Below are 120,924 nucleotides of genomic sequence, written 5' to 3'. Positions count from 1 at the left end.
GTTTGGGAAATGCTGCACATGAATTGTGGTACAACTGATTTGCTGCACAGGCGGTTCGCATAGCAAAATACACAAACCGGCAGTATTTCATGTTGACACTGTGATCACAACTGAGCTGAGAAAGCTGGAAAAAAGGCAACAACGCGCATTTACACCCCAAAGTTTTTTTTCTTCTACAGTTGTATTCTCAGGGATGTTTGCAGTGACACACATGTTTTCTTTGAATACACATCTTAAAACTAAAAATCATCATCTCGGGTTTATTTTCATAGAACTTTGAAGAAAAAATGGCCACTTTTCTGTGCTGTGGGTTTTTTGTCTCACTGGTGCTTCTTTGGTAACGCAGTGACTCAGAGAGGAACAGCGTGATGTATGGAGCAGAATAATGGTTGTTCAGATTAAGTTATATTTTTACGTTTTTAGTTTGTTGTAAATTATCTACAATTATCACAATTGCTAACACAATTACTAACATGATATATATTAAAATCAATATATCAAGTGTTTTTCATGGTGATATTGCTTGATTGTTAGAGCACAGTGATGTAAGTACATTAAACATATATATATATATATATATATATATATATATATATATATATATATATATATATATATATATATATATATATAAATCTGCATAAAACTATACCATTAATTTGCATGTATATTTTATTGATTATATTATGATGATATAAATTGTATATTGATCATTATTGTTTACAATGTGCTAAAGTTGTCATACTATGTATACATTTGTACATTTTACTATGTACATTATATTTATTTATTGGACAGTTCAGACAAATCTGACTTCATTTAATTGACTGGTTGCATGTACAAGTAAAAGTTTACAAAACATACTGACTCAGAAAAGCCTAAAGGTAAGTCATAACTCAGACCCAGGAACGACTGAAATAAATGCACATACACACACGAGCAAGTTGTGAGTCTCCAGGTCTACATGTCTGTAGCCCGCAGCATTCAGCTTAAGACGGGATGTGAACTCCTACTGTCGCAAATACCGACCAAAATACGAACACAAGCCTGAGTCCAGCGGTCTGAGTCTTGCAGTCTGAGCAAGCAAGAGTCCTGTTTGACAAATGATATCATCGAAACTCAGTCTGAAGGAAGAAATGCAAGCAAACAGTGCTGTCGGGCTGAGTCATGAGCACACACACAATGCCACACACAGGTCGGTGCCCTCTTTGGCGTCCGCGCTGAGGTTACGTCAGCAGGATAGGGAAACACTCCTCTTTGAATTCTGTCTCATAGCTCTTCATTATTTTAATTAAAATTTGAAGCTTTAGAAATGTAACCTTTACTCGTATCGTTTTTATTTTCTTCCTCTGCCTGGTTGTGTTTTCCTGAAACTTGGTTCTCAGGTCGCGGTAGTGGTTTGTTTGGCATGAAATAAGGAGGAAGTGGGCAGTTAGCAGCTAAAGCCACACAGCCCAAACATACAAAGAAAGGAGCCACACCTACAGAAACTCTGGACAATAAATAAAGACATACATATTGAGAATATGAAAGCTGGATTTTGAAATATATCATTTAAAAGTCTTCATTTCAGTCCAGTAATATGACAAAGAGATGATGAGCTGAGGAAGCTATTTTGGACAAGACCTCACGTTCGACATTGTATCAGGTCAAAGTTTCTTCACCATATTATCTGCAGGGTGGGGTGCTAAAAGCCTCTGTGGTGTTTGGTTATTTGATCAAAAAACAAACAAACAGTGATGAGAGAGAAAAAACAAGGAGAGATGATTTATTCTCACTTGTGGCTACAGTGTTGCTGATATAGAAAAGAACCACTTTGAAAGATAACTGCAGCTCTAAAATGCATGATACTTGCACATTGTACGGAAATAGACTTAGTCTGGTGATATTTTGTATATTCCTTATTGCCAGCAAATCTGATGAAAGAAGCAAAACCAACAATGAATTGATCCTCCTAACAAGTAACCAAAGCCTGACATAGTTTACTCCTCTGTGCCATAACAGCTTCATCGTTGTCCCAAAACTGTTAAATGCACATCAGTGAGCCGCACTGTGACACGTTGCATCATAAAAATAAGCATGGGCATTGTAGCTTATTTTAAGTCAATCCCACAAACTATTTTCTGCTGTCGTAAATCCTCACAAAGGCACCAAATGTGTGTTCATGTGCAGCGAAGACAGTCCCACCAAATGCAGTGTTTACTCTTTGTTTGAGTAATGTTTGCTATAAACTACAGAGCCCGGCTATTTGAGGAAATTACTGCGCCTTTTTTTTTAAACAAGGGGATGTTTTTATGACCATGACCTTTATGACCTCTTCAGGCAGAGTGGATGTACTTGGGACTGTGTGGCATGTTTTGCAGTTCAGGAAGCATTAAGAAAATGCAAACTAGTTCATTGATCATTCTGCTCTATTCATGGCATTTTCTGACAATAAGGAAAATATAGAATAACGTAAGCTTCATCATTTGTGTTCTTTAACTATTCCTATTCATGCAGTGAACACTTGAGAACCCACAAAGAGGAAAGAGGGAAGTAGTGAGGGGGAAGGAAAGGAAGGACTTGACCAGTAAGTGGTCATCTAGCAGACAGACTTTCTAGTTTGTGTGTGTGTGTGTGTGTGTGTGTGTGTGTGTGTGTGTGTGTGTGTGTGTGTGTGTGCGCGCATGTGTGTGTGTGTGTGCGTGTGCGCATGTGTGTGTGTGAGGTCGACTTTAATTAGCCGTTAACTGATGAAAAACCTTCCTCCCTCACTGTACCTTTCATCTATACTTTTTTCTCTCTCGCCGTCACACACATCCTTCTCTGTCGTGCCTGGGCCCGTCTCTGTTTTATGTGCCTGAGGAGAGACGTATATGTCTATACCATGTCTGAACCGCAGGCAGCACGCACGACTTCCACTCGTCCATTAATGCCTCCGGATTAGGAACAGGTGGCTAATATAATTCCATTTGAAGGCTTTTCCAATGCTGGCTGCACGCTCTCCACCAGAATATTTTTTTTCCACTCCATGCCTGATTGCGTGAGCAAACATTTAAACCCATAAGAGGCCATTATGGGATTAAGCATATGTTTAAAGGTGTGCCCTTGTACACTCGCAGAAAAGAGACGGGTGTGTCGTGCACACGCCCGGATAACATGACTCTCTCGCTCCTCACCACACAAGTCCAACATTAATCTTGCTTTTTCAAGATAACGACATGCCTTGGCTTCAATCTGTTGTTTTGCAAAATAAATACTCTCAAATAAAATCCACAAGTCGACGACAGTTCATATCTCCCACACCCAACAATGATAAACGTATTGCATGCAGTGACTGTAAATAAAGGGCAGCGCGTGATCGTCACAGACTCACATTGATCACCGCAGAGGAATGCCGTCCATGTCGTTTATTTGTTCATCACATCGTCCTGGTGATGGTAAAGCTGAGGCTCAAGGCTAAATGCCAGAACATTGTTTCATGCTCCATTTACATTTCTGGCTTTCTTACTGTTATGATGGGAGGTGATAATGTAAGAAGCCCAGCATCTGTTTTCCCAGACTGAGCTGCTATGGCTTTTCAGCACCCTTACATATGCATATAAGAGTACACTACAGTGTAAAAGAAGAATATAGTGATGGAAGAAAAGGAGTTAGTAAATCATTTATCAGTCAATAAGTCAATAAGAGTCTCCCAGGTCATAAAAGGGACCAGGCCTCTGTCAGCAAACCATCCAGCACTGACTGCAAATTGAATCAGTGGAGATCATCGGGAATTATATGCGATGAATGATTTCTACAGAAGCAGTAATGAGCTGTATGTAATCTATAAATTAAAGATTAAACTTGGCACCGATGCGTGAGAAAGATTAGGCTTTTTTTCTTTACAGTGTGAGTCCATGTTGGCTTTAACGAGGGTGAAGTAATGCCAATTACTTTACAGTGCCGCTGATGTAATAACCAATAGAGTTTGAACACTTTATTAAAAAAGGGGAACAACATAATTTATTGTGCATACAATGTGAGCAAAAAAACAAAGCTCCGCTTGTAAATTTGTCATGAAAAGAGGCCGCATCTCCCCTTTGTTTTCACAACATTTCAACGATTTGCCTTCATTTCATCCCACATTTTTTCAATTATTACTGTATGACCACATATTGACCTCCTGGATGGGACAGAGAGAAATGAGGCCCACGGCGGATCCAAATGGTGAAGTGATAGTGATGGAAATGTGAAGGGAGCCAGTAAAAAGGGGCCTGTGCTTTAGTTGGAGGACGACCAGAACTCTGAGCAGAGAAAACACGGGCAGGGGAGCCGCTGCAAAGACAGTTGGGATATTATCCACACAGGACATGTATGCTTAGGCTGATTTATAACAGCAATGTGGAGCTTGGCAAACTTTGTTTTTCAGTGAAAATCTGTTTTCTACTTCTTCGGGTTGTGGTGCTGGATTGCACTGGCTGTTTGGACACCTTCTGGCACAGGTTTCCCAGATAAAACCTTTTTTTTTTTGCTTCAACTGTTTGTTCTCGTTCCACTTTGAAGGAAATTAAAAGTTAATCACAAAGACGTTTTTCCAGCATTAGTAAGATGACGGTCAAATCATTCTTCAGAAAGCTCCTCCTGCTCCTTTATTAGGTTTTGAAGACATGGACGCTGACAGCCACAAATGGAGGCAAGACAGGTGCTGCTGGCAGAGCATGAAGCTACACAACTAAACAACAGGCAACAACAACAACCCACACAAACAAATCACAAAGACCCCAATGTAGTGAGATAGTGGTCACAGGTCACTGTTTCATCTTTATGTGTCAGTATGTCAGTTGTGTCATTTATGCATTATGGAAGATTCACAAGATTCAAGAATTTGGGGCATTTTTGCGTCCTTTAGCTCATTGTTTTGAAACAAACAATAGTAAGACATTTTTCTTGAAGTCTGTAACACCTGCCATAGTTCATTTACATGCAAGTCTGGTAACTTATATTTTTTCAGAAGAGGGCAATCTGTCGAGATTCAAACTAAACTCCATTCAAAGTCCATCTGTTTGTACTCTCGTCTTCTCTACCTGTTGAGAGCGGGCTTAGAAATCCATTTCAGCTTAAGGCTCATCATTATTTCCTTACATACTATTGTAACTGCATCCCTTATTTAATTGAACAGCACTTAAGAGTGTCTGGCTTCCTGTTGTTCCTTTCTTTATTTGTTCAAAAATGTAGACATAAATATGTGAAATAACATACTTTGAAGTCATCTGACAAATGAAGTGACAGAAACGTTGATCAGGGATGGACAGCTTGAGATTAATTCAGTCTAAGAGCACACGATAGCTTCCAAACAGTCCTCTTTTTTCTTTCTCGCTCTCCTCCTCCAAAAGGTACAGCAACTGGTTTACCTTGGAAAACTGAACACTGTAATTTAATCACCAGATTTCCTTCACAGTCAGAGAGGCCAACCAGGATAATCATATAAAGTCCCTGGTTGGTGAAAGTAATTGGTCACGTAGAGTGATGTGTGCAGCATATGAGCCAAAGCAATGACTAACAGCTGATGAGTGGAAATGTCTATAACATAAAAGCAGAGTCCGGTGCTGTGTCTCCTCCTCCCTTTACTCCCATCTGCTCCCCTCCCTACATCCCTCCTCCCCTTCCCTCCTGCTTTCCCGCCAACTGAATGTTTCTCAGCTTAATTTCACAGGCATGCGCTCTCTCTCTCTCTCTCTCCATCTCTCTCTCTCTCCATCTCTCTCTCTCTCCTTTATCTTTCACTGTCTCTATCCTCCCTTTGACAAATAAACAGGTCTCACGTGAGCTCTTCTCCCACTTTGTCTGCGTGTGCTCAGAGCGGACACCGCCCTGTCTGGCCTCTGTGGCGACCTGAGCCGCGCCGTGATTGGTCCAGGCAGAGTTCCTGCAGCCAGAGGAGCTGCGAGTGGCAGACAGGCATAGCGTGTCTGAGACAAAAACACAGGGCGTCCTGCCAGCCACTGTCCCTGAGGGGTGAGGACTGGAGATGGAGAGCGCTGAGTGAGTGCCTGGCTGGCTGCTGGAAAAGTCAGTGTGAAGGGTTTCACTGTCACACACTGTGCATCTGTTTTGCATGCACGTTGTCACCACATGATGAATACTTCCACAGCGCAGATGATTATGTTCCTTCAAATTAAAGTATTTTATTCGTGACAGTCAACGTACATATTACACAGCATTATCAATTCCAGCAGTCTTTTTGAGAGCTTTTTTTTGTTGCTGTATTTAAACGGATATCAAATGTTGGAATGAAACCCTTCCCTTGTGGACTGGCTGAGTGATGAAATGACTTGAAGCTTCAACAGATGACAGTTGCTTGAAACACCTCACGGAAAACTTAACTAAATCACAGTTGTAGTCGGTTATAAAAGAGGTCTGGCAATCTGCTGTGAATGTGGGTTTTCAAAGCAACATGAGACTGCAGAGCTCTATTCTCGGCCTCATGTTGACATCTCATATAATTTGTTCCCAAATTGTGGCTGCATTTAATCAAAGGAGCTGCGAAATGATTTAACACTAAAAAGGGAGTTTAATCAACACGGATATAATGAACAGTAAGTTGCCTGGAAGACTGCGATGCTTCCTCACGGCTGACTGATTAGGTCTCTAATTAACTCTGTAATTTCCCTGCTGAATGACAGGCCATTAGTATGACAGGTGGGCGGGAACAGCAGTCACTGATGTGCTGAGCAGCCGTATTAAAACGCAGCAGTATATTGTGATTGGTTTTACAGAACTACAACGTGCAGCAAAAATGTCATCACATGACCAGAATAGGGATCATGACTTTATTATTGAAGTGAAGAGGCAAAGTGGAGTTGGCTTTAAAGTGACCCAACAGACCGATAAACAGCAGGAAATGCACTGAGGAACATTATGACACGACAAAACATTACATTCTACACGTTTTCAATGATAGATTGTTTCATCTCTTCATTTGATTTGGTAAAAAGGCAAATTATTTCAAAACGACAGCACCATGTTTCAACGACAACCACACAAAAAGAGACGTTCATCCCTTTGTTTCTAAATGTGAGGACACAGGACTTACCCGAGTCTCTTAAGGAGAGTCTCTTAAGTTATCATGAATCATGTCTGTCTCTCTCTGTGTGTGCATGTGTGTGTGGGGTGTGTGTGTGTCTCTCTGTGTGTGTCATCATGGCTAATTGTGGTCCTGGAGACACCTCAGGAACTACCCCAGACATGGTTTTGAGTACTTTACCGGGTGTTGATATGTCTGTCTGTCGGTCTGTGGGCAGACTTTGTCCACGCAATAGTGTCACAACTTTGGTAAAAGAAATAGACAAATGCAAAACATATCAAACAAAAGCAAAACCTATATTCAATCACAAGCTGGGTCACCACAGAGAAACCTGGAGAAAAGAGAAAGAAAGGCAGAATTGATGAGCCAGACAGCCGAGACGGGATAAAACAGGGAGTCAGCAAAGAGAAAGATATTTGCTCCAAGGATTTTTCAGACATCCCCGTGTCTCAGCCAGCCCCGCACCACCACACCCTAAATCTCCCTCTTCTTTTCCCTTTGACTTGCAATTAACATTTTGTGTTATGTGTCTGAACCTGCAGTGATGGAGCTGCTTCACCTTTGTTAGAAGTCGCTGTGTGTGTGTCATATAAATTTATTTGGTTGCACGTAGGTGAAGGAGTATAGTCTGCCCTGGTACCAGAAATGATACGAGTTACATGTATTCATCTGTAGTGTTTTCTTCTCTTTACACAGAGAGGAAGCTTCCTCTTTCTCAACCTACCTCCGCCAAAGTTACAGCCAGAGCTTTTTACTGTCTCATCACTTGATCAGCAAAGATCTAGAAAAACAAACACCTTCATCTCCTAAAGTAATACATTGTGAAGAAACCATGTCTGGGTTTGACGTGTAAGCCTTTGAATTAAAGGGGATTTAATGGTTCAATGTGTAAGTGTTTGAGTGGTGTGTCTGGTTGTGTCATACCATTATGATGCTAAAAAGAAGACCTGAAACTTTATAATTTCACATAATCAAAATAGATGTTTGGGATATTTATTGTTCTTAACTATTTCATTTTTCTTTGTTCAAATGTCACATTCGCTTATCTGTGTTTTGGACAGATTGTTACAAAAGCAGTTTTTGTGTCAAAACTGCCAGCATGTCCTTACACTCTGATATAGTAGCATCCAGGACCAGCTCTCACACAACGTGGAAATACTACAGCTTTTTTTGACCAACCTGTAATGAACTATTATATTGTTAATAATGTGCACACTGGCTTTTTAGGTAATGCTGGATTAGGTATGTAAACTAGTTGCTGGAAATGCAAATGACTGCACCTTTAGAACAAACAAGCAGTTTAACCCAGACCATTTATGTGTCTTTGGCTGAATAAAAAGGAACCACCCTTCAAACTCCTTAAAGGAGAGTATAACTCTTACACTGTGTGACTGCACGCTGCCGCAGCAGGAGGAGTCATTTACAGTTGACAGGCCGGCTGAGCCTCATAATAGTTGCTAGGCTATGATTGGATGATCGCTTTTGTGGAATGGTCAATTTACAACACAACCTTTTTATTTCAAAGCCAAGGTAAAGTGGTCCACAGAAACCATTACATCCATCAGCAAGTTCATTCACAGTTTGTTAGGGTGAGCTGCATCATCACGCTGACCTTTGCTCCGAGACTTCCTGCTTTTTTTGGACTTCAAAGGAGGGGACTTTGAGTCCGCCACCAGGATATGATGCATTATGATGTCACCAGATCCCATAAAGTCTGAAAACTGAACATTCCTGCAGCAGGAATGTGAAGAACGCTCACTGTTTTTTGGGCCCCATGGGGTTATCAGGCAGCGGTAAGAACATACCATTGTCTGTCCAACAAAAATGAAAAAGCATGCATCCATCTGTCACCAGCATGTCTCTTTCAAAAGAGCGACGAGGTCAAAAGGTGCCGGGGTCAGGTGTGATGTACATGACAAAAGGCAGTCATAGACAATAGGAGGATGTGTAGGAATGAAGGCTTTATCTCTTAAGTGTGGACAGTGAAGGCAGATGAAAGTGACAGTTCTTGACCCGAGCTAAATATCAAGCAACTCAGTCATCTGCTTTCATGTTGCACGCGTGTTTTCGGTTTCTTTGATGCTGTAAAGTCAATGCACGAGTCAAGCAGCAGGTTGTCATCTGGATGTTTACAAAATATGTTTGAAGCCACTAATGTTACTTAGTAGACAAAAAGCTAATTAAAATCCATGTGGTGCTTCATGGAAATACTGTTTCACAGCAATGCTTCTGCTATCAACCACAAGAAAAGACAGAGGGACTAACATGTTTTTTTCCACAACTCCTTGCATGACTCACCAGCCAATGTGAGCCTTAGTGATGCTCTCTTCCCCCTTCTTCTTCTCTTTGTTCTAATTTTAAAAAGCCTGACATTGACAAATAAATAACCTCTCCATGGGATTTCATATGAGTCAGCGAAACCTTTCATCACACGCCGATGTGTCAGTGGGTTCAGACGGCGGTAATTCAATCGGCGCTCAGAGAGAGCGCAACGCCGGCCTTTGACCTCTGGCCAGGCTCTGCATCCTCTCATCTCTCGTGAGACGAGATGCAAAGCTACAGAGTTTAAGCGCTGCCAGGCCTCCTGCACATCTGAGCACATGTTGCCGCTGTCCTCGGTGTGCACCCCAGGGACACGACACAAAATGTGTCCCTCGAACTAATGTCAGCGATCGCATTGCCGTTTCTGTGATGTTATTGTGATGTCTCCCTTTTAAGGTTGAAGGACCATGTAACATGTTTAACGTTAAGATGCAAACTCAATCTGAGAAACTCGATCAGTGCTATTTTTCAGATGAAGTAAACTCCTGCCAGAGCCAAGTAAGACATCTTACAACTTTAAACTGATCTCACCGTTTAAAATCCTCTTTAAGGATACTGAAAGGTAGTCTTTGTAGTTTTTGGTGGCATGAACATAGCTTTTCTTTGAACTACAAGAAACTTCCCACCTTTTTAAAGATGCCAGTAGGCAAAGTGAACCCACTTGATTTTTGAATGGGCTGTTGATGGACTCTATTGTTCCAAAATGCGATGCACAGCAGAACTGGAAAAATAAAGTCTCACAACACAGCATCTGGCAGTAATTAAGGCAAATCATGGACAGTGGTGAGACAGCTCCGGGAAGATCTTGGAAAACAAAAAATATGTTATTACATCTTTGGTTTTGGTTTGGTGCATGGAGAAGTTTCCAAATTTGAAATTGACAGTATCTCTCCGAAGTTGCAGTTCCCATCGATGGCTTCGAATCATTTCCTGATACAAAAAAGCAAACTCCATTCATGTCATGCTAACTGCACAAGCAGTATGCGAGGAAGACTAGCACATATAGTGTATATTTCAAATGTATACATATACATGTTTGCACACATACGAGCATGTACACACATCAATGAGTTACACACAGAGTGCGGACAGAGAGGAGTCACTAAACTGTGACACATCAATGCTGCAAATACAGTAACCTACGTTGCCCAACCGCTTTTGTTCAAACTGAAACTTTGGCATTTTGATTCTCTTTTGCACAGACTGTTTATCTGTGGCTTCTTAATTCATTTAGCTGATAAAACATTGCTGATAACCATTTCAAAACGTAACCACAACATCACTAACTATTTCACATGAAAAATATAATTATCCACGAAAACATTTGCTGACATGTGTACACTTGTTTGCATCTTGAGTGGGATGTGTTTGCACGACAGAGGGAGTCGGGTGGTGTGTGACACAGAGAGAGATAGACTGTTGATAACTGCTGTCTGGTGGAGCAAACCGCACAGGGCTATGAAACCTCTGCTGAGGTCGGAATAATGAGGAACTATAACTGTCATGTTCAGACCCCCAACACAACTACACACACACACACACACACACACACAACATCCAAAACCTAAAACCCTAACCAGCGAAGAGCACGTGAAACATTTAACCAGTTAGCTTTAGGTAGAATCCCTCGCAGCAAAATGTAGATTTATTAAATGAGAAGCGAGTTTGCAAAGTTTGTGGCAGAAAAGAGTCTCTAAAAGTTGGACAAGAAAAGCTAAAGAGAGACAGAAGTGTGTGGAGGAAATGCATTTATCAACAATACTTTTCTATATCAACCTCAGACACCTGATCAATACTACACACACACACACACACACGCGCGCGCGCACGCGCGCGCGCTCCACACACGCGTCCTGCATGCATGCCTCTTAACACGTGACTCACATGCTCAGGCCTATTATTAAAAGTGGCTACATAATAGCCGTGCGGTGAAAGAAATAGCAGGAGCGCGAACAGAAGGCGAAGGATGTGGAGGTCAATGGGTTCCTCCACGCCGCGCTGACTGGTCACACTACAGGATCACTCCTCTTTCTGTCTCTTCCCAACAGACATGCAGCCTGACCACACACTAACGGTCTGAGTCAGAGAGTGGGGCCTCTTATGAAATCCAGGTTTGCCACATGGCCCCTCCCTCGGCCAGATGAAAAGAGACTCACGTCTGTCCTTCAGCACTCATCCCGACTGCAGCACCAAAGCCAGTCACTGCCGTTAGGTCCGTCTCCGCATGACAGAAGACAGACACAGGTGATGTGTGTACTTGTGTGCAGGCTTGCGGCCTATACTTGTTGATACACGGACCATTTCATTTCATGGTTCAGCTTGGTCACAACAAGCCGGTTGAACAGCTTGAAGCGCTTGGCGGATGTTCAGAAGCAATATGGGATGACCCATATTGTAAACATATATGTGGCAACACGTATTACCGCTCAGATCAAATGTTAAACCAGGACTTTATGGCGGGAGAGGGCCTTGGTGGGTTTGCTGGAAAGGGGGGGGAAAAAATACTACTTTGCAATCTAAATGTTTTGCACAGAGACATGCAAGTAGTCCGTGCACAAAGTGGCGCACTGGGAGATATCACAGGACGTAATCCAAAGCTTGGAGGAACACAGCGCTGCTTTATACAAACAAAATAAACCAACCACACAATTAGAGTCAAGCTTTTTGGGTTTGCTTTCAGTTAAATAAACACAGAGGAGTAACAGAGCAATGTAGCAGGCATAATGACACACAATTAGTTTCTTCAAAGTTTACATGTTGGTGGAGCAAAAGTTTCCCATCATTTCCAACGTTCACATTTTCCACTAGAGGACAGGATCGAAGCCGAACATTCGCAGCTGTGGCGTGAAAGGCGCTGTTTGCAAATGAGCTCAACACAACGCTCAAAAATGTGTTTCGTAATCGGAGGCTCCTCTGTGCTTTGTTTAGGTAGCCGGGTCACCGCCGCCAGTGCACGTTAGTGCATGTGAGTCCCAGTGTGATGCCGCCCCCCCTCCCTCCCTCTCCTCCGGCTCTATGTCCGCCTCTCTGCACTGCGCTCACACAACAGTTAGTGCTGATAACGCTGTTCCAACCCCAAACGTAACGCCCACCCTCCACAGGTTACCGCTGTTAGTCTTGTCAGCACTGTTCATGCTGCTAGCCAACCGCTCGGCCGTCGCCGTGCCGAGAACGCGGCTGACAGTTGTGATTTGACAGATTTAATGTCTCAATAATTTAGTTGCGGAAAATGCACGTACACTAGTGACACATGCTTGTCACCGGCGAGGACGAATGAGTCCCATGAGTCACACCGCTCAAACATCCTCGTCAGTGATGTGTGCTAACTACAACCACCCTGTACAAGTGCTCCTTTGACCTTTGAATTTGGACAACAGATGACAGTGGGGATCAATTACTACTGAGTTTGAATAGCTCACTCGAGTCTGCGCGCTTGTTTGAATTGTTCATGCGACAACACAAATGATGTGCTTGCAAGCGGTTGATGGAGTACATAAAAAAGGTTTCTGTTGAGATTGTGAAATGTTATGGCTGTTACATTGTTGTGAAAGAAAGATGCTTAGATTACAACCACAAATGAAAAGAACTGTAAAATGAACACAGAAAATAGTAATATGATAACACTTTTATTCTTTTGTTTTGTGTATGAAGAAAGTAAAGCTTGTACAGTGTGGTTTAACTCTGTTGGGTTCAAACTGTGTTACAAAAAGTGTAATATGAATGACCTTTTCCTCGTACAAACTCACTGTCTCAGGGGAAACGACTATAATCATTTCCAGCCTAACGACTGAAATGACTCAGCAGAAAAAGACCATTACTGTTTTTCTGTTTTCTTAAATGTCTTTTTTATATTTAAACTTTGCTTAATTGTTTTGGTAAACAAGTACGAAGCGCAGAATCCGGCATCAAAGTCCATGTATGTGAAAATGTACACGGCCATTAAAGCTGATGCTGATGATTTAGAGTTACTGATGGGATGTTGGCTCGGGCTGAAGGACAGACAGATGGCACAGCGTAACAACCAAACAAGAATCCACAGTCACTTTCACACTTTCTTCTTCTGTCTCTGTTCATCCTAAAAATACAAATAAAACGACATTACATACCCAAAAAAACCTGGGAACTTTCTGAACGTTAGTGGCTTAGCACTTTTAATCCGGAGAAACCCAATTACTGCTACAGATCAGGCCTATTACCACCATGAGAGATAAAGGTGGCCAGGCAATCAGATCAGTGGAGCAGATTTTAAAATAGCGTGAGACAGCTAACAGAGACAAAATGGTCTCATAGGTCAGCAGTCTAAGATATCTAAGATAAAATAAATAAATGAATAATCTTTGAAGCGAAGATGACAACATAAACTGAAGTCACATAGACAAACAGGGCTCTGATCAACATAAACATGTGTATATCGGTTTCGACATGCTGCTGATTGGCATGCAGCCACCACTGTTCACACAAAGGACTTAATACTTAAACCTATTTTCCTTGCAGTGGAAGTTTGTAATATTTCCCTCCATCTCATATCTAATGAAACCAAAAGAACGCACTGATGGATGTTTATTTCCAAATGACGTGTTACACTTTACTGTTTCAGGTCCTGAGGAAACTTCCCAGTTTGAATTAAAAGCATTTTTATTTCATTGTAAATGTGGTGTAGTCATGATCGGCAGGAACAGCCTGACGTGCTTCCCCAATTCTGACGGGTTTAGCGACTGAAGGACCCGGTGGATAATGAGGCCTGACTCGCACCACCCAGCCGCACTAAAACTACATCTAGTCTCTGTGACTGCACGTACTGGTTTTTTTCCAAAGAGGAAAGCAAGAAAACAAGGTTCCTCTATCGCTGTCTTGCGGCCAGTAATTTTCCTCCAGGGCACCCGTGGGAGCCATACATTTTCACATATGGCAAACTGAGTCTGGATTTTATGAGGTGATTTGTTTTGGGATTCTGTGAGAAGAGAAGGAGTAAAACTTTAACTGTCTGTGGCAAGACAGAGTGGGAGAGAGAAAACGAGGCGTTTTGATCCTGCGATTGTTCTGTTGTGACATTGGTCCAAAGCTCAAAGTGATGTCTTTTTTAAGAATTGAGATGCAAAGAGAGAGCAACTTTGATGTGAGCTCTTTTTTTTTTTGTGGGGAGATTCCTAGATGGCGAGTGTTTCACTCAAACACGACTCCAGTTAAGAGGGGTCATTTAAATTCAGTGCTGCACTTTGACTAAGGTTAGGTTCAGTCTGGGACTTGTTTTTGCAAAGACAACACAATGTGCCTTAATCTTCACAGTCTGATGCAATCTTTACACCCTGATTCCAGTTAGATAAAGAGGCCTTTTTGACTGCAGCATTGACAACCACTGAAATACACGTGATTGCTCCAAATACATAAAAAAAAAAGAATAAGACAAAAAAAGAGAAACTTTTTTTTATCTCATGTTATCATCATGTGTTTTGGAGTAGATGTTATGTCACTTTTCTTCAAATCGTAAGTGGAGGCCTTTGTCCCTTTACCTCACAGCAGCGCATGGAGCAGACAGACTTGAATGCACCGCCCCCTAGTGGACCACCAGCTCGAGGTTTAAACACTGAGAGGATGTTTGGAGTAAGTCTGGAAGCCGAATGACCATTTGCATGGACACATCTTTGGTAATCAGTAACTACAAAATAAACACCAAAGCTTTGACAGCAGCAGCATTTGCTTGCACAACATTCTCTCACACATCCAACATAAGACAGAGTCTATATTTGTTTGTCTTCACCTAACGTGACCTTGAGATAATGATATCATACGTGCAAGAATAAGTGTACTTACCTTCATGAAGATGTAAAAAGAAAAGAGAGACACTTTCATCCCTGATGAGAGATGACAAGTACACTACAAGTTAAACCCATGCACACCTGTTGTTCACTTATTTAAACTGATTACACCACTTGAGTGTCTGCAGACTCTTTAAATGACGACTCATTGACCTCGAGGGTTAGCTTGGTTGGACAAATTGCACTTTTACACAACAGCTGATCCTTCTTCTCCTGGAGATGTTGGTCCCAATTGCACAAGGACATCGGGTGTAAAAGTGCACATGCTGTTGATTCAACCAGCTTTATCAGAAGCACCAGTTTGAGGCAAATAAAAGACGGCAGATCCGGGATAGCCTCCATGTCCAGCGCTCCAGGGGTATCTGGAAGTAGAAAATGGGGACTTTCAGCCGATGGAAATAAAACCTTATCAAAACCATGAATGTCAATGCTTGCCAACACGAAAATTGAGTCACTGATATCGATCGTCGACCTTTTCAACACCTTGCAGGTTATATTGTGGTCATTTTTTTCCAATGGGGCAGTAAAAAAAAACTCTTAAGGAAGTTCCTACAGGATAAGCTTCTATTAAGTGTGTCAGCCTCCTCTAATAAAACCGCACCCTCGTCTGGGAGGATAACGTCCCCCTATTTGCTCCTTCGTCCAGACTTCCTTCTAACTCAACTTTTGCTTATGGTTTTTACATTTGAAAGATTTGTGATTCACCAGCGTTCATTGTAGTTTATTTTGATACTATTTTGGTCTCTTGAAAAGGAGAGCGAAATGAAGGTTGAATGAAATAAAGTTCTAGTCCCCCGTTCCTTCCACTCCTCCCTCCTTCCTCTCCACCCTAAACAACCTGTAAACCTCTGATTTATTGTTATTACAGCTGAGCTGAATCAAAGAGTGGCAGGGGCATATTGTAGACAGGAAAGGCAGCGAGGAGGGAGGGACTGACGTGGCCCAAGGCTACGAGCCGCAGACAGTACATGCTCTTTTAACCGGAGTGGACCAATATGGCATTTCTACCGCGTCTGTCGCGGCAACCTCCATTTCCTCCTGTGGGCCAGTTGTTGTCTGGTCGGAAATCAAACTCATTTCAAAAGGTTCAAGGACAGAGTTGGTATGTGCTGCGATAGGGAGCGCTGCATGGGTTTGATTATATCAAAACAAGGAGTGACAATGTAGAAAATAATCTGTTAAATGAAGAGAAAACGGAGGTTTTGCTGTGTGTATTATTTCAGCTTGTGCAATCACACTTCTAACTAAAAATGTAAGAAATATTGGACTATTCCTAATGGATTTTGTCTGAAAGTCACAGTCAACACCAGGGCGGCCTGCACTGATTACATATTCCTAAGCACTGTATCAAGCACAATCATGTTTTTCTGTCATTTTTTTCTCCAGATGAAACCCTCCGACAAGTATGACAAGTCCAATGGCACAAACCTCTCCCTGCCAAGGTCACATGATTGTTGTTCAAAAGCCTGGAGAGCAGTAATTGTCCAGATGTTTCATAGTTTTGACCCTCTTTCAACATGATACAGCTGTATACAGCCTTGCTGATTGACTGACTAATTCACTCAACGAAATCCTGCAGAGAATATGTTTGCAATCAAAGTGTATAATCTTTTCAATATGCGAATAACAGTTCTCAGATCAGTGAAGTTTCTGGCAATTATTTTTGTTCACCGATGAAGAAGGTCAGGAGTTAAAATCAGTTAGGAATTTACATTTTTTTGTCATGTATGTTGTGCTGGTGTCTGTGTGTTACAGTGTGATGAAATCTTAGCACAACTACACCCAAATGTGCCCACATTATTGATCGAGGTTTCATTCTTCCTAAAACTACATCGCCGACCTTCAATATTAGCAACAAACACTAGTGCACATATAATAATTTGTCATTTAATATTTAAAAAGTTCGGCTAATAGTACATCTCCCACAGAATATAATCTTTAAACCATTTCATGAACTTGAGGTCATGTGCTAATCCACATGGTTCCGCGACCTTGGTTCTAAAATAATGCACCCTTATTTTTTTTCACGGAGGCTGCCTCTCGTCAGGGGTTGGATCTGAAAAAGTTTGTTTTTTTTCATCCTAAAGTAAGTTGGTGAACGTGGTAAACATTTGACCTGCTAAGCATCCGTGCTAGCATTGTCACAGTGAGCCCGTTGGCACGCTGACGTTAGCGTCTAAGTAGCTGCTAGATTGGTTGTACTGCTGTTACAGATTAAAACTGAAGTGGGACCAGAACATGGCCAGGATCTGGCTGTAATGACTCAGCGATTGCGTGTATCTGTAGTGCGTCATCACTGATTTATAACCCGCGACTTAAAGTAGGGTTTGATGTACGATTAATGTTGTGGCTGTTCGTTTGATACTGGAGGTTATAGCGTTTGTGTTTAATGGGTTTCAATCAAGCATGAGTTATAGATCGTACTCACCACACGGTAAAAAAGTAATCTATCAAGTCGGTGATAAAACGATTACGCACATGTGTGAGTTTTTCTTTCACCAGAACACGGAGTGTAACACTTGCACTGTGTGCCCCTCGACCTGCTGTTTCCTGCTTCCTAATGCCCACGTTCACACGCTAAGTTCCCACCATCCACCCCTCCATCTCTCCTCCTACTACCACTTTTCCTTCCCTCCGTGCTGCTGCCACTACTGCCCTATATCCACTTACTGCCTCCTTACACACCTAAATCCCTCTTCTCTTCTCTCACCACTTTATCCCCCTCCTCCATCACTTCGTAGCTAATGCCCCCTTTCATTTTCTCAGCTCCCTGCTCTTTCTCATCACTCTTCTGTCCTCCTTCCCTCTCTTTTTTTTTTCCTCCTGCTCTTCTGGCATTTCCCACACTGTACGCTTCCCAACCCTCTGACACCATATCTACCGTCCTCCCTCCTCTTCAACCGTGAAATCCAAGTCCAGCTGAGTACTGCAGGGAGCCAGAGCTACCAGATGGCACCGGGCAGAGCCCAAACATCTGCATTACCCAACTGGGCCCGAACGGGGCTTCGAAGGATACGCAGCTGTATAAACAGCTTGTGTGCAAAAATGCAAGCTATGCAGCCGAGCGCAGGGGTCCTCACCAGGTTGCTATGAAAAGAAATATTATTAATAATGATAATAACGACAGAGGAAATACCTTAGCTTGAGACGTGACTGTGTGCTTGTGTGACAGTGGGGCATGGGAAAGATGACAGAGGCCTCGAGCTGCACTACACAAACACACACACACACACACACACGCACACACACACAAACCATGTTACTTTAATGGGTTTAATCCGTTACATTACTGTAGTTAGATATATATCAATAAAAAACCCTGATACAAACAAAACGTAAAGGATTAGTTAGACATTTGATCAACACCATTCTCATGTCTTTACATTAAATATAATGTTATAAGCAGCAGCTGATTAGCTTAGCTTAGACTGTATTTAGGGGGAAACTTAAGAATTTTTTTCTTAAGTTTCCTTTTTAGTTTGCATGTACATTGTCCACATTTCATACATTTGGGGAATCTGAATAGTCCTCTCAGAAGTCCTTGATGTATTTTTTGTAATTTGTCATCAACAGTTAACCGTAATCAGAATTCAACAACGTTGGACAGCATGCCCAAATCTCACTCAAAAGTAGATGCAAAAAAAGTATAAAAGCATGGTACTTCCCAAACCTTCCAAATGCAACTATGCAGGGCATGAAAGGTGCCAGACACACAAACACACGCACACATTCACTCTCTCTCTCTCTCTCTCTCTCTCTCTCTCTCTCTCTCTCTCTCTCTCTCACACACACACACACACACGTAAAGCACCCAAAAAGTCCCTTCTTGTGAAAGTTGAAGCGTACACAAAGGCCAGGATATAGTGCAACAATGGGGCTGCACACAGTACATGAATGACTAAGCCAAGCTAGATGAGTTTGGGCTGAAGTAGGATTACCTGCATGTGGACCGTAACACAAGTAACTACTCAAATACGGCCGATCAAGATTCAACAAAAGCCCGGCCTGTCTTGTGTCTGTTCAGTCTACATTTTGAAGAAACACAGATTTTGGCTGTTCTGTGTTTTTGTGTAGAGTAGATTTTAATAGTTTATCTCACAGGGAGCCATTGGCCTATTCTCTTTTGCCTCAAACTCTAAAACAACACTCAGGCCCACTTGAGAGTACTCTGGGCTTGGATGACTTTTGCCTCTGGCACAGAGTCATCGGCACAAGAATCTGGCTGCCCTCCAAAGACAATATTTGTCAGAGTAGCCTTGTTTCAAACCTTTACTGTTTATTACATTCTGCAGCCTCCAATTTTTTCTTAGAGAGATGGGGTTTCAGATTTAACCTTAAGATTCCAGTTTCATGTTTTTAATCACTTTAAAAATGTTCAAAGGGTACAAAAAATGTTTTAATCAGCACGCACAGCTGCACAAAGAGTGGGGAAAAAAAACATGTATTAATTTTTCCCATCATATGGTTCAGATAATTCTCTGAGACATTGACATGAAGAGCTTCCACTTCGCATGTCAGCCCAGTGGAGAGGGAAGATGTAAGCAATCTGGATGGGAGAGTGATTATGGACCACACCGAAACAAAATAACATCTTGACTTTTAAATTCTTACTTTTCTGAAAAACATGCCAGCTGGATGGAAACAGTTGATTTCCTTGCAAATCCAAATTTATTGACAGTAAACCTAAAAACAATTGAAAAGACATCTCAAGTATATTTTGCAGCGCATTCATAGAGTGAAGAATCATAAATCACACAATCTAAACCCCCTGACCCCGAGCTGCACATTTGGCTGGTGGAAAGACGTTTTCTCCTGATCATTTAAATGCTTAAAAGACTTCACAGACAATGCAATGAGCCTTTAAAGTCAACACACTTCAGTCAAGTATCAAAAGGCGTTGTGCGATCGCCCCAAATGTGCCCAGTGTTTAGCTGTCAGCTTCCTGCACCTGCAGGCTCGGCATGTGGCAGAAGTCTGGACCTCCCGTGATAAGTCAGTCACAATATTGCAAAAAAACTAGTTCCCTCAAGTGTGTGTGTGTGTGTGTGTGTGTGTGTGTGTGTGTGTGTGTGTGTGTGTGTGAGAGAGAGAGAAAGCGAGAGAGGCTTTTTTGTTTCACTGTTCATTGAGCTGCATTTAAACCACTTGACTGGGTTGAACACGTCATGTTTAAGTCTCACCACAAATTTCAAAAGACATTTCATCTTTTCGCTACTTGGTCACTGATTGAGATTTCCTTTTAACAAACATAGAAATTAATAATGAATAAATAACTGCAACGATCACCCATGTTTTTGTTATTTCTTTTGCCTTCGTAGCCATCTTCAGTGCTAAAGTCATCGTCTCCAATGGATAAAACACGCCACAGGACCCGATTACTCGTCTCTAGTCTTTTCAGAGAAAACATCAAACCACTTTTGAAGATCAAAGTGATGTGCGCGCCTTTGCATCTGAGCGTGTGCCCTCACATTTCTGCGTTTGATGCCAGCTCCTTCCTCTTAACTGCACCCAGTATGCTACGGATGGCAGGCCGCCACGGCTCAGGTTCTCCATCATAAAGCAACGGAAACCCCTTCTGTCCATTGTTTGAAAGCTCTCCCGATGGCACACCGGCCGCAGCCCTTAACAGCACAGATTTGAAAATGTTCTGTGCAACGTTAATAGAAAATGAGTGCCGAGGGCTCCCTTGAATGACTTTCCAGCACATTAGTGCCAGGAAGCCGTTCATTTTAATGTCAGTGGTGTATTAGCGCTGCTATATAGTGTTTTGACTGTAACTATCCCAGCATTTACTCTAAATATACACACTGCATTCTTCTTCTGTCGAGCATATCTTTAAGGCATAGCTAAGTAATTACTGGAGATTTTAAAATAAACACATCCGGTGCACAGACTTGGTTTTGTTAACAGGACGACGGTTACCACCCCTTCATGGTGTACATCCAGCACTGTATAACACTTGAGTCCAAGCCCGGAGAACATGACACACGAGCTCTCTCCAGAACGAGGCGGAGTGCTGCTCACGGCTTCTGTCCTGCATCTCAGCTCTACAGGATCCTTCATATTTCACTCTGCCTTCCCTAAAGAACTTTTAATTTTAAGGGTGTCCTGGTTACTCAAGCAGGCTGGTATGTGTGATATGTGACCGCAGTGCTGTGTGTGATTTAAATCTGGCCCATATCATGGTCCTCCATCTTGTCCTCTTCCTGTCTCGCTTTGAAATACACTAATATAAAAATACTCTGGAAAACTGTCAGCACACATGACTATAAATTATACAGAAAAACAAGAGGGAAGAATTGCTGCTTTGGCTTATAGGCTACTGTCAATGTACATGAAGGAACACATAATAGACTAAACCAATGCAAAAGTCTTTATATGTGGTAAAAAATAAAATACTGTGGTAAGTCTAGATTAGATGAATTCAACTTTTGTTTAAAGCTACTACTAGGAATGTTCATGTTGTGTTGATTTTGGCAGTCCCTGTGGACTAAAGTGACAATGTTCCCGAGCACTAGATTCCCCTTCGAAAACCTCTTTTTTACTTCAGCTATAGCCAATCTTCTCGCTGATGTACTTGTTTCCTTATGTTGTTCATATAGAGGCATCATTGGTATATAACAAGTTAGAAGTTCCCCACAGTAACTGTCAGGATTTGGTCATCTCCTTACTTCTAACACGACTGACAATCGACGAGCATGCGAGCGGCTCCTCGAGGCTAAATGTTAAGCTAAATGCCAACGCCATAGTCAGAGAGACAATGCTAATATTTTAACAAATATAATGTTGACTATGTTCATCATCTAAGTGTAGCATGTGGGCATGTTTAACTTAACTTGTTAGGGTAATGTAAAGGTAATATAAAGCTAATGTAAAGCTAATGCAAAGCGTTTGACCCGGTGATGGTGCGAGGTGAACTGTTGTGCCATGTGTTAGCAAAAGAGAAAAATGACTGGCAGGGTTAATTTACGCTTTTAATGTAGTGTGGAATCTCCATTGACAAGAGGGCTCTCTGAGGTTTTATTGGTGTCTGTTAAAGCCATTGTTTCCTTGTCTGTAAATTCACTGTCTCGGTATTCAGCCTGGCATCTACTGCACTCAGATATCATCGAGGCCAATCCCCACAGTCTGGCACCGGTCAAAGGTACTACACAGTAACATCCTGTCCTCTCCTCACAAAGAATGCTTGTTTTGGCATACATTTGGATATGCTCTCCATTAGAGGCTTTAACACTCTCCGTCATTGCATTATCTACCCTCATTAATGACTGTCAGAACACGGGAGGAGGGTTACAGTGCCAGACGTAGAGCAGGATACTTGACACCACTTCTAATCTTTGCCTGAAGGAAATACCAAACAGAAGTAGGTGAACAGAGTTGCAGACAGAGAGAGAGATAAAGATTGTTAAAATGATGCTGATTAATGGCAGGGAAGAGGTTTCAGTCCAACTCGTAGTGTTGTGAAACAAAGCCTTAGTAACCATGTGTTTGAGTGACTGCTCCACACTTAACACCTCATTATTCTCACCACCTTTACCAGACCAATTGTGTTTGCTGTCATTTCTGGGCCGCATTCATTTTCTGCTTTAGTTGCTTTCGTCAACATTCTTTGTGTAATTGCTCAGAAAGTGTCAGAGTGCAACCACATTTGATACAAAAGTTTCAAAAAATCCCTTTGTGGTGAACACATATTTGAATAGTAGTTTTCCTCTTAAACGGATACTGCTACTACAACAATCATAACATCTTTATACAAATCAACAGAGGTTAGGTGTGTCATCTTAAGCAGAACATTGACTAGTGTAAACTAACAGCTGGTTGGCTTTGTATGAAATTACCTCAATAACTGCTTTTGAGTGTAATTTTTTCCAAGAAGGGGTGAAGCGCCCTGATTAAAAGACTCATGGGAGAGCTGGACCTCCATGGTGTTTCCTCTCCAACACCTGTGTTTAAAATCTGTTCCTTCCAGGCTCAGATTGATCTGACCAGCCTACCAGATCCCTGTAACTGCCTGCAATAGTTGAGAGCCATTAGCCCGGAAGCAGAGTGGTTGGGATGGTGTGTGGGGTCAGCCAACCACTAATTCACATTATAATAGCCTGTAGCACTCTATGGCACGTTCTCGCACATGTTCCTTTTCTTAGGTAGAGCTTTGGCTTCCTGTTAACATTTCTGCACACACTACATAAGCTCACACATTTCTTGCAATTAAATCTGAAACTTTTTGTTTTGAAACAGAGTAGCATAGCAGATGAGAGTGATTGGAGGCATTATTACGATTCATTCTGCAAGCTCTGTTTTCTGTTGCCTTTATAATGAGCTGGTCCAGGGCCCAAACCCTTGGGAGCGGCATAATCACAGTTTAATGAGCTGTATCAGGACCAGTGCCGAGAGATGGGGGATTTAGAGAGTTCCTGACAAGGCCACAGGCCCTACCTGTTACCCCGAATGCTCCCAAAACTCAACATCTGGATTTAATGGCAATAAAGCACAATTTGTGTTCACGCCTGTATTGGGTTTTGCCAATACATCTAATTATTACTTGCGAATTGGCTTTTAAAAAAAAGGCCTGCAAGTGTTTAATTGCCTCATTCTTCTTGGTTCTCCAACTGTTATACACATGCATGATTGCAGGAGGTATGTGAGGTGCCTGATGAGTGTTAAAACAAGAACAAACACATATTACGTGGGGAGAAATAGAGTTGACGTGGTGCCACTTTGGGATTTGTAGGATCATTTAATTGGCAGATCACACTCATAAAGTGGCCAATTGGCTCGTCTTCATTATGAGTTTAAACATATAAAGAACGAGTTCGGGCACAAAGAAGAAAAATTATGCCAGAACTTGTACACATTATGCCTAAGCAATGACAAGCTTACAAAGTATCACAGGGAGTGGATTAAAGATGCTACCTCATATCAGATGTGGACAGCATCTTTAGCGGTGAAGAAAATGTCAACACTGTGTTAAACTCTGCTGCTCAAGTTTGTTTTGACCAGTTAATTGACATCTCTTCAGTATGCAATGATTTTGGTGTGAACTTGTCCAACTATGTAGTGGTGTCAGACGGTTAGCAGGGGCTTAAGGTTGATAGTCCGGGCAGAATAAGTCTAACTATATTGAGCAACTAAATATAGGATTACAGGGTCTACCTGAGACCACTTTACACAAGGTGATGAGATCGTATAAGAGTAAAGGCAAATCTGCACACCAATTGTAAAAATGATCTACACACATAACACAAAATGCTGCTGTCGAAGTTCACTGTGGGTATCTCGTTCTGAGTAGTAACTGAAATAAATACCCCTGTCTTTACTTAAAAGAGTACTTTTCAGTTGTGGTCACACGGAAATGGTCTTCTGTCAGATCACCAATGTCAGCTTGATACCCTTTGCTTCCACCTACTTTTGAAATGAAGTCTCCCACATTGGTTCTCTGCTTGTGCATCTGTGTCTCTTGCACACACACCGTCTCCATCGCCAAGTCAGAATGTATTTTGGTTCCCTCTGAATGGAAACTGACTGGATGGAGACCTTTTCCCCGGAGGCAGCTCTCTGCGCCACCGACAGCCAAGACGTATTAAAGGACAGTGTGTTTGTACAAGTGTTTCACATAGGACCAGTTCCAGACATATTTCTGAATGAGACCAAGTGACGAACGAGTTCGGGAAACAACTTTTTTCCCCCTCGCTGATAGCTTCAGTCAGATTCCAGTGTCTTCAGACGCCTGCCTCACTTCTCAGGAATTCCTCTGCAGGCACTACTGTTCGACACCTGTGGCTTTGCATTATGTCCGACAGTTCCTCTTGCCTGTATACAAACGTTCCTGCAAACTCAATTCATCACTAAAGGACATCTATGATGGTGGCTATGACATTTTTTATGCAACCTATGAAGCTTCAACAACGAGACCACCCGCTCCCCGGTTTATTTAAAATTCCAGCACCTAATTGATTATAAAAGAGGCTGAAATGTAAACGGCATTTTTGCACGTCGGGCCAGGTTCCTTTTGTTGCTCACTTCATATCTTTGGGTTTGGAAAAGAGAAGACAGAAAGCTATGAGCAATTGGCTCCACCAAACTGAGAATCTATACTAATTGATAACATGTGTGTGAGGAGGTAACTTGACACTGAGCTAGTGTACGACCCAAACGCAGGCCACCTGCTGCGGTTTTGGAGAGAGCTGACTTTATCTCCCACCACAGTGCAGGCCTTTCTGATCACACAGTTCAAATGAGGACACACTGGCCAGAGTCCATGAGTCAATCAATCAACTCCTTCAAACTAAAGTCCAATGTTGAAAAGGTTTGGGCATGCTGGAAATGTTACCCTTTTGCAGCAGCAAAAAATGGTCCACGTCCAAGATGTAACACATTTATTTTCTAGACGGGAACGACTTTTGGGCAAAGTCATTAATCACTGTTTCTATAAAGAGAATCCAGCATGTAGAAGTGCTCTGTCAATGAAAGTTTTTTTTTTTTTCATTATTTCATTGTGTGCTGTTTGGCAAGATGCGGTTTCACCTTTTTCTAATAATGGATATCTCATTTTGGAAGAAAATGTTCAAGGGTTTTTGCAGCCAAATTGACCCATATGTCATATTGAGGATTTCATTAAATGCCTCTGGCCTGTATTCATTAAATGTCCTTCGTTTGCTCTTCAGCCAAATAAGCGCTCATGAGCTACGTCCAATTACACTGCACTTTCCTTTTCAACATTTTCTTCTCTTTCTGGATGGTTTTGTACATATCAACCCCACAGCTCAGCAGAGCATCCTGGGGAGAATTAACTAAAACCTCTGAGTCTGCATTGTCTCTCTCCCCCTGTAGTAAAGAGAGACAGGCCCGAGGCGACTGCCAGCAACTACACACACACACACACACACAACTGTGCTTGTCACTCCCAGGACACAGCACAGTCAGTGGCTTGGACAGTACACAGATAAGATAACACACAGCCCAGCCACTTCCCCTTTTCCCACATTTATCAGAACGTACTCCAGCTACCTCATGCAAACTGTGCGTACAGTACATTATGTCTGCCATGGTATCTGTCAAAGAGTTGTGGTATCTATTAGACTGAAGCATGTGACATGTTGCAACTACGAGAGCCCCCCCCTCCCCCAAAAAAGTGCAAAAAAAGAAACTGCAGTTTTTTTCCATGCTGCTTTAGGTGATTTCAGTTCTTGGTTTGCGCAAACAACTTGACAAATTGCAACATATGTTACTGCTAGAAATATTTCTCTCTCAAGGTCTGACATGATATAGTAGCTGGATTGCATAGAGACACGCTTTCAGATGCATATTCTTTATACGGAATAGATACACAACAATTTCAGAACATACTATTGTGCAGGAATGACACCAAATGTCCAGGCACCCTGACCATGTCAACGTCTTATTGCTATTTGAGTTTTGCAACGACTTGCTCACATCTTTCCAATGACAGAAATTACTGGTATGGATATTTGTTATCTTAATCTATGTCTCTCTCTCTCTCTCTTTCTCTCTCTCTCTCTCACACTCACACTTACACTCACACACACACACACACACACACACACACACACACACACACACACACCTCCTCTGTATTATTCTACACTCCAATGAATTTGCCATGTGTGTGGGAACTCCCTGCCAAACTTTAACTGTCCTTCCCTCTCTCCGTTCTGAACTTGTGAAATCATTTAAAGTGAATACATGTTGCATACATTTCAGTCCTTCATTTTTATAATAATGGATTTCCAGTATTCAAAGCATCAGTCTGAGTCGCTGGGGGTTAGTAAAAACCTTGTCTTTGACCTTCAATAACTGATTAAAGATCCTCCACGATCTGCACAAGAGGGGAAAGTTCAATATAATATAACCTTTTCCAGAACTTTCCAGACTAACTGGTTTGAAACCTACAGGAGCACAAATCACTTAAAAGACTGGCTGAAGTGGAAAATGAAGAGGACCAAAATAAAGCAAATCCTTGCTTTATTTTGGCGAGCAGCACGAGCCAAAGTATTGCAGTTATATAACATTGAGAGCAAAGCAATAAACTATTACATCCACGGAGAGTTGATATTATCTTGGCAAGGTGTATGAAAAACCTGTGGAAAGTTTCAAGGTTGCCTGAACAAAATGTACAGTATTTCTTGTCCAAAATACCAGTCAAATACTGTTGAATGGTGGCCCTTTTCCAGGTGATTATCATCAGTACACAGAGAGGCAATGTGAGCAAATAATAAAAAATCCTAAACCTGAGTGGAGGTGTAGATCATCCTGAACGCACACAGCGACAGCGGCTAAAAGCGTTCCCGTGACAGCTGTCGAGGAAAATAAACACGACCACCAGGAGATAAGCATTTCTAATCCTCGGGAATAAATACACAGGGATGATGAATGGTTGAGTGACAACTTAAAGACAGAGCCTATTTGTATGGGCGTACTTCCTCATGGCAGCATTATTCACAGGCCTTGTGCGGACAGTCGTCAGGCATTTCTTTTCCTCTGCAAATAGCACCACTCTCTCAACGCACTCAGTATGCTGTGCATGCCTGCACATTAGTCCTGCTTTAAAAACGCCCAAGAAATGAAATAATGGACAACATATTAGCACAATCTGCAAAACAATGCTTGATTTCTTGTGCGTGCACACAAAAAAAAGCCCATAAAACCCGCACACACTCAAACGCAAGCCTGATGTTAATGTGAAAACCACACGTTACTGTATAATCTCCCCATTTATAGCGAGCAGTAATTGTCAGTCAAGCTGTTTTATGTCCTGCTGGCCACTGTAAAACTACAAGTGTGCCGGAGTGAGCACCCTCGCAGGTATGAGTGGATCACATTTCACCTAGATTATCTTTTTAGCAGATGGTAGACGTTACAGGAACAGTTATTAGGATTGTTGTGGACTCTGATTGGCAGTCACATTGTTCATGTTGGAAAGCCAGTCGGACGCTCAGAGGGAAGGTGAAAGGTGAAGGAGAGAGAGCACAAGAAGAAGCGTGTGCATACACATGCTGTGTGAACCAACCAGTCTGCACATGTGTGAACTATTGTGTCTGAAAACATACAAGCGCAAAGCAAACAGACATCTCAGCCATGCTAGCGGATGGTAATGTATATCAATGATGGACCAATCAAATACCATGTTGGCATATGTTTGCATTGTCATTGTGAGCATGCTGACTCGCCACCTGGACACCATGGACACTACTTTCACTACACGCTGCATACATTTCACTCTCAGAGCGTGAAAAAATAGTGCACAGTAAACAGGGAGTGATTTTGGAAACAACCACGTCTCCTTGTTTTCATGATTCAACCACTTTTGAGAGCTGCAAATAACTGTTCTGGGTAATTCCTTAAAATAAACGTCTGAATTGTGCACAATGCACTAGGCATTGTGCACAATTCTGAAGGTCCAGGACACACACAACGTTCCTCAAGTCCACGCACACAAACCACATGAAGAGAGATGAGTCTACTGACACTTACAGACCAGACCACCCAACTACTCTGACAAAGAATCCCCTACGTCTAGTGTGTGTGTGTGTGTGTGTGTGTGTGTGTGTGTGTGTGTGTGTGTGTGTGTGTGTGCGTGTGCGCGTGCCTGTGTGTGTGTGTCCACTCCTCAAAGGCTCCAGACAGGCTCCTCTCTTTGCTCAACGCAGACACAAAGTTAGATGATGTAAGGTGAGATAGGAAAACGTAAAAGAATGTGGGACTGACCCTTTAAAAGGTCCTTTTGAGCTGAGTGAGCAAGTGAGAGACAAAGGCAGAGAGGGGGATATTAGCTGCTGTCATCAGATACTATGACTAATGGTGGTGTGATAGTGGTGAGGATAAACTTGGACACATACAGCAGACCAAAGGCCTGACGCACCCACCGGCCTGGAAATCTATGTGTGTGGCCCAATCTCTCTCTCTCTCTCTCTCTCTCTCTCTCTCTCTCTCTCTCTCTCTCTCTCTCTCTCTCTCTCTCCCTCTCTCTCTCTCTCTCTCTCTCTCTCTCTCTCTCTCTCTCTTTAAAGCTTTTTGTCTGAGCCTCTTTCTTCTTCTCACAACCCACAATGATTTTTGCTCTCCTCACACTACTCTGACTCTGCACGTCTCCCTCCCTCCTTCTTCTTCTTCCCACTTCCTCCACTCTTTGCCAGCTTCTGGTCTGTGTCCACAGTTTAAAAGGCTTTGCTGTAATGTGGCGGAGCACGTAGGGAAATGGAAATCCTGCTTCACCAACCCCTTTTTTTTCCTTACCTTTTTTTTTTGCTGGAGCCTACTCTGCAGCACTTCACCTCTTCCATGTCAAATTCACCTCTCCTTTCCTCTCCTGCCCTTTTCCCTCCGTTCCCACCTCCTCCCGCCTTGCTGTTATGTTCTCCATATGCTTTGATGGCTCCTCCTCTCAATGGGGGAAATGATTCAGGCCGCTGGCATGCATGGCAGGGCTGCAGCTGGACACGGCACCTGCAGCTCCAAAAAACAAGCTGACGTGCATGTTTGGGAAACGTTGAAATACACGTGTGTATGTGTGTATGCATTTTAGCGTGTGTTAAGTGTTTTTCTCCTACATAAAACCCAATGCTCTTTTTTTTTGCCATTTCTTCTCTGTTTCCCGCCTTTTTAGTATCCTCCTTATTTCTCCTTTGTTATTCCCACTCTGCTCTCATACAGGCAGTGTCAGGCAAGTTCAATTCAATGTGACATGGTGTTAAGAAGAGGAGTGACCCGACAGGCTTCAACCACAAAAAGACTCTATGGAAACCTGGACGTCCCATATTTGTGTTGTTATGACAAAAATACACAAGAATATGTTAAAAATTGCATGTGGCACCCTGGGAGTTAGCGTCATGACCACAAGCTTTTTAGCAAATTAATCCTGCCAAAACATTGGGATTGAGGTTTGTGGGAGAGAAGGTATTAAAGAATATAAAACAGAATGACGGAAAATGACATTACGCCTTTCATTATGATTGATGGCAAGTGCTGCTTAGTTGCTGCACTTCCCTGCCTCCATAAATGACAACATAAATCACGTAATTAGCAGAGGCAACCTCCGGAGAGTTTCTAAATGCAAGTTTGCAAACCTTGAAATGAGGTCAATGCATCTCCAGAGAGGCTTTATAATTGAAGTGGTGGTTGGTTTTAATGGGCCGTGATGTTTGCATGACTTTATTTCTGCTGAGAATAATAGGCACAGCTTTCATATACACGCTGCAACGCTGAGTCTTGCAGCAGGTTCTCTTCAGCAGGTAGATGATTTAAAGTATAATGTGGTATCATCGGGCAGCGGCTCTTAAAGGTTGAACCCCGTCAGGTAATAGGGACCTGTGAAAGGCACTTGACGGGGCAGATTAGAGCTTCAACAAGCTATTGTTGTTTAAGTGGCAGAGAAGAGTGCTCTCTCCCTGACTGCAAACGCATGACGTTTGCAGTGGTGAGAGATATTCCACAGGGAGGTTTGCTGTGGAAATACACCAGTGCAGGATGTCAGGCTTTTGGGGGTCAACCCCTGCCGGCTAGAATTAATGGCAACTATAATTACCTCCGCACTAATGAGCCGGTTGTCTTGAGCCGCGGCCAGGTGTTTAGCAGGAAACAGTATGTGACAATTTGGGTTTGGTGTTCGCTCATCTGCACACAAACACACAGCGAGAACCCAAATGTGTGAGCAAACACTTTGGCAGCCGTCAGGGCTCTTCTCTCACCACATCCATCCATTTTCCTGCGACGCCTCCTGTCCCACAGCACCGCAGCTTTCCCACCTTGGGAGCCAGATAGGAAGCTGCGGTATGGTTTCCACATTTGTTACTCTGTGACAGCGTCACTGAACATGTGTGCTTTACAGCAGTGGTTCCCAACCTGTTTGCGTCAGATGAGCTCAACTTCCCTTTATCGATAGCGACCGACATTTTAGACTTGTTGTCTAAAACTATTGATAATATAGCAGTAGTGTTTGCTCTAATATTTTTTCCGTACATAATTGCTACTGCTGGATGCAGTGGCAAAAAGGTAAACGTGTCAATCCTTTACTTTTAGCTGATTAAGCTGTTTATCCTTTTAGCTATCTGGTTCGATATTATCCAATATGTTTAGCCTTGAACACATTTTAGCCTTAAACTTCTTTTAACCAACTATTTCAACTATTCAGCTATTACTTTTAGATAACTATTAATAACTGATAAATAGGTCCCTATTGAATTTGCTATATACTTTGAGCAAAGACTTCAAAAGTGCTTTCTTTTCTTAAAGGGACAGTTCAACCAAAAAGTGACATGTATTTTTCCTGTTACCTGTAATGCTGTTCATCAATCTAGACCCCGCTTACTTAAGATAATCCACACTTGTCATGACGCTCCACAATGGCTCAGTGTACACATGGCAATTGCAGAAGTGCCCCTTCGGGTGCAAGTATACCTCTGGGTGGTCATCGTGGTTATGAGCCTGCCTGTATGACATGTTTTGTCCTCTCTGTGCATCTGTGTATATGCATCAACATCTGTGTCAGCAGGTGTGTGTGTGTGTGTGTGTGTGTGTGTGTGTGTGTGTGTGTGTGTGTGTGTGTGTGTGTGTGTGTGTGTGTGTGTGAACTTGCCACTAACAAGGTGGCAGGTTGGCTGCTGTGTGGCCCTGGGGCCCTTGGGCTTGCTCAGCAGTCACAAACCGAGCACTCTGGTCCTCAGACAATACACTACTATGCTCTGGTCTGCACCTGTGTTATGTTTTCATGCTGACAAAGATGTGCTTTGCTCTTCGTGGGCGAAAGATCTGCTTTGTTTCCATGACTCAGAGACTGAAATAGTAAAGCTGCCACCAACTCTGAACCGAGGCTCTTTGTAGTAAAAAGGCCAAATAATTTCGAGCACACAAACACAGCAGTGAATGGTTAGCAAATGGGTGGTATGCGGATTACTCACTGTGTAAAACTGGCACATGAATGCTGAGTGAACACAATTCACTTGGCTTTGATTTTCAGCTCAGGATTTTCCAGTGTGTAGTAAAATATAAATATTTTGAGCAGTGTCACTGGATACAGTCGCTTCTTACCATCAATTGATCTCAACAGGGGGAAGAGGTTTACAAATGACATCCAAACTTTAAGCTTGTAATGCATTGGTTATATGAGACATTGCTTTCAATGGAGAAAAACACAACAACATCCAGACAGTAACTCATCACTTCAAGTTCAAAAGACCAAACAGAGAATATTTATCTATTGGTTTTATTTTATTAATTTACTTGCGATGTCACTTTACTAATTTCTTTTTTTTTTAAGTGAAACAGTAAAGAGCAGAGAAGCAGGTCAAATCATTTTCTGGTCGGTCACTGGCAGTTAAAGATTATCTCGTCAAAGAAAATATACTACTGCCCCCTTGTGGATTTACAGTGCAGTGTGAACTTTCAGGTCAAGTCACAGTGGAAGTTGACTGACTACCTGATTACTCATCGTACTGTTCAGTGACCCCTTTGTCCTTTGCACTCTATACTCATTTATTATTTATTTTGTCAGCCATATGTATCTTACAGCATTATACCTCGGAGACCAATTGTACATACGTTGTGTTATTTGGGCTCATGAATGTTGTTGCCTTAGGAATATCATCTAAAAAAAACAACCAACCAGGAACCTCTTAAATATTTCTGTAAGTCTCCAGTCCGATGTTTCTTTATTTATGTGAAATACAGCAGGATGTTGACACAGATGAGGATGGTGTGAACGAGCATATTTAATAAAGCACTTAAATGATTATTTATTATTGGATTTCTGCAGTCTGTGAAGTCTTCCCTCGTTTCAGTGCTTCTTCTTTTTAGTTTGTGTCTCTTTGTGTGCCATTGCAGCGGCCTTATTTCTTGGAAAGAAACTTCATTTTGTTTCCTGAAGCAGAGGAAAAGAGACACGAGTGATGAGAGGTGAGAGTAAGCTGGCTCTCGAGTGTTTTTGCAGAGCTTGTTTCACTATAACAAAGAAAGAACAGCTCATAAACAAACATACCTAATCCTTTGAGAAACCTGTTCACCCTCCGGTGTTCATTCTCGTGGATGGAGTCGAGATACTCCTGCACCCTCACTTCAAACAGTCCTGATGAAAGAGAGAGGATCATGAATCACTGGTTCAGCTCCCAGCAGCTGAGCCTCTTGTTTCCACTGCAGCTCCTCACCTCTCAGAGCCTGCCTGTGGAGCTCTCTCTCCTGGATGAACCAGCCGAACATCTGGGTCTCCATGAAGACCTCCAGGAAGCGCCGCACGGTCTTAGACGGGATCGCTTTGCGGAAACCCTCGCGCTGGAAGGAGCAGGGGGCCGAGGAGGAGGAAGAGGACGAGTAGCCGTCCTCCCGCTCACCGGTGGTGAAGAGCGGATAGTGGCCTACCAGCTCCACGAAGAAACGCACGAAGGCCTCGGACACAACGGTGCTAAGATGGCCAGAATCTGAAGAGAAGAGGAACAGTGTAAGCGTAAACTTGCTTCAAATGAAATCGCTTTTCTGGCTAGTTTTCAGCTTCAGTCCTCGTTTAGTCTCACCACCGGGAGTGTCTCCTCCTCTCTCGTTCGCCAGCTCTCTTCTCCTCTCCAGAACAGTCTCCAGGGCTGACTGGAGCTTAGAGGGCAGGATGGTGTCCTCATCGTCCAACTAAATGTGACAAACAGCATAGAACGCTGATTTGTAGGTGAGTTAAGGATGAAACAATGAGTTCCTGCAGAGCCATATATGTCACAACATGACCTACTTGTCTGAGAAACCGACTGTTTCCAAGATCCACGACCAGAACCTGTGCACACGAAAAGCCTTCATTATTGTCGCTGCGCTTAATGTGATACATCTGTGAATAAGTATTCTACATCTTCTCTGCATGACTGCTCAGCATTAGCGATGCTCCGACCTCCTCCAGGGGCAGCTCAGTGAGCTGAGGCAGGGAGCTGGACAGCAGGCCCACGATGAACGGCGTCGGAGTGCAGACGATGTCGAGCATGGCCGAGGGCAGCACGGGGATGTAGGTGTGCTGCCACACGAAGGGGTAAAGCAGCGCCACGACTGCATGGCAGCACTGGGAGAGAGTACTGCAAGGACAGACACAAGGAGAATGAGTGGATATATTACCCCAGATAGAGAAAGAGATAACAAGATACAACAAATAAGTAATACTCATGCTCACCACATGAGGGGGCTATGGTTTAAACTATATGGTCTGATCCCTGTGAATATTCCCTACAGTAACATTTCCCAGAGAGGAAAGCACAGTTACATACTTCTTTCATTTACGTCACGCAACTTTGCATTCCACTACTGTGAGCGCGCTCGCTGACTCCCACTGGCTTTCTCCCGCAGAACAAACAATCTGGTTCCAGCACAACAACAACTGAACAGACTGGCCTCAAAATATCTCTCTGGCATGTCCTCTGACTAAAACTGGGGCTCCCTGAAATGTATTTTCAAAAGAGGCTCTGGACCACCCGTGTTTCTTCTAACCTCCTAATGAAAACATGCCTGGCGCTTGAACTTGATATCGGTCGTGTCCGTAATTACATTAAAGATGGACGAAGGAGGTTCAGTGCAACTTTGTATTTTAACATGAGCTTTTTGTGTGGGAGGACCAACCTGAGCTTGTCGGCGGTGAAGATGACTCTTCGCTCCAGCAGCAGAGACCCCAACACCCGGAGGAGCAGGCGCAGACTCAGACAGGAGAACAGACACTCAAAGTCCACGTGCTCCAGCCGCGAGTCGGGGGGCCGACAGAGCTCCATCACCTGGGATTAAGATGTGTACATCTACAAAGTTAGAGAACACCTTAAATACTGGTTAAATGTACCTTACGAGCATAGGAAGGTGGAAGGATTTTTTACAATTGGTGATACGTGCCAAACATGGATCACACGCTCCCATCAAAGGAGTGTGTTGCACACCACTCAATCATTGAAGATGGTCGCTGCCAAACGTCACATTATCACAAGCACAGACGATGTGATAGGCTAACTTGAAATTCTAACGGACTATCAAATGCATTTTCGAGAAACCCGGTTAACAGAGTTCATTTCAATATGTCAGTGTCCATCACCTCAGTGCCGGAGCCAGGGAGAAATGTTTTGATGGTGATGGTTCTGCCTGGAGCTGGAAACTGAGCCTCCATGATGGCTCTCATGAAAGGCTGCACAAGGGCTGGAGACAAAGCCCTCCGCCTCTCCACCTCATCCAGCACCTACAACACACACGCACACACACACACACCTTATACATTTGCTTGATTACTTAGCTGTTAACTATATTATGATAAGGAACCAGTCAGCGTGGTTTACCTTAGAGAACAGGTTGAAACAGCCGAGGTGACTGACAATACAGTAGACTTCTGGGAGACGTTTACCTTTTCCACTGGGCTGAAAAGAGCACACAGAACAGCAATGAAACACAGTCGAAAGAGATGGACAGAAACACATGCAGACATGCACACACACACACACTCTCACACACTTCCTCCCAGCCTCTCAGATGGACTATTTTCCCACAGGCACGCTGACTATTTTGGCACGGTTATTTACTCAGCCGTCATCGTGGTATTTAGCCATTTCCTGTTCAGTAGCAGTGCACTTATTTATTCAACTCATCTCTATTTACCAGTAAACGCCGGCAGTATCCGAACCTCCTGCTCCCATCCTCTCCAGTCAAAACAAAGGAGAACATCTCACTATGAGGGATGACCCACAACAGATACACAAATAAACAGGCGATTAGCATATCATTTACATGTGAGAAATATACATTGATGGATGTTCATACACGCTGACTGAATGGACATCATCAGTCCAGCAGTCGTGTCTATCGTGGGTTCAACAGCAAGTCTTCTAGTGGTAATGCAAGCTGCTATGGGAGAGAAATGGCTCTTTTTTTTTTACCATTAAATGATCTTAAATGTATATGTAACTTCATAAACAGTTACAGTGAGGTTTACACTCTCACCTTGGGTACTTCTCCACCGGCTCCCAGTCTTTTGCATCAGGGAAACAGAACTGAGGAATGATCCTCAGCTGATCCTCCGTCTCCCTCATGAACTTGAAGCTCCGCTCGAGCTGCAATGGAACAAAAGTTGTCAGTTTAAAGTGCTATTATTGTGCATTTTCTTTCACTTAATCTCCATCACTCTTTCATGCATATTTGTTTACAACTAACAGTAAATGTTTGCATGTGGTTATCAATCAACTTTAGTTTCCAGATTTGAATTAGGATAGATTAAATGCTACTATCAGAACAAAGAAATCCTCTCTCTTCATAGTTCAGCTTTTTGCATTGATATAATCTTGTCGGGTTGAATTGGGATCCGTTACGTATTTTAAATTAGTCCAAATGTGTATTTGCATTTTGAGGCATTTGATCTAAAAACAAAAAACACTTTCGGGGATTTCCCCATTGCAACTCCATGAAGTTTGTGGACTCTGGAGACGGATGTTTAAAAGATGGTCAAAATAATTGCAGCAGAATTCCTAGTCACTAATAAGAACCAGAAGATCCTACATTTCCCCAGAATGGACGGTGATGACGTGATGATTTCACTGCACTTAACAAGTGAAATGTGTGGTTGGTGCCTGTAAAACACGATGGCAAGTAAACATTCTGACCTTCGGGGGGAACTGCTGTGTGACCTCAGGCAGATAGTGGGCACCGGCCTTCGACTTCTGCAGCGACACAACTAGAAAATACTCAAAGAGCCGACGCTGGTGGCGCTCCTGTTCCAGAGAGCTGTTTCCGGTGTTGGTGCCGTTGTAGTGGGCCTGGCTTGGATGGCTCAGTATGGACTGGACCGACACGAGACGCTGACGATGAGCTGGAGAAGAAGAGAGTGAGATACAACATGGTTATACTTGTGAAAAGATGTTTTAAAAAAATCTGACAATTAAATAAATGCTCTGTGTAATCTACCTTTTGCTCTTTCTTCAACTTCACTTTCAGAGTCACTGTTCTCATCTGTAACTGTAAACAAAAGTCATGTCTATGAAGACAAAACTCCACATTTACATTTAAAGCATGAGAAAAATACAACATTTCATTTCAACATCATCACCTCTCCCTGAGCTCGTCTCAGCGTAGTGATAGATCCTTCGCAGATGTTTCTTCCCGATCCGAGCCTCAAAGATGCTGTTGATTCTCAGCACAACCTGTTGGGGGGGGAAAGCTCTGAATCAATGTGATTAAACGACTTCAGCATATCTTTAAGCAAGGACGAGAAAAAAACAGATATTCATAATAATGTGGCACCCACAGAGAAACCTTGCAGCCACAGATTTAAATTAAATCTGAACATCAATAAGTAAAATGGTAAACATTAGAGCTAAAGGACATCTACTTTAGTACAGAGATTCTGGATAAGAAAATACATATATACTGTCGCTCTCAAACACACACCGTTGGTATTCTACGGCAAGTGCGGCTGTAGGGATCTCCCGGCGCCCAGGAAGTGTGTTCAGTGTGTACTGTGGGAGTGGAGGGAGGGCTGAACTGGGCTGGAGATGAAACACCCCCGCTGCTGGAGCTGTGGGGCGACTGGTTGGTTCTCCGCAGGTCCAGCAGCTTGAAGCTTCTGCCTGAATTCTGCCGGAAGAAGCCGGGCCTCGGGGTCTACAAACCAAAATATACAGTTTTATAGTCATTTGGAAAAGAGATGGAGTTATTGCGCAGTATTATGCTTGGCTTGTTTTGCGAGAACCTTGGTTGTATCGGCGCCAGGAGAGGAGGGCAAAGACTGCTGAGAGCATTGACTCTCCAACTCTATGTCCTCATATGGGTTCTCCTTGGACGAGTCTGTAGGGAAACCGAGGAGGGCAATGACATACACGTGTTTATAGGCGTATCTCAAGGTTCAAACAAAATGGCTATTCTGATATGCTAAGGCTGAGACTGACAGTATAAATAATCAATATCTATGTCGTAGATCAGCATTTTCTGCAGAATGTCCTTGATGACAGAGTGGAAAAACATTAATCTATGTGGAAACACAGATTCTAGAAAACACTAGGGACGTATGAGCTGTAGCCCCAGTTTACATTTTAGTCTGAATATAGTATAGTCTGGCAAATACCCTTATTTCTAGCGGCCGATAACTATGAGACCACAGCCGGGAGACAGTTAGCTTAACTTAGCACAAAGACTGCACCCAAACAACGAATAGTCAAGCACATAATCTTCTTCAAAAACACAAATTGACAAGTTGACCCTCCCTGTTTTCTTCCTTCTTTCTTTAAAAAGGGGAAACAGTGGACAATGCCTGACCTGGGATGTCTTCGTAGTGATGTTCCTGAGACAGTGAGCGAGAGGCGATCGGGCTAGTTGACCTCTCGAGGTCTTCAAACTCAAAGGATCTCCTGCCACGGGGAACAAAGAAGTGCAAATAAGTGAAGATAAGTTTCTAAAGTTTCCATTAAATTGTTAATCTCATGCATCGTCACATCAGGTTTAACTGTTACGATGGCCACAAAACTAGATATTGTGTTTCATATTGGTTTAGCTCTAGCTAGTTCAGGAGCTACAAATTCCTTTTTTGTTCCCGCTATACCTGTTGACTTTGTCTCTGACTCTCTCCCCCCTGGGTCTCCCGTAGACACCAGTTGGAGGTTTTGAGGAAGTCTTTGTAGAGATGGAGGGCAGCGGGGGGAGGTTCCTCTGCTCTCTGCCCTTCCTCTGACTCTTCCCACTGGGGCCGGTGGTCGGATGCTCAAAGGTGCGTCGAGGTTTGGGGACTGGGTTGATGGGAAGCGCCCCTGGCTCTGTGTACACGTTCTCTTGGTGCGGCTTCCCTTTCGCTGCACTACTTTGACCCACCGGTTTGTCCTTGCTCGGTGGGCTGAAGTAGTTTCCAAGCTCTGGGGGGGTTTTCCCGTGGTTCTCACCCATAGCCTCCAGGTTTTTAAAGAGGGTGAACACAGATCTCTTCTCGTGGCTGGTTTGTTCTGCTATTTTCCTTTCATTGCTTTTTCTCAGGGTCCCCACTAGCTGCTGTAGTGCCACTGCAGGCGAACAAGGCCTTGAGCCAACAAGCTTTTCTACATTCTCCTTCTCGTGAGCTTGCATTTCCTTGTGCACAACTCGGCCGCTTTCCTCCCCTTTGTGGTTTTCACTGGGCTTGCTGCTCTTGAGCGTCCCTCTTTGCTGTTTCCCAGTTTCAACCGGTGAACAAGGCCTTGAATCCCCAAGATTTCCTACATTCTCTTTCCCAGGATTTTCCTTCTCCTTACAGGCTACTCTCCTGCAACTCTCTGCACTCGGCTCATCTGTAGTTTTACTGGTTTTTGTCAGGGATTCTGTCCTTTTTATGCCGGCGCACTGGCCCAAAGAACCTGAGGTAATGGCTGAATGAGTGGGTTCCTTCCCCTCCCACAGAGAAATCTTGTCCTTGATGTTGCCTCCGTTGGATCTGGGCAGCTTGTTGCTCACCAAGAGAGGGTTCTCATTGCTGTGAGGGTCGAAGCTCGGCCTCCTGTGAGCCATCACGGGGGATTCACCCGGCTGGTTGCTCAGGTTGTCTAATGGGGTGAAGGGGAGTTTCGGTGCGCCCTCTCTTCTTTTCCCAGCTTTCTTGTTTTCTCCTGAAGAGATATGGAAATCACTTCTCTCACCAGCACAGCGCTTCTTTTCCCTAAACACACAGAGAAAAGACACACAGACATTAACATAAATCAAAATACACACAAACTATTCCAGGAATACAGATTGGTGTGAATGCAGTTCGTTAGTAAATATATTGCCACAATGACACATTTACTGCACAGTACACACTGTCCACCAAGGTCAATATTTGTTTTGTATTTGTTATTTTAAAATAAGAATGGACGTTGGAAATTAGCAATTATTGCTGCATTGCATAATTGTTGTGAACTTTGCTGTGCAATCTGTGTACATTGTGTTTGGCCGTATCAAATGAACATGAACACTTGACCACAACGTGTTGTCTTTGAGAGTGTGAAACCTAGAAGTGATAAAGTGATAAACAGTTGAAATGGCTAAAAGTAATGGATAAGTGTTTGACATAGTTAGCTAGATATATTGAACAAACAGTTCATATACATAAAGGGAGGGATACAATTTCGATAACTAATAACTAAAGTAAGTAAAGTAATGGATAAAAAGTTGAAATAGCTAAATGGGAAGGATGAATGGTTGAGGTCAAGCAACAAAAAAAGAAAATTCAACATTTGGTGATATGTTCTTGAGCTCATCTGGAGGTTTTTGAAAATGTAAGGAACCCAACGTTTTATAGATTTCCTCATGAAACAGACGAAGAGCTAGACTTCCCGTACGGGCCATGCGTCGGCCTGTTAGCGGACGCTTTGTCTTTTTCTGGCCACAGTGGGAAAATTCAGCCTGAGAGTAAATTCCAGAGAACAAGGCTACGACCGAGCATCTTCTTCTCATCAGCCTCGCTAAATAAACACATCCTTGGACCGGGGCCCATTTCATCAAACTGTTATGTTTTAATAAATAAACAGGAGGAAATGGGAAAGACCTTTTCTGACTTTTCCTTATTAATGGATGTGATGAATAAAGGGCAACTTAAACCGTGTTACAAATTTCTCAGGAGGTTTTTGTGAGGAAAATTTCCTTCCATTTCCTTCAATGATTGAGCTGTTCTCATACAGACCTGTTGACAATGGAGTAGATGCAGTCCGGCGTGATGGTCATTCTATTAGTGGCCGCCATGATCACTGTACACCTGAGACAGAAAACATTTTAAATTGAATGGGACATTCAGAATTGGGATATTAAAAAGGGTTTTATTGACATCGTGTGTGGTTTGGCTCCAACTGACGATTACCCTCAGGCTTTTTTTTCACTGACTCTGAATACATCTGCACACACTTGTTTCCTTTCCACTTTATATGTGTCGACATGAGATTGAGATCCTTTGTAACATTTGAGGCAGTGTGGCCATCATTCACTGCTGGTAATGGAGGGCCAGCTGGGCAGACTCGAGGAAAAACACGACAGCCCGGTGCAACTCCCTAGAGCGGTTCATCACACACACACACACACCAACATTTCAACAGTCATCAGGGAATGCATGCGTGATTCAATCACTCGTCTCTGCCTTTTCTTTCATTGAGTGCTCCTTATTGTCCTCGCAGGAGACCAACCTTTGCTCCGCTCGGCCTTCCACTTCTTCACTCTCATACTTTCACATCTCTCAGGCCAATGTTTCAAAGTTCAGTGGCCTCCAAGATAGTGCTTGGTAGTTTCCCAGCAATGAGGCTGTTGTCATCATTTGTTTAGTTGATGTGTGGCCCAAATGACAGTGTGCATGAGCAGAGGGACCGCATGCACTTCTGAAAGATGTCGGCTGTATAGCTGATTAGCTGGGAAACAGATTGAGCTCCATAGTTACTGTGTGATAAAGGCTATCCAGAGCTGCATTATTAATCAAAGCGGTTGCAGTTATTGTTATGCTCGAGGTTGCTTTTACTAAATGCACAGATGACAACCCAGAAAAGTTTAGCTTAAGGCATATACCATATTTTCTTCTACTCTGACTTTTTTCTCTCTCAGTTATTATAAAACTAAATAGAAAATGTATGACTCAATAAAGTTAAGAATAAAACACTATTATTGTCATAACATTAAGCCAGCACGGCCCGTGGATATCTAATCAATCATTCTGTATATTCTACACACAACATCAAAGCTGCTTCTTACCTCCTTCGGTCGTAAAGTTTCCATGTGTTCATTAGTGAAATGGGAGCATAATAATGCAACTGATGCTGCTGTAACAGAATCCATTTATAAAACCTCCAAACCAGCACGCTGTGCTGTGTGTCCAGGTTGAACAGGCGGCTTTAGGTTTTCTAACTCGATTCAAGCTTTGAAGAGTCGTCAGAGGTTTAATTGAGTGAGAATAGAGACGGTACGCTTCTCTCCTCTGTGCGTTCTCCGATCTTCAATTTTCATTCACTCTCTCCACACACATACAAAACGACTTCCTCTCACTCTCTCTCTCTCTCTCTCTCTCTCTCTCTCTCTCTCTCTCTCTCTCTCTCTCTCTCTCTCTCTCTCTCTCTCTCTCGCTTGCTCTAATGTCTCTATCTGCTGCTGGCTGTCCCTCTCACAGCTGACATTACGAACATGTTGAATGAATGACTTGTGAAACAGACTGAAACTATACTTTAATGTCCTCATCTTGCCTACAAGCTGCAGGGAAACGAGTGACACATGGAGCAAACGTTATTGTGTCACTCTATTTCCCTCCAAATCTGAAGTTCATTGGAATTCACATCACACCTGCTTCTGGGCTACAGTTGCTCATGCAGCTGTAGCCCACCCTCATTGCCTTAGAGTGTCTGTTCATTTATATAGAGACGAATAAGAGTTGGGTTTTGCAAACCGCAAGTGAAAAAAAAGGGCAAAGTACTTCCAATGTCACATCCAAAGAGAAGCAAACTACCGATAAGTGTGTTTTAATTGTCATGTTATAAAGGAACTCACATGGCCAAGAAATGTTTCACATATCAGGATTTTAGAAGCACACAACAAGATACTTGGCACTATTTTACATACATATATGCCCAATATTCTCATTTGAATTGTAATCATTATATTTCAATTTTTTATTTTATTAGCACAACCTTCATTGTGCGCCACACAGCAAATCACCTAGCATAATTACGTCAACAAATAAACCTTTGAATCCTTTAATTATATAATGGTGTTATTGATATTATACGATACCTTGTTGTACTATAAATGTATACTACAATGAACATTTGGAACAATGTCAAACCTAACAGTCACCCCTTAAAATGTCTACTCACAATTTAAACACAATTTAGGCCTACTGAGCAAACTAATGAAAAAGGCTTACCAGAATTACGGTGCTGGCTGTCTGCTGAGGTGCCAGGCAGTGAACTGTAGTGTTTTTGGCGGGCCAAAATTGAAAAACTATTTATAAATCTGCCTGCAGCCAATAACAGGCTGGCTCTACCCCACAAGTGGCACAGTGACAGGTGAACGCTCAACAGCTGTCTCCTTTAGTTCATTATACCTGTCACGTCACTCCTGTCCTGCAGGGGGCAGCAGAGCGCCGCGCAGAACCGTCAGTGACACCTAAAATCCACAAGGTGGCAGTAATGCAATCTCGTGGATGCCAACTGTCGTGAAAGCTCAACGAAGAAGAAGAACAACAACAAGAAGGACTCAGTAAACATACCGAGAGCAAACCAGCTGTCGCTTACATGAGCAGAGAGGTAAGAAAACGCTTCGGTTTTAGTTTGTTGGTTTAGAAGTTGAAGCTGTAACTTCCAGCTGTTTTGTTTGCAGACATTTGTTGTGACTTTTAGGAGTGATGTACCCGGAAATGTCTCTGTAACATTAGGGGCTCCTGTCTCCAAGTGATAACTAGCTAACGCTGTGTGCCGTGTCACCCACCGAGGCAGAGGTGACATGAGCTGGTCTGTGGGAGCATGACGAGCTGTTTGCGCCCTAAAACAACAACGGATTAATTTAAATGACGAAATATGGCGTATTGTAAAAAAAATATGATGAATTGTTCCTCCAAGCCGCGTCTTTGAACACATAAAGTCGTGAAATAAAACAGAAAATCGTCCTTTGAGCGGGACGTCCTACTAACATCTTCTATTTCCGTGTGCTGTTGGTGCAGTGGAGGAGTCCCACATGTCGGCTACTGTTACTGCGCCGTCAGGTTTTTAGAAAATGTCCACAAGACACTGAACTCCAGCCAACCAATGCCAAAACATACTATTTAACGTTACCTTATAGGAGTTGTCTGACTCGAACAAGTACTTTTTGCACAAGGGAGAAGTTTGCTTTCATGGCTTTGTGCCAGAATCTGGATATTTTTTTTAATTTAACTAAGTAGATTTGTTGCCTAAACCTAAATAGATTTTTGACAGAACGCCCTGCAGGCAAACCTGAGATTAATACTTAATGGCACTGGTCACACCAGCTCTTATTCTTACCAGCTGTTCTCTCTGTTGCTTTCTTATGTCACCATGTCAGATCTTGTTGGTGAGGAAAACACCTGCTCACATTTACCAGCTCGCTTCTTAACGGTGTACTTTAACTGATAAGAGGATAAGGATTTCAAAAAGGTTGCTGGAATGTAAATAAGTACATCTGTTGCTACTTGTACTTTACTTCTGTCTTTTATTCTCATTGCAGTTTCTACTCTTACTTTGCCTCAATTACAATTATTACTTACAATAACTTGTGTGTGCATCTGACATTTTTATCCATGTTATGACATATATTATAGACCAAACAACTAATCGATAAATTGATTAAATCATTTATGGATAAATGGCTGATTCTACTTGCATACCTTTTCTCGCATAACATTCTCAATGCAGGATCTGTCCGGCTGAATTGGCTTTACTTCCTCATAGTACACTTTTACTACACATGCTTTATTCTCCCTCGCCAGCAGCCTAAATAACAGCCAGGATTTCATGGGTGGACTGGCAGTCATGTGAAAAAGGAAATGATTCATCAAGGAAATGAAAGGGAGGCAATTGACTTTCATATCAGAAAGTCAATATCCAGATGAATATCTTCACTGAATCGTTGTCAACATTTTTGCCAAAATGAAACAAAAACCTTTTGTCTTTGTCAGTGTAAAATCTATATCAGTGTTTTCGCTGTAAGTCCCAGACATTCAGTCAGTGTGCCAGTTATTTTGTACGACCACAATCTGTGGTCTCGGGTTCACATTTTTAAAACCATGACTCTAATGAGGTCCACACTGTGATATAGATTTTGACTTTACGGTGGGGGTATTGGGACCATTACGCAGTATTGGCAGACACGCCAAGTTGATGTAGAGTCCTGTGTGAACACCGTGAGGCATCGTTACAGCTGAATGGGCGAGTGGGAGAGGTGCAATGGTTTCGGAGGCAGTCGGTGCACACTGGGCTCATTGATACCTGTGGGGGCCGGTGCACAACCCAGCATTCCCACCAGATGCATCTCTTCACGGCCGTCTTTTACCCCAAGGGGATAGATACTTTCTACAAGCTAGTGTTGCCTGTTGTGGTACAAGGTTCAACCAGCACTGGTATAATCTGGTCACATAATATTCATCACCAGGTCACCACGATCTTGGTTTCTATTTATGTGGCTGCTGCATGTACGTCCTTTTTTCATTTTCTCTTGTACATAAACAATGTAGTTGTTTTGTGCCCTCACTTCCTCATCAAAGGACTAATAATATGTTTCAACAATTAGTATTTTTGCAAAAGCTGTTGTCCTAATCTCAATAACACACATTAGTGCAGTTAAGTGTTTTAACTTTGGTTTCCAATCCCTCCTTTTCTTTGTTGTTCCCCTAGTGATGTGCTTGTCCCATCTGGCATAGTGGGACACTATAGCTGGACACCCTCCTCTTCCTTTTGGTGTTCCCCCTGAAGACTTCCTTTCTCCACCTCCACCTCCTCTTCCTCCCTCCAGCCGTCCCTGTGATGCCTTCCTTGTGCTTAGGCTACCTGTCACAGTACACTCATCATCATCTGGTTGCCTTCCTCCTCACCTTCTTTAGGTAATCTAGGTCATCTTAAAGGTCGTCCTCGGACCTACTACCGTTGTAAATATAAATATTATAGATAACCCTGTGATACCAGACATGTCCTCAGAGTAACTGGAGACCCATTCAGGACTGCACTGGTTCAAGTGGCATGTCCAGCATGACTTTCTTTAAGGCTTTTGTGTTGTTCTTTTAAACTTCATCTTTCATGAGCTTTTTGCTTTATTGGAAAAAGTCATAAGAAAGACGGAATTAGATTTCCATCCAATTCTATACAGCAGTGTGTGTGCAGAAACCCATTGTGAATGGTGACGAGCTGGACATTTAGGGGAAAGGTGTCTGGGGCAAGGTCACACGATACGAGGTCAAGATAACATGACAAGACAATAAGTACTGATTTCCAATAGACTGGGTGCAAAAGGTCTCAAACGTGCAGTGAAAATGAATTGTATAACGTGTTTGAATAGATTTGTCTACAAATCCTGTAAATGGCAAAAAAAGTACTATGATGTTAAAGAAGGATAGAAGAAGGATATCAATCTTTACCAGCCGGTACATTTCATGTCACATGTTCTACTTCGGCCAGTGCTGTTAATCTTACAGGTACAGTAGATGTGGTATCACATTATATCTGGCAATGTTAGACTCCTATCAGGGGCAAAAGCAAAGTGCCGTGTGCAGCAGGAGGTAGGAAACAGTGCATACTGCTGTTCAGCAGAAAATGTGGCAGTCCAGCCATTTCCGGTTTTCTAGATAAAGATGTTGCATTCCAGTGTTTCTTGCAAATACCTTCAGCAGTATTGAACTGCTACTCTGAAATTTAATCTTGAATGCATGCCATATGTGACTTCATGTAGCCCAAGACAACTTAGTAGATGCGGTTCATAGACTACTAATAGCTATGGGTATCTAATAATGGTAATATAATCTAATAATAGCATCCCCTCCAGCGTTGGTCTGAACATTGACCTGTTCTTTCTACGTGGACGGGTCAGATGAATCTCTTATCAAGCCCCTGTTTGCCTTTTTACTTGCTGAATAAAACAGTTTTCTGTCCCTCCAGCTATGTGTTGCTGCACGCGTCCAGGAAGACGTTCAGCAACGTGAAAGTCAGCATCTCGGCCCAGTGGACACCATCTGTCCAGAATGGCAGCGCTCCGGCTCTCTCCCCAGGCGAGGTACAGAGAAGCGTGACGTCTGCAACATTTAATCCATTTTATTGTAGATAAACGGCACATAGTGAACCGTGTTTGCTCTCCACTGTCGCAGACATGGGAGAACCATCATATGTTTGCAGATGAAAAGCAGGCCACTCTGTTCTTGGGAGCTCTGGACTCCATCTTCCTCTTCTCATATGCAATGGTGGGTACTCAACGGGACTTTCTGGGTGGATTGTCAACTTCTTTGTCATTTGTGTCACTCTGTGCTGCTCCTGTCCACACAGGGTCTGTATTGCAGCGGTGTGATTGGGGACAGAGTGAACCTGCGCTACGTGCTCTGCTTCGGCCTGTGTGGCTCCGCTTTAGTGGTGAGTATACATGGCCCCCGTGTTCAGCTGTGTGGACCACGACAGAGGGCTTTCTGTTCCTAATACAGCGTATTTGCGAAGTATTTTGGAATACAACCGTAGCTGTCCGTGTGTTACGTAGGAGTTCATGTTCGGCACTCTCACCGAATGGCTCCACATCTACAACGTCTACCTGTACTGTGGGCTGTGGGTGGTGAACGGCCTGCTGCAGTCAGCCGTCTGGCCCTGCGTCGTGGCCGTCATGGGCAACTGGTTCGGCAAGGCGGGGTGCGTGACATTTCTCTGTTTGCAAAACCTGCATTTTTTTCTGACGCTTGCTTCAGGTACTACAAAGGCGACATCTATCCAGCCTCGGAATATTTAGTGGAGTTGGAGTCTGTCAAGTGGAGCTTTATGATACTCGCCCTCCGCACACGGAAACACACACTCACACACTCACAATGACATCCATTCACTGGCGCTGCTGTCAAAACAGAGACGCTATTTAGACTCTGCCTTTCCTCAGTGGCAGGACTTGTGAACATAATCTGCTGCATATAGAAATAGCATGTCACTGAGCTGCCTGAAGTTGTGTTAAATAGAATATTTTTTTGAATTTACATATTATTGAAGTGAAATAAAAAAAAACAATTGCATTTCTTTTTACCTTTTTTCTAATTGAATTCCTAATGCTGTCTTCCAGCCGTGGCTTTGTGTTTGGCCTCTGGAGTGCTTGTGCCTCGGTAGGCAACATCCTTGGTGCCTTCCTGGCTTCCAGCGTGCTCAAGTATGGATATGAGGTAAGAAACACACACACACACACACATATTGATACCCTCTTATTCTAATTTTCTCAGCAGCTAAATGCTAACAGGATGTACCGTCTGTTGCTCTGTGCAGTATGCCTTCCTGGTGACATCAGTGGTCCAGTTTGCCGGTGGGGTGGTGGTGTTCTTTGGCCTGCTTACCCATCCAAAAGAAGTCGGTAAGGACTGCGAGGAACATCTTTGAAAAAGTGTGTGTGTGTGTGTGTGTGTGTGTGTGTGTGTGTGTGTGTGTGTGTGTGTGTGTGTGTGTGTGTGTGTTTACATTTTCATGTTTTTTTTCAACGAGACTACTCGACTCTCTGTTCACTTTAGCTTGACCTCACTCCCACGGACGCCATTTTGGACTCTGAAATAGAAACAGTTGATTGCCTGAATCGATTGAATCTCCATGTGTGTGCCAGGTTTGAGCTCAGAATTAGAGACCGGTCTGAGTGCGGTGGAAACGGACTCGGACAGCCACAGGCCTTTGATGAGTGACGAGGAGGATGAGGCGGTGAGGGAGGTGTACAACGGACAATGCCCGTCGGTCCAGCAGCAGGACGAGCCTCCGGCAGAACCCCCTCGAGCCATCAGCTTCTGCCGCGCTTTCTGTCTGCCTGGTGTGCTCCCTGTGAGTCCCTATTCACTCACAAAGGGCTTTACAACAAATGGAGATTAAAGGACACAGCGCATGTTGACGCTGTCTGTTTCTACTGCAGTATTCCCTGGCGTATGCATGCCTGAAGCTGGTGAACTACTCCTTCTTCTTCTGGCTTCCTTTCTACCTGAGCAACAACTACGGCTGGAAGGAAGCCGAGGCCGACCGGCTGTCTGTGTGGTACGATGTTGGAGGAATTATCGGTGAGTGGCTGGCAAACGTATGCACAGTGGCTACTATACCGTATTACCGTGTTATCTTTGTTTGCCTAAGTTATTTTTGTAAAGGTTTTTGCAAATGTATAATACATTTCTTCCATCTCTTCTGTCATGTTGTGTCTTGGTGTCAGGAGGGACAGTTCAGGGTTTGATTTCTGACTTGATGGGAAAGAGATCCCCGGTGTTGGTCATAACCTTGGTGCTAGCAATGGGAGCCCTGGTGGGATACAGCAGTGAGTAAAGACTTTAAGATTAGTTCATTAATCCTGGAAATCAATCGGCAACAATCTAGAAGCTCATAATATACAGTAAGGTTGATGAAAGTCAGTCACTACTCTCTCCCTCCGTCTCTCCATCCTTCTCAGACTCTCCTAATGACCAATTGATAAACGGCGCGTTGTTAGCTGCCACTGGCTTCTGCATTGGCGGCCCATCCAACATGATCAGCTCTGCCATATCGGCTGACCTCGGGAGGCAGGACGCTCTGAGAGGCAGCCAGGAGGCCTTGGCCACTGTCACTGGCATCGTGGACGGAACTGGAAGTATAGGAGCTGCTTTTGGACAGGTGGACACAAATACAGACTTCACTGTACAAACTAATGCATTGAGACGGCAGTCTCTCTCTTTGTTCAGCTTTAGAAAGCATTGATCATCTTGTTGTGGCTTTCTAAGGAGCTCTTGTCTTGTGCTGCTCAATCTATGTAATACAGAGCCAATGTACTGAAAGAAATACATTTGACACCATGTTTGTATTTTTATGAACTTGAATCTCTGTCATCCTCTAGTACCTGGTGTCTCTGATTGAGAGCAAGCTGGGCTGGATGAGTGTCTTCTACTTCTTCATTTTCATGGTAAGAAATCACACGTTAAGACTTTCTAACCCTTTTGCCTCGCTCTGATGTCGTTAGAGGACAGGGAAGTCTGCATCAAAAAACGTTCCATTTTTTTAAATCCGTCAACCGTCGTCAGTCCTGATCATCGCTACCAAATACCATGGGTTCAAAGTACATTTCAATTTCCAGCTGTAACCCCTTATTCCTTTTTTTTCCACTGGTGGCAGCATTAGTGCATCCTTACGTCGCAGCAGCATGTGATCGTTAAAGCGATCCACACCCCCTGTGTAACTGGACTCCTTGTGTTTTTCATGCGACAGACAGGGGGCAGCATCGTGTTCATCACTCCGCTGCTCTTCAACGAGGTGCGTGCCATGTGGAGGGACAGACAAGCGCTGCGACGCCAGCTGTGACATCATCTGTGACGGCGTCAAACCCAATCCAGCCAAAAGGTTCCCACTCTCATCCGTGACAACACAGCAGGGCTGGACTCAAGCGGCTGCTTCTGGGTGGGTTTCGGCAGGTGGAAAGATTCGTGGGGTGCCGCTTCTCACTGCCACAACGGTTAATGTGACCTGGAGTTGGACTTTGATTCCGACAAGCACCGGTGTTTGTCTATTAACGCCCACTTGAGCAGGCAGAGAGTCTCTGAGTACAACGCTGAAGTCTTATCCACTCACTGAAAGCCTACAAATATAAACGCACACTTTTACACACTTTTAGTGTGACTCCAAGGATTTAGAGGTTGTGTTGAAGTGCCTGTTTGGAAAACGGCTTTTAAAGGGAGAAGTCCAGTCTGTAAATTCTGGCCTTGTGGGGCCATCACGGAATGTACTACTGTATATATTTTATGATTCTTAAATGGATGTAAAAAAAAAGAAGATTTTTTTTAAATGTAGATGCTCTTAGGTCAAGTTGAATGAAGTTTGGCCTTTTTAAATCACGGGTTCTTAACTTGAAGATCAGGCCATCTGAGATAAATTGGGGGTCAGAATTGCCTAAAGAATGTGAATAATAATTGAAATGTAGAAACGTGTTGTCAGCTTTTTGTAGATATGTATGATATTTGTGTTGTTCGGGATACTGAGCATTGCACTCTAGTTTGGTAATTAGGGCAAAGTCTTGATGATTTTCGCTGGGTTCTTTGGTAACGTTCTCTTTACAGCCACTTGATTTCTCTTGTTTACAGTTTTGCGCAATCAGGGTTAGAAACTATATTGTACATACGGGGACTATCACACTTAAATCTGTCACAGATTGATAAATGCTCATTCCTTTTTTTAAGTTTCGGTGTCTTAAGTCACAAGCAATCGCTGTGAAAACACTCATACAAACACGGTGAGAAGAACCTACCAGGGTCTTATTTTACACAGAGTTCATAGTGTAGCTTCCCTATTGCACATCGATGTGTAAAATACATACTGACGTGTTTTGCTTGTTTGTAGCAAAAGCTGCATATTTGCACATTTGTTTTGGGGAATCTAGGTCTAAACAGTTTTGTTTTTTTTTTATGTTTTAAAGGCCAAAGGAAGGTTAAAATACTTTTACAATATCAATACTTGTCATTGGGGTGTAAAAATACCCTGTAACACCAGCCATGTGCTAGTTTTATATTTGGGCTGTCTACTTTGAGACGATGTGGTCAGTAAGCGGGCAACAATTTGGGGTGGATTGTCTTGGTTAAAGTAAGAGACACAGTAGTGATTTTCTAGACACAACGGATAGGTCGCTCGGTTGCATGGAGACTATTTTAAAGTGCTTTTAACATCTGAAATATCTGTGCATTTTTTTAATCATCCTCCTCACTGTATTGAGGCGCGTTCCTTATGCTAAACCAAGAGCAAGGGAGCGGAGAAGTGACACCTGCATTTCAGATGTCTCGGAGTTGGCCAAATTGAATTGACATTGGTGTTTTTATTTTGAATTGTGTGTAATCTTTCGGTTTTTAAAAATGTAAATTCAGATTTTCTTTTTAAATAAATGCAAAGTACATTTTGCACACTAGGTTATCTCTAGAATATTTGAGATAAGACAATAATGGTATAGTTTAAATTGTGTGGTTGTTTTTTTTAAAACTATTTATCATGTAGTGTTACTGTTAACTTTCTTGTATTACAGCGTCAAAGTTGCACTAAGACACACTGTTGCAGTGTCACAATTACACCACCGGGGGGTGCTATGATCAATAAGAAACAGTCATCTGCTTCTCTTAATTACACATCCATTCATGACACTTCGACAGAGTGGGAATAAAACTTCACACCAACATTTTGTGGTTTGCATCAATCTTATTCATTCTTTTTATTATTTTGAGCACGCTATGAGAAATCAAAAATATGAAAGGCAACAGCGCACCAAGAACCCAGAAATATTTTCTTTACAAATATCAAAAAAGGACATCAACTTCCTACACGTTGCAAGGGTACATAAACCAGCATTAAATTACAATACAATTACAAATGTCGTACAAAGATTATCATACATTCATGCAAATACAAAGTCGCAACAAAAACACGCTACATTTCGATATAGCTGCGACGGACGATTTAGGAAAGCGAAGATCGCTTTGAAGAGAATAACGGATCAATCGTGATATTTATCATCGTAGTTTTACTGGATTTATTATTTCCACCTTAATTAAATTATAATCTGTGCCTCAGATTCTTAGCGAGTATTTGTTTAAAAAAAAAATGTTTAAAGATTACCATAAAAAAATAGTTCTTGTCAACATTTTTTAAAGTAGTGCAAAGATATAGTTTCGTAAATAACAGTTAGTAACTAGACCAAAAACAACATAGGGACTTTAAAAGTATTTCCCTCCAGAACAAATGATACCTCAAAATAAGTTAATATAGACTTTGACAGTTGAGAAAATAGGTGCACACAAACATTTACTCTCACACAGATAAATTGACCAAAACAAATGAATCCTGAAAATGTAAAAAGAAAAAAGAAATAGCCTGATTTGCTATTTTGAGATTGGTGAAACAGCGCCCTGTTGAGCCACGAATGAACAACATGATTTCAAACAACTCCTTTCATGCTGATTATTCACAGAGGTCGAGGTGCTTGGGTTGGTGAAAGCGAGACAGAGACGTGAGCTGGAGAAATCCTATCATCAGAGACGTTCTCTGGCGAATGTTCCCTTATTAAAGTTTGTCCCTGTTCCTCTCTCCTGTGTATTTATGGGGAAGCTAAGCGGGGCAGAGCTCTGACACACTGACTCTTTTACCTGATGTGAAACTCAACACCTAGTGCTGAACTGACAGTTTTTACCACAACAAAATTATAAGACCACCCCTTGTTTCTGCCTCTCTGTCTCTCTTTCGCCTGTAAACGCAAACAACCCGATCGATCTCCGCTGGTTTTGTTATTTTTCTGTATCTTGTATGCAACTTGAGTCACTTGATGAGGTAGTAAGAGTGGATTAATCCAGTTATGGCTTTTTTATCCATGTACAAATTAGAACGACTGTAGGTCTGGAAAAGAAGTCGGCGCATCCTGTTTGAGTCACAGTTGGGCAGCTGTGGCATGTTGAACTGATATATTTGAACATCTTGACTTGTTTGAGGCCTTCTGAGACCCATCATGATCATAACTGATCACTCAAACAGTGAGCGACTCAACGTGCGTCTCTTTGGTTCAACGGAGTTTGCCGCCACAACTGTTGCAACACGTATAAAAAAAACCTCGAGATAAACACCAAACCATTACTTTCACACACAAACGACTATACGTACAGACGCACAAACACGTATGGAACGGTACGGAGACAGAAAAGTTAGAGCAACTCGACAAAGAAAAAAAAAAGACCAAAAGTGGAACCAAGAGGTTGAGCTGCAACACCGTGATAAAACACTACAGGAAGAGGGGGGGGGGGGAGGGGCATATTTAGCACCTACAAGGTGGACGTCATATGAAGACTGAAAAAAAAAAGCTACATTATTACAAGTGTAAAGCCGACAAAACATACAACAAAAAAGGTATGTTCTGGTCTGTGGTAAAAAAAATATCGCAATTGTTACAGCCTATAATGCAAATAATGCAATGCACTAAAGGAAGAGGGTTTGCAGTTTGTGTATTTTCTTTTGTCAATGTGTTCATTATATATGGCCAATGTTTTTAAGTGGCAACGGTGGAGCGGAAAGGACCGATTATGACTTCTCGTCTGAGGCAGAATTTGGGGATTTCCACTAACACCTCATCTTACCTTGATTTACACATTTCTTGTCTAATTATTTTTTTCTTTCGGGACGATGATCTAGCATCGTGAATACTAAATAAATAGCCCAACGGAGGTTCAGGTCCCTGTTGGACAGATACGACCGCATTACCTCATTGCTGCACCTCCACCGTTGACCTTTTGCCCTAGAGCTAATCACCGGCACGCTGCCAAATTTTTTGCCCCGGGTGAGATCTTGCCCCCTGGCTTGACTTGTGCTATTTGAGCCTTGGGGTGAGACTAAAGGGTAAGTGTGGTGCGGGGCCAGGAATAGTAACTCATCTAATCAAAACCTCTGATGACTTTCAGCAAGAAGGAGAGGAAAAAAAAAGAGAAAAAAGGTGGAGTCAAATACTATCCAAGGCCTATGTAGAAGAAAATTAACCTCTTAAAACTAGAGCATGTTTTCCGTTATCAAGAGTGAATTCAAAAGTAATTTCACAGTATAGTCAACAGCTGATGAAAACAATATATAGAACATATATAATATTTATAATTCTCAACAAAAAACGTTCCTAAAGACTGAGATAGATTAACTAGGAAAATGGTAGCTTCCTTGTGCTGAAAACTTAAGGTATATGGTGTCAGAGGAGGTTTCAAGCTCGCGCTGAATGAGCTTTTGGACAGTCACTTACAACTTGCTACATATATACATATGATATGACACATGTCTGTGTGCGGTGACGTGTCAAGGGACGTCGACCGCTGGTGTTGTGCTTCTCTACTGCCAAGAAGACGCTTTGTAATGCAGAAGCTTCCTCTTCTTCACCTTGAAGAAATCTGAGGAGCGAAAGCAGACCGTTCAAAGTTAGGGAAAAAAGTATTAATTTAAAAAAAACCCAACAGTTTTATCGAATAAGTTTGACTCAAATGTCGCTTCATGCCACGTGTTTGGTGGACTGACCTGTGATGGCTGACTGTTTACGTTTTCCGTGCCGCTGGACCCTGTAGCGCCCCCTCGTGGTCACCTCCAGGTACTCATCCCCAGATCCGGCCGAGCAGCTGTAGCGTGGGGAACCATCGCCTGCTGACGACGACGACGATGACGTCGTCCGACTTTTGGACACTGGACGCGGCTGCGCGGGCCCTACCGCGCAGCTGCGGTAAAACGCAGGCGCGTCCTGGTACCTGACCTCCTCCCACTCGATGCCGGAGCCCTCTCCTGGCTTTTCATGCTGGAAATCAAAGTTCCAGCGCTTTTTGGCAACCTCCAAGTTCATGCAGAGCAGCCGCTGGAAGTCCTGCTGCAGCTGCTGGTGGTCCACGGGCCCGAAGAGGCTCCTTCGGACCGGCTCCCCCTTTAGGACCTCAGCGCCCTCCAGGCGTGAGAGCTCTGGGTGAGGCGGCGTAGCTGGGCCTGCTGTTGGTGTTGATGGAGGGGCCATCTCCATGTCCCTGTCGGAGCACAAACACAGTGTTAGAGAGAGGTCGGAGGTCAAGTGTTGAGCCTGCTGAGCTTCATTGAGGTGTGATCCGTTTTTTTTTTCTTCTTTTTTACTGGCATAGGTTACTTACTGAACCACACAGAGTATCTGCCCTCTTGGGCGCCTTTTGTGTTTTATGTGATCAAATACACGTGTGCCCCCCTAACCTGCTAAGTAATTACTGCCGCAGATGGCACCTGAACCAACACCAAATAAATCTCCTACAAAATCCACTGCCAGCCGTGTCAAAGCGAACCTGATTCTCCACCTGCTCTGGTGTCTGCCAGTCAAAGATCGCCGGGTAAGGTCAGCAGGTCACAGAGGCCCATGTGGGCCCCTCGTGAGGAATGTTTCCCATGTGCCCACATGTAATTAGACCCATACTGTTGAATTCTGAGATTGATTTCCCGCACTGGTAATTAATAATCTGCTGTGCTTTTCCCTCCATCTTTCTTGCATCACATTCTGCTTACCTCCGCGTAGCGCGAGACATGGTTTTAATCGTCACCACGTCCCTAGCAGACTGTACTCTCTGGGCCTCAGCGCTTTATCAGCTGCGTTACAGTAAAAGAACATAAGGGATGGGCTGAGAGATGTGTCGTTCTGCTGCGGATACTATCGCAATGTCTCAAAAGTCGGATTTTCTTTATCTTAGACGTAACACACAGGTGCAGATTTCTGAACTAAATTAACTTGTGTTGAATCAATAAGAATAGCTTCCACAGGTTTGACCATAACATCTAAGTATTTAGTTTTATCACAGGGTCCTCAGCATTCCCCAAACGCAATTTCCTCTTTGTGATAACAGGATTAATGTCAAAATGTATGCGCTTCTATGTCAAAACCTTGAAATTGTACCATTGAGTTAATGTTGTCTCTTACATTGTGCATGTTATGCCTCCAAAAATGGGCATCTTCTCAAGGGATTACATCTTCTCAAGTGGTTACAGATGAACTTGTGGACAAAGGGGGTGTGGGAAACTAAAAGGGCCCTGAGTGATCTCGCCCAGCCCCAACAATCTCTAGCTCAGAAAGACTGTGCGAAAAATACCAATAATTACACACAAAGTAGTGTCGCGTTCAGGGCCACTCGTTGAGTTAAAACACAGAAGTCGTAAATGTGTAGCAGGACTTTTGGAAACTACAGCATGTTATACATATACATATCAGCCCAAGATCAGCTTGGAGACAGAAAAACAACACCCCGTAGGGGCCTGAGGGAAGTGGCGGGGGGCGGGGGGGGGTCGTTACGCAAGTGTTTTGACATCTACAGTAAAGCACTTTCACCACGTCATTTTACGACGTCTGTGTATCAGTGCAGCCTTTTCAGTAAAAACGCTCCCTCCTCGACTTACGAGAAATGCACAACTTGCATTTCTGTTTGTCGTCGGGGACCCAAAAACCAAAACCAAGATTGCTTTCCTTTTTCACCAAGGTATCTTGCCGTCTCCGAGGAGTGACTTGTTTGCGTCAAAAGCGGAGTGGGCGCGGCGTGAGGTGACCCCACTCTGCAGGGAAACTGCGAGAGAACTCATTACATGTAATATCTCACACGAGACACTAAAGCACCGACTACGGTATTGTTATCATTATTATTATTATTTTAAATGAGCCCATTATCGAGCTGTGTTGGAAAAATATAACACCAAAAAGTTCCCTCAATGGCTCGCTGAAGTGTGCAGAGAAACTTCGTGACGCAGTTAAGAGATTCACTGCTCATGTGAGTCGATGGGATGCGACACAAACTGTCCGCATCTTGTCAAGGCACTTAGCACTCAAATTACGCATACACGCACGCACACACACATACACACGCGTACACACACCCACATACACCACATGGGAAGCATTTGAATATTACAAACAACAACAAACTAACGACCCGGCAAAGCGGTGAAAACACACTAAAACTAAAGTAGCTCACATGAACCCAGACCAAATGTAAAAATAACAAAAACAAGAATGCGTTGGAGGAAACGATACAGTATAATAATGTCAAGCCACGGTAAGAAAATAAGACATCTCTTACCATCAGTGTCGATATGTCGAAAGTTTTCAAAAGTTGAGTTTCGACGTCTCGAGCGTTTTTCGTCCACAAACTGCGTACAACTCATCCGGTCCGAGAGGAACAGTGTCAAGTTAAAGGGGTTTAAGGAGGCACTACCCGCGGGAGGGTCCTTCTCGTCTCGTCCCCTTATCTGCGACTTGTCTGCAGCGGGGACGTCCTACTTAGAGGAGGCGGTCACGTGGTCGCTGGCGCGCAGCCAGGAGGTAAACACCGCTGGCACGAGATCCGCGCGACCATTAAAACGCAGCACGAAACTGCTGTCGCGTTCGTGATGGCTCGCAATTAAGACCAATGGAAGAAAAGGTGTATCATAACTGCAGTTGAATGCTACTTTGTCGTGAATTTGGGTTGTAAATAATGATTACACATTCGTTCGTGTCGATGAAATCCCTTCAATTCACTCCGCGCACTCCGGTTCCCAAACCTGTTGCTCGCGCACTTCGTCGGCGCCCTACTTCTTCTTCAGAGGGACTCGAAATAGTCCAAATATCTTTGCTACGGCGGCCATTTCCCCTTCACCCTCAAATGTGACACACATTCTCGTGTAGTGCTTACATCACGTTTTGTTTTGGCAGCCTGTCCTCCTCCTCCTCGTGTCACGTTGGACTGCTGCGTGAGCGGGAAAGCCTGCTCCGTTTTGACTTCTGCTGCTGTACCGCGTCCCCGTGTGGGAGCTATGGGCAGAGTGTGTCTGTGTGGAGAGAAACACTCCAAACGCCCTGAATGCATTGCTATGCTGGCTTTATACCTGAACACATTACGTGACCTCTTATTGACCTCTTAATTGACTCGAGCCTTGAAATTATAAATCTGAATCAAACGAAGCAATTTAGAAAATTGCATTAGTTTTCAGTGCTCAAAGAAAGAGTATACACTACTAATTTACCAATGATTAATTAATTAAATTAACACCTTCGTTTTGACTCAAACTCTCTTGTAATATGTGCATTTCCAATTCTTGAATGACTGTTGAAAGGCCTTTGCTTATTACATAAGTTTTGCTTCCTATACCCATTCCTTAGCCTATCATATCACCTCTCTGTCTTTCCATAACTATTATGAACAACTGTTTCTTTTCACCTTCCTAATGTATTCAATAGATTCACCTTCTTATTGTAACATATGTTCTCTGTGTAGTACATGGACGGCCTTACACCTCTAGTAGCACAGAAGAAGTCATTGGAGAGCTCTGCGAGCCGGCCCGGCGGCCCTCTCTCAGAAAAGGTTATTCCAGGTTTTCCAAACACTCACTATTTTTACACATTAGTCAACGTCTGGACAGCCTCATAATGTTTTCCCCCTTCGCAGTCACTGCGAATGTGGGCCAAGGTTTTTGCGAATGGTTTATGATTTGCACTGCTTTAATAATGTCAAAGCGGTTAGTGCGATCATCGTGGAGCAGCCGTTGTTTGTGTGCTCTGCGTGCGACGATGCCTGAGAGGCTTGAGGTAATTACGACACCACCGTGGAATGTGTCTCGGGTGAAAAAGAGCTATTATCACACTATCATCAAGAGTTCAACAGCTATGTCCCTAATACACACAATGTAAATCTCAACCTTGGACTCACTTTACCTAAGACAGGATCTAACACCCCATCATTAGGATGATATCATTTGTCTGTACCTTCCGAAATCGTTACCAATCACAGTTGAAAGAGCAAGAAGTGTTTTCGTGACGTGAGGGTAGGATTAGTCACAAAAACAACAGGGTTTGGTTGAGGGAAACTTCACGGCTGGAGTTCAAATGACTTCTGCGCTACTATTAGACGAGCTTTGTCGTCATGGTGTCAATAACAAACACTTGGCAAAGGGCCACTAATGTCGGAGTAGGAAAAAACAAACAAGCGGTTGCCGCTCATTATAAGTGTGTTGTTGACCCATCAATCCACTTGTCACTCTTTAACTACATCACCTCACTTCCCGTCATTATCACTCCATTCTTTCAGATAGCACAAATTTGCAAGTAAGAGGTGCAATTAGCGATTGCCAAACGCGTGAAAGCGACCCCAAAAGAAAAGGAGACACTTGGCGAAGTAAAAAATGATGCATTCTTTACATCCCGACTAAAGATATTATAGTTTTATTAAATGTCGTTACTGTAAGTCTCAAATGGAAAATAAAGTCCTGATACAGAGACTTGATTGTTGTCCTCCACATATGACTAAAGGCACCTTTATGGTCCATTGTACACACAACAATTATTCTTTTAGATAAAAACATGTTGATGTTCAACAAGGAGAAAAAATACATAACCTTTTCCTTCTCGGTTCCCTCTAATGATTTCCATACAGGCCCTAAATAATAGATGAGCTGTTCCTCTGCCAACAAATCTTCAGCTCAAACTTGTATTGTTTTCTATACACGGCGAGTTATTTTAGGTCTCTCCCATCGTGACACATAATAGTGAATTAGGGCTGTGCCCCAGTTCCCTAATTCCTGACTAATCTGTGTGTGAGGAGGCTTTATACACTTGTCATAGTTGAAGATTCATTAGCAGACAATGTGGCCTGAGGCGGCATGATACCTCACTGTTTTGTCAGCTCTGTGACCTGTATCTACAGTCAGCTCATTGTACCACATAAAATAATCCTCTTCTTGTTGTCTTCGGTGCTGTGTGTGCCCTGGTGTTGTACCCCCCCGCCCCACTTTTCTATCCCTAATCCCATGCTGTATGTTACAGTTTGTTACAGTCATTAGGCCCATTGTCTTCCCTCCACGGTCAGTGCCCTTAGAATACATCAGCTTGTTTGTAAAACAAGTCACACAGTTCAATGTGACTCAGGTCAGAAGACGACGTGCTGGGGAACTGCCAGGGTTGGTCTGGTGCGAGCAACAAAAAAAAATCAATTCACCTCTTTTCATACAAATGTTACTGATTCACTGAGTCTTAAACAAACAAAGGGCATAACAGAGGAGCCATTAAGAAGCTGAGCATGCATACGTCATATAACTGCAGGCATTGTCTTACAAATGGAGGTTGTTTCGGTGGGAATCATCCAGAAATGATTCATATACGTCATGGTTTAGAGGACATTTACCAGACAAGAGAATACAAATATAGCTTTATGGAAGGATGCTGCTCCGAGAAATAAATTAAAGACTGGCTTAAGTTCATCAATGTGGTGTCACTTTAATAACTAATTTAGAAGCAGCGAGAAGATTTGAGAAGATCGATACCTCTCTCATGTCTGTGTGCTTCGTAAGAAGCTGGAGCCAGCAGCTGCTTATCTGATCCTCAACTGAAGGCTGAGTCAGCCAGCGTGTCGCCACAGATTTAAGTAAATCTGTTTACCAGCAAATCTAAAAGCTCACAAATGAATTATCTGATATAATCTGTGTGATCGGCATTAAAAAAAGAAACTTTCAAAACAACAAATTGTGGTTTTAATGAATGTGTCGGTACAATACGAGAGCTACACTACAACTGTAATAACTTCATATTGTAAATAATCCCGGCTGCTTCACTGTGTTGTTTTAAGAAAGATTGTGTGGCTTCACATCGAACGAGGCAGAGTTTTTGTGTGGAGGATGCTCCTCAGTGGAACACCAATAGGATGTGTGGCAGAGCCATTTTGGGCAGGAAGTCTCTGGTGAATGAGGAATCTGTGACGGAGAAACGAACAAAGCAGAGGAAGTTGTCGGTTCACAGGTGCAGTATGGGGGTTTCCACATCCCTCTGCCCTTCACTCGCAGAAACAGAGACATTAGGTTGTGACGTCAATCATAAAAATTACGAGCAAGAAGAAGAAGAGAGACTTTGACAAATGAGAGAATTACTGGAAGAATTGAGAAGGGAAAGACAGGAAGTGGTTCGGCCGGTGATGGAAACGTCACTTATCACCTCTCAGCACCTCTCCATACACGCTGACACACATAAGCACACGTATGTAATTCAAACGCTCATACGATAGATTGTGATCTGACTCCAAACAAGCTGTGCATGACAGTTGTAAAGGATGCCTGCGGGCTAAACCAGGGCAGAAGCCAAGCTATGCGCAACAAGAGTGTGACAAATGAACTCAACATGAGCATGAATCAACCGCATTTAAATGATTACACCTCATTTTTAAACGTGGAGCACAACTTGCGCACTGAAATCAAGTCATTGCAATGCTATTTATGCAGCAGTTGTCTACTTTAGTTATTGTTTGACCTTCAGATTCATAGAGCATTAAATACTCAACAGGGAGTAATTCATCATCACGATGTAACTTTTTCTCTTTTCTTTTTTTATAACACCAAGTACAAGCGATCCGTTGGTTGTAAAACTACATTTAGAACTTTGTAAGGCGGGTGGGGGAGGTGTACAGAGGAAATAAAAAAAGGCAGTGAACCCAAAAATGAAGTCACGCACAGACACACACATACACACAAAAGGTACAAGTACCACATACGTAAGTGGGAGGAGTTTCCACAGGATCATTCGCCCAGCTGTCGAGGCCACAGGTGGGATTGTGGGGGAGGGCGGAGGAGTGAGTGAAGGAAGGAGTTTGTGCTTTCTGGGGCAAGGTTCTGCAAAGATTTGGGGTGCAGGGAGAGCGAGGCAGCTCACTGGCAGCTGGATATTGTCATGGGGTTCAGGGGAGCTTGCATGTCAGGGTGAACGGGTTTAAGATGAAAATGTGTCCAAGGAGACCCTGACGGACTGTTTGTTTTGTGGGGGGGTCAGTCCCTCAGGGGCCGGCCTGGGGGGTGCCGGGGTAACATAACGATTGGGGTCTCAGATATATATTTTCTTGGAGCAGTGATGGCCATGAAGAGTGAAGCCCTCGTGCTTCTTCTTCTTCTTCTTCCTGTTAATGTGAAAGCACTTGTTGTTTTGAGAGCGGCCTGTGCTGTCTTGGCCGTCACACAAAGTCTTCAAAATATTGTTTTTGCAGAGTGTTTGTGGGCGTGGGGGGAGAAGAGGAGGAGGAAGAGGAGGAGGAGGAGGGGCTGATGGGCGGAGCAAGGCGGGTGTAAATCGATCCTTTGTTTTCGTCCTTGCATATGTTTCTGAGAGGGACTTGTTTTGGTCCCGCTGAAGTGACTTTGAGGCGAGTTCTGTGTCAAAACCAGAGAAACGCCGCAGCAAGACAAAGAAATGTCTGACTAAGATCAACCAAAATGTGCTTATTTTGACAAAAACAAATCCCACAAAATGAATATGCTGCTGCTTTCAAATAAAACCTGCTCTCCCCTGATATAATATACGCTTAATTTCGATGAAACTACACTAATGATACCAATAACCCTAACTCTCTGAAAAACACATTGTATCTGCCAATCATAACTCCAGGATGTTCGGGTCCACATCTGTTTCTGCTCCATGCATCTGAGGTGAAAAGGTGGTGCGCTTCAGCTGATGTGTTTTTGCCCTTATCTACATCTGGGGAACATCTGGTTTGCATCTGGCTCTGGTCTTGTGCTATCGGGCTGTGCATGAGCGTGACAATATGTGTGTTTGTGAGAGAATGACGAGAAGAGGCCTCGGAAGATATTCGTCAGTTTGCAACCAATACTCGTAGCGTTGCTTTTGGACATTTGGAGTCATGTGTTGGTATTACTGTTACCGAGGTACAATCCCCATGGGTCATTATGTTTCTTCTTAACAAACATCTACATCACCAATTTTATACATATAAAGTTCAGTCTACGTTCCACAATGATGTCATGCGTCAACGGGTTCCTGTCAGATTGGGTTTAAGGTTTTAAAGCAATTGGCTTTTAGGAGGCAGTCTAATCTAAGACGCTATTGAGTTGCATTATGAGAAATGTAGGATTATACATGTTTAATAGTCTGGATATCTCATCTTCTGCTGCTTCTATTTTGACCATTCTTTCTTAAATCTGTCTCTTGTGAGTCCCCAAACCTAAATAAGTGCAATGTGAAATCAGTGGCGTACCCTTAAGGTCGGAAAAATCATGTTCTTTCACACGTCTTAGGAGTTTACACTCACTGAAATATTCATATTTATAATGGCTGCATTATATAGAGAGTATATTCTTGATGTCTCATAGATGATGAGTATCAAGTGTAGACATTTTCACAAATTTAGCCTCACACATTAATGTTTATGTTTGGAAACTATAAGATCTCCAACAGAATTGTTAACAAACCACACTTCTGTTTAGAACTATGAGACACAAACAACATTTTCTTTGAGCAAATTAAGTAAATGTATTTAGTTTCAGTTCATTCAGTGTGTTGGCACTTTTTCAAGTGGAGATTTCAGCCTCTCTAATTGACATTGTTTTATTGTAATAATAAGATGTATGTTGTTCCTCAACTCGTTGCGTAGATCTCTCAGGACGAGGAGGTGCGTGTCGTTCAGTCATGAGGCCTCTTTGAGAGACCGGAGAGATGCACTTCTGTCTCTCCGGATTGAAGTGAGTGTGTATGAGGGTTACATATCTGGATTAGATTCCTTGGAGCTATGATCTGGAACAGTGAGCCTTGAGCGTCCAGCGCTGGCGTAGGCTAAAGGGGAGAAAGGGAGTGCCCCGGCTTCTCTGGCCCAGAATAATCTCCCCATTCTGCCTACTTCTTCAGTTTTGTTTTTCACGGCACTGAATGGAGCGCTGCGCTCGTTACCCACTTCACTATTTTGAAGAGATGTGTCTGTGTACCACTCCAGCTTTTTGTCAATGTGCGTCCGTCCGTGTGTCATTTGAATTCAAAGTGGTTTCGAAAAGATGTATGAAAGTAGCGGTGACAACGAGAGAGACAAATGTGTGTGCGAAAGTGTGTATGTGTGTGGGAGTGAGACAGGAAGCATAGGGGCCCAGTCTCGGCCGCAAAGTAGTAGTACAGGGGACGAATGGGTTACTGTAGTGTGTCAACTTGTGTGTATGTATATATATATATATATATATATATATATATATATATATATATATATATATATATATATATATATATATATATACATATATATATATATACATATATATATATATATATATATATATATATACATATATATATATATATATATATACATATATATATATATACATATATATATATATATATATATATATATATACATATATATATATATATATATATACATATATATATATATACATATATATATATATATATATATATATATATATATATATATATATATATATATATATGATTATAGTTTGACGGTTTGTGTGGACTTCCCCCTTACGGGGCCAACAATGAAAACTCAGCATGATCAAGAACAAAATGTTTTCTCTTTAAAGTGGCTTCTGTATAGTCAGATGACTTCCCTCTCATCTATACTGTGCAGAAGTATTTTTTGTTCCCATTTTTCTGTATTTTATCTCAACTTCTCTCTTGACTTCCAGAAAAGAGCCCTGCGTGGCTCCACAATCAGCTCAAATGAAGGCCTCACAGTAGAAAACACATCATTTGTTCCTGTTCTTGCTGTCAGGAGGTTTGTTGTGCAGCTTCATCCTGGTAAGAATCATGCGCCACATGATGCAACAGGGTCATGAGCTCCCCAGCATGCTCCATCGCAGAGATGCTTTAATCCTGTGTTTTGATCCAACTGCCGTCCTCAAGCCTCGGGTCTTGATTGGCCTTTTCGGCTTGTCACACAACGTGAAAATATTACAGAAATACATCTTCTTTTTTTGTCGATAATAAATACCTACAGTATCTAATGTTTAGGGTGTGTAAAAGTGACCTCTCAGAGATCTTAATGTGGTCATCTGTTGTGATTGACATGCGAGTTTTTCCCCGTGAATTGCACGCTGCAGAAATGTTTTAACATAAGGCTGAAAATAGTTGACATATTTTGGGGAAGTCTCATTGCTCTGCGGCATTGTTGTGCTGCGCCATCTGGCGTTGTGTAAGAGCCACAGCATTGCGTTTACCATAAAGAATCACAAAATGTCAGCTCTGAATCTCGGCCCTGTTCTCGGCCCTGTGCGCACTCATGGCGCTCTCTGCTGGCGAACAAGCAGAACTGCAGCTTTAAAGTCAGTGATACTCTGAGCTAGTGTTCAATAGGTTTCATATGCTTATTTGTTAAATCAGCTGATTTTACATATATATAGATAGTCAAGGTAATTACTAGAAATATAATCCTCTAAAGTGCTTAGTTTAGGCGGGGTTTTACTCTACAGGTGTTACGTCATTGGGTGGGATCTATTGTGACGCCGTCAACCGAGGAAAACCATTAATATCGTAAGAACCTCCCTGCTTGCCCACATTTTTCAAACTTCACACCCCCAGTTTGTAATGGAGAATTCCTTTTAATAGTAACCCTGATGATGTCACCGTTGCATCATAAAGGGTTATTCCTCTCGCATGCCAAAGCTCCTCTAGATCCACAGAAAAAGAAAAAGAAAACTCTTGAGCAGATTTTGAATACGCAGCGTAACATTAACAATTTCAGCCTCTTAAACGTTACCCAGATGAGAGAAAAAAGGAAAGTTGAAACTGAAATGTACATCTGCATTGAGGGGAAAACGTATTGCCCATACTATGTTAATAAAGAAACTTAAACAAGATAAATATTTGCAAACTCATCTTAAACAAAGGCTTTGGAAAAAATGGTCTCCCTGAAACATGTTGTTATGAGGCTGGTTGCATGTAAACTGGGGGAACAACAGGCCGATGAAATAAGAGTCAAGAGTCAAACCCAGAATAACTATTCGCAACACAGGAGAAGAAACAGCACACTATAACCTTTACTTTTCACTTTTGATATTTTCTTCCTAACTATTATGCATCCTGCAGTAGGTTTTGAATTCAGGACTTCAGGACACATATCTGCTGCTGAATCCTCATATTCTCCCTCCTGAATGAATCTCAGTACGCTAAACATCCTTTCAACGGCGTTGCTGAGGAGTCATCCCATTGGTGTGGCAGCCGGCTCGGCCTGAGGCAGTGATCAAAACCAAACATGCGCCCCTCATGTTCGGTCTGGCATTGACCAGCCGAACAGCCGAGCGCTGATAGTACTGCTGTTAGTGTCAACGCGACGTGGCTGAAATCCACCAGCGCTCCACCCTCCTTCCCCACCTTGAGCTCAGAACTGTACTTGCCTGCTCTGCGTGTTTGTCTTCGCTGCTCAACTCTTTTGCCGTAATGTCCTTCCCAGGTTATGTCACATTCCAGCAAACATGTTGGGACAGAGAGCTCGCCTTAAACGGAGCAGCAAACAATCACATGCGCTCTCTTTTCTTTCATGTTTCCACTCCACTTACAGGATGACATGCTGCCTTGTGAATTTGGCCCTCGAGCAGACGCAGCTTGTGGAACAGAGGTTGTTTTTCCCCTCCCTCCTTCTTGTGCCGGTGAGCACAACAAGGTTTTCAACCAAACACACACACACACACACAAGTTGGTCAAATGGCTGATCCCACACCAGCAGCCTGCTCTCAAACCCCCCACCCACAGCTCAGCTTTCATATTCCCACTCACTGTTTCACCTTCTTTCCACCCCATCTCTCACGCTGTGTCACTGTATGTCGATGAACCAGTCATGGCAGTGACATGTGGAATTTTTCATTACCTCGCCCCAGGGGGAACCATGCTGCCTGTGCCTGTGTATCGTGCTGTTTTCATTCTCCACCCCTGCCTTCTCTCTCTCTTTATCTCTCTCTCTCTCTCTGTCTCTCTCACACACACTCTCTCTCTCTCACGCTCTCTCTGTTGTATTATTGTGAGGCGGACGGTGGTGAGCTGTGGTTTGTTTGTGCTTCAGCCAGCTGCACGGGGCAGTAGTAGTAGCTGTCAGTGACTGATCTCCTCTCCATGGCCTGTCAGCCCCCCGGCTCTGCCTCCTACACTGTGGTTATCATCCCGGTCAGGACCGGCCTCTACAGCCTGGACGCACTTCGCTTCTACCTATGGGTGAGGAGGGAACGTACGTGTGTGTGTGTGTGTGTGTGTGTGTGTGTGTGTGTGTGTGTGTGTGTGTGTGTGTGTGTGTGTGTGTGTGTGTGCAGGGGGTGGTAGGAGCGTGCATGTGATTGATTTCTAATCAGCTGTATCTCATGTTGTCTTTGTCCTGTGTGACTCCTGACGGAGTGATTCTTATCAGTCCAGCACAACACGACCACAGCCTGACCTCAATAATACATTAATAATGTAATTATACGCCTCTATAATAGTGTCAGATCAGTTTGGATGCATTAGATTGTGCCAGTGTACCCAATGAAGTGGTGTATTTAGACATATACTTCTATGGTGAGAAGCTCTGGTTAATGACAGCATATAAAGCAATTATTGAACTCACAACCTGCTGTGAAATATCAATTCATTACGTTTACGTGTGTGTGTGTGCGCGTGTGCGTGTGCGTGTGCGTGTGCGTGTGTGTGTGTGTGTGTGTGTGTGTGTGTGTGTGTGTGTGTGTGTGTGTGTTAGGAATCTCTCTGAGAGTACAAGCAAGTACAAGTGCTATGTATAGTAATTAAATGTATTGTTATTATATTGTAATATATGGAAGGGGTGTCCATAGAAAATCATGCAGGGAACCACTCCTTTCATCGAAAGAGAAACTCTCAAATGTGGTTTCGTTATTGACCCAGTCACAGTGTTTAACAGTATTTTCGATATCTTTTCAGTTTAAATGTTGTTTCCAAGCTTTAACCGCACTGCTAGAGACACATTTCTTGTAAATTAATTTTGTATTATTCATTATTTGGACCGTAATGCAACCAAATTTGAATATATTGTTGGTGTGGAATTGCTGTAATCGGAAACTGTATGTTTCATATTATTGTTTTTTCTATACATTAAAGTTAAATACTTGTGGAATCTCTATAGTCTGTTTGTCTGTGTTTGCTCCATGTCCTGGATTGTTTTGAAGGTTGCATGGCTGCAGTCATCCCAGTGATACATTCCCACATGTCAGGTCTGCCCCTCACAGCTTCCTGTTAAAGGCTCAATATAACCAGTTTTCCATTAACTGTAATCTATTATCATAAGAGGAGTTGTCATGTAGCTAACACACATAGATTTTAGATTATCATGGTGGACACACAGCTGTAAAATAAGCTCTTAAATTATATAAAAGGAAATTTTACATACCTCAAAACACAGCTACAATGAACCACTGTGTGATACAATGGTGTCATGAGTTTCTAATGTCCTTGTAATCCATCTAAGTGGCGTCCTGTCCTCATCCAGAGGCGGATCACCCGCCAACATGTGTTATGATTCCCCGCTTGTTGCAGCACTGTTAGACTCAGTGTGAGCTCATTTAAAGTGTTTGTAATGCAGCTGAGTGCGGACAAAAGGACTAAAGGCCTCCCGCTGCTTTGTAGATTGGCTCTGCTGATGTAAAAAGGAGCCTCGGGGCCTCTGGAAGACAACAGGCAGCGCTGTGCTGATCACGCTGCTGCAGGTCAGCTGGCTGGGGATTTTAGATTAAGATGTGCAAGCTTGTTAGTCAGCCTCCTGGTGCCATCAAATACACAAAGAGAGGGGACATGCAGCAAAGGTCACTGGCTGAATGTGATTACATGGTCAGCGCTTTACTCGGACGCTCCAACGTTTACTAATGTTGTCGATATCCTTTCACAAACCTGTTCCTGGATGAGGAAGGACAATTTCAATGTAGGCGACAAGGCACTAGGTAGAACTCTCAGGAACCTGTTTTTGTCTCCCCTCAGGTTAAGCGGCTGAAGGATCTCGAGAAGGAGAAGGACGCTCTGTGCTCTGGCCTGGAGATTCTGGAGAAGGCCCGCCTCTGGTACCTCCAGCGGCTGGAGGAGAACAGGGACAGGCATGACAACATCGATGCCAAAACTGGGGTCGGCTCCTTCCATGGGGGCGCGGCAGAGGTACGAGGCAAGGTCGGGTTCAGGGCCTCACACTCTTTACTGACTTGTCACTCTTGATGTCCCTCAAAAAAAAACCTGCCTGTCTGTATCTCTGCAGGCCCGGTCTTGCCTCCTCAGGCATCGGATCCAGCGAGTTAATGGCTCTCTGGGTTCTGTGATGAGTGAGGCCAACGTCACAAGTGGCAGCATCTCTTCTCTGCACGATGTGATGGCAGACAGTGACCTCCGGTGGCAGAACACAGTACTGACTCAGGTAGAGACAAGAATAAATACCATCTGTTATACTATAAATACTTAGCTTTAAACATTTTCAAACACTTTTTTTTATTGATCTTTACAAACGGGGGACATTTCTTTTCATAATTCTTGATTGATTCATCTGTTTGTGTCCATGACACGGCCACATTTTCTTCCTTTGACAGGTGGTGAGCGGCAAGAATCGTCGGATTTCTAGGTTAGAATTGGAAAAGGACGCACTCATGGAACAGCTTGATGAACTGCAGGCCCCTTGATTTCCAGCACACACACACACTAGAAGACACACAAGGTGTACTGCGAACATACGTTTCACTTAATGTCACGGAGTTGCTAACGTTTAACTACTTGTAAATATGTATTTAATTAATAAAGTACAGTAAAGGATGCAAAATTTGCTTCTATGTGTTCTTTTCAAAATAAATCAGTTTTACTGAAACGTTGGATAACTGACTTTATTCTAGAAAAGTCCTGTTGTGATGGGAAGCCCATGCTATAATAACAAGTTAGAAAATAGCTTTTTTATATTTTGACATATATATTGTTTGCATAACGGGAAAATCAGGTTACATTAGTTCTATTGCATTTACATTTTACACCAATTTGAATTCATATTTGAATATGTTCCACTGTTCAGCGCAGTACAAACACTTTTCCCATGATTTGCCCTTCGAGTATTTGAAAATTGAATTCAAATATATTTACTCAAATAACTTAAATAACAAATACTTTGGGATTTTCCCCCACAAATTCAATGTAACCAGCAATATGCAAAACTTCAATTAATATACCTTACATTACACTATGATTACATTGTATCTATTGGCAATGCTGAGTTGCAAAATTGGCATTATTTTTTTAGAAGTATTTTAGGTTGAAGTGTATTAATATTTTCTGCAGTAGGACACAACCTGCATCCCTGTTGCCCGTTGTTCCGTTTCCGCCTCTGAATGTGGGCTCTCTGTCTCGACATGTCGCAGCAACCTTTCCCGGAGGTCCTGCACTGATCGTACGTCGACTGATAAACTTTATCTATCTAAGTCATCGTGCATGTTTGCAGGTATTTCCCCTCTTGCAGCACATAGATCTGCAGCCTTAAACCTTAGACACAATTCACAGGCTTGACATAGAAATCTAATCTGTCTGACGGGCAGTTCTTGTCTCCATGTTTACTCCGAGGTCCACTTTACCCGTCTGTGTGGAGGAGATGCTGTTGTTAGTCTGAGCTCTGAACATTTTATAGTAGACTGTCTGCAGTGTCGACTGTGTTTACTCACATACATGCATCAGCAACAACCTTTCCAGTAAAGTATATCAATGCCTGCATGAAATCAGTGATGGAGACTGATTAGAATCAGCCTGCATCATGGGAGAAAACATCCTTTATGGCATGAGGCTTTCGTTTAAGTAGCTTCATGTTCTCGCTCTTCACAGTGGCACTGAACCATGAAGCCCAGGGTACCAGCACTTAACTAATTATTGGGTCTTATTCACATAGTGCACAGCCAAACCACTTTTGTTATGGGTATGTCACGCCTTTGTGGCTGTCAATGCCATTCTTCCATACCAGCACAGTTCACTTGAACTGCACTCTGCTGGTCTTTCCAAGCTCTTTTTTTAAAAATTTTTACATGTATACTCGTGTGTGTTTACTCCCCCGCCCATTTGTGGTTTAGGCCTTTTTGAAAACCTAAAAATTGTGAGCTGTTTCCGTGCAGGTCAGCGGAGGTTGGAAGTATAAACACGCAAATAGGTCTCCCAGATAAGTGCATTCCTTCAACTATTAGTGGAGATAACTTCCTGAGAGCCTTGAGATGCATAGCACGGTAGGCGTCTTAGAAGCTGCAGGTAGCTCTTCTGAACAGACGCTTGTGTTTTGACGTGCCATTTCTGTGCTTTAGGAGCCAGTTAAGCCTGTATTACTGTAATGCAATGTTCACGTGGCCAAAACTAAAACATGACGCAAGAGTATCAGTTTCAGGCGGAATAAGCCTTCTTCTTTGAAGACATTTTTAATGTCATAGCAGGAAACCACAGCTGTGATTAATAACATAATTAAACGGCTGCATTACATTTAAGTGTACTAATTAATATGACCTACATTTGTGCTTCTCCTTTCTATGACATGTTGTCCATTCAATTTAAATTAACCAAAACTTTAGATTGATGCATGGCCTTGTATTGTTGGACCCATCATTTATAGCTATGGGAATTATTCATTATATCAAGATTATTTTTGGTATATTTACAATAATTTATTAAAAGGAAAAAAATTCAAAGTGACTGAACCTATAGTAAATTCATCAAAGTGTTCAAATCGTCAAATGTCCTTCAAAATAGTCATTATATATATATATATATATATATATATATATATATATATATATATATATATATATATATATATATATATATATATATGCACTATTCAACTCATGCTTTATAATAGATGGTTAATAGATGGTTACTGAATTATTCTTTTTTTTGTAGTTCAGTGTTTCAAATTAGTAATTAGTAATACAAACTAACATAACCCTCACCACCACTAGATCAAAATGAAGTATTAAATGCAACTAAATCATCATTGTGATTTTGCGTCTAATATCCATCTTAACTGCTTTCTCTATTGTTTATGCTCAACTCTTTAGAATACAATTAGACATTGGAAATCAGGTCAATTACGCATGTTTTTACTTTCTTAACAATTGCATTAATGCACTGCATATCACAGAGAGCGAGAGAGTTCGAGTTAGTAAACTAGTAAACTATCCCACCACTGTCGCTGAGGCCAGTTTGGGATTCTCCATCACTGTTGCAGTCTGTCCTCTGCAGAAGCGGCGCACGGTTCCGCGCGTCTCCAAGTGGCATCTCCGCCGAGGACGCGTTTAAATCCAGCAGGCTCTGTAGCTGTTTGATATAATCGATAGCCGCCCGCAGGGTCTCCACTTTGCTGAGCCGTTTGTCCTCAAACTCCTGCGGGAGATGCTCCCTGAGCCGCGCGTAACCTTGGTTTACGCAGCGCACGCGATGTCGCTCCCGTTCGTTCCTTTTCCGGATAAATGCAGGCTCGAAGGAATAATCACACACACCGAGAGGGACGTGAACGGGGAAATATGATAACCGTCTGTATGGTGACCTCTGGCCGTGCACAGGGTCGAGGTATGCAGCGTCTATGTGGAAGGGCAGCCCAAGTCGTAGCGCATCCTTGTAGTGTGCTCCGCTTTTGTCCACGGAAAAGCCGTGGAGAGCCAATGGAGGGACATGATGTATATGCTCCTTTAACTCCTTACTGTGATAAGACATTTCTCTGAGAATGAAAAAGGAGACAAACTTGGATTAAACAGCTGTAAAATATATGCAATTAATTGTGCACCATCGATGCAACTTACCCCGACAGTCTCCTCACAGTCATCTCGAGTTTTCAGGGGGGAAAAAAGTTTCCTTTTAATTCTCGCCACTATATGGGAACTTCTTGATCGAGACTTAGTCGGTCTATGACAAGTTGTTTGTTGGCATTTTGTGGCCGTGCATGGTGGGTGTGATCCCATATGATCCGGGGCGGAGATGCAGCCATGACTTTCATCAAGATTAAACTGTTTACATAACGTGTTCTTCCTTCCGTTGACACTGTGAAGCAAATCTTATCATGAAGGTATGAGAGAAAATATACGGGCTTGAAATAACTGACTTTATAAACATGTATTAAACAGCATATATATCAATAAAAACATGTTGGAGACAAAATGCAAAATATTTTGCATTTTATTGCAGTTCATCATCAATTTATCTACGCTGGAATTATGTGATTTGAAAGATTGATGAAATGATAATGCGGAGAATGAGTGGAAATCACATAATTGATGAATTGTTGAGTGCGTCACAATGTTTTAGTGTTTTGGGTGTTTTGGGTATTTAACAGCCTGTGATTAATATGTTATAGTTGCAACTGATATGATTTTTATTGAGACAAATAAATTATTGTTGAACTTTATTCTTGAACTCGTGAATTATAATATCAACTATATCTCAAAAAATGTTATGACCTTTATTCGCGTGGGCTCATGCCGTTCCTTCATTAGCGTCACAATAAGTCAGACAATAAATCCCTAAGTAAAAAGTCTTGGTAATCTTTTTTTAAATCCCCAAAAAGCACAAGACAGAAACATTTCAGAAACAGTTTCATTAGAAACAAAAAAAATACTTTTATTTTGGCCGGTTTTCTATTTTTGTGAACCCGGAGAGTGAAGGGCAGAAGAACGGACCTGCGATCAGCCACAAACGCTCCTTTCTCACGGCGCAAGCGCGCATGCGCGCAATGAGCAGTAAACCATCATGGCTCCGTTCAGGGAGGTATTGTGCTGGTATGTTGTTGTTTTCAAGGTATCTTCCTTTTCACACAGTCAGTATTTTTTTGTAACAAAGCGTCCTGGTCTGTCGTGGCAGGTGTTTCTTCTATTATTAACGTTTTAACGCGTCTTAACTCTCTGTTGTGACGATGTATTGAGGTGCAAGTTGCCCAAGCTAACGTTAACGTTAGCTGTGTCACAACACTGGCTGTGGTTGCGCTTTACAGGCGTTTTGAAATGCATGCTAACTGCTGCTAAGTTGTTTTCACGTCAGGTGCTTTGTTTCCCAGGGAGAGACACGTGAAGGCACCATTCAGCAGTACACGGTTACGGACGGACATCCGCTGTTGAATTCAGGTAGCTGTTAACGTCGAGCTAACGTAGCGTGCGTCCCAGTTACCTGTGTCTGAATAACAGCCCGAAACTTAAGCAAGCAGCTAATTGTGTGGATGTCATTTGACTTGCTGTCTCGTTGCTGCGTGTGGTGGTTACCTCCAGGATGAACGACATGAACCTGAGTCCTGTGGGCATGGACCAGCTCAGTGTGCCCTCGGTGAGTGCCAGCCACCTGGGTCTGCCCACCTCCCCGACACACAACCCCATCCCCACTCCAGGTACGAAAGACACCGCCCGGCCAGGCCTGTTGGCTCGAGCTGTGCACAGTACAGTAGACCTAACGCACCAGACCAAATGTTGAGACACCAAGCACTACCCATTCAGCGTAGTTTAATCTTTTTGTTTATTTGTTCCTCTTGCCTCTGTATTGTGGCTCAGGCATGTCTGTGGCCATCCCCAGCCTGGGTCCCTCCCTGGGCTCCCTTCCCTCTGCCCTCTCGTTGATGCTCCCCATGGGTCCGCTGAGTGACAGAGGCGTGATGTGCGGCCTGCCAGAGAGGAACTACTCTTTGCCGCCGCCTCCATACCCTCACCTGGAGAGCAGCTACTTCCGACATATATTGCCAGGTGGGTTCTCTTTTTTTGTGTGAGATATACAACTCATCTGTCTGTATTGAAAGAATCAAAGCAGTCAGCCAGATTCTTGAAGTGTGGATGATTGTTTGAATGGTCTTCATTAAGAATGCTCTAATTGGAAGTATAGCCATCTTCCGGTTGCTATTTTACTGAACATATCTTAAGTTAAATGAAAAATGCATGCTTACTTTTTGTGCCGATCATGTTCCCTCTTTCTTCCCTGCTGTAGGTATCCTGTCCTATCTGGCAGACCGTCCACCACCTCAATATATCCATCCCAGCAGCCTTAACATGGATGGGACCCTTTCGGTGTCCAGCAACAATCCCTCAGGTCTTGATCCCTACAGTGGCCCTGGAGGCCCACTGGAGCAGGGCCTGGTGCCCATGGACTCCAGACAGGTGAGCGGCCAAGGAGACCTCCACCAGACTGGTGCTCATGAGCTGGACTCTACAGGATTGGCCATGGAGTCACGCGTCAGCAGCCCCATGTCCCCGGACCGGATGGGTGAGGAACTGGCCACCATGGACGGAGTGGTGGTGGTGGTGTCTGACACCCAACAGCAGCTTGGTGGAGGAAGGCAGCCTCAGCAACATGAGGGATTGACTGTGGTGGACTCATCTGGCGTGGTGATGCCCCTCCATGGACCCCGTGTTCTTGAACTACCGGTGGTGATGGAGCAGGATCATATGGGTGGCCGAGTGGGGAACACCAGGGGTGGTGGAGGAGCAGGAGGACTCGGGGAGCAGCTCCACTCAAATCGGGAGTTGAACTCTGGCGTTGTCAGTGTGGTGCTCACTGGCTCCATGGCCAGCCAGGTGCAATTGGAGCCGGTGTCGCTCCATGGGCACTCTGGGATGGGACTGGAGGCAGTGAATGTGTCCCCCATCACTGCAGAGGTGTCGCTGGGGCCAGAAAACAACCTGGTGCTGGTCAACTCAACCCTACAGCTCGAGGATTCTACCTCCAACAAGGAGAACATGGTCACTGCGTACACCATCTGTAAGTGTGTATTTGTAATAATGTCTTCTAAGGGTTAAAAAAAACAAAACAACTGCATCAATGGATTTGAAAATTGTGTTTTCTAGATCTGACTGACAACAGTCAGGAAGATTTGGAAAATATTATTATTTCACTGAAATATATCATTTAAAAACAACAAATTTTTAAAATCAGTCATAGAATTGAAATGACATGAGCATTGGCTACATTAAGAAAGCACATGACTTGGTAGTAAGTATAAGTGACTCTCACTTTTGTGCTTTGATTGTCTCCCAGGGTGCACTCTGTGTGAGCGCTCGTATACCTCAGACTGCCCAGAGCATGGCCCAGTCACCTTCATCCCTGACACGCCGATCCAAAGCCGGGCTCGTCTCTCTCTCCCACGTCAACTGTGCCTGCGCATCTCGGTAGCGGACGAACCGCTCGGTAAGAAAATAAACGCTCTCTGGGTTCCAAAATGGAATTTCGAAATGCACAAGTTCTTGCATTTAACGTAGAACCTCTTTAACATTGTGCTACATTTTGTATCTGCTAGTTCATTGTAAAAGTAAAAGCACTATAAGAATCTATTATGCCTTTTATATTAATTTGCTTTAAAATAGGTTGTACATGGGTCGACAATTCATTTTTTTGCCGACCATCAATTATGTTACTGATTATGTGCCTTTGCCCCCCTCCCTCAGGGGTTTTTGCACGGGATGTCATTCCTCCAAGGACCTGCTTCGGGCCGATGGTGGGCCAGCACTGTAGCAACGTGGACCTCTCTGATTGGCCAGAAAAGGACACACCACAAATATGGAAGGTCAGTGCGGTGATTTTGTTTGAACATCGGTTGTCACAGTCAGCCCAAAACTATTATAAGTAGATTAACCCATTGATCTATTTCAGATGTACCACAACAATGTGCTCGAATTCTATATTGTGACAACGGATGAGAATGAGTGCAACTGGATGATGTTTGTACGCAGAGCAAGGTATGAGCTGGATTAGGATAAAGATGTGCACTTCAGTTTTCTCCTCCCAAATTGTCAGTGCTCGCGATCAGCATTGCTGCTTTTGCTGTACTATCTCAGTCTGGCCAACAGGTTAATAATAGTCCCTGTTTGCTGTGTTTATGTATGTGTGTTTAGAACCCGTGAGGAACCGAACCTGGTGGCGTACCCTGCCAACGGTAAACTGTTCTTCTGTACAACCACAGAGATCCACCCAGACCAGCAACTGCTCTTCCATTACAGCAGAGACTACTGCAGGCTGATGGGTGAGCTGACCCATGATTACACATGTGTAGTCTTGATATTTTAAAGACGCCACACTTGTTATCCATTGATCAATGTTGACCGTTCCCCATCTGTTATGTCTTCATAGGTGTTCCGCAGGTCCCAGAGGGACAGATTTGCCATTGTGGCAAAGAGTGCTCCTCTTTCTCTGAGCTGAAGTCTCATCTTGATAGCCATAACAGTAACCACAGCCATAATCAACCTCCACACAGCCACAGCCCATCGCAGCAGGATCATTCTCAACAACAGCAGCAGCAGCAGCAGCAGCAACAGCAGCAGCAGCAACAGCAGCAGCAGCAGCAGCAGCAGCAGCAGCAGCAGCACCAGCAGCACCAAGAGCACCAAGAGCAACACCAAGAGCAACAACCACAGCAACAGCAACACACTCACCGGGAAGAGAAGCTGACTAATGGGACCTCAAGCTCCTCCTCTTCCCCATGGCCCTGCCACACCCACGCTGCAGGACAAACAAACAGTGACCACAACAGCGGCAGGGCCAGCAGTCTTAGAAACTCTAATAATGTTACCTCCAGACCAAAAGGTCAGGGTCATGTCCGAGAGAGGAAATTCAAATGCAGCATGTGTTCCCGGGCTTTTCTCACATCCACAAAGCTCAACGTGCACTTCATGGGACACGTTGGGATGAAACCTCATAAGTGTGAATACTGCAGTAAGGCCTTCAGCGATCCCAGCAACCTCAGGATGCACCTCAAGATTCACACAGGTGTGTACAAGTATCATTGAAATTGAAAGTGGTTTGGTTTGTGGGAACATGTGTCTTCTCAGTTGTCATACTTATAATAAGTCACTTATACATAGTTGAGTTTTTGTATTTATGAGTTATTTCCTGAAATGACTAGCTAATTCACGCACCCTTTACCACTTTTGAGTAGATTGATACAATAAAGTGAAAAACTGTAATTTTCCTAAATTTTAAACTTTAAAAACACACCTATTCTTGCTTTTAACGTAGAACCTCTTTAACATTGTGCTACTTTTTTGTATCTGCTAGTTCAGGATAAATTTAAAAAAAAAAACATTTGCAAAATCTAAAACTCTTTTTCTTCCCCCGTCTCAATAGGTCAGAAGAACTACAGATGCACAGTTTGTGAGAAGTTGTTTACCCAGAAATCCCATGTGGCATCGCATATGCTTATCCATACCGGCGCAGAGAAGCTCAAGTGTGATCTTTGTGACCGAGCGTTCATCAGGAAACAAGACCTGAAACAACACATGTTCTCTCACACACAGTATGTAACTCATTTATTGCATTCTTAACAAAGCTGTAGAATTAAACAGTTGGCCTAAAGATTGTGGTGAACTTTGTGGTAATTGTAGTATTTGTTTTACTTTCTGCACTCTGGTGTTTCTTTGCAAAAGAGCAAAAATAAGCGGTTATATAATGCATGCATTGTCTTCATGCGATTTCCTTTTTTCACCACAGTGAGCGTCGCATACAGTGCCCGAAGTGCAACAAACACTTCCTCAAGACCAACCACCTGAAGAAGCACATGAACTCTCACGAGGGCCGAAGAGACTTTGTCTGTGAGAAATGCCACAAAGCTTTCCTCACCAAATACCACCTCACCCGCCACCTCAAGATATGCAAAGGGCCCAAGACGGAAAGAGCGTCTCGTAAGGAGCAGGAATTGGATGAGGAAGATGATGAAGAGGAAGAAGAGGAGGAGGAAGAAGAGGAAGAGGAGGAGGAAGACGATGATGATGGTCGGGGAAGAGGAGGAGAGAGACTTGTAGACTCGGCAAGCAACGAAGACTGTGGTTTAGATGTTGGAGGATATAACTCTGAAAAGTCCCCATCACCACCACATTGACAACACTGTGCCTTTTGAGATGTCTTGTTTATTTATGTGCTTTACTACAGTAATAATGCTGTAGTAGTGCTCTATTCTTTTGCCAATTATCAGATACTTTGTCAAATTTAATTTGCAGCCTCTTACATTTCATCCATTCCATTATCTTGTCATGACGATGTTATTGTGTCGGCCACTCGCTCCACAGATCTCTTGCTCCGAGGTGAGGATAGGAACGTAGATAGCTCCGGTGCAACACCCGTATCACTGCTGACGCCGCACCAATCCGCCTGTCCATCTCACGCTCCGTTTTACCCTCACTTGTGATGAGGACGAAAGTCCAGCCGCTCTCCAGGAGTTTTGTTCCAGAACCAGTATTAAGCGTGGATGTTAGCCCCCAATTATATATCTCGTATCATTCCTCCTCCTGCAACAGCTCCGGTTCCTTCCACACCAGAGAGGTCGCAGTCCACGTCTCTAGAGCCAGTCTGCGATGCTATGGGGTCAGCATGCCTAGGTCTCTGTCCGTATCACCGTGCATCTGACCCTAACGACTATCCCTGCAGGGAAGAAACTCCACGTAGATTTTTTTTTGGGGGGCGTTTTTGTGTGTCAAGGTCTCCAGATGCTCGTGGGTGAGCTTCCCTCCCTGGTCTTGCAATGACAATACAATCCCTCCACCACATCAAGGTGAGATTCATTGGATTGCATGGTCACAGTTTTTCAATCGATATATGTTATGTCTCACCCAAACATATCAGTTCTGGTGAAATCATTTTTAATATAAGACGACTCATGAATATCTTACTGTATTTTTACAAAAACACTCATTTCATTCAACTCCGGCCGGTTTAATGTTGGTTGATGGGATTCGTTAAGCTAACTTTCATAGTTAAATATGCTAAGTCTTTTTTGTCTTACTCGATAACGTGGGATGAAAGGTTGATATTAATTTGTAGTTGCACAATATAATGTCAATTTAAATGTCTGATGCCATATCATTAGTCCAGATATGTAACTGCTAAATGGCCTTGGCCATTATTTATTTATTAAAACCAGGATTTTTAAAAATAAAAAAAAAAAGCATTTCTGTGTGAATGGAAGTGAAGCTCTTGGAAACAGGAACCTGGGCATTGTTGTGATACTTCTCATTGTGTGAATGTTGACTTAATGTTATTAAATGATGTATATTGTAGCTCCATCCTATGTGTTGCAGAAAGTTTTTTAATAAATTAACATTTACAGCTGTTTCATGTTATCGACTGATGTACATGACAGAGTTGTAAACATGGGTTAGCACCTAAATGGCTTCATTTTATTTTGTCTATTGTTTTTGTTTTTTGTTTAACGAAAATGTTCACAGACATGAACGTTGCTATCAACACATGGTCATTCAAAGCAACACTATATGGATAAAATGGATTAGTGCTTCCATCCATCTACTTCGATGTAATTCGTGACTAAAAACAGACCTTTGATCAGAGGTTGTTTGCTCTCAAGTAATGTTACTGCACTATTGGAAGAAAATGTCCCCTTCTTTCTTTGCACAAGTGTCGATATTTTTATGAGACAACTTGAAAGAAGATTATGTCTCTGAAGAAAATTATGTTTATATTCTTCCGTGAGCATAATCAATTTTACCTTTCTTATTCAAACAAAAATTGCAGGCTTTGCTGATTTCATTTATTTTAATAATGCAAGGACACTCGACAACCTGATCCACACTCAATACCTGTTGGTGGCGGTAATGCACCAAGCGCCAATAAACTTTTAAAAAGAAGAAGAACTGAACGCGCTTCTGGTGCGACCGGAAGTACAAATGACAACATCCGGTTAAATTACAAAATATGCAGCGCCGCAGTTGTAACTCACTGTCGCGTGGTACGAATTATTAATATTTTCTCCATGTTGTATGTGTTTTTTGGTCATATCATTTTGGTATACAACTCTGTGGTTTTGTTTGTTGACATTTACACTGAAACTATACTTTCCCTGCAGTTGTATTGTTTATATGTGAGCTAGCTAACTTTAGCTTACCGTTTAGCTCGCAGGTGGGCTAAGTGTTTTAACGTTACTTCGAGCTGTCAGTCACACAGAGCTGTCGCGCCACATCGTGTGATTTAATGTCTATCTAAATGATCGTGTTCTGCTCTGTAACACAGGCTACGTGTCAGTATAAACTTTTAGGGCTTCATTTAATATCTTATTGAATGTAGCTCACTGCATGCTCGCTTTGTCTCAGTGTTTTTCCTCTGCTCATTGTCTCAGCCTGAACACAACAGATCTAATGATGTTAACCCCATCGAAGGACGGGATGCCCAGTATGATAGACAGGGCGCTGAGGATGAGGAGGGAGGAACAGGCTCGTCAGGTCGTCCTAGCCTGGGCTGTCCTCAACGTGTCTCTGGCTGGCATGCTTTACACTGAAATGTAAGTTGCTCGAAGTTCAATAGTTTGCTGCCCTGCAAACATTTGTAATGCTGCACTGTTGTAGTGCCCCCCCACCCCACCCTCCCCTCAATCTTTCAACTCTTCCATTGCACGGTGAATGATATGAGTATCTTGTTTATTTTTAGGTCAGGGAAGTTGCTGAGTCAATACTACAACATCACATACTGGCCTATTTGGTATATTGGTGAGTTCCCACTTTATGTTGGAGTTAGAAGGGTGTAAAATGTTTTCATTATGTTAAGTCTGTCCTCTGCTCTTCTCATTTACAGAACTGGTGCTAGCCTCTCTATTTAGCCTCAATGCCCTTTTTGACTTCTGGAAATATTTCAAATACACAATGGCCCCCTCCACCATTGCTGTATCCCCTGCACAGCATCACCTACTGGGTCTGAGAAACACAAGTAAGGCACTTATTTTTTTTGCCTGCATATTTTGTATTTTTCACTTTAGTTTATTTTCTATCAGATTTATGTTAACACACTTTGGTTGTTAGATTTTGAGTGTGGGGCTTATCATGTATGATTGTTGTTGTCTGTCTCCTTGCAGGTATTCATGCCTCTCCACCACAAAAGCCAGAAAAAAAAGAGACCCCAGCCCCGACCCAGTCATCGCCACTGCAGGGCCAGAGCGTGCTGAGTTTCAGCCCCTCACGGCCGGCCACCACCACCCCTAAGTTCTCCCCCAGCTGTGTACCCGGGTACAGTCCTCCTCTCGGAAGCCCAGCCACCCCAAACAGTTCAGGCGGGCCCTTTTCTCCCTCATTGGCCTTCGGAAAGGTATGTCTATCACATCGCTCATCTGGCCTAGCTTGGAGATATGTGGTGGGTCATTGTAATTAATGCATTTCCTCAGAAGTAATTATGCCTCTTCACATTAAGGGCATTACTTTCTTCCTTTCTCAGGTGTTGAACTACAGTACCTCCCCTGGCTCCTCTCCCTACCCCAGCAGCATTGGACCAGCAGAAGGCTCCAGCTTGAGAGCTCGATATCGCACATCCCCTTCTGTGTTTAACTCGCCTGGAAGCAAGGAGGACTACATGGAGGATCTAAAAAGCCTGGAGAGGTTCCTCCGCACAGAGGAGGAGAGGAGTCACCGCAGCCAATTAGGTAAAGTATGCCTCAGTGTTGTTAATATAAACAGAGCAGGACGCTCCAGGGTCACTCAATGAGATGGGCAGATAATGACAAAATGTTTTTACAAGCTTTCGCCCATCAATTATTTAGATGATTTGTAATTATTATCTCAGTCTTAGTAAATGTGGAAAAACATGTGGTCATAGAATGATCTGATGTTCACTACAGGAAGTCCAGAGTCTGTCTCGCCGAGCCACAGCCCAACATTTTGGAACTACAACCGATCAGTGGGGGATTACGCCCAGAGCCTGAGGAAGTTCCTGTACCAGCCAGCCTGCCGCTCTTTGGCCCCGTCTGCCCACAAGGATGAGACAGACCTGGGCTCCAAACAGGCTGCAGAAGAGGTCTGTATAGATGCATTGTTTTTGCCCTAATCAATACAATAATATTGATCGAGACATGCCAGTCTTTCTGTATACATATGTAATTGCCATAAAATTATCTTTTTCCCCTTCCTGTTATGTAGGTGTGGGCCCGAATTACCACGAGTCGTCCTGTAGTGGATCGCATCGATAGCTGGACAGCCAAGCTTAGAAATGTGAGGGTTATTTGCAGAATTACATACCATTTTATAAAAATTTAAAAAAAAAACGTTTAATGTGACTCAAACTTTCATCGACACATGAGTAAGAAAATACATCTGAAAATAAATCTATTCTTGTCTTTCGTAGTGGATCAGTGACACAATTTTGGTCCCATTGGTCAAGGAAATCGACTCTGTCAACAGCCAGCTCAGGAGGATGGGCTGCCCTGAGCTCCAGATCGGAGGTAAACCGTCTACAGAGAACATGAATCTTTAGACATGTGCTTTGTCCTCACACTGCTATTGGTTTCAATGAAAAGTGCTGGACATTACAGGACCAAAGAATACAAACGTGTCTTAGAAATGTTAGATTTTTGCGAGTAATATTTTATAAATGCCACTATATGAAAATGTTAAAATTAGTAAAGCTGCTTATTACTCAACCATATTGAGAACTAAAATCTTGTAGAAACATAATAAAAATAACATGCAAAAGCACTTGGCTATCTAAATGCGGAGTAGATTTTTTTGTGTTTTTTTAATTTCATCAAACATTTAAGGGAACATGCCAGATAGGAATTTTTCTTGGGAACTTTATAACATACATTGTATGCAAAAAAACAATTACGTAATATAGAAGTTACTTAAGTCTGACAGATTTTTGAGTCTTAGTTGTTTTCACTCTTTCCCCCACCAGAGGCCAGCATAAGCAGCCTGAAACAGGCAGCGGTGATGAAAGCCTCATCCATCCCCACTATAAACTCAATTGTTCAGTATCTGGACATCACTCCCAGTCAGGAGTATCTAGTGGATCGCGTAAAGGGTAGGTTCAACAATATTATGACTTGGGAGGACATTTTTGTATTTCTTATAAATGTTTTTTTCATGTGCTTTCTGCATTCTGTCCTGTCAGAGCTGGCGCACAGCGGCTGCATGAGCTCCTTTCGCTGGAACGGTGGTGGTAATCTGAAGAACAGGAAGTGGGACACTGACCTCCCCACTGACTGTGCTGTAAGTTGATGCACAAACACACTTTTTTTCTTAAAACTTGGTGTTTGCTTCACAGTAATTTGTCTCTGCATTATTTGAGTCTTTTGACTGCAGGGGCTGTGCTGCAAACATGTTACAGTAGCAGTCTGGGTGGCTTTCCTCATCAATGGAGGACATTGGCCAAATACTTCTGCTTAATCTTTTTTATTTTTCATTTTTTGTCCCTCTAGATCCTCATGCACATGTTTTGTACATACTTGGACTCCAGACTGCCTCCACACCCAAAGTACCCAGATGGGAAGACTTTTACTTCTCAGCACTTTAGCCACACCCCAGACAAACCTGGTAAGTGCCACCAGACACACTGGAGGAACAGCAAGGTCTTTTCTATGTTTCTAATATTCACTGTATTCTTCCTACTCTTGAAATGCAGCATTTACTTTCTATTGTAACTTTGTCCTGCTGTTTCAGTTCTCATCCCTTTTGTGTTAACTCATAGATGTTACCAAGGAGAGCCTCTTCTGCATCCACCAAAGCAGCACAACTCCCCCTCACTACCAGCTCATCTACCAGGGACATATCTACAGTTTACCCAAGGTGACGGCAAAAACAACCAGTGTTTCTATTCTTAAAAAAATAAAAATAAAAACGTCTTTATTTTCAGGATCTTACAAAACCGCTGGTCTCTTTTTTTGCCCTTTCTGGCTTTAAGTCAAATCCCAAGAGAAGTCTGTTTTTTTAAGTTGTGCTATTCATAGGTGTCCCTAATCAAGTTCAATGATGCACTGGACTTGTTTACACTGATAACGCATAGAGAGCTTTGCATCTAGCGGCCTTCTTCATACCAGTAATCCCCACGTATGTGATGTAATCTTCCTATGAAAAGCCGAGAAATGCAGGTCATCAAAACAGACGTCTCAATAATTAACTAATCAGCATGTCTTCCTCTACTGAAATGCTTTGATTGCACTAACAGGAATCCATTTTGATTGCTATTATAGGGCAGGAACAATCTGTTCCACACAATCCTAATGTTCCTCTATCTCATTAAGACTAAGGAGTCAGGGATGCTGGGGTGAGTACTTATGCTACAAATTTCCTGTAAAAGACCGCCTAGCTCGTATACTATATGCTACTTCAGAGTATAAGGACATATTGAATGATTTTCAAGAAAAAAGGTAAAACACCAAAGCACAGATTACATTTTGATTTTAAAATGATCGGTTTAACTTGGCTTGTCGACTGTTGGATAATTAAATTGCTTTTCTTTTCTTCAGGAGAGTGAATCTTGGACTCTCCGGTGTAAACATCTTGTGGATATTCGAGAATTGATGACAACTGATCATCATTTACCAAGCAACAAAAAGCTGCAAGTGGATTTTTGTTCAACACTGGCCGGACTTCCACCTCGTCTTAAAGACTGTTCTTCTTGGGGCACATCGGAAGCGGCACTTGCTTTTTGACAGACAACAAATGCATATTTTTGGAAATTCTCAATTTTAGCGTCCAAATGGGTAACAGTGTGTGTTGTCATTTTAATGACACATTTACATTGCACCGCGGTGTGCTTATGATACACCGCAGAGCAGTATTTTTTTTAACTTTGCTTGGTTTTCTGATTTTTGTATTTTGAGAATGTACCATCATGGCAGCCTTGTAAATAATATACCTCAGATGTATCTTGTGAATTGTAAACGGCTCTGAGCCATTTAGCATGAATGCTAATACAGTAAGTGCGGACTGGACTTTTGTTTCTTCAGCTTCAATAACATGGTGTGTAGTTTTTCTTTTCCCTGTAGTTAAATGATTGTCATCTGTTGTTAGGATACTCCTGACACGCTTGAATCACCTACAGAAATTGGACTTTTAAAAGGGAAGCAATACACAAAATATTAAAGTATTATAGTATTCTGTTCTAGTGAAGCTTCCCATAGTACTAGGCTATGTACAGTGTTCATTCTTTTTGATATGTGATGGAGAACAAATGAAAAGCCTGTGATTAACCAAAGTCTTTTTCTGAGAATAGAACGTCTTTTACAAAAGCCATTTGTTAAATTTCCAACCCTCCACATATCTGCTTGTCTTCAATGATGACATTTTTCAATTGTGACAAGACTTCAAAATAAAATATTTAAAAGAAACTGTTAAATTATGTTAATTTTCCCTCTGTCTCATGATATATTTATTTATATTGAAGGCATCCACTTGGTGGCATTGTAGTTCATTTTTTAAGATTTGACCATCTTGCCCTGTTTCCTCATGACATACTGCATGCTATCTACCTCTAGAGAATTGTAATGTGATGCAGTATCATGTGCAGCGATGTCCAGTTAAAGACTTGAGCCTGGAAAACATTGCTGACTGGCAAATTCCATTATGAAATAGTTTTGTCAGCATTTGTTGAGGACAAACTGTTTTGATGGAATCATTCCTTCATGATGTAATATGCCATTATGTGCACCCCGATGTTATTAATTCTCAGGTGTAAAACTGTGGGAAACTATTTAGAAATATTCTTCCCGATTGCCCTGGCAGCATTATCAGGCATAAGTTGCTTGTTTTGTAGTTCAGTGTGGTCCTCTTATGGCAAACGTCATTTCCCACAATGCAGTTCGCAGTATAGCTTTCCCTGCAGGGAATTGTAGTCACTTTATCAATTAGGACTTCTTGTCAGCCAAATAAACTGCATATGTCGATGGTTTAACTGTTTTCCCCCACGTTGACTAATGTTTTGTAAAATGTCAGACGTGTGTATGTCATTGATATTGGAGGTGGCTCAAGGTAGGGACCTGAGGCACTTGGACGAACTACAAAGACCACAATGCACTTGGACATAGTCGCTCCTCTGCTCACATCCGCTTCACTCGCTATTTGTGTTGGGGGAAAAAAGGACTTTGTGAAACTGCAGCGATGTCAGTCCAGGTTGTGGCAGCGAAAATGGCAGAGGTCGAACTCAAAGACGTCCCCACCGGCAAAGACTTACCGGCCGGCTCCCCGATGACACCGACCTCGGAGGGCAAGAGCCTCGGCAGAAATGACCCGCACGAGGCCGGCTTCTCCGCCGCCGCGTCCCCAACAGCGGAGCCCTCCGCGAAAGCCGGAGAAGGCAGCCTGGGTTTGCTCACCCCGAACCCGGCGAAGATGCCGCAGGCGTCGGCCATGAAGCGGACCGACCCGCAGCAGAACGGCGGAGAGGCTTTTGTCAACCGGGACGGCACCGTGGCCGAGGCTCCGCGGATGAAAAAGGCGAGTGAGAAAACATGTTCACCATTACACGAGCTGCTGTCTCCTCGGTGCTGTCGGACCACCGCGAAGCGCAGCAGCCGAAAGCTCACATTGTGTGCCGATGCTAGCGGGCTAGCTGGTCCCCCGAAACTGATCCAGCGTCAGTTTACACTTTTAATTATGGTCCTGGGTGTTAATAACACCGTAGAGGTTGTAATAAGGGACACCTACTATTTACAAAATGGGTGTACCCTTTTTTTTGAGGGTGAAAACGCTACATCTTTACGACATGAACTCCGCAACGTCAGCTGGATAAAAGTATTCAACTGCTCACACAAGTTGTGTGGATAAGTGTTGTTATTCCTTTTTTGTTTGTTTTTTAACTCACGCTTACTGCTGTTGTTTTTGTGGATGGGACTATAACCTGAACGTTGTGCCTTATGCAGATTACACAATATGACGCTAGCTAAAATAAGCGTTGTCATTAACTTTAATTGAAGCTTAAGTTGCTGATTTATATTAATAATAATCATCTTTTGTGTCACGTGGCATGATCTATATGTAGTGCGGTAGTTAATCTTATTTGGCATAGATTTAGAAGTTGCTAGTTGAATGTGACCCAGTGAGGCAGAAGAGCACATCTTGGTGCAGGTGTGTGTGCTTCTAAATACACCTGCTCAAACGATGCTCCTTGCTTGACCTCTAGTAAAATGAAGATCGCCCTGCTTACAAAAAAATGCCGTGGTAATCTTGGGTTTTATTGACGCAGTGCCACCCAAGGTGAGTGATCTGACTCAGACATAACAGCAGTCAGTAATCCGTGGCTCCTGAGCACCCCTGTCGCCTAGTTCTCTCCAGCCTGATTTAGCCCTTTGGGCACATGCACTTCAGTGAAGGGAGCGCCTGCCCTTCTGGCTTAATTCAGAGGGCGGACTGACTTGGCCTTGTCTTGTCCTTGGCGAATGAGGATACAACAGTTCCTTGGCTGTGATTGTGACCTAAATGCATCTTATCTTTTTGTGTGTAGCAAAGTCTTGATTTGGTCAGAAGTGTACATAAAGGGCAAGGTTCGAGGAAAGAACATTTCTGATAAGGAATCCTTTGAGGAAGCTTCCAGCTTTGTTCTTTTGATCAGAGTTATTAACAATTGACAGTGATTTATAGCCTGTGGTCACTCCAGTGCACTTCATCAGTGATGATCCTATTCAGGATTGTTCTTTTTAAGATGTGTGGTCGAACCATGGCAATGCAATGCAATGCAAAAAAAATGTGGTTTTGAAATGGGCTTTACTCAAGTGTGTTTGCCAGTTTGCAACATGAATGCAAAATACATATTAAGTGTGTTTTCACTATGAACCCTTGGAGAAAGAGAACTAAAAAAGTTGAGGTGATTGTTAGGGTTAAATCTGAAGGGACGGTACAAGTTGTATGTGACGCACTCCCCACCCTCACGTACAAATCTGCGTTGACAATGATCCTATCCCGTTGGGCCACCCTTAAGGAAGCCCCAAGAGCAGCCCCAAAGGAGGAGAGCTGGATTGTGCAGTGTGGGAATGGACTGCGCATCGACGGCAGCTCAGAGCAGATTGCTTTTCGTACCTCCGACTGTCACAGCTAGCAGGCGTATGGAAGGACAGCAGCCGTCAGGAGCACTGGGCCCACAGGCTGATCCACATTTGGCAGACAACCGAAATCCTGACGTACCGGACGGCAGCGACCACATCTGGATTATTGAGGAGACCCATTTTGCACACAGGAGCATGGTACAAAAAATTAATTTCCCAAATGTGACAGGTTCATTTTATTTAGTAAAAAAAAAGAATATGAGAAGTTTATCATGAAGCATCTCCTTAATGTAGTCTGCCTTGACAAAAGTTACTAGCACGTATTCCTTAAATATTCTTTAAAGTTGCATCAAAGTACTTTTTAAGGCTAAATGTTAGTTTTTTTGACAAATCTAAAGTATTTAATCTTGGAGTAAAACGTGTGGTTTTAGTTGGTTGAAGCTAGATTATTTTCTTTTTTACAGCGCTGTACAAATAAAATGTATTAGTAATGAAGATTTTTATGATGTTAAATTAATAGAGTCAAGTGTAGGATACTCTCTGGTTAATCTATTTTAATGTAAAGAGATCATGGTAATGTAAAGAGAAATAGAAGGGATCATTTTAACTTTCTACAAGGCATCTCTGAGTTTTTAGGGTCAAAGGTGGTATTGGTTTTTTTTTAATATTCATGTGATGTAGACATCAGTAAGCCTGACTAATGCATAATAGACACTCTAAATACATTGAGCCAGATATCCGTCCATTATCTTAATTCAAAGACTTAGTTGTCACTGCATTTCTCTGATCACCCACTTTAGTGTGTCCACTGGGACAAAAGGTTTCCTCCAGCCTATTATATGCATCACAAGGCTTCATGAATCTTATGGCACACTCGCTGCGTTAGAGATACACATCTGCTGAATTCTGCTTGTCCAAAGCAGTGGTAGGGTCAGCAAAGCAGTGGGGCTGATGCAAGTATGCATACAGCAGTACTGACTGGATGGCCGGCTATCTTTTAATCCATGCTTTATCATGTCGTCACACGAGGGGATTAAAAGGCCAGCGATCTGTTATAGGTGGGCCCAGATGTTATCTTCATGAGTCCAGTGATGAGTTTCATCGTAACCCACATGGCTTCGCATGAATATGTCCAGCTTCTGGGAAGTACAGGGCGCTACATCCAGATGGGGCGATAAGTAAACTGGCAAGGCGTTCTGCAGCATGCAGGCCTAGTTGCTGGCACGGGTATGGTTTGTGACTAAGCCTGATTTAAGTCTCATATTGGCTCAGTGGGGTCACCTGCCTTAGTGGCTGTATGAAGGCATTGATACAGCCACTCTTAACCAAGCACAATACTTTTTACCTTGGTACTTACTTAAAATGATTCTCCCCTCACCTGTAACGTTTGGCAATGACCAAACTTTTGAACGGGTTTCAAGAAAGTGTGCGCTATGATATTTTTGAATGACCCTCTGGTCGTCGCTTTCTGATGCAATGTTATGTCACCCGCTAAGCTGGTGTTCCTGGTAGTGCTCACTGATAAACAGGCTTATAGTGACCGGTGGCTGCTCTATTTGGGAAGAGCACTGCGCGGAAGAAGATGTTACGCATTAAAAAAATAGCGCAGGGTTTAATGCAATGCTCCATTTTCTCCCGTCTGCTTCAATTTCTCCCCCCTACTTTGCTTTTGTGGTGCATTGGAAACCTTTCTGGGGACATATTATCTATTTCATTTGGTATTACTTAAATGTAATCCTAAAGGATTTGCGTTGATGACATTTTCTTCAAACTTTCTTTGTCTGAGCAAAGAGTGGGAATGATAAAGATAAATGTTCAATGAGGAAATGAATTAGGCTATCAGAAGGTCCGAGGGTGTCGTTGTTCTGGAGTCAGTTTGCTCATAAATCCAGTCCTATTCTCATGTATATACAAAGTTAGCTAGTAAAGGACAAGAGGTTGTCTTCATGCAAGGTCATTGGACATCTTCAGCTGCCTTTGACTGTCTTGGTTTGTTCGTGTATAAGTGTGCATGCACACTGATAATCACATGCACTTTCACAGATGATCTGGTTTGTTTTATTGAAGTCGCAATGTGTTCATAGCATCATCTTACTTTTGTCTTTTACTTAGTGGTTTTGAGAATATCTACTTCAATTACGTACCTAAATCACCTGAATGAAATCAATTTCTTCTAGAAAGTAGTAAACAAGGGGACAAGTTGGTCTTTTTAGTAATCAACAGTATCAGACCATCAGATAAATGCATGCTTTTCAAAACTGCATAGATAGGAAGATGTATTTACATCATGGTTGTGACAGGTTGACATTTGTTCCACACTGCAATAAAAGTATAGAAGGTAAACATTTAGTTCCAGAGGTTCAAAACGCTATCTTAATGTGGATAGAAGGCCAATAAATATACACTGCATGAAATACGAATAAAAAAAACCCCATCTGGAGTCAGAGTGAGTAGTGCAGCATTTGCCAGCTGTGCGGTTTTCGGCAGCAAGATAAAAAGTGCCTGAATGTAATTTTCTTTGGCATACACTGCCAGCCTTAGACACTTCACAACATGAGACAGATAGACAGTGTCCTTTTAAGGCACACATGCGTGCATCCTTGACACAGGAAATGTGTAACCCCAGTGTGAAGTCTGAGGAATGCCCCGAGAATGAGCGAAGGGGAGAAAAGATTTTGCATTCAGATCCAATTCCAGCCGTCCCTCTATCTTCCACCACGGATGTTAAGCTGAAAAGAAAATGTACTGCCCAGTTTCTGTGTAGCTGTTGGACCATCCTGATCCACTCACAAACTCTGACCCCTAACTTGTGGCGATCACAGTGTTATGCTGAAAGCATTATAGTCGCCCCACCTCACAGTGGATTTCCAACAACGATGCCACCTTTCTAAACAGTTTAATTTTGATGGCGGAATCAAAGAATCAGTGCGACTTAAACATCATTTAATGACTTGCAGCACACTCAAGCGAGAAAAGGGATGAAATGTAGAAAGTGTTTAACATATTTAATAGTGATATGTTCAAGCTGGACTAGAAAACAGACCAGAATTGATATGTATTGGTATAAAACTCCACAGCCAGTTGAAGGAGGGTTTTTATTCTTCTTTAAGTAACATGAATATCGTCTTAAAGCTCTTGCTTTCTCTGTCCAGCCCTGTTGACAGTCAAACACTGCTGTGCTGGTTATTGTGCTGACGGGACCTTTCGTAGGCGCTTGGAGGACAGCAAGTAAGTTTGACCATTGTCAGAGGTCACTGGTAGGGTCGCCGGGGAAAGCAGGGTAGACGAGGGGCCGATCGTGACCCGGGGGCTGCGAATGACTCAACAGAGCGGACAAACTGAGACAACAAAAACCCAATCATCAGACTTGGAGCAGAGCGTCAGCCAGGCTTGCATATGAAACACTTGCTAATGATATTGCACGCTTGGTTTGGGCCGTACTGAGAAATGGGGGAGGGGAGTGGATGGAGTTTTAACACGTTTGTTTGACGACATACCTTGAATGTTAATGATTTATTGATGGCTAGTTAGTCACTGGTAAGAAATGGATCCATCAAGAACGCTGGCTGGCTTCAGTATGCATCCTCTGGATATCAGTTCTAGGTTTTCTTTCGCGGAAACTTGCCCTGTCATGAACAATCGGGGAGTGTATAAAACAACCTGACATGTCTGACGATGAGTATTGCTGAATTAAATGCTGTAGATACTGGATTATAGATGCGAAGGTGACATGAGGTGCAGGGAGAACTATTGTCTTAGCTATTTATGTACATTTAGTATTTAGTGCCCTTTCAGTTCTTGATTTTTAATGCTTTGTTCTGTATTGAGGCTCACAAGGTGGTTATTAGGATTTTGTGTGTGTCAATTATCCATTCCAATGATTCAATGTGTTCTTGTTCTTTTTGCTACTATGACACCTTAATCACCTCTGGATCATTGAAGTTAATATAATTTTATGAATCTTTTTATGGATGTTAAAAGGGAACTTCTGTTTTTGGTGCACCTCATCACTGTGTACTTGGTCAGAAATCTGTGAAACTCTGCCAGGAATGTCTTAAAATATATCCTTAGAGGAAGCCAGTGGTGCTGTTGAGTAATTTTGAATGTCCTCCTAGCTGCCTCTGCCACTCATGGAAGAGGGTGTATATTTGTCCAGCTTTGCCTTAAGTGCACTTAGCCATGTTTTATCGCCGTTTTTAATGACCTTCAAGTGAAATCCTGATTTATCTGATCTTTCTCTGGTGCTCTTGCTCTCCTCATCCTCAAATGATCACGTCACAAAACTTCTATTTTTGCTTCCTCTTGCTTGCCTTGTGTCACACCACTCAACACTACTGTGGACTTCATGAAGTGGAGTGACGGACTACTTCAAATACACCAAAACTCATCACAAAGTGAGCCGTAAGCCGCACGTGCCTCTGGTCGCCACTTCCTCTGTTGTTTTTAGGCCGTCTTACTTTCTCGTACATTGTGTTCATGTGCTGAGTCTTCTGTAATTCTCAGCCCCACAGAATTAAGGCATGTGTGAGCTCGCACCTCTCTAACCATCTTCTCCCGTGCCACAGAGGCCGGCTCAGGAAATGGTCTGTTGGAACTTGACACCAGTTTGCGTTTCTCTCACCCCCGGGGTGCCAGATACTGATCCCTTTATCACTGTCCAGACGGGACGTTATAGCGGCGACATTGCATTGTGGGATTTAAGATCACAGTTTTTCTTGATCTCAATTACTCGAGGAGGGAGGGAGAGATACCTTTTTAAAATGCCAAATATTTATTTCAAACCTCTCTTTTAGCCTCAAAACTATTCTCTGATGCAGTATAAACATAGAGATATATAGTACATGTGGCTAAAAGTTGTTGAACCAGTTATTAAAGATGGCTTTGTTCATTGTGCGATTCATTAACGTATGCTTTTATACCTTAAGCTAATTCTCTGAGTTGCCATTGCTGCTGTATTGTACATTCATGAACACACATGGGTGTGTGTTGGAGTCCCACGAAGTGGGTTCATCTTTCCCAAGATGCAAAATAATTATATCAGCTTTAATGAATTCTATTCGAGTAACCCGTGTTTAAATGTTAATGCAGTTTCCTAAATGTCAGAGAAGTTTGTATTTTGGCCAGTAGTTCTTGTAATGATCATATTGGAGTTTTTTAGACATTACCTGCCTGCTGTTTTGCGTTCCAATGGCGACGTACTAAACACCTAGTGCCACAGTCAACATGCCGAAATCCATTTTCACACTTGATATATTGGAGTGCAAACACCTACCTTAAGACAGAATAGAGTAGCTCTGCTTTCTGGCATGAGGCTCTTGTTTTTTTGTATTTAGTCTCTCTGATGCAGTCACTCTGTGTCTTTTGTCTGGTGTTGGCCATGCCGACGTCTGTGCTTCCCTCTCCCTCAGTGTACCACCCACACATGTCCATCTGTGACTCCCCGGTTGACATTTATTTCCTGCCTAGTCATCGCAGCTTGCTATCACTGATCATGTACAGCTCATTGAGTTACGCACCGTCCCATCTCAAGACTCTTTCCAAGGCTCAGGTTCTTGAAACGGTTAAGTAGAAAGAATGAAGGGGAAAGGAGAGAACTAATTTTTCCTGGAAAAACCCAGTTGATGTGTATGTGTCATTGTGTGTGCATGCGTGATCTGTGTGTGTGTATATGCATGTGTTCCCACTAGCACACAGTGTTTCGTTTACATGAGGATCAGGAGACAGTAGTGGACATTAACACAGATTTGGCTATGCAGCGTGACGAGGAATGCCGCTCCATATTCAAGCACTGCATGCGAACAAAGGCTGAACATTGTGTTTGAAAAGTGCTGCCTCACAAAAGGGCCCTCACACAGCCTGAAATGAACCCCCCACACGCCCATCAGTCTGCCCGGCTTCCTATTAGTCAGGCCAAACCACCCATCCTTTGCAGACGGAGGAGAGAGCTGTTTATATCTGCAACATCCTTAGGCTGGGAAAAACATACATTAAGCCTTGTACGTATATATTTACACCCAGCGAGCACAAAGCAACATTATCATTAGTTTGGAGTTGTTTGTGGTCCCGCCCCGATGAATTTAAGTCCCCCTTTCACTTTCCCTTTAACTCATTGCTTTGGTATCCTCCAACTCATGAGGGAAATATTGGGCTCCTTTTTAGCCAAGATGCTCCACTATTTCACGAGCTGGCTGCTAATGCTGTCTGCTGTTTGGTGCTGGGCCAGTAGCATACAGTGGGTTTAGCACTGCTTTTCTCTTGAAAACCAGCAGCAGCTGGAAACGATGCCGATAAGAGTGTTTTACAAGCAAGTCAAAACGATGAAATTGCAGTAAAACTAAAGCAAAACCAACAAAAAGGATTAGTAACGTCCCAGTAGAACTCTTAGAGTCCAGTAACATATTACACATAGTATTTCTTTTGAGAGCAGCAGATCAAATGACTGATTTCCTCACATTGCAAATTTTCTTTTTGAGCCAGCATACAGGGGTCAAGAGGATAAAGAAGAAATCCAAATCCTGCCTAATAACTGAAGAATTGCTTCACACTCCTAATTAAACATAGATCATTGGCCCCATAATGGGCTTATTCAAAAATAGACCCGCATCATCCCCCATTTGTGTGGCTTTGATGTAATTATACTTTCCCCACAGGGAGAGAGAGAGACGTATATTTGGCAATTCAAGATGAAGAACTAAAAACAAACAAAGAAACTAACATGCAATTCCAAAAACCTACCACTTACGTGTTTTTACTGTTAAATCCTACAGTGTTTTTATTTTTCGATTAAGCTCATGGGAGGTTTTATTTAGCTTAATGGCCGACATTAACAATCCATTTGTTGTTCAATGAAATGAATTAAATAAAAAATGTACTTAAAAAATGTGACCAATAAGACAAAAAGCATGCACTGACGGATGAATGTTTGCATGGGTGAGGAGATGAGTGGATGATGGATACTGTAGATACAGCTTACTGTTTTAATTCACGTAATAGCCGCGGCATTGTTGATTGGATTGGATCCAATATCATCAACTGTTTGCCTTTTTTATTTGGTTTCTGTCAGAACCCATTAGAGTTGAAACAACAGCTTTTTAAACAATCTGATCAATAGTAAAGCTAATCGCTAAGCCCCGGGGCTCCAAACTGTGCCCTAGATGGGTCCAAATGGGCAACAAGACACTGTTACACAACTGAAGTGTGCTTGTGAGAAAGATGTCCACTAAAGTTAGATTAGATAAGTGGCCTTTGTAGGGGACAAACCATAGAACTGTAGTAGAGATAGTCACAAATAATCCGAAACTTAAACAAACAAAATGTTCCAATAGCCACAACTCAATAATGTTTCAGGGGCACTGTGGGAAATTGAACATTTTGAACCCGATGCTCTTATGAAATCTTTAATTTGTCCTTGACTGACATGTGAAGTCTGCAGTCTTGGCACCCTTCCTCCGCCCTGCGGCAGACATGAATGGAAAGGAATGTTACAGGAAGCGTGTTCGCTGTTCTCCTCTCCCCCTCTCTGTTAAAAAACAGGTAGGGTTTAATCTGTCACTAAGCCCCGTCATTCATTGCTTGCTCTCCCCTCGTATCAGTGTCCCTCGCTTTCACGGTGACTATCAGACCATATCAGGAGGACAGGGATTGTTCCAGTCGGCGGTGTTCAGTGTGGATGGCCCTGCATACTTTCCACAGTTCACAGCAGCACTGTGATTATTCAGGGCTGCAGCAGTTGGTTCGACCTAATCTCTGTAAACCGATTCTGCATTCACATGTGGAATCTGTAGGGAACGAGGAAAAGATTTTGGCATCTGCAGTGTTCGAGACGAGTCTTGCAATAGCAATAGCCGATGGGTCACTCTTCCCGAAACAGAACTTTGTTAAACGTGATCACCAGTTTGTAGAGCAGCAGGCACTTGTGCTGTTAGCCCTTCATCTGTGCAACGTGTCCATGTGTTCTTTCACATTGTATACATGCTGTCGCTGTATGTACAGGGTGGAGCGTAAAGGAGCAGAGGATGACCTGTGGGGCTGCTGGTGACGTGGCTGCACTGAGTGTAGTGAAGTCCTGTGTGGACACGAAGCCTCTGGCAATATTCTGTACATGTTGTTTGTGAGGGCACGTGTTTGGCCACTGGTAATTGCGTGTGGGCTCGGTAACCGCCGAGTGTACGCATGGTAATGGGTGCTTGTGACCCATGAGTGTGTGTCGATGTGTGCTGTTATGAGCACTTGTCCGTGTATATAAATCATCAGGGCCCATTCTTACATCACAGCCGGCCCCAGGGAAGCATGCTGCGGTCTGATACGCACAATCGCGCGCACACGCCACCTCGCACTAGCTGCTTACTCCTTCCTTCTTTTCCTTCAATTGGTCAGAGCGGCCAGAAAGTCTTTCCTATTGGATGGGTGGAGGGTACTTCGTCCCCGATTGGAGCAGCCACCTTCCCTTTAAGGATTTCCTTCCTTCTGCTGCTTTTCCTTTCTTATTCCTTGTCACTCACTGTATCTCATATGTTGCATTAAAAACACTTTGTCCGATGGCATGTACAAGTAGTTCAGTAGTAGACCCACCGCCACATCAGCGTGTAAATGTTATGTTGAGGTCATAACAGCTGGCTCGCATCTCCATCTGTACTTGTGAACGTTACAGAATCATGCACTGGCATACATTAGTAATCTGTGTGTGTGTGTGTGTGTGTGTGTGTGTGTGTGTGTGTGTGTGTGTGTGTGTGTGTGTGTGTGTGTGTGTGTGTGTGTGTGTGTGTGTGTGTGTGTGTGTGTGTGTGTGTGTGTGTGTGTGCGCACACGCTACTCTCTGCTCGTCCATGCACCTCTCTGCTCGTCTGCGTGGCTGCCAGAGCTTAACAACCACAATGTTGTTTTACTAAAAGCCAAGCCTCTCTGCCAGAGTTGTGCGCTTGTTTGTGTGTCTGTCCAGCAACGTGTCTGGTCTTTCCTGTGGTCTCACTCGAGGAGCTGTTTTCTGCAGCTGGCTTTTTCCAGGCACAATTCTTTCCAACCAAACTCTGAAATCTGAACATGCACTTTCTTAATGCTCAGTGTCAGTCATTTTTTTCCATTGCTGCTGTGGCTTCTAAACAGTGCAGCTTCCCATTGTGAAACCAAAGGTGAATCTCCTGCTTGCACGTGTTTGTAATGTGTTAGTTAGACAGTAACTTGACTTATGACTCACAAAGTGCCAGTGGCGTGCAAAATTAGACATTACTCAGACAAAAGGTGAACAGAGGGGAGCAAAACATGCACATTGCCCACCTGCTGGCTGGTTTGATTTAATGGCCTGTGAGAAACACTGTGGAGAGCTGTTAAATGATAACCTACTGCACAACAGAAGAGGTCTATTGAAACCATTGCAGTGATGGGTTTTCAATCTGTCCAGTATGTGGATAAATACATTTAAAATATGAAATTAAAGTCATGCAACAAAGATTGTAGTCATACGTGCACGGTATGGCCTTGGGTGTGACAGACTGTCCTATACTTGACAGTAATGTGATCATTGGGCAGCGTGCTCGGTCAATACCAGTAAAGCTGTCAGCTCTGTCAACAATGTCACAACAAATTGTGAAGGTGCCATTTAAATGTGCTGAACTGTATTTTGGCCCCGCTGTTAAAGAGTGCCAATCAAAAAGAAGACAATATTCAAAAAGAAAACAGAAAGCAGAATGTTTGCGTGTTGCGCACAGTAGAAGCCATACTTTTTTATCCCCGGAGATCGATGTAGTGCGAGTTGAATCAGAGGGCACCGTATCCCCGGCCAGCTGGGATTTGTGTTTTGATCTAGCTACAATTAGGGAGACGGTTGTGAACAGGGTGAGACTGCCTGTGCGGTGTGGTGGTAGAAAGAAAGGCTGAAGAAGACGTAAAACACAGCACCTCTCTGTCTGCTAGTCTATTTTATTCTGGTCGACGAGCACGATAGTAATCCAGGAATAGCTGCTAAAAGCGTAGAGAAACACATCCACAGTCAACAACTCTCTGATGTGCCATCCAACGGCTTCCTAAAAACATGCACGTTATAAACTGTGGTCTACTCCCCAGTCTGTCAAGTCGCATGAGGACAAGTGCTGTGCCAGTAATGAGAGCGTAATGAGTACAATGAAGGGAGAAAAAAGCGCAAACAAGTCCACAGAAGGCTGTGAGTGGGAAAACTTAACAAAGAAGATATATGTTGCTTCGTCCAGTGGCCTTAAACATAAGCCTTAAATATGTCTGCTAAAGATAGATGCATAGATCACTTAATGTCACAACAATAATGTACTTTTCCATCAAGGCATCTTGACTGCTTTTTACTACCAATAGATTATTTGTATACTCCTCCGATCATTTGACATGCTTTTACTAATTATTTGTGCCAAAGAACTGAACACTCGTGTTAAACCTGTGACTGTCAACAAGCCTTTGTGTACATCTGAAGAGAAGCTTAATTCAAACACAATATATTGATTGTAAAAAATAAAAAAAAAAACACCTGCCATGTTTTTGTAAAATAGTTGCCAAGTCGTTGGAGCTGATCTAATGTGTTTCATTATGGGAATTGTAGGTTCCAGTATTTTTGGACCTTGAGCCCTTCAAGTAGTAAAAGTCAAGAATATTTATGTCTGCAAGACCAAATTGCTGGAAGGCATCTTTTTAAATACGTAATAATGAACCTTACAGGACTTTAAAAGGCCCTTACCACTTCATGGATACTTTAAAAGCAATAAGTCACTCTCTGGACGCCCATTTGGATTTCTTGCTTCTTGGCATACGTGCCTCTTATTCTTTTTACCTCTTTCAGAATCTTTTTAGAGTTGTTGTAGGTCTGTGGTGCTAAATTACTCCTAGATTTGGGACAGCTTGGCAGAAGCACTTATAGGATTTATCTTCGGGGATATTTCCAGACATTTGTTTATAGCACTAAGCCATTTTACTCAACACGTTTCTCGTTCCCTCTCTCTGCTCTGTTTTTTTTTTTTTTTTTTCTAACGCCATCACTCTCACTTTTCTACGTCTTTCGGCAGACCCCATCCAAACATAAGGCTTTTAAAAGCCCATTGGCACTTGATTTAAAAGTATCCATCCTTGCACTTAGCCGGTCTCATCTTTCCTGACTCATTTTTAACTTTGTTTAGTCATCATTAGCTTTTCTACTGCGATAATCACATGGATACTTGGCCTGCTATACCCAGCCTGGGACTATATAGGAAGACATTAAATAGAACTGCTGGCCATATGCTTGTAAAAGTTTTTTGTGGCTGCAAAGTTTCTCTACCTGGGACTCTGACCGCCGCCTTGAAAGTGTAATTGACCCGAAGACTTCTCCACAAAGGACGTTGTTGCATCTTTTTGAGAACTTGCCAGAAACTCTCTTGCTATTAGGCTTTGCTTCGACCCCTGTTTATCTGGAGGGACAGCATAACACAAGCCTCCTCCAGCAACCTGTTGCCAACACAATTATCCTCCCATAACCATTGTAGACTTTGTGTCTATCTGGTAATATGAGATTTCCTGGTCAGCGCTAGCTTCCCAGAACAGAGCCGGTGTTGACACAACTCTTAACGTAGTGTTGTAGCAAGTCAAGTTTTGAGGTAACATTCAAATGCGTGACTTTGAAATTGGTCACTGGTACACTGTGTTTCTGTCCAATGCACTCGACTTTTGCATTCAGTCTTAATAAAGGGCTCTTTTTATGGTTATTGATATGACCAGAGCATTCTTGAATATTAATGTCATGCCAAAGATGTAGCAACTCAATCTTGTTCTCTGTGAAATTAATATAAAGTAAACTTAAGAGTGCAAAATGTTGACTTTTCACACCATTTGTTGCTTTTTAATCAACGGCAAGAAAATGTTTATTATAGGCACCCAAATACATCGGCCATCCTCTGCTGCTCTCTGCTTTGTAGTCGTATGAGATTTTCTGAAAAGTAATGAATCTAAACAGAAAATACCTGAACCAGAATGATGGATTGGTTTTGTGTTGTCACATAAACTGATTTGGTGTGCGCCATTTTGGCTGGAGCTTGGGTTGTGTTGCCAGCGATGGCGGCTGGGTTCCCCCAGAGGGGAGGAGGTATAAACAGCCAGCTTCCCAGTGGGCCTGATGGAGAACACTTCCTTCCCTTCTCCCCCTTTGGGCTTCCTCACAAAGGGCCGTACCGCAGCTCTCTGCTGGCCCGGCCTAGTTCGCCCCGAGTGCTCGTCTCTTTACTGATTCATATAGACGTGCAGGCTGACAGCAAGATGTTGACTGAAGTGTTAAGTCACAGAGCGACGGAATCTAAAATGTCTACGGGGAGCTGCGGTTCTGCGGCTAATTTAAAACTCATTTTGCGAAGCTGAGAAACATAAATCCTTAATAGTGAGTCATGCCCCCCCCAAGGTCCTGTAATTCCTACTGAATGTTAAATGTTAACAGCTTTTAAAATGTGTCAAGGTGTTCAACTAATCCCTCAAAATGGCTTTGTGCTCTTATTGGTACTGCTGTGAATATCAGCTTCCTAACAACCCTTACTTTACATGCTATCCTCTCGTGACTATGCAGAAGGCTTGGACAGTTGGACAGAAGTGGAAAACAACACAATGTGCTCCATTTTATTCATTTATTTCTATCTGATGTTCTTGTTCGTTCATACTGAGTTCAATAGAAAAAAGGCGTCATTGCCATGATGGAAGGATCACAGCTGCCGGCAGAGTTTTCTCAATCAGGGAAACGCACAAACAACCAGATGTCAGTCAGACAAGGCTCCGTCTCACTGCACATGGGGTCTCAGCATGTCTGACACAAAGACAAATGCAGGTTCCTCACATTGAGTTTTGTCTCTGTGGACAACGGCTCTTTGGTTGGTAATGGAGGGGCGTGGGGGGGTTGAATGATGTGGCCTTCAATGGTCTATGACAGCTCTTTGAGGTGGAGGTCTAGAAACAGAAAGACAGCCGTCTAAGCTAATGATGATTCTGTGTCATTTAGCCCAGTAATTATGGGTGTCCTGCAGCTTGAAAGGCTGTTTGTGGGAGTGTTTTGAAATATGATTATGGTGAGACAGAGCGTGTCTTCTTTTCGTCCACAGTCTATTGACACTTTGCCTCCTCACACACTCTTCTCCGCCGTCCTCAGTTCACCGGAGACGTCCCCCCCCCCTCATTCCTGTTATGCGAGGGAGCAACCACAATTTCAAACGGCTGTAGAATATGACAGTGCATACAAATGTTCGTATATCAGTTCAGCTCGAGGTCTGTTTATATAATGACATTTGGCACCAGACGAATGAGCTGACAATCGAGCCTCCTGTGAGACCCGAGTCGTGTCTCTACGGCCTCTGCTTTGTGTAGCCGTGCAGTCACAAAACCTCGGCCGGGATGAGATGAACAGAAGTAAGCGCAGAGCGTGATGTAAACAAAGAAATGAATCAGAAACATTTAAGCTGGAGGGAAACAATGCAGGAAAACATAATTGAGCTCACGACCTTGTTGACCAGTTGAAGGTGACACTGGATTGTGGGGAGCGGAACAATTCAAGGCAGTGTGCAAATTATTTTGCGTGCATTGCAGAAAATGAAGCAAAAGCAAGCTGGCCATTTTGTCTTAATGAGCATCATCACATTTACATTTTATTTCTAGTACATTATCTAGTTGCTGCAGACATGATACGACTCATACCTGGCTGCCCCCCACTTAGATTTATATTTGTTGATGCCCATTAGTCGCCAAACAAAGACATGTCAATTAAATGTTATTATTGTAGTTCATGTTTCAAGACAATTCTGCAACCAAAGCTCAGCCGTGACATGTGTGCGGGGCTTGAGAGAGGACCTTCAGCCCAACTGACTGCTCGAGAGGCCCAGTGTTGGGTTGCTGCAGGGGTCTCCATCTCATGACCCCTTTGTGTTTGATTAGGGTCGGGTTCCTTCTTACACAGGTTTGGCCCGGACCAGATGAATGTCTGCTGGTATGGATCGACTTAAAGAAGAAGGAAAATAAAAAGCTGTGTAAGCAAAGAAAAAGCTAATATCCAGGGATATGCAAATGTTTTTACTTGTTTTTTTTTGGGGGGTTCAATATGTTATTTTGAGAAACACAAATATTCAGAACCTCTTCATACTGCTGTGAAGACACGGCTGTATGTCGTCAGCATTGCATACCCGCTTGCATCCCTATAGTTACAGCTGAGTACACACGCAGCACACATGCAGCAGGGTGTCGCAGGAAGTTTGGACCTAAAGATGAAGCCTTGTGGCATGGAAGGAGATGGTTGTTATCCAGCAGGAATCCTTATACAAGTAAAAAAACAAATAGAGTATCGAATGACGAACAATGCACATTTAATTAGTAACTCATTCCCTTTTATCCTTTTATTCTATAGGGCTGCAACTAACATCGCCATTGCCACAAAGTCCAACGCAACGTATTCAAGTTGCTTGATTTGCCAAAAGATATTCATTTTTCTGTCGTTGACGAAAACCGGCGAATTATATAAATTTGACCTTGCACTCAACCCTAACGTGAGACGCTGTTCACTGCTCGGCATTAAGCGCACCGTCGTGTCAAGTTGCATGTTTTGTTGGTAAAAGAGTCGGCCTGCTCGTTCAACCCTCCTCGGTTAAATACAAGCCAAAAAAATGTGCGTGACGTCAGGCCTGCGTGCATTTAGTTACAGATGTGTTTTGATAGTGGGCTCATTAGTCGGTGACATCACAGATGACGTCAAACTCAAACTCCGCTGAAGCCGAGTCCCACTCACTTCGATTTCAGAGGTGCTGTCAGACTATGACAAGACGTCATTACTTGCTGATGTTTGTCCAACCATTAAACTAATCTTGTAAGGGTTTACTCTGGATTTTAAGTTGCTTGCAAAGATGTTTAAACATTTTAGCTAAACATTAATTACATTTTTTGCCCCCTCCTGCAGTCCAGCTCAAGGCTTATTGAGTGCAGCTGAAATACAGAGGGAGCGTGGAGTTTTGCACTTTGATATGTGCATTGTTCTTGTGGAGAAAACTCTTGTTTGACTGGAGGGATTTTAGCGAGCTGCTTTGCAAGAGCAGAACGGGGACTTGCATTGATTTCCTGTTTAGAATAGAAAAAAAATCCAAGCTTTTGACCTGGCCAGCAGCGGTTTGTTATTGTTGATTCCCCACCTTGGCATATTTGTGTCTTTTCAGGTCGATCTGAAGTAATGTTCTCATAAAAGGCTATGCGTGCAAGTTTCAAACACAATCTAACCTGTAACCAAATCCACCCACCTGGCATTGTTTTTGCAACAGCTTTTGTAGTTCATATGTTGTTCTCTCTGGCTCTTTCTGAGTACAGTCTGTACAAGCAGGAAGAACCTTTTTGTGCCTTTTTTTAAAAAAAAAAACAAAAAAAACAAAAACATGTTAGGTAACTGACGCTGAGGTTGTTTATTAAATTTGTCCGAAAAGGAAATGAGAAGAGTGTGTAACCTGGTGGAGAAAAACAATCCAAGCACATCGAGGTAAAGCTGAGTATTCATGGTGTTGCTGATTAGTACATGAAAACAACCACTGCTATATATTCTATGCCGGATGACATTTTCAGTTTTTACTTTCATTTTTTTTGTTTGTTTAATAAAAGATAGCGCTGTCAACATGTTTGTTCCTCTGCTGACATTCTGACGTACTTCGGTAACAGATGCCAGTGAATCAACAGATAATTAATGACAGTGATAATGATGTTAAATATTTTATCGGAGAAGTCAAAATTGTTGACAAACTGTTTATTGGTGAACACTTAAAAATATCATACTTTTATGTCTGATTATTTTAGTTAAGGAATTTGTTAGATCAGCACGATGAGCTGCAGCTGCGCTAAAGGTCTGTGGTATCGTATCTCATCACATTTGCTGCTCCGCTGCATCTGTTCCTGTTTTGTTTTTTCCTTGGTTCCTGCTCGCAGGGATTTTCTGTTGTTTCACCTGGTGCGTGCGTGCGTGCGTGTGTGCATGTGTGCGTGTGTGTGTGTGTGTGTGCACTGAGGTCAGGGTCAGATATGCGTTTGATCTTCTATGGGTTTGACCTGGGGGCGTCTCGCAGTTTGTAATTCTTATTTTTCAATGAAAACACATTCAAAGGAAACGCAAGACTCGGTGCGTCCTTGTTTTTGCACTTTGGATGGCTGGTGCGTGGCAAAGTAATTGAAACAGATTTGCTGTAGTCGCTTAGCAACATTAGGAACTATTATCTACGTTGTGCACATTCATTTGTATTGTGTCAAAAAAAACGAGCGTGAACCAAGTCATCCTCGCCAACCATCATAGTCCAGCTCAGTGGGATGGCCTACACCTGGCCTCACTCCCAGCATCCCACATCCCCTATGCTACTGTGATTTACTAATATATAAAAGTTTTTTATCAACTCTCATTCTTGGTTCCCTGCAGTGTGAGTCTGATCTGATTGTGGAAAACACACACACACACACACCATGTGTCCCAGTATTGAGTTAATAGGTATTGTTAATGTCATTAAGCTCCCGATCTGCTACCATCCGTAAGATAAAGCAGTGCACCGCAACCTAAAATCCAACCCAGTTATATTTAAGTATTTGGAGGTTGCTCTCTCTAATTAGGTGGAGTTCATTTATTCATTCGTTTTACTTTTCCAAACAAGCGGCCAGCGTTGCTGGGTCATGTAGACCCATTCACTGTACCAGTACAGGAGTAGAGCTTTGCTGTTTCCGTTAGTTGTCAGTGTCTTTCTTGCATAATTCATAATAATTCTCTCTGTCATGCCGAGTTACCAGGAAGTCATGCTTGTAACGTTGGCTCAGGTCACACAAATTGGATTAAAATTTGTCTTGTAATTATCTTTTTTTTTTATCATACCAGCACGTGACCGCTCATAATACCATGATGATGATGATGATGATGATGATAATTCATTCATGGGTACAGAAAGACTTTGACCATGGTAGTAAGCTGCAGGAACACCTGACCAGCATTTGGCTGGCGGGTTATTGTAAGTGGCTGTGGGTAAGAGCATCAGCTCGTTCGCTACCTTGAAATTAATCGTAAAGTCTGATTGCAGCAAGTTAAAATTATTTTTGCTCGTCCCTGCTACTGGCCTAATACATGCGATATTAATCATTTTGGAGATGTTGTGTTTGCTTGCCACAACCAGCTGCAGCATAGAAATCAAATCCTATGTTCTGACAAGTATGTAAAGATGCATGTAATATGTACTGGGCTGTACTTTAGGAAAGACCCAAAGAGTGGGCGCAATAAACAAACCACAGTTTAATTTTCTTTGGCAGCACTCCCTGTTCCTAGCCTAAGCTAACCTGTGATAATCTCGACCCGAAAATTGGGTCATAAGCCCCCGTATCCCCTCCTCCTGAGCTCCCGAAAATGACCCTCAATCCTTCACTGCAACTCTGAGCTCCTAAAGCCCCTCATCTAAACGATAAACCCGGAGAGACCAATTGCTGTATTATAGCCTGTTGCAGGGGTCAGGGTCATTAGCACCTTCAGCTGCACTCAGACGTTGGTTTTGTCCTGCAGCAGAATGGAAAATGGCTTTCCAAGGAGCATCCGTTGAGAAGGTGCAGAGGCTAAGTTTACCTTTTTGGTTTTCAGGGAACCCAAGCTCTTGAACAATCAACAATTATATATGAATACAGAGGTGGGAGAGAGGGAGAGGAAAAATGAAAGGAAGGGGAAACAATTCATTGCATTGTGTTTGCCGGCACATGGTTGGACCAGTTTGGGCTGGATTGCAGTAACGCGGAGGCTGAAAAGAGGCAGAGGGGGAAGAGGTAGCTTATAAAATGAGACGACCTTGAACGCAGTCCCTCTCGATACACAAGGCCTTTTTTAATCAGACGCCATCGCACTTGCAGCTACACCCCAACACACATGTGGCAATGCTGAAGAAGAAAAAGAACGGGGAGAGCAGTGAGCCCTGTGTAAAAAAGGTAAGAAGACGGGACACACAGTGGCTTGTGCAAGGGGAAGGCTCTGACATCAGTCTTGGAGTTTGGGATATTGGGGTCTGGAGGAAGCTGAAATAGCTAAAAATCCTTCATAACCGTCAGTTGGCTGATAGTGGAAGTGTAAGTAAGCAAATAGTACAGCTGTTTGAGTTGTATATTTACAATTTTAGTATCAGGGAATTGTTTCCTGACTTGACTTTATATCACATGGTTGATTGTCTTTTTTTTTCCTAAGAGCTGTAATGTTTCATTCTGCTGGCGTGAAATGGTGTCGATGCTCTAAGCTGCATTATGCGGCACCACTTTAGAAATTGCCAAGGGATCACTGAGCAGAGAGGGGGGAAAACAAGACACAGAAATTACATTATCAACTGTAAAAAACCTTTTTCTCACTCGTAGACTTCTGGTTATGTTGACTCAATGTCATTTCTGCCTGTCATTTGTTAACGATCTGGCACATTGTTGAATAGAACAAGCAGTGGTGGAACGTAACTACCTACATTTACAACAAAAGAATTACAAATTCAATTTAAATTGTGTTTTATTGGTTGTACAAAACAAGCATTGTTAAGATGTCACTTTGGGTTATATACATTTGTGATGCCATTTCTAACTATGTTTAGATGTTTTTTACAAACCAAACAGTCGATTAATGAAGAAAATGATCAACAATTAAAATAATGATGAGTTTCGCTACAATAATAAAATCTTGCTTTTTTACAAGTGCATGAGTAATCTCACGATGCGAAGAACATAACAGTCAAAGAGGACTTTTACTTTAAAGTACATGTTCTTGACTTGCATACTTCATAAGTTACGTCACACAAAACTTCCTTGCGTCTGACGAACACACACACACACACACACGCACATACTCACACACACACACACACACACAATGTGTTTTGAATGTCAGAAATTTTGTAATTTCTCTCTTTATCAAAACCTGAAAATACTTTCTTGTTTTGCACTCAAGGACAGTCTTTTTCAACAAGGAGAATGATAAAGACGGCGGATGAATGACGAATAATTCTGGTTTTGCTCCTGTTATCCAATCGTGAATGCTTTTCCTTCTTCACCACCTCCGTCAGAAGACTGTGGCATTGCCGAAATCTCTCACTTCCCCGGTGCATTTCTAAGCAAAAAGAATGATAGCAAAGATTTGTGGGCGTCATTCAACAAGTTGACTGATGAAAAAAATGTTTTTCCACACACACAGCATGTATTGTTCCCTTTATGTGGCTTTATGGTGTGAATAAGTCAGCTATTCACTCTCAAATATTATCAAGACGTGAATTATGATTCACCGAGCTATTGACTCTGTAATAACGGAAAGATTAATAAACCGATAGAATCTGGTCCAGTTTGTTAATAACCAAACACCTCCAGTGTTTTTTTTATTCCAGTGAACCGGTGTACCTTCGTCAGCTGTGGCCTTGTCACCAGTTGATAATAGCCCCATTGTCTCATTATCTTTGAGAGTCAGAGTGAACTCAACGCTGGTCTCCTGTCATGCAGACTGCAGTCAGTTGTCCTTTTTTGTTTTTGTTTGTGCCTTCTTAATCTTACATCTCTCATAACATTTGATAGGTAACATGATTCTGCTGTCTTTTAACCCCAAAATGGCATGATTTAAAAAGACATGCAGTCTATGTTTTCTCTTAATGATTGGCCATTGACGGTGTCATAACATACATAGTTAGTGTGTGTGTGTGTGTGTGTGTGTGTGTGTGCTTATGTAAGAACTGTACAGGTGTGAAGCCTGCTGGTCATTTTCAAGAAGCGAGAGTTACTTCATGGGCCTTTTTAAAAATCCATGACTGAATGCACTTGCAAAAATCTACATAGAGTTCTGACGTCTGCCCCCTTGTGCCCCATGCAGATCCAGTTTGCGGACCAGAAACAGGAGTTCAACAAACGTCCCTCCAAGATCGGCCGGCGCTCCCTGTCCCGCTCCATCTCCCAGTCGTCCACAGACAGCTACAGCTCAGGTAGACACGCACGGACACGCGCTCTAACTATTGCTCAATCTCAACAGCCCACCAGTGAATACGACATCTTTCCATTACATCAGGTTTTTTTTATGAAAGCAAAGCTATAGATAAGAGTTTTTACCTGGAAGAGCAGTTGGCCGGCTTTCTCGGTTTCCTTTGCTGGATTGTACTTTATGCCGGGACTCATTCTCAGTGTCCGACACTGCGGTTCACGTGAACCTGGGGGCTCTGTGATCGAGGATTAGCTCCTGGTAGTCCTCTGGAGAGGAGGGGGGGGGGGGGGTGAAGTATTGGGTGTGGTTGAAATGAACTAAATCCCCATTCCCAGTTTGTGTACACTTATATGGCACCTTGCTTTTCTCCAAATGGAACAATGTGTCTACTAGCAAAAATATTATTATTATTATTAAAAATGTATGTTTGTATATTGGTATAAAAACCTTTTGGGCCATATCTTAGCCTTGCACAGTGACTTCCTTGAGTCTTTGTTTAACACCACCACACCGCCAATCAGCGGCTGACTACAAGACAGCCAATAGGAGTACTGCATTTCCGCGAAATGTGAAACTATTCTTTAAGATAAGGCAAATTTCATGTTAAAGTTTAAAATGCATTGTGGGCAAATTCCATTCAAGTTTAGTGTTGAAAAAAAAGTAGGACAGCATCAAGATGAGAGAGAGTACAGTCTGATATGAATAAGTCTGTTCTCCTTCTCTCTCTCCTTCTCTCTCCTCTCTCCTTTGCCAATCTCCTCTTGCCTTCACCACTCAAAGAGCCTTCAAACTTGAAGCAGCGCGTCATCATTTCTGATAACTTTGCTTTTAGAGCGGGCTCATTCACAGGCCACAGATCTTCCATTGACTCCATTAACATGACAAATGAATCTGCGCTGCTCGGACAGCGTCGCTTCTCGCGGGCCGAATGTGACCGACAAGCAGATGGACGGCAGATGGGCAAATTACTTTCAGTCAGTATTAGTGTATGGCCGCGGTGTCCCCGTCAGGTCACGGGCGCGAAAAAAGTAGTGAGTATTCAGTACCCCTTTGAGAGAGAAAGAGAGGGAACATTTAGTGACTTCCTACCGGCTCATTTGCACGCTGCCACGAGCAAATATCACTAACCAGGGTCGGCTGACGACGTGACCTCATGTTTCTGTTTTCCAAGAAATAAAAAATCCTATCACTACTAATTAAACTCTGCAAAACCACCTTACCACAGTGCCACAGACTGACCTGCTTGAATTGTATATAATTGTCTTGATCTTTGAATTCGGCTCTGTATTTTCTTTGCAACGCTACACTCCCTGTAACTCACGTCCCGTCCTTTCTTCCGTCTTTCTCATCACTTTTCTTTATTTCTCTCCTCTCTCTCCTGCTCTTATATACCTCCCTCCTCTTACCGTTTGACAAGCTTCTTCTTCTGTGTTGTTGTACAGCAAATGTGCTGCCAATATCACAATTCTTTCCAGACACACGTGCAGACCTATTGTCTCTCTCTCTCCCCCTTTGAACCCTCTGTTTAATGCTGTCTCTGTTTTTCCTCCCCTGTCTCTGCTGAGTCCCTGTCTTCTCCCATAATTCCCTCAACAGAGTGCCTCTTATTCCTCTGATGGTTCCCACAGTGCAGAGGACATGCTGAACACACTTGTAGTACTTTTCCCATGTCCGCTTTGTTCTCGATTATCCTTTTTATAAGGGCTCATAGTGGTTCAGATCTGTAAAAGCATAGCAGATACATTTATGAATCACTTTGTTATAACAACATTATTGTTTTTCAGTAGGAGATAAATATTAAAGATATTTGTTGTAAATATAGGTGTGTGTGTGTGTGTGTGTGTGTGTGTGTGTGTGTGTGTGTGTGTGTGTGTGTGTGTGTGTGTGTGTGTGTGTGTGTGTGTGTGTGTGTGTGTGTGTGTGTGTGTGTGTGTGTGTGTGTGTGTGTGTGTGTGTTATCAAAAGACATGTTTATGTCGTTCATTGATTCTAACATTTTGTTGAATATATAGTTTTAAAGAGTTTTGTATGGCCAAAGTCTGTCAAGTTATCCCATTACACTTCAATTTTCGACAGCATGGTCTGCTAACAGGTTTTGGGAACACTACTGCACCCGGGAACAGATTGTGTGGAGCCGTTTGTGCCTCCAGAGTTTTGCTGCACAGTCTAATAAATTGCCTCAAGTTCTGTTACTCGGTTGGGGATCAAGACGGGACGTTTTAAAAATGAAAGTGGAGTTGGCACAAGTTTTGACAAATATGGTAATCCGGCACTGTTTTTTTATTTCTTATTTAATCCGTTTTTAAAAAATAAATAAAAATATTCTTGTACACAGTGACTTTTGACGATGTTAAAGGAGAGCAATGCTCAATTGGTGGAGTACTTTAATGCACAACCTATTTCAGACTTATATTTGAAAGAAGTGAATTTGTAATGCGTCTTATTATTGGTTGAGACTTTAAGATGAGACCAAGTAGTATGTTGAAGTTGTGGAATTGGTTAAATTTTCCTTTTCAACTCTTGATGATATCTTAAAATCTGTGTGAATGTAGAAGACTTTTTCTTAACCAGCACACCGTCTTTGGCTTTGTCCCAGTTTCCCTTTTTCAAGTATCGGTTCATCCACCCTCCTGATCCCTAAGATCTCCGAGGCTCACACTCCACCCACCCTTTCCCCCTGTCAGTACGGATGGGGAGAGTTCAAAAGAAAGCGGTAGACTCATGGATTATTACCTTTCTTACAAACCCTTTCACCTCCCGGCACGGTACAGCGTGTTCTCTTACTTCAGCATCGTTACAGTGCTGCAGAGGAACCCGGCGTTTTCTGGCGCCGCTCCATGGTCATTTTGAAAGGTCGCTAGAAGTGATATTGCCGCCGTGTACCTGCTCTACACAAGAGGGGTCGTACCTGTGTAGTGAGTCAGCCTTAAGCACAGAAACCTCTCAGTGTTGGTGCCAGACACGCAGGCCTCTTATTACTAAGTATGCGGCCGCACTGTGGGCACTACTGTTTCTGTCTCCCAGAGGTGCACTGATACCTCTCTCTGACAGGTTTTCATTTCTTTCCATTGTAATTGTTGGAACACATTTGTACTTTGTTTACTCTGCAGTCTTCTATTGAAAAGAGACTGGAGTTTTTGTAGACTGCTTTGTAATCGGTGTCGGATCTGTAAGTAAAATCGCTGTGTTGGGGGTAAATACAGGTTTTATTTACAGTGAAGAACTCAAGGCGCATTGTGTTTGTTCTGCACTTTGCGACCTCACAGCTATTTGCTGGTTGTCTTGACAAATACATTTACTTTGCATTTTTAGTGCTTCGATTAAAAAGGAAGGCAACAAGACCAGATCTAAAAGTAACAATGCAATAATAAAGAGACGAGCAAAAATATGATTTAAAAGGATGAAAATTAAGTAAAACAGTCGATGAACTTAAAATGATACAAAACATGTTAAAGAGTAGAATAAATATCACATAGCAGAGGAAGATATGGAACTTAGAATATTTTAGCCCTGAACAACAGCTGAAAACTGCTTCTCCACATTTAGCTTTGGCTTCGTTATGAACCGTACAGACCTCTCGGGTTGTGTGCTTTCCATCCTGGCTCTTCATGTCCAGGGGGGGAAAAACAAGACTCACACGGGGTTGTGCAAGTGGAGCGAGGACTCAATCTGTCCGGGGCCTCTTCTCTCCGGTCTGCACTGATGCCACAGATTGGCTTTAGGATGATTTGGATGGCACTGATTTGAGACGCAACAGTGCAGCTTAGAGGCATCCATTAACATCACATCCAGTTCCTTAATCTCTCATCTTGGTTTGTTAGATATCTCATCAGCCCAAGGAGAGAGGAAGAGAGAGAGAGGGAGCGAGGGAGAGAGGGAAAGCGTAAGGGAGAGAGGGAAAGAGAGAGATCTTTTTGTCGTCTTTGTCATCAGCAAGCTTGCTGTCACAGAATGAGCTTGGGCTGGAAGCAGTCAGAGCTTCCATTTCGTCACTGAATCCCAAAAGGGGAGATTGAAGGGAGGAGGATTTAGGAGACTGATCTATAAGCTGGTTGTCAACACTCTGACGTCGGGGGCTGATGTTTTGTCTTCGTGGCGCTGAAGCTGCCGTTTGTCAGGGCGCATCGTCATCAGCCTGAGTGATGTGTGTTGCAGACCGAACCACAAATGGTCACGCTCGGTCGGCTTTAACTACTCCGAAAAGATGCCTGCGTTCCTAGAACCGATTTTGAAGTTATCAATGTAAATGATCCCTCTCAGACCTGAGGTTTTGCTGAGCCTTTTGAAGAATCTACTGAACCGGTTGATCCCTTTGTTGGCAGCGGTCCACTAACAAAAAAAAACCTTGCTACATTAACCGATAGTGAAACCATTCAATTAAGTCCCACATTAGCGCCCCGGAGACTTGTTGGCCTTGTTCTTGTCCAAACGTATCATCTCCTCCTCAGCCTCGTGGAGATCATTGTCAAGAGTGTCGTGGAGGTTAGAAGACTTCTCAGTTGCAAATATCCTTGTCTCAACTACCTGCAATCTTTTTTCGGTTTCTGGCAGTCTGTGCACTTCGTCAATTCTGAATACTGCGCCGCATATTGCAGTCCAGGGCACAAGTTTAACGTTGCGGGCAGCAGAGGGCAGTTCAAAGCACATTATCGCAAACTACACTTATGCTAAATTGCCCTCCGGATGATTTAGTCGTTGTCTTAGACGTACTGACAGTACTCTTGTATATGTGTGCGTTTCTTTTTACAGCGGCATCATACACGGACAGCTCTGATGATGAGACGTCTCCCCGGGACAAGCAGCAGAAGAACTCCAAGGGCAACGGCGACTTCTGCATCAAAAACATCAAACAGGCCGACTTTGGCCGCAGAGAGATCGAGATTGCAGAGCAAGGTGAAACAAACAACTGTCGCCACTTTAAGTGTGTGTGTGTGTGTGTGTGTGTGTGTGTGTGTGTGTGTGTGTGTGTGTGTGTGTGTGCGCCTCCACACTGCTGGGTGACCATATGTTCCCTGCCACTAGTGAAAACGCCATTTAAGAATCAACACATTAACGCACATTATTAACATCATCCCCTACTTACTTCACAGAACATACAGAGAGCTTCAGCTGAAACCCTGCGGCCTATTTTCTATCTCTCTCTCACGCACACACACACACACCCACATCCTCAGCATCACTAACTCCTTCAGATGGATGAGTCGATGGATTAGTGATGAAGCATTAGAAGGATTAAATAACGGGAATTCCTTAACCACCCAGCTGATTATCCACTTATGTGTTCATCTGCTTGTTTCTCTTAGAGATGCCAGCTCTGATGGCTCTGAGGAAGCGAGCCCAGGGGGAGAAACCCCTCGCTGGTGCCAAGGTGGTGGGCTGCACCCACATCACTGCCCAGACTGCCGTGAGTGGGGATGCAAAACACACACAAACTCACACACTCACAGCCCGAACATAAGAGAGTTCTACTGCAGCTGCCACAACAAAAAAAGTCACACTTGACCCTCTTCTCCTCAGGTGCTGATGGAAACTCTGTCAGCTTTGGGCGCTCAGTGCAGATGGGCAGCCTGCAACATCTACTCCACCCAGAATGAAGTGGCAGCTGCCCTGGCAGAGGGAGGTGAGACTGGGAGTTCCTGTGTGTGACAATTGCCCATTTTCCCACTTTTTAGAATATCCAGGTGCTCTCTCTGTGTCTATGTATAACATGCTTCCTTTGTCTTTTCCAGGTTTCAGTGTGTTTGCATGGAAGGGTGAGTCAGAGGACGACTTCTGGTGGTGCATCGATCGCTGTGTCAACGTGGAAGGCTGGCAACCCAACATGGTAGCACACCTACATTCTCAATAAAGCTCGTTTATGCTTCCTTCCTTTTTATTTCTGTCCAACAGAGGATGCTGCTATTTTCACCAGACAACCTAGATCTTTTTAAATACAAGAAATCTATTTTTACGCTGTGTAGAAGAACATAAAAATACAATGTGCATTTCTTTCTTTAGTTTTAAGAAAGTGCAGAAATAAGTTGATAAGCTCTTTAAGTATTCAGCAGATATGTCTTCATTCCCAATTTGCTGTCTTTGTTATCCTTACTTTTAGATTTTCCCCTCTCAATATTTCTCTGCTTGCCTTCTTCTCGTCTTTGTCTCCCATTGTTTGTCAGATCTTGGATGACGGTGGCGATCTGACTCACTGGATCTATAAGAAATACCCCAACATGTTCAAGAAGATCAAGGGCATTGTAGAGGAGAGTGTGACCGGCGTGCACAGGTGGGACGCGCACACATCCGTCGTTGTCTTAAGCAATGATTTTGGTAAAACACACAGACGTGCGCTTACACAATCCCAGTTTCTGGTGTGATATCGCCATCTAGTGGTGAAAATGATGCTATTACCAGTGCACTGAGACAACACAATTGCTGTATATATGAGACTTGAATGTTAAACAGGATATCTGTTTATTTAACAATAAATAATGAGTACATTGATTTCATGAAGCTAAACCTGTCTTAAAACATAATCCCTGTAGGTTGTACCAGCTGTCCAAAGCTGGGAAGCTTTGTGTCCCAGCCATGAACGTCAACGACTCCGTGACCAAGCAGAAGTTTGACAACCTCTACTGCTGCAGGGAGTCCATCCTCGACGGGTAGGAACCATCCGCCTGTTTCATCTTGTTGGGGATTATGAAACGGAGCATGTTTGCTGTTTGAGCTTTCAGTGTTGCAGTGCTGCATAAACATCATGGCTGCCAGAATAATTGTTTCTTTCCTCAGCCTGAAGAGGACCACTGATGTCATGTTTGGAGGCAAACAGGTGGTGGTGTGTGGATACGGAGAGGTAAGGCGGACATTTCTATACAATCTGGAACACAAGCGAGAGACCTTATACGATGTTTAACCTGAAATAAATACAAGTCAAGTTACATCAGAGCTACAATAAATCCACTTGGGAAAATGGAGAGATGTAGATGTAGGTTACCAAGCAAATGTTGTCACACAATTTAGTATTTAAAAGATTGTCTTCAACAACTTTATTTATAAAGAACCGGTGGATGGAGAGCTTTGTGCATGTCGCTGACTGGAGAGGAGGCTAGCCGCTGTCAGAACTCATTCTAGCTTAGGAAAGTCCCAATCGGTAAACATTATGGATAAACGGTTGAAACCCATTGTTGTGCTGTATGATAATGTCCCATGTCTATTACGGCCAGGTGGGAAAAGGCTGCTGTGCCGCCCTCAAAGCAATGGGCTCCATCGTCTACGTCACAGAGATCGACCCGATCTGTGCCTTGCAGGCTTGGTAAGACTCGACGTGTTGAGCTCCTTCGCGGCTCACTGCCGGCGTTGACGTTGCTTTCGCCTGACGCTCTTTATTGTCTTTCTCACCAACACAGCATGGACGGCTTCAGGCTGGTGAAACTGAATGAAGTCATCCGACAAGTGGACATCGTCATCACCTGCACAGGTCGGTTCTCTGTCTGTGTCTCCGTCTGTGTTTGTGTTTTCTCCTCATGATTTAAGAATATCTCGTTCACTTTTAAGATGGCGAAGATAAAATATGTATTAGGCGTTTGTTCAGGACGACTGGACACGCATTCAGTCATTGTCATTAGTGTCTAACCGCCACTAATCAAGTTCTCAGCTCAGCAGCCAGAGAGTTGTCCTGAACACTTAATTAGAGCGGAGGATTCCTTGTCTCTGCTTCATTATCTAACGCTGCTGACAGGCCTGACGCAGCAGGCTCTCTTCAGGGGGACGGCAATTGAGCAGAAGAGACAATTAAGTAGAAGAAGTCTTGTTGCTTTTGTGTACGATGTTCTATTATGTTGAAATAAATATACCAGTCGGTCATTGGATCCAATAAAGTACGGGTGAAATGTATTTAAAAAATGAAAATCTTCTGCATGAAGTAATTCTTAGTGCGTCATTAACAAAGCTAAATGGTGAGATAAGAAGTTGAGCCTTTTTAAACACTTCGTTGATAATACTTCAAGTTCGCTCTAGTTCTTCTTCTTTGTGTCTATTTTACACGTTTTCTTTCTCACCGTTTGAACGATTTGCTCTTTGTGCATTGGTCCTCATGTTTCTCTCTCTTCTCTTTTCACTTCTCTCTCGCTGCATCAGGCAATAAGAACGTGGTGGTGAGAGAGTACCTTGACCGCATGAAGAACGGCTGCATTGTCTGCAACATGGGACACTCCAACACGGAGATCGATGTGGTCAGTTAACAGCTCGCAATAACTTGTGAAGTGACAACAAAAAAATAGGGAATGACATACTACTCGATGAGCAATACAACAAATAAAGTACGGCAGAAAACTGCTGTGGTGGTCACGAAGTTTACCTTTTTCCCCCTCTGATGAATTAGATTAAACTATTAACTTCTTTGACCTCTACCACTACCTTTTACCAATGCGACCTTTCCCTTCATGACGGTTGTGATCTGGTTCATGTCAGTGTTAGAGCGGCTCAGTTCTGCAGGAAATGAGACATTGAGGCTTTTTAACCATGTGATCGTGCTGAGTGTTCAATGAATGTCACGGTGCACTTATTATATTCTCCTGACCATAAAACAGGGAGATAGACGAGTTCGGAATAGAAAAATATGATTAGAGTTTCTTTAAAAGAAGAGGGCAAACATGACAGTAGTTCAGACACCAGAGGAAGTTGTGACTCACTTATTGAAGTTCCTTGAGTACTGGGAAAGAACGCCCTGAGTCGACTTCTGTCCCGGGATGATAGACATACGACAGCAAAGCCCGACACAAGTGGAAGTTGGAATGTATAACTGCTGATTTAAATGAAATATTCATTTATTAATCTAATTATTGATGATGTGCTCATCTTGTAGGCGAGCCTGAGGACTCCTGAGCTGACCTGGGAGAGAGTGCGCTCTCAGGTGGACCACGTCATCTGGCCTGACGGCAAGAGAATAGTGCTGCTGGCAGAGGTACACTTTATGACGCGCACACACACACACACACACACACACACACACACACACACACACACCCATCCATTACCCAGAGGACTGAAAAAACAACTCTGTAGAGGAACTGTAGATTCTTAGTTGGATATTAGTTCCACAGATATGGTGACACTCGAATTTGTCAACACATTAGTGTGTGTGTGTGTGTGTGTGTGTGTGTGTGTGTGTGTGTGTGTGTGTGTGTGTGTGTGTGTGTGTGTGTGTGTGTGTGTGTGTGTGTGTGTGTGTGTGTGTGTGTGCGCGTGTGTGTGTGTGTGAGACACAGAATGAGAGCAGTCTGTCAGGGCTAGAGAGACAACCTGCCCGCCCACCGTCGTCTGTCTCTCTGCCTTCGTCTGATCTCCATCAGTTCTCCTCTCCTGCCTCCACACACCACTCTCTGATCCAAAATAGAGTTGTGTTACACAAATTCTTATTTTTAAAAAAAAAAGTAATACGTCATCTTAATAATATCATTCCGAAATAAAGATAATTTGAGATGACTGGTTTTGTTCAAAGTTTTTTAATTGATGATGCTTATTCATTCAACTTTGTTTCATAACTTTGCCTTTTTATTAATTTATACAAATTCTTGATGCTTTGTCTGCTTCTCTAAACTAGAGAAAGAGATGAGTCATGAATACAAGTTTTGACAAACGAGACAAACTCAGCTGTGGAGGCAAAACTGAGGGCTCCAAACAACAACCAGCAAAATATAGAGACTCAAGCCTCTTCTGCATTAAACACACTCATCATCTTACAAATATGGAACTAATTGCAGATTTGAATATAGAAAAGTCATGTGATATACAAAAATAAAAAGATGTTGCCAACTGAGCATCAGAACCATATCTGTTTTAATTCTCCTTGTTATCTCTCAACAACGCGACCTTTCTCTGTTCCCCTTTCCTCTCGGATACACTGTGTGAGAGTGTTTCAGTTTTACATACTAACTACCACATTTTCTGCAACACTTGGGAAAATTCCTTCACTGCAATGCAGCATCTCAGACAGCAGCAACAGATTTAGTATTTTGGGGGGCGAAAAAAAACCCATCTTTGTTAATATACAATGGGCCGCAGTGACGTTTAGAATCAAGAATAAACCGCTGCAGATTTAGTCTAAAAACGCAAGATGCTTGAGAATATTTGTAGGGACCTGAAATATAGATTTGTCTTTTCTATTAGTCGTCATCTCACTTGCAGATTGCACATCCTGGCACTTTGCTCTCTCACCTGCAACCTTGCGTACTCTAACCTTGTGTCGCTCTGTCTTCCTGTGCAGGGTCGCCTGCTGAACCTCAGCTGTTCCACTGTGCCCACCTTTGTGCTCTCCATCACCGCCACCACTCAGGTAAAACGCCGGAGCAGTCTCTCTCTCCTTAACGTTGTTGTGCATCATTCAATTTAGTGCATCGCTTTTCGCTTTGTTTCTGTTCATCCCTAATAAAGAACACTTGTGTGTCTCTGTCCAGGCGCTGGCTCTGATAGAGCTGTACAATGCCCCGGAGGGACGCTACAAACAGGATGTCTACCTGCTCCCCAAGAAGATGGGTAAGGTTTGAGATGTCAACAAAGGCTGCTGGATACGAAATGACACAAAATAGAAGTATATGTGTGCACAAACAAATAAAGATGGAAAGCCAGGGAGATACAACATAGTTTGGTACTTAAGTAGCCACCAAGCAGGCAGCTACTTGCAGTGAGTTTGTTTACCCCAGCAGAGAGCCTGCAGGCATTTATCTTTAGAGCCAACACCGTCTCATCTGGTCAGTCCAGAGTCGTCTCCCTTATCATTCACAGTGGAATGAATCCTGTGTGTCTGTGTCTATATATATGTGTGTGTGTGTGTCCCACAGAGTCTGCCGCATGGCCTCGTGGGTCAGAGCAGAGCACACACATGTTAAAGAAAATCAGGGAGTCAAATGTAGGTCAGCCCGTCAGGGACCGCTGCTGTTGCCACAAAACACACTGACAGCAAAGATGATGGAGAGAAAGAGGGAAGCAATGAAAAGAAAGAGCTGAGGACAGAAAGGAAGTAAATATGCAGATGAGGAGGAAGATAGAAGGCAGTGCAGAGGAAAGAAAGAGACGGAGAGACGGTAAACCCTCAGAGCCTTTTCTCATTGGAACGATTAAGTAGGCACAGACGCCCGCTGAATGTTAACGTGTTCCTCCTCCCTCTCGCCCTCCAGATGAGTACGTAGCCAGCCTACATCTCCCTACGTTTGACGCACACCTCACAGAGCTGAGTGACGAGCAGGCCAAATACCTGGGCTTGAACAAGAACGGGCCCTTTAAGCCAAACTACTATAGGTATGGAAACACTTCAACACAGAGATAATCATGCGAAGACAGAAGCTGTCACGTTGGAGTCCTGGTTGTGGCAACACTGTGTACATTGGCAGCAACTTACCGTCCTAACTTGCTTTCTCCTTTTTGTCATTGAGGTATTAAAACCAGAGTCGGGGGCGTTTGGACTGAAGAAATGCAAATACTCCATGAATGGCACGGACTCATTGAAGGAGAGGAAGAGAAGGAAGGAAGGATGGACGGAACAGTCAACACACCTGCTTTATATTCAGGGGGGTAGGGGAGGAGCTCAGACTGAGCCTGAGTGGGGAGGGGTGGGGAGGGGAGGGGCGGTGCGTTTCCTGCGCTTATGGCAGCCGTTTTTAATTTATTCACGCTCGACAAGAATAATGCTAACATTAACTGACTATGAGGGGCTGCTCCTGCCATTCATCATTAGCTAGCTCCCAGACATCTTCCTCTGCAAGATGTTTTTCTTCTCTTCCACTCGTCACTTCACCACCGTTCTCTCTTTCTCTTTAGTCGCTCATTTGTGTGTCGATTTGTACGTGTGTCCCGCATCCTCCCCTCGCCATTGCCAGATTCTTTTATTGTTTAACTATTAAAGATGAAATTATTGATGCTGAAAAGATATATATATATATATATATATATATATATATATATATATATATATATATATATATATATATATATATATATATATATATATATATATAAAAAACAATTTAACAAAAAAAATCTGTGTGAATGAATATGACTGTTTGAGATTTATTGGCGGACAATTTTTCCTGTCCCTTTTTTTGGTTGTCTTTTCTTTTTTACTTGTGATTATGTTTTTCTCTTGCGTAATGTTGCGAGGTTGGGGTTAGAGCTAGTGGGCGGGGTTAGGCGGGATCTCAGGGTCCAATCATATCATGTCTTTTATTTGATCGTTTCATTGAGATTCTCTGTTTCGCTCTGTCTGTTTTTAAAC

At 42.9% G+C, this 120,924-nt stretch overlaps 8 protein-coding genes across 10 annotated transcripts; 5 read left to right on the top strand and 3 right to left on the bottom strand.

The window, feature by feature from the left end:
• Nucleotides 1-32,483: 32,483 nt before the first annotated feature.
• LOC137791416 (DENN domain-containing protein 2A-like) lies at nucleotides 32,484-42,071 on the bottom strand. The gene is made up of 20 exons (XM_068586355.1): nucleotides 41,848-42,071; nucleotides 40,799-40,870; nucleotides 38,717-39,796; nucleotides 38,434-38,525; nucleotides 37,871-37,965; nucleotides 37,570-37,782; nucleotides 37,229-37,322; nucleotides 37,087-37,137; nucleotides 36,786-36,991; nucleotides 36,130-36,239; nucleotides 35,788-35,857; nucleotides 35,472-35,549; nucleotides 35,234-35,374; nucleotides 34,777-34,925; nucleotides 34,061-34,238; nucleotides 33,908-33,949; nucleotides 33,702-33,810; nucleotides 33,339-33,608; nucleotides 33,173-33,259; nucleotides 32,484-33,055 (listed from the first exon to the last, which is right to left on the bottom strand). The coding sequence occupies exons 1-20, from the start codon at nucleotides 41,877-41,879 to the stop codon at nucleotides 33,024-33,026; spliced, it is 3,201 nt and encodes a 1,066-aa protein (XP_068442456.1). The 5' UTR covers nucleotides 41,880-42,071; the 3' UTR covers nucleotides 32,484-33,023.
• A 1,250-nt stretch (nucleotides 42,072-43,321) lies between these two features.
• slc37a3 (solute carrier family 37 member 3) lies at nucleotides 43,322-51,965 on the top strand. Of its 2 annotated transcripts, XM_068586426.1 has the most exons (14): nucleotides 43,322-43,391; nucleotides 45,492-45,697; nucleotides 46,746-46,860; nucleotides 46,952-47,044; nucleotides 47,127-47,210; nucleotides 47,332-47,477; nucleotides 47,893-47,989; nucleotides 48,090-48,174; nucleotides 48,418-48,626; nucleotides 48,715-48,856; nucleotides 49,003-49,104; nucleotides 49,237-49,436; nucleotides 49,657-49,722; nucleotides 50,025-51,965. In XM_068586426.1, exons 2-14 carry the CDS (start codon nucleotides 45,621-45,623, stop codon nucleotides 50,115-50,117), a joined length of 1,509 nt encoding a protein of 502 aa, XP_068442527.1. In that variant the 5' UTR covers nucleotides 43,322-43,391; nucleotides 45,492-45,620; the 3' UTR covers nucleotides 50,118-51,965. The 2 variants fall into 2 exon arrangements, with proteins under 2 accessions (XP_068442527.1, XP_068442528.1); XM_068586427.1 differs by lacking the exon at nucleotides 45,492-45,697 and having other exon boundaries at nucleotides 43,333-43,391.
• On the bottom strand, nucleotides 51,958-57,538 carry cdkn1d (cyclin-dependent kinase inhibitor 1D). The gene is made up of 3 exons (XM_068586428.1): nucleotides 57,380-57,538; nucleotides 54,831-55,321; nucleotides 51,958-54,706 (listed from the first exon to the last, which is right to left on the bottom strand). Exons 2-3 carry the CDS (start codon nucleotides 55,315-55,317, stop codon nucleotides 54,648-54,650), a joined length of 546 nt encoding a protein of 181 aa, XP_068442529.1. The 5' UTR covers nucleotides 55,318-55,321; nucleotides 57,380-57,538; the 3' UTR covers nucleotides 51,958-54,647.
• Nucleotides 57,539-66,618: 9,080 nt separating this feature from the next.
• LOC137791858 (suppressor APC domain-containing protein 1-like) lies at nucleotides 66,619-69,772 on the top strand. Its single transcript, XM_068587050.1, has 5 exons — nucleotides 66,619-66,701; nucleotides 67,112-67,260; nucleotides 69,025-69,195; nucleotides 69,293-69,448; nucleotides 69,618-69,772. The coding sequence occupies exons 2-5, from the start codon at nucleotides 67,162-67,164 to the stop codon at nucleotides 69,705-69,707; spliced, it is 516 nt and encodes a 171-aa protein (XP_068443151.1). The 5' UTR covers nucleotides 66,619-66,701; nucleotides 67,112-67,161; the 3' UTR covers nucleotides 69,708-69,772.
• A 2,435-nt stretch (nucleotides 69,773-72,207) lies between these two features.
• On the bottom strand, nucleotides 72,208-72,862 carry LOC137791296 (achaete-scute homolog 4-like). The gene is made up of 2 exons (XM_068586108.1): nucleotides 72,840-72,862; nucleotides 72,208-72,757 (listed from the first exon to the last, which is right to left on the bottom strand). Exons 1-2 carry the CDS (start codon nucleotides 72,860-72,862, stop codon nucleotides 72,208-72,210), a joined length of 573 nt encoding a protein of 190 aa, XP_068442209.1.
• Nucleotides 72,863-73,779: 917 nt separating this feature from the next.
• prdm4 (PR domain containing 4) lies at nucleotides 73,780-80,112 on the top strand. Its single transcript, XM_068587139.1, has 12 exons — nucleotides 73,780-73,811; nucleotides 74,087-74,153; nucleotides 74,295-74,410; nucleotides 74,571-74,759; nucleotides 74,998-75,768; nucleotides 76,045-76,194; nucleotides 76,452-76,570; nucleotides 76,657-76,742; nucleotides 76,899-77,026; nucleotides 77,134-77,769; nucleotides 78,127-78,295; nucleotides 78,490-80,112. Exons 3-12 carry the CDS (start codon nucleotides 74,296-74,298, stop codon nucleotides 78,875-78,877), a joined length of 2,751 nt encoding a protein of 916 aa, XP_068443240.1. The 5' UTR covers nucleotides 73,780-73,811; nucleotides 74,087-74,153; nucleotide 74,295; the 3' UTR covers nucleotides 78,878-80,112.
• Nucleotides 80,113-80,694: 582 nt separating this feature from the next.
• Nucleotides 80,695-86,095, top strand: tmem209 (transmembrane protein 209). Its single transcript, XM_068586593.1, has 15 exons — nucleotides 80,695-80,737; nucleotides 81,125-81,286; nucleotides 81,433-81,491; nucleotides 81,577-81,708; nucleotides 81,854-82,083; nucleotides 82,210-82,414; nucleotides 82,610-82,785; nucleotides 82,908-82,979; nucleotides 83,113-83,209; nucleotides 83,662-83,787; nucleotides 83,878-83,975; nucleotides 84,185-84,299; nucleotides 84,454-84,551; nucleotides 84,956-85,029; nucleotides 85,232-86,095. The coding sequence occupies exons 2-15, from the start codon at nucleotides 81,144-81,146 to the stop codon at nucleotides 85,284-85,286; spliced, it is 1,680 nt and encodes a 559-aa protein (XP_068442694.1). The 5' UTR covers nucleotides 80,695-80,737; nucleotides 81,125-81,143; the 3' UTR covers nucleotides 85,287-86,095.
• Nucleotides 86,096-86,823: 728 nt separating this feature from the next.
• On the top strand, nucleotides 86,824-120,226 carry ahcyl2b (adenosylhomocysteinase like 2b). Of its 2 annotated transcripts, XR_011078031.1 has the most exons (18): nucleotides 86,824-87,200; nucleotides 108,573-108,681; nucleotides 113,427-113,570; nucleotides 113,981-114,081; nucleotides 114,195-114,297; nucleotides 114,407-114,501; nucleotides 114,836-114,942; nucleotides 115,202-115,318; nucleotides 115,446-115,509; nucleotides 115,880-115,968; nucleotides 116,063-116,133; nucleotides 116,793-116,887; nucleotides 117,520-117,618; nucleotides 118,921-118,989; nucleotides 119,111-119,189; nucleotides 119,495-119,737; nucleotides 119,831-119,951; nucleotides 120,086-120,226. XR_011078031.1 is itself a non-coding variant. In XM_068586296.1 (17 exons), the coding sequence occupies exons 1-17, from the start codon at nucleotides 86,865-86,867 to the stop codon at nucleotides 120,090-120,092; spliced, it is 1,806 nt and encodes a 601-aa protein (XP_068442397.1). In that variant the 5' UTR covers nucleotides 86,824-86,864; the 3' UTR covers nucleotides 120,093-120,226. The 2 variants fall into 2 exon arrangements, 1 of the variants encoding a protein (XP_068442397.1); XM_068586296.1 differs by lacking the exon at nucleotides 119,495-119,737.
• Nucleotides 120,227-120,924: the final 698 nt, after the last annotated feature.

This window comes from Clinocottus analis, unplaced genomic scaffold (genome assembly GCF_023055335.1).
Source record: "Clinocottus analis isolate CAN_PGR_092001 unplaced genomic scaffold, fCliAna1.0.p SCAF_20, whole genome shotgun sequence".
In the NCBI taxonomy this organism is placed as follows: Eukaryota; Metazoa; Chordata; class Actinopteri; order Perciformes; family Cottidae; genus Clinocottus; species Clinocottus analis.
Note: the sequence above shows the minus strand (reverse complement) of the source record. Positions and strands in the feature narration are given on the sequence as shown.

What these genes read in the sequence shown, in the direction of transcription:
- LOC137791416 (XM_068586355.1), bottom strand. Translation starts at nt 41,879, where the DNA reads ATGAACACATGGAAACTTTACGACCGAAGGAG. An exon ending in AGTTGAAGAAAGAGCAAAAG is followed by an intron (nt 36,992 to 37,086) that starts GTAGATTACACA and finishes CTTCTTCTCCAG; the next exon opens with CTCATCGTCAGCGTCTCGTG. An exon ending in CAGGTTTCTCAAAGGATTAG is followed by an intron (nt 33,056 to 33,172) that starts GTATGTTTGTTT and finishes CCTCTGCTTCAG; the next exon opens with GAAACAAAATGAAGTTTCTT.
- slc37a3 (XM_068586426.1), top strand. Translation starts at nt 45,621, where the DNA reads ATGCCTTCCTTGTGCTTAGGCTACCTGTCACAGTACACTCATCATCAT. An exon ending in TGTGTGGCTCCGCTTTAGTG is followed by an intron (nt 47,211 to 47,331) that starts GTGAGTATACAT and finishes TGTGTTACGTAG; the next exon opens with GAGTTCATGTTCGGCACTCT. An exon ending in AACTGGTTCGGCAAGGCGGG is followed by an intron (nt 47,478 to 47,892) that starts GTGCGTGACATT and finishes GCTGTCTTCCAG; the next exon opens with CCGTGGCTTTGTGTTTGGCC.
- cdkn1d (XM_068586428.1), bottom strand. Translation starts at nt 55,317, where the DNA reads ATGGAGATGGCCCCTCCATCAACACCAACAGCAGGCCCAGCTACGCCG. An exon ending in TAAACAGTCAGCCATCACAG is followed by an intron (nt 54,707 to 54,830) that starts GTCAGTCCACCA and finishes TTCGCTCCTCAG; the next exon opens with ATTTCTTCAAGGTGAAGAAG.
- LOC137791858 (XM_068587050.1), top strand. Translation starts at nt 67,162, where the DNA reads ATGGCCTGTCAGCCCCCCGGCTCTGCCTCCTACACTGTGGTTATCATC. An exon ending in CACTTCGCTTCTACCTATGG is followed by an intron (nt 67,261 to 69,024) that starts GTGAGGAGGGAA and finishes GTCTCCCCTCAG; the next exon opens with GTTAAGCGGCTGAAGGATCT. An exon ending in TCCATGGGGGCGCGGCAGAG is followed by an intron (nt 69,196 to 69,292) that starts GTACGAGGCAAG and finishes GTATCTCTGCAG; the next exon opens with GCCCGGTCTTGCCTCCTCAG.
- LOC137791296 (XM_068586108.1), bottom strand. Translation starts at nt 72,862, where the DNA reads ATGACTGTGAGGAGACTGTCGGG. An exon ending in ACTGTGAGGAGACTGTCGGG is followed by an intron (nt 72,758 to 72,839) that starts GTAAGTTGCATC and finishes TTTCATTCTCAG; the next exon opens with AGAAATGTCTTATCACAGTA.
- prdm4 (XM_068587139.1), top strand. Translation starts at nt 74,296, where the DNA reads ATGAACGACATGAACCTGAGTCCTGTGGGCATGGACCAGCTCAGTGTG. An exon ending in CTTCCGACATATATTGCCAG is followed by an intron (nt 74,760 to 74,997) that starts GTGGGTTCTCTT and finishes TCCCTGCTGTAG; the next exon opens with GTATCCTGTCCTATCTGGCA. An exon ending in CACATGTTCTCTCACACACA is followed by an intron (nt 78,296 to 78,489) that starts GTATGTAACTCA and finishes TTTTCACCACAG; the next exon opens with TGAGCGTCGCATACAGTGCC.
- tmem209 (XM_068586593.1), top strand. Translation starts at nt 81,144, where the DNA reads ATGATGTTAACCCCATCGAAGGACGGGATGCCCAGTATGATAGACAGG. An exon ending in CCTCATTGGCCTTCGGAAAG is followed by an intron (nt 82,084 to 82,209) that starts GTATGTCTATCA and finishes TTCCTTTCTCAG; the next exon opens with GTGTTGAACTACAGTACCTC. An exon ending in CCACACCCCAGACAAACCTG is followed by an intron (nt 84,300 to 84,453) that starts GTAAGTGCCACC and finishes GTTAACTCATAG; the next exon opens with ATGTTACCAAGGAGAGCCTC.
- ahcyl2b (XM_068586296.1), top strand. Translation starts at nt 86,865, where the DNA reads ATGTCAGTCCAGGTTGTGGCAGCGAAAATGGCAGAGGTCGAACTCAAA. An exon ending in AGTGTGACCGGCGTGCACAG is followed by an intron (nt 114,943 to 115,201) that starts GTGGGACGCGCA and finishes TAATCCCTGTAG; the next exon opens with GTTGTACCAGCTGTCCAAAG. An exon ending in AGGGAGTCCATCCTCGACGG is followed by an intron (nt 115,319 to 115,445) that starts GTAGGAACCATC and finishes TTCTTTCCTCAG; the next exon opens with CCTGAAGAGGACCACTGATG.